Below are 121,896 nucleotides of genomic sequence, written 5' to 3' on the forward strand. Positions count from 1 at the left end.
TGTTCTAGTACAATATTCCTTATAGCTTTTAATTTTGCAGCCTATTTAATTGATGGGAATTTAGAACCCCAGTAAATCTTAGACTGAGTTTACATAAAAGTTACGCTAAAGAAAAGTTAAGCTCCCCAAATCGAGGCAGTCATTGCAAACATAGAGCTCATTGTGAACTTTAACCAAAAAAAAAAACAACAACGAATTTGTAAACAAAAAACAAAGATGAGCCAATTTCGTTTATTTCTATGACAATTTGTATTTTGGAACAAACACAAGTTGTTGCCAACTAATTTGCTTAATTAAGCAATTTCAATTCAATAAGAAAGTGAATCCAAAGATACTTCTGAATCGAAATCCTTCTGGCTTTGGCTGAAGCCTTTTTTGTGCTCTGCAAATGCACAAACTAAAAGTGGTCGAACTGCGCCAACTGGGGGCTAAGTTTGTTAAATGGGGATAACTTGGAATTTCGCAGATGAATTGTATTAATTCGTAAATCATCTTAAATCAACTGAAAATCAAACCACTTCATTGCTATCCGAGGCGAAAATCGAAGTAAGAATATCAACCAAAAGTTTATTTAAACTATCAAATTAGCGACCTAAGTTAATTAAATATTTCTTCAAAATTAGAATGCTCTTTACTATAAGAAAAATCATAAATATTACAATAAATATAAAATAAAAATCATAAAAATTAAATAATACTATAAATGAAAGAAACATTAAGTATATCATTTTACTTCGGCTTTTCCAGAGAATTTATCGGCAATACTATTTCTTTTGTATCACATTTCCGCTATTGTGATGTCACAATAAAAAGAGAGCAGAATTCTTCTGTTCATTTGAAGTACATACATATGAAGGTGTAAAAGCGAATTGTTAACATTTAAAAAGATATCCTGATTCAAGCGCCTTACGATTGAGATGACCATAAGTTCATAACTTACATAGTTAAGTTACCATAAGTTATAAGATTAAGTTTTCTTATAAAAAATGTAATTCTATTTTTTTGGGGGGTTAAAGTTGGTATTTAGATAATTTTATATTTATGTGATATTCTTCTTACGTGATATAATTGTAAAGGCTTCAGGCTAGGAATCAAAAAAATTAAATGTTGCTAATATATGTATACTCCATGCGAATTTACATCGAAAATGTTGCGACTCTTACTTCCTTTAAAAAATATATTATATAATTTAATACTTGTTGACAATCCAAAATTCTGGTTTCTAGTTCATTTAATTCTCGGTGTCGCCGCGTTCATATAGTCAAACATGACTCGTTGTTTTCATCAAGAAAATATGAAAATACGTTTTTGGATTGGAGATGCTTCCTGCTGCCTGCTGCAGCCTGGAAAGGAATTAGCCCCATTAAACGTGATTGATTATTTGAGTACAGGAACAGTTTTTCGACAGGATATGTCCTCTCTCTCTCTGCTGCCCGTTCATTAAGAGTTTTCAATCAATACAATAATTGGATATCCTTTGACTCTTCCGTTGACAATTTCTATCAACAAGCCAAGACATGCTGCTGGAATAAACATCCTTTCGAGTATCTCAAGTCTACTTAGCTGAATTGATGACAACGCATTAGGTCAGGCGGCAAATTAAGCCAACATAATGCGTATGAAATGGCATTCGAATCAACAAAAAAGATACGATTCCCTATTAAGCCCAGCATCGAGGCGGTGGATCGGGAGCCGTGTCTAAACCGGCCATAAGAATTATGCATGCGTACCCGTGCCTTGTATATGCTGGCAGTCTGCCGGCTGGCGGCCTGATTCGGAAAACCATAAATTGTTGTAATGCGAGGGATGGCAATTTGGCAATTTTATAGCTAGTTTTGGCTATGTTCACAGGCAGTTGGAAACAGCTGAAATTGGCAGTTGCCAAAGGGATTGAAGGATATTCTGAAAACTATTCTGGTTTAATCTGTCAAATTATATCAAAAGAAAATAAGTGAAAGCTTCTGGATAATTGGTTGTATACACCAGACATCAAGTACTGTATTGAAATAAGTTATTATTGAACCCACAAAAGAACTTCTCTATAAGCGCAAAATTGTCAAAAGTTCACTTGGCTACAAAAAATCACAGGGCAAATGTTGCCTTTTCCAAGAAAACACCTTAGCTTTGAAATTAAGATGCTTCCCTTTGCCTTTTGTGCCAACATTTTACACTTTTGGCCAATTTGTGCTCAGTTAGCTAATTTAGCCATTTTCAGCTATGTTTGACATGAGATTCAGCTACTTTTTATTAAAGCCACAGTCAACAACACGGCACACTAAAGAAACGACACGTACAGCTCGCAGGCTTCAGCTTGCGAGAGAGAGAGAGAGAGAGAGTAAAGGAGGGGGAGAGAGTCGAAGAAATTATGTTGCAAATAAATACATGTATTAAATATTCGTTCGTGCCCAAAAATAAGTAAATGCATGCACTTTTCTACCATAATTGGCAATTTGCGTTTGTCGCTCGTGTCATGTTAGTTTCCCACTAGTCATTTTCGTATCTAGTTCCCCTTGCCTTACCTCTAATAAGACTCTTTTGTGACATCTTAGATTCATGGCTTGTACGGGTTTTGGCCTGTGACCGGTAATTACGACGACAGGCTTATTAGCAGATGCAAGTGTCATACGTAAGTATCTTCGAGGGCAGCCACTATGGCAGTACTACATATATAAAAGCCAAAGTTGATAGAGGACTTGACTGGGACACCACCTGAACCCAGCAGCAAGCTGTTGTCATTCTATCTTACTTTAGTACACAAAATCTCAAACATACATGCGGATGTGCTTCTTGTTTCCGCTACATTGGACTATGGAAAATGCAAGACTGAATGACTCAAATGCTTTTGGTCTGTGTCCTATATAATTTTCAAAGCTCAATTACGGCATTCCCAGGTGTGTATATGCAAATGCGCAACAATTTACTTTTAATTATTTATTTTTGGTTTACCTTTATTTATTTATTTTTATTTATTTTTTATTTATTTTTTGGTTTTTGCATCTTGCTGGAAAACGAGGAAGGAATCTAAAATAGGAAAAAACAGTTCAAGAGTGGTTGGTTAACGACGGAAGATTAGGAAGAAGAGGCCTCCTGGAGTACGATACATACTGAGTTTAACATATTGAGTTTAAGCCTAGTAAGTCAAAAAGTAAAAATTGCTTTCGATCCTGGCTATTTTCATACTGCGGAGAGCACACACACCTGAGCAGGGGATTAAAGGGATATAACCTTTAAGCGTGATGTACAGAAGTGTCTTTATGGAGGGGTCGTTTAATAAATGAATTCAAGTACACCTTTGACCTCATTAACCATGGCTGAAATATTAACTGATAGGATACGTTGAAATTGATTGTGGTAGATTAAATAATTCACAAGATAGGACCTAGTACGATTGAAGGACATATATGTTACATATGTTACGTGCTATAAAATTAACACTTAAAACTTTTTGGTTTGCCATTTAGCTCATTAGTAAACTAAGCTCATAACGGATATGAGATGCTAAAGATTTCCGCTTACAAATATTTTGTTTTGTGTGCTGACTCGGAAACAGGAGTAGCCACATTCGCCTCCAGGTCGCCGCCGCTTCCGTTTCCGGCGACAGTTGGAAAACTAGCAGATGGTGCGGCATTTATTCTTTAAAACCGTTTACTTGGCTAGCGCCAACACATTCATAAATTCACACAGGACCCACCTCTTTAGCTACCCAGCTCCCCTTCCCTTCCCTTGATAAACAGGTCGTATGCGTGTGAGGCCAGGTAAATTTGCAGGGCCAGGTATATTTGCATGCAGGGCTTTTGTTTTTGGCGCCTGGCAGCGAGCTCAGTGGGTAAATGGGAACAACATTCGCCGTTTTATAAATGCAAGTGCAAATTGTTAGGCGCGTTGGCGACCACAACAAATGTGGCCGCAAAGTAATCAGAAAACAAAGAAGAGCGTCGGGGCGTGCCCGACTAGGATATACCCCGCCGTTACAAATATTCAATAGCATGCAAGCACAAAAACACAAATACACTCGCAAAGCTCGAGCTTTAAATGTTAGTTTATAATTTCAATTTTCGAGGGAACGAAATATTATGTATCCTATACAATAAAATTTGATTAAAACACGTTTCAAAATGAATATTAGACGATATAATTAATATGAGAAACGAGCTACCGATGTTTTTTGTTTCTACCAAATTCTATTCAGATTTTCATATTCATATTCAGCAGCAGATGACCATCTATATCTAAAAATCTATCTCCACCTACTTAGTAGAAAAGGGATAAAAATGAAAAACAATAATACAAATTATATTTGGCACGCCGAAGTTAAAATACCCTCATGGCTTACGGACTTGCAGATATTTGAGGAGAACTGAGAGGCGCTGAGTTTGGTGAAGATATATTGAAGAACAACAAATCCGAATTTTCAACCCATTTTTTATATAGAGCTTTATGACACAGCATTCCGATGTTAAAAGGACTGTGCTCATATGTAGGATTTAGCGGGCCACCTTTAGGCCCGTTGTGATACCCTAGATTTTTTTTTTTAAACAACCTAAGGGGAGATGCTAGCATTAAAAGAGGTCACATTTTAACGCCTGGACGAATTTAGCTTAAATTGTTAATGTGAGAAATATATATATTCTGTCTCTCCTATCTCCTATTTTATATTCTAAACTATTTAGCAGAAGTTTGATGTCAAGCTGCAAAATGTTATATCTGAGATTTGAGGAACTGCGAAATTTACGTTGCCTGCTTTCAAAGTATTCTCACCAAGGTTTAGATGGCTTTTGAATATAATTCCAGTGCTGTGCACTGGTTTGTATAATAAAAGCAGCGTAACACAACACTGCTTGTCAAAGCTATTTGATTTGATCTGATGTCAAATAAAATGACAAAGCATGTTTCAGTCGCAAAATGGCTACGCTGGAATTAGGTAACAAATCTAAGAAAAAGGATGACAAACTGTGAGTAGAGCTGCTTAAATTAAATATTTAATATATAGATCTATAAATCAATATATATATTTGTTCCGCTTTATAGCAACAAGTTTATCTGTCCCATCACGTATACCAGTCAGTTGCCCGACCCAACTGTGGGCTGCAAATTTCTGCCGTGTGGAAAAACTTTGCTAGACTTTACCACAGAGCCGGTATCCTTTCCGCAGCTCGAAACGCAGTTTAGCTATCAGTTTAAGGGGCTGCAGTTGCTCTTTGATATCGATCTGGTCAACCCAGGTATTTACGCGCACAGCAACGGGGAGGCAATCGAAATGGATCCCAAGGATGCCGGCCTACTCGCGGACATTGAGGCGCTGCACATTAACAATCAAAAGCCAAAGGCGCTGCATAGCTTTCCGACCCGCGCCCAGGAGTGCCGCGAGCTATTTGCCAAAGAGCGAACCGCTGTGCCTCGGCCACGCGCAGGTCTTCAACGGCTGCAGCCGGAGCCAGAGCATCTGGAGCTCGAGTCCTTCAGCCTTGAGCAGCAGAAGCAGATCGTTCAACAAACATTCGTTGATATTGAGAAGCCTCTGGGATGCCATCCCACAAAGTCGGCAAGCACCGCACGACCCGTCGCCCAGCTGCCCATTTTTCCTGAGGCCAACTACTCGCAATATGAGCACGAACTCGTCCAGGTTCAGTTTGGTATTCCGCCCAGCGGCAATAGCAACGGGCTGCTCAAGGACTGCGGAAACTATTTGGTCAACTTTAAGGTAAAACCCGAGCCGCTATTCAAGCAGATTCAGCACACCTCTGGCCAAAGCCTAGTCACTTACCTCGCCGAGGAGCGCTACAAGGAGGAGCGCACCGCGGACAGCGCCGACCGTGGGGAACGCTTTATGCTGCGGGAGAAGGATGGCAGCATCTATTACCAGGCAGTCAGCAAGCACATCAAGTTGCGCAAGGAGCGACCGAGTCCACAAGCTACGGCCAACGTCTGTCTGCTGGTAAGCCAAAAGAATGTATATTCCCTATTTCGTATAATTATGTCTACTTTCCAGCAGATCAAGCGCACTAAGGATAATCCTCAACAGCTAAGCTCCGGAATCAAGAAGTAGTTTGAGAAATCAATCAATACATTTTTGATCTGTAGAATTGCAAAAACTTTCTTCGCAAATTGCAATCTTTTTTGGAAAGGAACGTCTATCATTGTATATGCTTCTTAATTAATTCCAATTTAGCATCCGACTATTTAATCGTATAGCTCTTATGGGCAGAATCCTTCAAATATGTTCGGAAGGGTGTTTATTTTTTGCTTTTCGAAGATAGCCGTTCTTCCTACTTAATAGTTAAGATATCGATCCTATAGGAGCTATACGATATGGTGCTTCTACCCGCCCTATTTTTTACTGCCTGAAACAGAAAGACGGAATTTAATGAATAAGATTATATAGCATACTTTATGGGGTCGGAGATGTTTCCTGTGCTTTACACATTTCATGACAAAATTGGAATGCCCTTCACGTGGTTATAAAACCACAACTCTATAAAATTTATATTTATTAGTCTTAATACCAAAGCTAAGGACTAAATTTTCCGATATATTTCGAATTCTATTCAATATTTTCGAGATTTTTAGACTGCTTTACGTCTGTCTGCTTCGGTGTAAAAAATTAAGGATAAAACTGCGCAGTAAATTAAAAATATAGAAAGTCGAAAGTTACAACAAAACTCGATTAAATTTAATTTAATAAGTACCAAGTTGTACCAAAGACAATATAAATGCTTTTTACATATATTATTGTCCTTGAACCTGTTAAGCTGAGGAATTTTTCCCCTTTATGAGTAACAGTCAGAATAAAGGGGGCAATTAACAGAGGAACTGCCAAATAACTTTAGTACAAATGGCATAACAGTTGTCAAACACAGCAGCAAAATTCCTTAGCAGCACTTGTAAGGTTGTGATCTTAGCTAAACCATACTGGTAATAACAGCTGCTGTGAACAACATTAGCAACAACAATGGATTTACATAGTGTTATGGCAGTGATGGCAGCGTTGACCACATCAACATCAACCGAGATAACTGTTGAAATAACATGCATAATAACTTGGATAAATGTAACGCTACATGCCAAATATTAACAGAAATACTAAGAAGGACAAGAACAAACAACTGCAGCAGAGGCCTCACTAACAGTTTCTGCTTAAAAAAAGTCACTGCAGCCACATATACTACAGATGTACCAAAACATGGTAACATAATATTTTGGTTTTCATACTACTTGGTTTATATACACTAAAAGCTTTTAACGGATCTCTTTCTTCATCTTACCTCATTTAATCGGTCAACCTTAATAGTTCTAAATTCTGTCCTACTGTTTTTTAGGGACTGCGCGACTGGAAGATACCCTGAACCTTCTGCTATGTAAAGCTTATTGTTTATTATTATTTATTTATTTATTATGAAATTCTCTACAGTATACCTTGATGTGCAATAGAATATTTGTATATTTGCAGCCTTACAACCCAATATCTTCAACAGCTTGGCTCAACTCTGCAAAAAACTGTTAAGTAACATACGGAGAAACTAACGGTCATGCCAAAATAAACATTTCCCTAGCATGTACAACTTGTGCGTTCACAGTGTCAACCCCTAATTTGCAACCCCTGCGCATTTTTCGGAGTGACGGCGAATTCAGAACGTTCTGCAAAAGCTCCCTTTGCTTGTTGCCGGCATCGGCTGCCGCTTGGCATAGAAATGCCCAGTTGCCGTTTCAATTGGCGGTGGGCGCCCTCGCAGGCAAGTGTACACTAGTACTAGTACCCTAATGGAATCCCGGCACTCCGGAAGTGCTCCACGTGTCCAACGGCTTATAGTGTGACAAGTATGTGGCGTCGCGAGTGTCTGAAAACACAAGTATTTGGCGCTGGCATTGAAAATAAAACAAAAGCAAGTAAAGTTACAAATAGCAATCCGAGCTGCAGCAAAGTGTTAATTCCCAACTAGCATAGTTTAAGGAAGTTTCTGAACTCATACTCCAGGCACAATTCCAAAGTAAGATACTTAAATCAAGGCTTCAATCCGGCTTTGAACCGGCTCTCAAATTGAACCAAACCAGATCTTCAAGACACAGATCAACTTGAGCCCGGATTTGGAGATTTGAAATTATGAATGTTGATCCTTCTAGTGGCTGAGCGGTACGAGTTTGTTTTTTAAATGATTAAGAAGTTTCCCCGTTTCCAAGCAATCTAATAAAATCAATATCGATATCCAATTTTTGAGCATAGCTTCTAGGTTTCAAGAGCTAAAGAAGATGGTGTTTTTCATATTATCCTCCTTTTTTTTTTGTCTAACATTAGCCAATTGGCATACCATAACTTTTTATTATAAATAAATTAAGATTAAGAGATTGAGGAAATTTTGTTGTCAAATAAGATCAGCTTTCGGATAAACCCCGACTATATTCTCTCCCTGGCGATGATCATTAAAAAATGGGAACAATTTACGAGGCTGTGCGTTCAAATCGAAACATTTGTTTGTGGATGTGGAAATCTAGCGACAACCGTTGACTCAAGACTGGGAATCGAGATAAGGGAAATATTTATGGCCTAAACCCATTGGAAATGGGTTAATATGGACAGAAGGAGTCAAATCCGATCCTACTAAATGTATATAATCAACGACAGGGTCTAGCTTTATGTAAGAATGCGTCGATTAGAGAGATCATTCTATATCGATTCAGCTCGTTGAGCTAATCACGAATTTATATATATTTATATATAAAGAGTCGAAATAAGCTTCTTCTTCCTGCTGATTACATATTTTAATGGGTATAAAAATTGTATGCATGATATTTGATTCGGACCTGTCGAAATTTGATAATATAGTTAAAATTTTTACACGTGTTGATGCTCACATAACATTTGGTATTAGTGCTGCTTTAATGTTTAAGTATGTGGAACATGAATCGAATTGCAAATTGAGTTAAAAAGAGTTGAGAATGGGATTCTCAATGCAGTAAGTGAAAGACCCTTCAGAGATGCACATTCGACTAGTTCTTGTACTCACGCATTTTCAGTTAATTTTAATAGGCATATATGCCAATCCGTTTAAAGTGACTCTCTATGGGACTAAGACCCCCCATTACGTGATGCGCGGATCAATGGACGTGCCAGTCAAGCCCGTGGACTATTGTCAAAAAGGACTCTGCCCGAAAGGAGAACGTCACATTTGCTGTAAAAACGAGTTTGTAAGTTGTCTGTCGACTGGCCACAGTTGAGCCCGATCCGAATATACAAATTGCAATTACCATATTCCATGTAAGTGGGGTGACAACTGTCCGAAGCCACGCGACGGCGTCAACATGGAAAGGTACAGGACTAATATTTTGGACTATCATAATAATCTACGGAATCGCATGCACATGAAAATGAATCATCTGCCATCGGCCAAAACACTTCGGCTCCTCCGCTGGGACGAAGAACTCTCCGTTGTGGCAATGCGTGTTACAAATTTCTGCAACAATATCACGGGCAGCAATTGTGTGAACATTCCACGTTACTTGAACGTGGCTCAGAGCTCAGCCTCCAAGCAGTACGAGCATATAAACATACCGAAATTGCTCTATATGATATTAGTTAACCTTTGGTCAGAGAAGTATTATACATTTAACGCTTCCTATGTACACTCATTCCCGGAAAATGCTTCGGAAGATGATCAGCTATTTGCCAATATGATAAATCAGAGGGTCGATAGATTGGGTTGCGGCATGTTACTTCATGGCAGTGCAGGCACGTCCACATTCTATTTCACCTGTTTGTATAATGAAAAAATCAAGCCTGGACAACAATTGTATGAAATAGCGACATAAAATTTCTGCTTAAAATCTATTTCAAATTATCTAAATATTTAAATAAAACTTATTTCCGCATGCACGCTACTTGAGATCGGCTCGACCGATTTGCCGGAAAAGCTTCAACAGATCCCAGAAACCCCTCAACCACAGATTGCTTGTACATTCGCAACTCTGTTAATTAATCGCCTAGACCATGGGCAAGGACGTGGTCTGTATGAAAGAAAGTTTAGGGAAGATCCATTAGAAAATACGACGGAGAAATCTGTTTGTAATTTACCTAATTAAACGCAGCCTTGCATTATTTTGGCTGTAACAGAGCATAATTAAACTTTGGCTATGGGCAAAACAAGTTTGAGTCTTCCATTAGCCTTTTAATTCTTCTTCACCTTATTTTTGATCTGATCGCAGAAGTAAATGCTTAAGGGATTGTCCAACATCCAAACATCCCTTTTCAATTAGGAAAAATTAACCATTTGAAAGCGTTTGGAAATAAGTGAGTCTAAGACCCAAGACAAGAAAAATCTTAACCAAATATGTAAAGAAACGATACGGCAACTGTGAGAGAAGGATGTGCCCCAAACCTCCGAGGTTTTATTCAAGAAGAGCTTTCGCTGTAAGAGGAGGGTTTTGAAGCTGACGATAGCTCCATTGAAGAAATGAATATTTTTTTATTTTTTATTTTTATTTATTTATTACTGGTCGACAAAAACGAGTGTCTTCCTAATTATTCAATACATTGTACATGCATTATGAAAATTAAATATTAAAAACCTAGTTAGAATACACCAATTTTTCTAATAGCATAACCGACACGATTGAGGTGTTTTATTTCCCCGTCCGGCCAGCTATGCCCCTTTTCACAGCTAATTTTATCAGAGACGCTATTCGAGCCTACAACTAAGAAGAAGGGTGTAAGTAGAAAAAATAGTGTGCTTAAGTAAAATTAAAAATAATCTTAATTTACTATATTATTTAAGAAAATACAATAAGTAGGAAAAAAGAGAGAAAGTAGTTGTTAATAAAGTAAAGAAATGTATACTAGATATATAGAGTGTTAAGTGAATAGGATAAAGATATATATATGATGGGAAATACAGGGGAAAATTTATAGCTTATCCGGCAAGCTATGCCCTTTTGAACACTATGCGTTGAGTTCTTTTGCAGACTTCCGAGTCTCCGCCTTTCAGAGAAGTATCAAAGGCATTGGTGGGATCAATGATAAATCAATCCTGCGCGAAGGTTGCGTTCAGTCTTCCGATGAATATCTGAAGGATAAAGTGGCTCATTGGATAGTTGGCTTTGAAAAGCTAGGAATCACACAGTTTCGCGATTAGTGAGCCAAGTATATTTCTAATCAATGTACATATATCAATGTAATAAGTGTTGATTCGTTTGTCGCAGATGGGCGCCAAATTGAAGAGAAGCCGCCAGCTAAGCTTGCCGATAAGAAAAAGTTACGGCAATCTGCGATTCTTAGATCCAGCGTTCTTGTGGTATTTAAAGATATTTTAAAGTCGCCAAGAATTGGAGAACGGCAACAGAAATTTACGAAAAATCCACAATTTACGGCTGTATCAGTTCCGTAAGCTATTTTTGTGCCACATCTTGACTGCATAGTGTGTTCCCCAACTTGATTGATTGATGTGCAAAATAATGCAGCATTCGCTCTAGCTGCACTGCATCCAAATCGTAATAGAGGAACTTTCGACGACACAAAATTGCTGAGGCTATTGATTTTATTGCTTGAAGGTATCCAGTATAAGATGGAAATGTGGTACAATTCATGTTAGAAAAAAAATTAATGATTGATTTTGTTGGCTTTCACGGAGAGTGCGGACTTTATCCCAAATCCAAGCTGGCAATAGAAATTTTGCTTGCAATGCCAGGGGTTAGGACAAGGCTAAGAACTTAAATAAAATTTAAATGTAATCCATTTTAATGATAGCACCATAATAATTAGTCTATAATTTACTGAGTTATTTATACTAAGTGTATGCGAGTCAACGAGAAGTAGATATACATATGTATTTCGCTGAGAACATTTCCAATGAACAATAAAAAAGGGAATTTATTTCGGCTCCGCATCTCCGATTCTCTTGATGAAGAAATGTCCTTATGGCCTTTAAATATGATATTTTTTCATACCATATGTCAAAATCGATTAAATAAAAATGGGGCTCTATCTATTATTTTAAATAAACTTGATCTGAGTGGGCAATAAAAGAAAAACATATTAAAATTGAACAATTGATAAAAGTCTTTTATAAAGAAATAGTTTCTGTCCAACAGCAGCAGCAGTCGGCGCCGACGTAGACGTTAAATGCAGTACAAGCAACGCGGTCGATGCTGGCAGTGCAGAATGCAGATACATAGCGAAAGCAGCGTAAAATCGGCGCCGACGCGCCGTCAACGTCGCCAGCAGCAGTAATGACGCTGGTTTTTAGCATAATGCAACAACAACAACTGGCCATTTTGTAACGGTAAGTGCGCCCTTTATACTCTATTCTCTCTACCTCTCTCTCTCTCACTCTAAAACTGTTTGGCTTTTAGTCCACGGCTAATTTCCTTCATTTTTATTGGCGTAAAAAAATGTATTGCATACTTTTAGACGCTACAGCAAAATTGTATCTATGTTTACATACGCGTGCAATGCGGAAAAGTAAACAGAAAACAAAATGGTGGCGGGCGACACGAGCAAGAAGGCTTCTCTGACTCGATGAGATATATATATATATATAAAATTTCAATAAGTTTGAACAGCCTGTGCGATATAGTCGATGGTCGTTTGTCTGTCCGCGAATGAAGCTCTGTTTTAAATCTATCGTCATTAAACTTTGTATGGGTCCGTATTTTTATGTCAGACTCGGTCGTGTTCAAATTTTATTGATATAGATGATAATTATTATAAATTATAAATGATAATTATGATGATTTTGTGATTATACGAATACTCTATGGCGCAATAAGAGCTAATGCACAAAATTTAATCAGAAGTTAAACACATGCAATCATATGCGTGCGTTCCCTTTCGAATTCTATAAATATAATTGAATTGCTGTGCTTTTTTAATTAATTCCCGAAAAATGTACAAGTTAACACTTTGAACATATTAGATGGTTAATGAGCAGAGGAAATTTGTATGTTTAAACATTTTTTTATCGTTAAGCTTGAGCAAGCGAGGACGTCACGCGTGCAGCTTCTGGTTTTGGCAGAAGAAGGCTTAGGGTATCGCTTAGTCGGGAACGCTCGACTAGAGCACTTTTACTTATATATCTTGACCAAACCTTGCAAATACGAGCCATATATTTAAAAGGGTGTTTAATCTGTGGCGGGCCGAAGATAGCAGTTATTTATTGTATTTAAAAGCATATAAACCAGACTTTTGCTTTTTTATCAAGTTCCAAATTGTGGGTAGTTGTTTTAGATTGACTTTAGGGCCCTTTCATGAAGTCGGGTACTCAATTTCATCTGAGAAATGGGACAAGAGCTGCCGGGTAATGTTCAAGTACGTTGCAAGGGCTGCAGTTGACACCATCTTATAAAATAATTTTCCTTTCGACTTGACATTATTTGGTCGTTGCTGGGAAAGCGGCTGAAACTCTAGGCATCTGTCTTATCCACCTCTTTTTCCATTACTCCATTTAATTTTTTGTGCAGTGTAATGTGAATATTTTTTAGTGCCAGGCAGAGGTTGCATCATGGGACAAGGTAAGGGAAATTTAAGCGCAGTCATTCGACAACCAGCAACAAAAGCTAGCTCGACTTGAGTAACTCATAAATCTTACTTCCTGCCTGTCTGGCAGTAAGCAAAGCGTTTTTGCTCAAATCGCACTTGGCCAGAAAATAAACGGCCAGCTTTTATATACTTTATTCGGGTTGTTCTGGCATAGCTAAGAACTTTATAATTTGAGATATTGTCTAATCAATGTTTTCTTGATTGCAGATCTTAGCTCTTGTGGATTATCTGTAGTACGCTTTATTTGCTATGAGGTAAAAATATTTATACAAAATTGTAAATATACATTCTTTTGGCTTAAAAGCAGATAGACGTTGGAGTAACTTGGTCGTTGATCAGCACCATATTTAGGGCCTTTGAATAATAAGTATAAAGATCAGACAATAAGCTTGAACTTATTTGGGAACACATTTACCAAAGTATGAAGGAATGGGAGTGTTTTTGTGTATGTATAAAGGAGTGCTAGAATGTGTGTAGATGTAACACTACCGAGGAATACAGGGTATCTCCTAGTCAGGCACTCTCAACTAGAGCACTCGCAGGCTAATGCCAGAGTAGGCGCGATTAGCGATGCGATAATGTACACTAGACCCTAGACAGAAATTTTTGCCCTTTCAAAGGTAATCGTCTAAAAGATGGCAGAGTTAGAGCCAAGCGAGAGATAATTCCGGCTAATCGAATACATATTATACTAATTATATACATTCGACTTCCTATTTGTCACATCTAGCCTACTGATATGTTAACAAGGGGTTTTCGAACATTGCTTGATTAGCTAGAATTTCTATTTAAATTCAACACATCTAACTCAATTAAATAATAATAAGTTTTCAGTCATTTAAAGTGAATATGCCAGCAAATTTATGCTTCTTGTTTGGCGACCTTCTTTATTTTAAGTTGATAACCACCTCGAGAACTAGGTTTCGAATTGAAAACAAACAGGTTGTTCTTTTCAGTTTTTCTTTCTTTGATATAATTCGAAAGCTCTCCTGCAGTATGCATCAGGGCTTAAATTATTTTGTTAAATCTAAGTAAACCAACAGCTCAAGCAGATTTAGGTTATAGTTCTAGTTTGCGTGTGGAAAGTCCTCCTGTTTGGGCAAAAGCGTGTGTGAAATTGAACCATATCATTGCCGACTGATGTTGCCTTTACTCTTGGCTGTTGACGTGCATACCATATACTTCAAATAGAGGCTTCTGCTTGTTCCTGGTACCTTTATGGTGCCTTTATGCGACGTTTGTACATTTTCCATAATACGACGAGTGCTTATTTTACCTTCTGCAGCTGCTTCTGCTTACCCATTTTGGTTAAGGCCAACACTTTTATTGCATGTCTTATGGAGATTCTCAAACATTATACATACTCTGCACCTCAACAGGAGGAGGTGGGAAATGCCCCCCCCCCCCTCTACCCCCTGAGCAGGAGAAGAAGTGTAGCTGTGCGTCTGTCAGTCAGTCTTCAATCTCTTTTGTGCCTCGTCGCACGAAATACGCATTTCAGCTTTTCTGGCACACGAGCCGCAAACTGCTAATTTGGTTTGATGTATTGCCCCAGAGACATCCATCAGCAGTTGAAGCCAAAACTGACGCTGACTCTGACGCTCTTTCTCGGCGCTACACATTCAACAATGTTTTCGGGGGGCCAAAATGTGTCTCGACTGTTTGGGCCAACAATTGCTTATGCAATATTTTGAGTAGGTATTTTCTGGCTTGCTCTTTGAGCTCGCATTCAGAGAATGTTTGTTAGTACTTGTTAGTATTTGAGCATATGGCGCAGGCGGACCACTTTATATATATAAAATGAGCTATTTATTAAAATAAAGGCATAATAGTTTTGTGCAAATGCATTTAACAGACGAAAGGATAATGTTTCTAGATCTATATATTCTTGATATATTTATAGACTTAATATTCCGACGTTTATTAAAAATCACTGAAAACTTGGTGGGTTTACAAATTATAATTTTTCCATTTTTGTAAGCAGCTAATCACAAAATTGCAATTTTGGAGGCACAGCCTGGACCTTTGTATATCTATGCCCTGAACTTTTCAAAAGAAAGAGAAGGTATTTCAAAAGGCATTTCCCATATGCATATCGAAGGCAGCAGGCAGCTCGACGTCGCGCTTAGGGTATCTCTAATTCGGGCACTCCCGACTATTTTTATTTACAACAAAGTCGAGTTAAAACCTTGCGACATAGTTTTAAGTTTGTTTGAAAAGTGATTGAAGCCGCACTCTCAAATTACGACATGCTGCTGAATAGAAGATGAGTTGGATAAAGACCCGACCCTTTACTTTTTTGTGGTCTCTTTGCAGCGCAATGCTGGACAAGAATAACAACAGTGTTCCTCTAGTCTTCAGCTTTGAGGATGTGTCGCCATTGTCGTCGTCTGTGGCCGCGATGTCACCGCAAACGGAAACCATGAATCACACTTGAAGCTTAGCATTCCTCCGCTGCGGATGCCTTTGTGGTGTCTCCGCTGGCAACGGATGCGGACCCGGCGCATTCCTTGCCAATTTTTGACTGAATTTTTGACCGAGCAACGGGCATGGACACAATAATTAACTGTCGAGTGGATTGTGAAATACCTAGAACTACTTTACGTATACGGTTAAGTTCAGCTGATTATTGGATGGATCGAGCTATATTAAAAAAACTAGAGTATACTCTCACGGCGATAGGATCGGCGATGCACCACCAGGAGTGGAAAGACTGGATATTGGATCAAGTGTCAACATGAACATCTGTTAATTAAAGTAAGGAACTAGCTTCCTCATATAATCACTTTATTTATATATACATAAGTCTAATCGCTATTAAAATATCAGAGCACACAGATGGTATTGGAATCTTTACTAATTTTTAACTAATTTCTTTTTTTGAGATTTACAAAAGAGGCATAAAAACTAAAATGTTCTTCATCTGTGTACTACATGAAAAACGACTATTTGGATTGTTTTCTCGTGCAACGAGATGAATTATTTTGGGCATCGAATGAGTCGATCTTGAAATCAGTAAAAGTTAAAACTTAAAATTATAAACATAACTACTAACTACTAAAAACTTATCTTATGTTCGACGTGTTCTACCAATTGCATAATATCAATAAATATCTATTTCCAGAATCGTCTTGTTTTTAATCATACATCGAAGACTATCTGGTCTATGCTGGCCCAGTCCAGGCTGCTAGCAGGATTTTCCGAAAAGTGTGAAACACTTCCCAAATGAATTTGAGCAGAGATCTTTGAAAATAAGTTTGACTCAGATTGGGAGGTCGACAAAACAGTTACCGAACCCTCATCTTACCCTTCATCAATAAACAAATAAAACATTAGAATCTTATAGCTCTTTTGGTTCGGGCGTTGATCACCAATCAGTCAGCCAGACAGGAGAAAAGGTATGTATGCAGAAATTTATAGAAACTAGAGAGACAATTTAGTATGTAGGTCAGTATTTATTGCATTGCCCGGAAGGTGGGGATGGGGGAATAGGAAAGGGCTCACCTTGCGGCGCGTGTGCTGCTAAGTAAATGTTTGCGCCGTGTTTGCATAGAAGCAAATTTGATTATTTGTCACGGCAGCTGGTTGCTTGTTACACGGTATCTACACGACGACGCAGAAGTGCTCCAGCTTGTATTTACAAGGCGGCTTCCTTTTTGTAGCTCGTCTCAAATGAAATTTCGATTACACTTTCGTTGCCGCAGTATGCATTTTAATTAACGTTAATAAAAATGCAGCAGCTGCTGTTCGCTGGCAACAGCCACTGTCTCCTGTGCGCCGGGCAGTGACAACCTCCTTAATGACATTATCAGTATACGCGTTGCATGAGAGCCTCGTCCCGAGACGCTTCGCTCTTCTTAACTTCATCTGCTGCTGTGGTGCATTTAATTAATGTCATTATGCAAATTTAAGCGACCGACCACCGATTTTTTATTCCAAAAAATTTATACTTTATTTAAATTTGGCCTTGGCGTGTTGTATCCATAAACACGAGCTTGCAAGGTGCGGAAGAATGCCAAGTAACCCAAATCCTTATAAATACCCAGTCTAGTCCCATATTCCTTTTTCTAACTCTCTCTATCTACCCCGTCAATAATTTGCGTTAGATAAGAAACCTGCAAACGTGTAAGTACCTAAATGTATTAAATGTATGCAAATAGTTATTTTCTATATTTTCAAATTGGGCAACGTTCGTTGATTGTCCGGCTTTTAATCTTTTGGCTTCAACAGCCTTTTATCGAGTGTTGGCATTGATCTTTAGTACGTCTTAAATGGAGTTCTTGGCAGCAGTCAACAAAGAATTGATTCCTTAGTTTGTAGAATCCTGCATCTCTTCGAACGTCGAATGTTATCCTAGTTACAATTTCCATATGTAGTCCAACCTTGGGGTGGGTTCTAGGAGGCGACTTCACAAGGGGAATACACACGAGGACACATTTAAAGTTACAAGCCGCAAAAGAATGGAGCTCATACGAGCAGACAGAAAAAATCCATACACTCTTTTTTACATTGCGAACCGGATATAACAATGACAATAACTCGAAAAAGGAAATAAAGAAAAACGAAATGAATACATGACTCTGAATCCACATCCGTACATCAATCATAGGCCCCACAGGCTTACAGGAACGTATTTAGCAGTGTGATATATGAGCCGGTTGTGCTAAGTATCTGCAATGGATATATTATAGAGTGAAAGATTTTTGCATTTTAGCTGATAATCAGGCCTTACCGAGCTGAAGGCCGGCAGCGAAGGCGTAAAAAACGGCACCGCAATAGTTTTTGCCCTCTGCGAGCGTCGCAATATCATTAAAATCATTTTCCTGGTCCTCGCATCGCATTTGTACCACGCAACGTCGTAGAGCGTGTCGGCCACAGCCAAGCTCTATGGGAATCAGATAAGTTAATGGGGCAGAGAGAGACGAGCAGGGGAGTGTAATTACAATTTAGGACAAGTGCAGCTTGTCCATGGATATAATTGTCTTGCTTAAGAATAGGCGGTTGGGCTTGGTGTGCCTACCATTAAATATCCTTGGCAACATGTGCCATATTTTTGATATACTTACCTGAAGTTTAAGACTCTGCTTTTACCGATCGTTCTAATGGCGATAAAGCGGCATTGTAATCCCTTCCAGCAGACCTCTTAAGACATAAGGATGCTTTGCGTGGAAGCAGACAGACAGGCGGACGGACAAAATGATTACGACTCAGCTGGTCGTCATAATTATCACACCCTCTAATCATAATATGCAAATTACTAACACTTTCGCTGACGTGATTGCCGCCGTAGCAGTAGAGGAAGAGCTGCGTCAGGGCGGCTATGATGTAGCAGATGTAGGTTAAGCCGCTAAACGAGGAGGTGTTCTGCCAACGGGCGAGTCCGGCGGGTCGGCGGGTCCGGCGAGTTGGTCGAGTTGTTCGTGAAAGGAAAATGTGAAAAAGCTGTCAGTAATAGCAAAATAAAGATAGTCGGGCGTGCCCGACTTCGAGATGCACTAGATCCAGTGCTGAACTATTGTTATAAGCATTATAGCTAAAACGGAACTGATTGTTTTTAAAGCGCATATTGGCACAATATTAACTGAAAAGCAAAGAAACTTTTAGTGGACACTGTAGGCTTACCAACATAATGTCCAAAATGGTCGAGCAGAGAACGAAGGCTGCGGACAGGAAGTGCATCAACACGATGACGGTGAACTGGCGCGTCAGGTCCGTGCTGAGATCGATAATCGTATTGTGGCGATCGATTATACTGACAAGCCGGGTCCGGATCGCAGCATTTGTTGCAGGCGTAAAAAACTCCTCTGCATGCATTTGTGTGTGAGAGCAGCTATTAAAAAGGTGCATTGGCATCGGATACACCTGCTGCCTACCTTTATCCAGATCAACGAAAATGGAGCGTATATCCTGCTGTATTACCCAAAACACGCCGCTTATGTACATGCAGCTACACACGAAGAACCCGTCAATAAAGCTGAAGGCGAAGACCGTGCAGGCACCAGATGCCGTCAGCAGCAAATAGCTGAGTGGAAACAAGGGAGGCTGTGTGGCCCAGCCGGGTAGTCTGTAAATGGAAACTATATATTAATGGGATATTATTTGCTCAGTAAATAAACATCACATATAATCAATTTTACTGGAAAATTGCTAACACCACAATATTAATACTTTACGAAGCAAACAAAATATATACAAGAATTATATAAAGCAAAAAATATGTTAAAGAAATATTTGGGTTAAAACATATATTATTAAAGGAATTAATCTATTTAAAAACAAGTACTGTATCCTTGGATCAATTTCAATTCCATTTCTATAATGATTCAACACACTGCATAGCGTTAATGTACCCAAATTAATTTGTAAGCCGTGAACCTTTTAAATGTGGGTACAAAGGTTTCCTGTAAATGTACGACCCCATAATGTATATATATTCTTGCTCAACAGGCGAATCGATCTGGCTATATCAGTCTGACTGTCCGCTTTGGAGACAATTAGAGCTTCAGACTTGAAATGTCGAATGTAGCTTCTTCTCTCGCAAAAATGAGGTTTAAAGCAAGTTATCGAAAACGTGTTCTGTTTTCATTAAATCAATTTCGAGCGCATAAGAGCTAAAGACACCAACTATATAGGGTACACAGATCTAGATTTTTTTTCAATTTAGATATCTCGCTCCCGATTGGAGCACTTTTATTGCCTAAAATTTTATTTCCATCAAAATGTTTTTAGGATCAAAATTTAATGCCCAGCTGTAAATGTTAAACTGAAAAAATCTCTTATTATTAAGTTCAAGTGGCTTTGTTACTTGTACTTAAGTACAAGTACAGGTGTTGGCCGAATTAGAATTATTATTGTTACCATGAGTTCATACATTTGTTAATAATTTTATTGATATTGTTATTGCAAAAAAAACGTATATGTCTGCGAAATATTTCATATAAGCTCTGACCACCCTTTTCCCTATTTGGGGGTTGAGGTTTCTCCTTAAAAAGCCTAAGTACAACCTCTTAGTTTGAGCTGTGCGTTGATTATAAGTCAATTAGTCAGTCAGAGCAAGCAAATTGATATATACAAATTTTATTTATATATACAAATTTTAACAACTATTTTGGTCTAATTTAAGTCAATATTTTGCCCACTTTTATTCTTAATTTCGCTCTTCTTCACTCAAAATCTTTTGTTTCCAATTTTGGAAAAGAAAAAGAACACCAAAGTGTTTTCAAATGTAAACTATATTTGTGAACTGTGTGCTCATTGCATATAGATTATCTCGTGGAACCAGGCAGATTTGATTTCAACTCACATTATATTAAAGGGCAGCTCCACTTGACCTGGCAACTCCCGAAGCCAGTGGTACAGGCCCATGATCAACGGTTGGACATTGAAGGCGGTGTTGGTTATCGAGCCTGAGCTTACCAAGAGTAGACTAAGGCGATTCGCGATTGTGGACAGGCCAACCAGCATTTGTTGAGCCTCGTCGCTTCTGGAGGCGCACAGTATTCCACGTAGACGCTCTACGAAGTCGAACCATTGCCGATGGTACATGAAGAATATGCTCAGCTTGAGGACACACACGGCCTTTGTGCTGCCGGGACAGAAGGCCTCCAGAGCGCTTACCAAGTTGTCAAGATTAGCAAAGCCGTAAAGATTCTCGCCACATGCACCAATCAAGATGACCAAGAAACTAAACGCGAAGAGCAGATTTTTATCCCAACTACGTTTGTGTTCTGGCCAAATACCCAGGATTAGCCCAGAGAAACGCGGAATCCGGTAGAAGCTCTGCATAATAGCTAGTTCGGGGCCGTCAATCATTTTTTAAATGTATCTATCTGGTGAATATCGATCACACTGAAACAACCTTTAGTAGTTGAGTTAGTTTCAAGCGAGTGTCAGGTTCACAGTCCAAAAATGTCAGCTTGCTTTTCCTTTTATACGCTTCGAGCTAATTGTCTGACGTCTGCTGTCGATGTCTTTGATTAGGCATTTGGCAAAGCTAGACAAGTTTCGCTTGGACTTTGGGAAAAAGTTTTAATTGTTTTCATTTCCCCTCTCCGCTTCTCGAGCTCCCTTTATTACCTGAAACAAGCCCCTTTTTACAGGGAACTGCCTTCTTATTTGTCTACCAGCCCGGATTTCATAACATCTGCCTCCCTGACTAATTATAAATATTTATTGTGTCAGTTACTGTGATTTAAAAACTTTATTGTTGCCCAACAAAGCACAAACACGATACATTTAATAAACGTTTCTGTCGCAAAGTTTTTCATTCATATTGTAATCTGTTTTTAATTGTGATACCACAAGGCTGATTATAGCTTATAATAAATAGTTATAAAATGTTTAACAGCTATTGTTAACCTGGCATGTTACGAGTCCTTTGTAAATCAGCACATCTACATATAAAGAACCCTTTGTCCTGAATAATTTCCTGCCTGAAGGCAGTCAGAAGAAGGAAGTATATCTAGCCCTGACTTATGCGTGTCCATCTGCATAAACTCGACGATCTCGAAGACTATAAGAGCTCGAGCAGGTCAAGCTTACTTTGAATAAATAAAAACTCGCATCGTTTTCAGATAAAGCCTTTTGTTAAGTTAACCTTTCGCATTGAATTGAAACAAGAGTGCTTTAGTGGGAAGTGCCCGATTAGAAGACACCCTGAATCACGCGTCGAGCTACTCTCACAAACATTCAAGGTTCCTTCACAAATGCACACTTGCATAGGAAAAGTATCCTTGAATAGCTAAGGTGTTTCTAGTCTGGGTTTAAACATAGCACCAAAATGTGTGTAAATACCAAAAGTCAAGACTCTGCTTTAAAAATGATTTTTTTTTATTTGGTTCTTAGGTCCTGGAACTATAAGGGAAGCCCAAACACAGCCTCGCCAGAAAATGCGTAATTGATCTACAGAGAAGATTCGAATGTACGTTACGCTGAGTGCAGAGCATCTTTTTGTTGAACTATCTGAAACTTCGACGGATGGAATAATTTAATACGGGTCATGCAAATAATTTCAGTCAATTTTCCAACAACGAATACACACATTAATTTACTACTTGCGTTATGTGGGGGCCTTATATAAAACCGCAATCTAACCTGCAACGGCAGTCCTGAAATGCTGCTAAATTTACCTGTCACTTAACGTGAAAGACATTAATGTCCGAACGGACCGTAACTAATCCCGCACAGACTCAGCAACAATTCAGTTTGTTAGTCAATGTGACACACAAATGCAAGGACACAGTCTGAGCCTGCAATATGTGGCACACAAAGCAGCGATATGCAGACATAACAACGAGAATGGAAAATTTGTGCCACATAAGCTGCCAAGTGTCTGCCAACATCTGACTGTCAGTACTCCCCTCTAGCTGCCTCTCCACCCCCTTGAGTCGCTCAATAAATTAATGCACATACTGTAAATATAAAGTGCCTTTTTAAAATTTCCATGATAATCATGTTGCGAACCTAAGAATACCTGTAATAACAACATTGGTTACAAATCAAGAAACAAACATAGTTTTTATTTAGTTTTTTAATTGTATTAAATTTTCAATTCATATTTATATAATTTAAGTCAAAGTCTTGATATCTATTTTAATTTGAATAATACTTAATTTAATACTATTTAATAAAACTTAAGCGCCTTGTAAGCCGGATAGGAGGCATTCCTCTACAAGACGAGCCTGTCAGTGGGATGCCAGTGCTGCCGGCGACGGATGGGCTGTTGCCAGAGCAGGTGGCCTGCCCTGATGGAATCGTTGCTTCAGGTGCGGTGCCTGTTAATTCGATCCCGGAGTCCCAGGTCCCTGTGTTGCGCACAAGTTTACACACGCCCTGAAGGAGCACCCCACACGTGCAGCTAGAAAGATAATATACTCGTATAATTAAAGCTCGGTTTCAGCGTGCCATCGGGCTTTGATGCGGCAAGTGCAACCACCGATGTTATGTTCCCTGGTAAAAAGTAAAAGAAGTCAAAACTGTTTTAAGTTATTTTAATTGAAACAGCGCCGAAGTGTATTTACCTGTATAAATATGTTATACTCAAATGAAGAATTCAACTATTTTATACTCAAATTTCAGCTTAAGTCGATGCATTTTTAACAGCTGCATTTCCGTTGCCGTTTATCGGCTCGAAAGCCATTGTCCCTAATGTAACTAGCAAACGCAGAGACCCTCTCGGCTGGCATCCTTATCCCTGCCATAAATTGTTACTTGGATGCAATATTTTGTTCAAGGATCCGGTGCCTTCATGCATCATCGTCGCAGCAGCGCATGCCACTGAATTATGCGCCAATAAATTTGTTATTTCCACTTGCAGCAACATTATTTCGTGAAACGCAGCTGGTCTCTCCTTTGCAGCCATGTGCTAATTTAGTCTAGTGTTTAAACAAATATTAGTTAGTCAAAACCGTGTGTGCACTCGCATTATGCACGACAAGGACAGTGACAATTGGGCGCAACAGGGCGTATGATTGACATCACAATTCGCAATGCTAGCCGCGAATGGACGCCGTTAAGCTAATTGCCTAATTACGAGCAGTTGACATAGAGCAGTTGACTGTGCAAGGGAGGTATAAGACGATGCCGACTTTTTCATTCAATTTAAGTCAGCGCCATATTTTGCCTAGTTGGCTAGTTTGTTGTTAAGTCCCAAAAGGAGTTATAGGTAAATACTCATATCATAGTTTGGACTTCGCTGCGGCAATTGCACTTGGACTGCTTTTTATGGATGGTGTGATTTAAATGCTGGGCAATGAGGTGGTTTCAAAAACTGTTAAAGCAACCCACGTGAAAGTTATCACTTGGTAGTAAATGTAGAAAGCGAAGCGTGGATCCGCATGTCCATGTATCCACATAAGCATAAACAGGCGAACACATGTGCGACAATAAAATGCAGTTAGCGATTCGTGCGGAGAAACTACAGACATTTGTCCTGTTTTCTGCTCCCTGCCCGCTGCCCCCTGCCCCCGAAACTGGTTGGTATATCCAGCCTCCTGCCCGAAAATAGGGGCGCATAAGCTAACAACGCAAGAACCAGACCAACAATAAACGTGGCAATGGGTTTCCCATTTGAAAGCAACATTTGCCCAAACAAGCGAAGGCAACAAACTGCAGCAGCAGGTTCTGCAGCAGCAGGTCCTGCAGCAGGAGTGAAAACGCAATTGAAAAATGCCACAGTTTGCATAAATCAGCGGAAAAGCGCCAAAGCGGCACACAAACCAACCGAACGAACAACCACAACTGCTTCCTAGCCAACCGCGCAAACATGGCCAAGCGTGCTGTAAACATGGTCAACACGCCAGCCACCAGCTCAGGGCAAATATAATTTACTGATAATACGATTGGCAATCAAAAGGCCCATGTGAGCACCTCGAATAGTTGCTCCTTTTTTTTGTGCAATGCCAAGGGGTAAAATGCCAGAGACAAGTAAAAACGGACCAGTTTGTTTGTCTGTCTGTCAGTTGGGTTGATAATTGTGAGGTGGTCTAGCTGAAGGAACTACAAAAGTTTAATCAACTTAACCTATACGAATCAGTACTATCGACTGGCATCAAAAAATAAAAATCTAAATTTTTACCCATATCGACCAAAAAGCAAGCGGTTTCATCGCGTTTTTTTTCAAATTCGGGGTCGGCTCGAAAATGAAAACTTTTTTGATGATTTTTATTGAATATCTCGGGTGAATACTGTCAGATTTTGAAATGTTATACCTTTTTGAATTCGTACTGATCCCTACTATCAATCTGCATTCAAACATTTTAAAAATCGATGGGTTAAGAAAAGTGGTTGACCAAAAACCGATTCGTTTGTAAAGTCAACCTTTTTTGATGATTTTTTGTATTATCTCAGCCAAATAATGTCCGATTTGGGAATTTTCTACCTATTTGGACTCGTAAGGATCAGTACTATCGATTGGCATCAAAAAACTGAAAATCTAAATTTTTACCCAAATCAACAAAATGGCAAGGGGTTACATCACGTTTTTTCTCATATTCGTGGTCGGTTCGAAAATCAAAACTTTTTTGATGATTTTTATTGAATATCTCGGGTAAATACTGTCAGATTTTGAAATGTTATACCTTTTTGGAATCGTAGGGATCCCTACTATCAATCTGCATTCAAACATTTTAAAAATCGATGGGTTAAAAAAAAGTGGTTGACGAAAACCGATTCGTTTGTAAAGTCAACCTTTTTTGATGATTTTTTGTAATATCTCAGCCAAATAATGTCAGATTTGGGAATTTTATACCATTTTGGACTCGTAAGGATCAGTACTATCGATTGGCATCAAAAAACTGAAAATCTAAATTTTTACCCAAATCAACAAAATGGCAAGGGGTTACATCACGTTTTTTCTCATATTCGTGGTCGGTTCGAAAATCAAAACTTTTTTGATGATTTTTATTGAATACCTCGGGTAAATACTGTCAGATTTTGAAATGTTTTACCTTTTTGAATTCGTAGGGATCCCTACTATCAATCTGCATTCAAACATTTTAAAAATCGATGGGTTAAGAAAAGTGGTTGACCAAAAACCGATTCGTTTGTAAAGTCAACCTTTTTTGATGATTTTTTGTATTATCACAGCCAAATAATGTCAGATTTGGGAATTTTCTACCTATTTGGACTCGTAAGGATCAGTACTATCGATTGGCATCAAAAAACTGAAAATCTAAATTTTTACCCAAATCAACAAAATGGCAAGGGGTTACATCACGTTTTTTCTCATATTCGTGGTCGGTTCGAAAATCAAAACTTTTTTGATGATTTTTATTGAATACCTCGGGTAAATACTGTCAGATTTTGAAATGTTTACCTTTTTGAATTCGTAGGGATCCCTACTATCAATCTGCATTCAAACATTTTAAAAATCGATGGGTTAAAAAAAGTGGTTGACCAAAAACCGATTCGTTTGTAAAGTCAACCTTTTTTGATGATTTTTTGTATATCTCAGCCAAATAATGTCGATTTGGGAATTTTACCATTTGGACTCGTAAGGATCAGTACTATCGATTGGCATCAAAAAACTGAAAATCGAAATTTTTACCCAAATCAACAAAATGGCAAGGGGTTACATACGTTTTTTCTCATATTCGTGGTCGGTTCGAAAATCAAAACTTTTTTGATGATTTTTATTGAATATCTCGGGTAAATACTGTCAGATTTTGAAATGTTTTACCTTTTTGAATTCGTACTGATCCCTACTATCAATCTGCATTCAAACATTTTAAAAATCGATGGGTTAAGAAAAGTGGTTGACCAAAAACCGATTCGTTTGTAAAGTCAACCTTTTTTGATGATTTTTTGTATTATCTCAGCCAAATAATGTCAGATTTGGGATTTTTATACCATTTTGGACTCGTAAGGATCAGTACTATCGATTGGCATCAAAAAACTGAAAATCTAAATTTTTACCCAAATCAACAAAATGGCAAGGGTTACATCACGTTTTTTCTAAATCGTGGCGGCTCGAAAATCAAACTTTTTTGATGATTTTTATTGAATACTCGGGTAAAACTGCAGATTAAATGTTTACCTTGAATACTGTCTGGTTAAGAAAAAGTGGTTGACCAAAAACCGATTCGTATTGTAAAGTCAACCTTTTTTGATGATTTTTTGTAATATCTCAGCCAAATAATGTCAGATTTGGGAATTTTATACCATTTTGGACTCGTAAGGATCAGTACTATCGATTGGCATCAAAAAACTGAAAATCTAAATTTTTACCCAAATCAACAAAATGGCAAGGGGTTACATCACGTTTTTTCTCATATTCGTGGTCGGCTCGAAAATCAAAACTTTTTTGATGATTTTTATTGAATATCTCGGGTAAATACTGTCAGATTTTGAAATGTTATACCTTTTTGAATTCGTAGGATCCCTACTATCAATCTGCATTCAAACATTTTAAAAATCGATGGGTTAAAAAAAGTGGTTGACCAAAAACCGATTCGTTTGTCAAGTCAACCTTTTTTGATGATTTTTTGTAATATCTAGCCAAATAATGTCAGATTTGGGAATTTTCTACTCTCAATCTGCATACAAACATTTTAAAAATCTGGGTAAAAAAAGTGGTTGACCAAAAACCATTCGTTTGTAAAGTCAACCTTTTTTGATGATTTTTTGTATATTCAGCCAAATAATGTCGATTTGGGAATTTTATACCATTTTGGACTCGTAAGGATCAGTACTATCGATTGGCATCAAAAAACTGAAAATCTAAATTTTTACCCAAATCAACAAAATGGCAAGGGGTTACATCACGTTTTTTCTCATATTCGTGGTCGGCTCGAAAATCAAAACTTTTTTGATGATTTTTATTGAATATCTCGGGTAAATACTGTCAGATTTTGAAATGTTATACCTTTTTGAATTCGTAGGGATCCCTACTATCAATCTGCATTCAAACATTTTAAAAATCGATGGGTTAAGAAAAAGTGGTTGACCAAAAACCGATTCGTTTGTAAAGTCAACCTTTTTTGATGATTTTTTGTAATATCTCAGCCAAATAATGTCCGATTTGGGAATTTTATACCATTTTGGACTCGTAAGGATCAGTACTATCGATTGGCATCAAAAAACTGAAAATCTAAATTTTTACCCAAATCAACAAAATGGCAAGGGGTTACATCACGTTTTTTCTCATATTCGTGGTCGGCTCGAAAATCAAAACTTTTTTGATGATTTTTATTGAATATCTCGGGTAAATACTGTCAGATTTTGAAATGTTTTACCTTTTTGAATTCGTACTGATCCCTACTATCAATCTGCATTCAAACATTTTAAAAATCGATGGGTTAAGAAAAAGTGGTTGACCAAAAACCGATTCGTTTGTAAAGTCAATCTTTTTTGATGATTTTTTGTAATATCTCAGCCAAATAATGTCCGATTTGGGAATTTTATACCATTGTGGACTCGTAAGGATCAGTACTATCGATTGGCATCAAAAAACTGAAAATCTAAATTTTTACCCAAATCAACAAAATGGCAAGGGGTTACATCACGTTTTTTCTCATATTCGTGGTCGGCTCGAAAATCAAAACTTTTTTGATGATTTTTATTGAATATCTCGGGTAAATACTGTCAGATTTTGAAATGTTTTACCTTTTTGAATTCGTAGTGATCCCTACTATCAATCTGCATTCAAACATTTTAAAAATCGATGGGTTAAAAAAAAGTGGTTGACCAAAAACCGATTCGTTTGTAAAGTCAACCTTTTTTGATGATTTTTTGTATTATCTCAGCGCCAAATAATGTCAGATTTGGGAATTTTATACCATTTTGGACTCGTAAGGATCAGTACTATCGATTGGCATCAAAAAACTGAAAATCTAAATTTTTACCCAAATCAACAAAATGGCAAGGGGTTACATCACGTTTTTTCTCATATTCGTGGTCGGCTCGAAAATCAAAACTTTTTTGATGATTTTTATTGAATATCTCGGGTAAATACTGTCAGATTTTAAAATGTTTTACCTTTTTGAATTCGTACTGATCCCTACTATCAATCTGCATTCAAACATTTTAAAAATCGATGGGTTAAGAAAAAGTGGTTGACCAAAAACCGATTCGTTTGTAAAGTCAATCTTTTTTGATGTATTTTGTAATATCTCGGCCAAATAATGTCCGATTTGGGAATTTTATACCATTGTGGACTCGTAAGGATCAGTACTATCGATTGGCATCAAAAAACTGAAAATCTAAATTTTTACCCAAATCAACAAAATGGCAAGGGGTTACATCACGTTTTTTCTCATATTCGTGGTCGGCTCGAAAATCAAAACTTTTTTGATGATTTTTATTGAATATCTCGGGTAAATACTGTCAGATTTTGAAATGTTTTACCTTTTTGAATTCGTACTGATCCCTACTATCAATCTGCATTCAAACATTTTAAAAATCGATGGGTTAAGAAAAGTGGTTGACCAAAAACCGATTCGTTTGTAAAGTCAACCTTTTTTGATGATTTTTTGTAATATCTCAGCCAAATAATGTCAGATTTGGGAATTTTATACCATTTTGGACTCGTAAGGATCAGTACTATCGATTGGCATCAAAAAACTGAAAATCTAAATTTTTACCCAAATCAACAAAATGGCAAGGGGTTACATCACGTTTTTTCTCATATTCGTGGTCGGCTCGAAAATCAAAACTTTTTTGATGATTTTTATTGAATATCTCGGGTAAATACTGTCAGATTTTGAAATGTTTTACCTTTTTGAATTCGTACTGATCCCTACTATCAATCTGCATTCAAACATTTTAAAAATCGATGGGTTAAGAAAAAGTGGTTGACCAAAAACCGATTCGTTTGTAAAGTCAACCTTTTTTGATGATATTTTGTAATATCTCGGCCAAATAATGTCCGATTTGGGAATTTTATACCATTTTGGACTCGTAAGGATCAGTACTATCGATTGGCATCAAAAAACTGAAAATCTAAATTTTTACCCAAATCAACAAAATGGCAAGGGGTTACATCACGTTTTTTCTCATATTCGTGGTCGGCTCGAAAATCAAAACTTTTTTGATGATTTTTATTGAATATCTCGGGTAAATACTGTCAGATTTTAAAATGTTTTACCTTTTTGAATTCGTACTGATCCCTACTATCAATCTGCATTCAAACATTTTAAAAATCGATGGGTTAAGAAAAATGTTTGACCAAAAACCGATTCGTTTGTAAAGTCAATCTTTTTTGATGTATTTTGTAATATCTCGGCCAAATAATGTCCGATTTGGGAATTTTATACCATTTTGGATCAGTAAGAATCAGTACTATCGATTGGCATCAAAAAACTGAAAATCTAAATTTTTACCCAAATCAACAAAATGGCAAGGGGTTACATCACGTTTTTTCTCATATTCGTGGTCGGCTCGAAAATCAAAACTTTTTTGATGATTTTTATTGAATATCTCGGGTAAATACTGTCAGATTTGGAAATGTTTTACCTTTTTGAATTCGTAGGGATCCCAACTATCCATCTGTATTCAAACATTTTAAAAATCGATAGGTTAAAAAAAGAGGTTGACCAAAAGCCGGTTCGTTTGTAAAGTCCATTTTTTTGATGATTTTTTGTATTATCTCAGCCAAATAATGTCCGATTTGGGAATTTTATACCATTTTGGATCAGTAAGAATCAGTACTATCGATTGGCATCAAAAAACTGAAAATCTAAATTTTTACCCAAATCAACAAAATGGCAAGGGGTTACATCACGTTTTTTCTCATATTCGTGGTCGGCTCGAAAATCAAAACTTTTTTGATGATTTTTATTGAATATCTCGGGTAAATACTGTCAGATTTGGAAATGTTTTACCTTTTTGAATTCGTAGGGATCCCAACTATCCATCTGTATTCAAACATTTTAAAAATCGATAGGTTAAAAAAAGAGGTTGACCAAAAGCCGGTTCGTTTGTAAAGTCCATTTTTTTGATGATTTTTTGTATTATCTCAGCCAAATAATGTCCGATTTGGGAATTTTATACCATTTTGGATCAGTAAGAATCAGTACTATCGATTGGCATCAAAAAACTGAAAATCTAAATTTTTACCCAAATCAACAAAATGGCAAGGGGTTACATCACGTTTTTTCTCATATTCGTGGTCGGCTCGAAAATCAAAACTTTTTTGATGATTTTTATTGAATATCTCGGGTAAATACTGTGTGCATTCAAACATTTTAAAAGTCGATGGGTTTAAAATAGTGGTTGACCAAAAACCGATTCATTTGTGAAGTCAATCTCTTTTTATTGTTTTTTTGTAATATCTCGGCCAAATAATGTCCGATTTGTGAATTTTATACCATTTTGGACTCGTAAGGATCAGTACTATCGATTCGCATTACAAAATTAAATTCTCATTTGTTACCAAATTCAACCGTGGTCGATTTGAAAATCAAAACTTTTTTGAGAAGGAAGGTCCTCCTGGTGCCCACGCAGTTCGAGTTTGTTTCCGATAATCGATAACTTCCGGGTCCTCTGAGATGATAACAATAAGTATTGCAAGGTACTTTTTGCTATTTTTCCCGAATAAAATCTCCTATTTAAAACTATTAAGCAGGTCGATAGTCTCAGTCTGTAATCTTGATTTAAATTCTTTTTTATAATTCACGACTCATGTCGTAGTTCAGGCGGAGGTTAGGAAGGGGATGCATCGATATTCGTGCGAAAAATAATACACAGGTTGCACGATGTAATTTTAATGAAATTCGAACTTTTTTATACTTATTATTTCTTTTATTTAGTATATTTTTGTTTCGTTCTTAGAATTTAAAGCTTTAATAACTATAAAAATGTTTGTTCTTATATTTTAACTGTACCAAGCAGTGCAAACATAATTAAATTATAGTTAAATCTAATTTAAAAGTACATTTATGCAACAAAAATGCAATTTGGTCGACAACGTGGGTGAAATATGAGCTTCTGCATGCGCTTATATTATTTATTCATTGTTATTACGATTAGCTTCATTTTGTGTAGCGATAAGTAGATTAAGTTAATTTAAAACTCACATTTGGAGTGCCCACACGGGTTCTTAATTTTATAATTATTAATCAAAAATAATACAATTATAAATATTATAATTATTAAACAATAATATAAAAACGTACCAAGACATTACTTTGTTAATTGTATCAATTCGTTTGTATAACAGGATAATTTACTAACAATACACAGAGTACAAGAAACAAATGGTATAAAACTTGCAACACAGAAACGACCAAAATACACAAATCAAAAATACAAAAAAAAAACAACTTAAACCAGTTAACTCACCTAACAGCACACTTTGGATACAAGCACAATATACGAGCGTTCCGCATTCTGAGTGAGTAGAGAGTGAGTGTTGTGGTTAATAAACGCTGTGCCTTACAAAATAAAATAAAAAAAAAAATAGCGCACCTAAGGTGGCTGCTATACACAAAAACGCCGACACCCGGGTGGTAGACAGCTCAGAAGCTACAAACTGAGCTCGACTACCTGCAAAATGTCATTAAGCAGAGAAAGCCTTACACCGCTACTCACTCAGCGAATATTAAAATTATAACAAACAAAACCACTAATAAAGTTGAACCTATTGCCGGAGTCAGCCTGCCGAAGTCAAGAGAATGTGTCCACAGGATTGAAAGCCCCTTCTGCGAATATACGTGCAGACACTGCACAGCCAGCCAATAAAAAATAAAAATTTTAAAAGTAATAATTTTCACTGAGAGAACGAGTCCAAGGTTGAAAAATCTGCCGCTAGCGTTATTAATAACGTCAAAGTAATAGATCATAGGGAAAATTTAGAAGATATTGCCATTTTATTGCTAATTATAACCATTGTGTCCATTATTTCGTTAGCGTTAAAAATTTATGCTATGCATAATGAAGAATTAAGAAACGCTACTTGATTAGGGCTAATGAGTTAGATATAATATAAAATCTCGAAAATTTTAAAAATTTGAACAGAGAATAAAGCATAGTATATATATATATATACTACCAAAAGTTATGGAATGGACAGTTATAGCGCGACAAATAAATGATTTTAAAGAGAAGTTTGAAAAGTCTTATAAATGTGTCAACAAAGACACAACACTCAAAGTAGATACGTTAATATTCCATATTAATGCGTTAATAACCCAATACAACAATATTGTTGATATTGTTACCAAATATAACGATAAACTTACAACAGAACATGGGAAGCAGTGTCAAAAACTTTTACAATCGCTAAATACAAGATTGAAAAATAGTGGCATCAAAAGAAACATCGAGATAAACATTCACGATGATTTAAAACTTTATGCTGAGTTTAATGAAAGTCAACTTGACGAATTGAAGGAATCAAAGCCAATAATCGACACAGAATCTGACAGTGAACTTGAGACACTAAAGGAATCACAAAAATAGCACAACAAGCCCTAGACAGGGAATACGTAAGACAAATTTCGTCTACAATCCCTGAATTTGATGGTTCAAAACAGTTTTTTAACAGCCTTGCGCATAGTTGAACGAACAAAAGGTGATCAAGAAGACCTAGCCGTCGAAGTTATCAAATCAAAGATAACTGGTCCCATTTTGTACAAAGTACAAGATGTAACAACAATTTCTGCTATAATCCAGAAATTGAACGGTAACGTCAAAGGTGAATCCCCTGACGCACTAAAGGCGAAACTGTTTAATATCAAACAAAAAGGAAAAACAGCTTCACAATATACTGTTGAGATTGACAACTGCCCAAAAGCAACTCGAAGCAGCATATATTGATGATGGCCTAGACCCTGACAACGCAGAAAAATTATCAACCAAAGAATCAATTTCTGACATGACCAAAAATTGCTAACATGATAAGCTTCGTATTATCTTAGAAGCAGGAAACTTCGTCACTTTCAATGATGTCATGGGTATATATATCCATTGCAGCACTGAAATGTACCACAGAGGCAGAGGTAGAGGTAATAATTACCAAAATACCCAAAGAGGTAGACCAAAATATCGCGGTAAATTTTACCAAGTCAAAATCTTGATAAAGCTTCTAAGCCCAACGTATACGACGTCATTAAAAACGACGATATATTTTAAAACATGGTAAAAAGATTGTTGCAAGAATTGAGATTAGCGACCTTTATACTAATGAAACTTTCGACTTAGGTCAATTTTTCGAAAGGCTTGAAAAAGAAGCCGGTATAATAGGAATTAGCCAACTCAAAGTGGCACCGAGCGAAAAGATCTTTGAATTCATTTCAATTGATACTTTTAAACAAATGGGCAATAAAAATCTTAAAAAACGTAGAGTAGCGCTACTCAAGCCGGTGAGCCTAATAACGAAAAAGAAAAAGAAGCTATAATGTTTACATTTATATGTTTACAAGGAGGCCACAATGGCATAACAAAGACTTCAAATAAAATCAAAAGACACTACTATTGGAAAAAAATGACGCGTCACATAAAAGAGTGCATACGTAGATGTCAAAAATGCCAAGAGTCAAAAACAACGACTCACACAAAAACCTATGACCATTGCAGAAACGCCGATAAATGCGTTCGACAGAGTGATAGTGGATACTATCAAGGAAGAGGGATACGAAGCAAACAAAATAATCTTCGGGAATGTACAGGTTACGAACTATCACTTCCATTTCTAATATTTACATATTTTGCACTCTTACTAATAAACATTTTGATTTTGTTGCAATAAGGAAAATTCAAAACAAAATTCAAAAGGAAAGAAAAGAAAATATATAATTTTACATTATCTAATATAGACATATCATTAGCTAAATATCTAGTATGGACACATTATTACCTATTTATCCGAAATGAGTTCTCTTGTGTCCTGCGCTTTCAATTCCATTGTAGCTGTTTAAGTTTAAGTTGCCGCTCTTGTATTTCAGTTAGGGTCGGTGAAAGAGGCAGTTCCAACGAGCTCTGAATATCATCTCCCTGAAGATTAGGTAAGCACAAATCGCGCATGAGTACATTGAAAGCCTCTATATTATTTTTGAGACGCTTGCGGGTCCGCTCAGCATGCTCCTCAAGTTGAGTACAATGGTCTCGCAGTGAATTGTTGTAAACATCTAATATATGGGCGTAGGCTTGGTAGCCGCTTTTTTGTTGACACAAGCAGTTTTGCAGTTCTTTTTTGCAATTGTTTCTTCGCCATATTTCAATGCACATACAACCCATTCCCTGATCAAGCTGCGAAGACTGCTGACTCAGCGCATAAAGCTGTTGCTGGTGTAATTCAAGCTGCCTTTGCAGGCCGGCTTCTTCCTCGAACACGAGGCGTAGCTGATTCTCTATTGAATTAGTCAGTTGTACCTGTTCGGCCAATTCCATTTCCGTATTCTGTAGATCCTGCTGCAGAGTAGCAATGTCCTTGGCGCTGGATAATTCATCCTGAGTATCGCTTGTAATCTGTGTGTTCTTACGAAAATCAAAATCGCACATGAAAACTTCATTCCCCATCGGTGCAAAGTCCAATAGAAAATCCAATATCAGCATCAAATGGTGCGCAGAAGCGCTGGGCACCAGTAAAAAAGATTTGTTTATTTTGTGTGGATATTTTAGCAGCTGCATCGCATGAATCGTCTGCTCAATGTAATTTTCTTTATCCAATGGCTTCAGCCGAACGCCAGTAAATGCCAGCAAATGGCTGAGAATGCGCACAAGCTCGTTCACGTTCATTTTTTGAATGCCCCGCTGTGAGATCGAATTAAAAGCAGTTATTTGCTTGACATAGGCCAAAATGCGATCTTCTATTTTCTTCATGGCGTCTTTGTTAAAGTCTAACTTACGCCTAGGTAGGCGACCATTCTCCTTGTGAGGCATCACAAACTCTGTCGGTTTCGACACAGATGTCACGGGATATTTGGAGGCGGATGCCGAACGAACGTTCGTGTGTATTGGCGACTGCAATAATTCCTTTGTGCGTCGAGGCTCTGAATAAAGGGTGTTGGACATAGGGCCCATTAAATTAGCGCATTTTGTAACATTTATTGTTGGCGCAGGAAGAGGCCTCTTTAGTTGCCTTTTCTTGGATGTGGAACTCGGCAGTTGCTTCGTGTGCAACGGTGACTCCAAGAGTTGCTTAGTGGTGCGGGGTTCTGTGGGACACCTGTAACACGATATTGCAATACTGTTTAGCTTCACTCTTAAAACTTGAAAGTACATACCGTAAATAAATGTTGGGACTGGCGGCCTCCATCACTTATTAATAATTTTTTTCTGAATTCGTTCAAGTTGCTTAAATGTCAGCACTTTTATAATTTATATTGCATCAATCAGCGTTCTTCTGTGACGCTAAATAATTTTTGGACGCACCGGGCATGCAGCATGCAGCGTTGCCAGATATTCAAATATATATTCGATAATATACGATAATTATCGACTGCGCAATGTCAATAAATAATTCAAATAAAACCTATCGTATTTGATATCCAGGTAAAGCAATTGATTTAACTAATTCAAATTAATTGAATTGTTTTAGCTTATTTGCCTATTGTTTATTTTAATGGTCAACTCAAGAATGTGCACTGGACTCTCGTGGCTCCCAGGGCTGACACAATTGTCTCAGATACTGCAAATACTAGAGACTTTAAATCTTAAATACATATTCTCCTAACCCTGAAATACACAATTTTAATTTTGAAAACGCAGATTAAAATCGTTTTTTAAACTTTTTTTTAAACACCGACTCTGGTCATGAATACTTTGATCTATGGGCACTCCCGACTACAGTTCTTTAATCTGCTTTTTACCATTTTTAATGTTCAAGGTATACAAATTATAAAATGGTTTAAAAACATTGTTAAATTAACTACTTTCTAACAATATTTGAATAGCTGTGATACATTTTGATGCACATACACGAACTTACGCTTCCAAATTCATCTATTCAATGATTTGGCGTTGGTACAGAACAGTTTCCGGTAGTCAATTTCGCATATCACTAAATAATTTTGCATTTATTTTATATAATACAGTACATGTTGCATTAAACTAATTAAATATATGTTTATATATAATAATCATATAATTTATAAACTTTATACGCCTTCATTACATAACTTTCGCTTACACAACTACATTTATGTAGTTGTTCTCAAATTGCATTCAGTTTGCAAACATACCCAAGTTTACAGCTGGATTTTTGCTCTAAATTTGTTAACAACAATTATTGCTATTTTATGAATTTAAGTGTGCCGTTACAATTTTTGAAATATAACATGTTTAGTTTCTTGTAAGAGTTGTTCTCATGATATTTAACCTTCCTTACATCTTGTGTGTTGTGTGTTGCTATGTGCTAAATGATTGCTTTACAAGTTAAAAACCTTTATCTATGCATTCATAAAGATTGCACTTCACAATATTCAACTGATGGCCAAATAAATGTTTGTTTGAATTATGACAACAGCAATTTGAATTATTTACAACATTATATAAAACTATAAAAGAACATAAAACTTTACATTCCAAGTTTATTACTGAAGTATTTGCATTGTATATATTTATATATTGATTTATTTGTGGACCGTTTGAATGACTAACAAGTTAAAATTTAATTTCTTTCAAAAACCCTCTACAATGCTTTCTGTTCGGGCGTGTGTGTAAATCTCAGTTGTTTTATTATCAGTGAATAGAGCATAGGCCGAAACTTAACATGGAGTGCAAGGATTGAGCCAAATAAGCCTAAAAAATGTATGTATTTCTTTAAAAATAGCTATGCAAACGCAGGAATAGGATGCATTTCCGCAAGGGAAATGTGAACATACTGTCTACATTATATAGTTATACATACGTATATGCATGTAGGTATATGTATAATAATAACAGTAACTATCAACGTAACGGACGACAACGGGACGCTCTCAATTGGAATTAAACATTAATCAACAAACTGACCACAAATCGACTACCACTCATTCCTGGCAGAAGCCCTCAGTCTCCTCAATGGCAAAGGTCAATTTTTCCACCAGCTGATCGTAACTTTTATAAGGCGGCAAGTCTAGACGATTGAAGCACGTATGGGAGCGCGGCAGCCAGGTCTCCTTGCCTACCTTCTCGATGCAGAAACGCTGCGGCCCATTCGAGCCCATCAGCTCTGCAAAGCCACCGACCGGAACTCGACATGTACCCGTTACAAACTGCAATAGACGGGCTCGCTTCTCATTGTCCGTTTCGCGTACAAACTGAAATGAAGTTGGATGGATAATTAGAAAATTAATAGCGAAAATTGATAAGATGATCTCACCTGCCAAAACCAGACAACTTGTTTGGAATTGCGATTGTAATGTCTGTATATTGTGTTGCGCTGCCAGTCCTCAACATCTACGTCCTGCATACCGCACAGTATCAGCTCCAACTCGCGCTCGTCAAAGTACTTGAGCCACTCTAGGGGCACAACTTCGTTGAAGCCCTCAAGGAACGTCTTGGTCTGCTGCTCAATGCCACTATATAATATTGAAATGGAAAAAATAACATCAATACATGTACAAGGAAGCAAGGATTGAATTAACCAATTACCGGGTCATACGCCACTCGGTCATGAGCGTTATGTACTCCTCCTTATTCTCTTCTGTGAGGCGCTCCTTCTCGCCATTCTCTTTCAGCTCGTGGTGTATTATCTGGCCTAGAACTTCGAAGTCAACGCTGAACCACAGCTCTAGACCACACTCGTCAATGTTATTGTCTCGCACCCAGATAAGCGAGTTGTAGAACTCGGGATCAATGGTCTCAATGTCCTTGATGGTCAGCTTCTTATTCAGCATACGCTTGTAGAAGGGCATCGTAAAGCCGCTGTAGATAAAACGACCATGGTACAGGGCCATGGCAATGAACCGTCCAATGAACTTGAAATACTGCAAGTGGTCCGGGTTCACATAGGACGCGGGATTGATTTGTAGGCTATAGTTGTTCTTGTTTGCGTACTCGAACAGACAGTACATGGGATTGAGCACCTCGTGCGACAGCAGAAAGAACCACTCGCGAGACACGCCGCCATAGTCCAGACCCTCCTCCCCGCGAAAGATTATGTACAGACGGCGGCGCAGCTCATAGGCGGGTAGGCGCATAATCTGATGATATGAGTCCTCGAACAGCGTCTGCCGTGTGACGGTGATCTTGATATGCGAGGGCAACGCATTGCTCTGACACAGGTAGCGGAACTGGGACAGCTTCCAGCGGAAGCTGCGCTCGTAAGCGCGCGGCACGCCATAGACGCCTTTGGCGCCCTTCGGCGCACCAGGCCGGGGGTCTTCGAAGGTTGTGCGCCGCGTGTTATGATCAACAAAAAAGCGCTCGCCAGCAGCCGTGTAGCGGATTTCCCAGCCCGGTGGCAGTGGACCCTCGTTAATCAGGCTCACCTCTTGTCCCTGAGTACGTGGATCCTCCCATTGGGTGGTGCGGTTTTTGTGATTTACAAAGTAGACTCGGTTATCAGATTGCACCTTTTTCTCCCAGCCGTCGGGCAGCGGACCCAGCGCATCTTCGTCATCTTGCGTCACTGGCGCTGTCACAGCCGTTGGTTGTTGCTGCTGTTGTGAATAGAGGTACCGCTGATTGCCTTGCGCCACAACATGGGCGCGCTGGCCCTGCCAGTGCTGGAAGTGCATCAGGCGCTCGCTGTTCGGCCGTTGCCAGGTGGTCTTTCGCGTGTTGTGGTCCACATAGTAAACGCGACCGCGCACATCCTTTCGTATCTCCCAGCCGGGCGGTAACGGCGTCGGCTTTTCCCAGTACGTCGAACGCGTGTTGTGATCGACGTAATAGCGACGTCCGTACTGATCCAAACGTATTTCCCAACCGGCCGGCAACAGCTCATCTTCCGCTGGTTGTGTCTGTAGCTGCGTATCTGACCCATTGCTTACAGGTATACCAGCGCCACAAGCTGGTTGATCCGGCGTTCCGTTCAGCATGTAAGTTCCCTGTGCGCCATTCTCCATCGGCCCATTCGTATAGAGTGGCGCCTGGGTCAGTGGACGTTGCTGTGCCGGCACTGGTGCCGGTGGTTGCTGTGGGTAGGATGCTGTCTGCGGCACAGCCGCTGCGGTGCCATTAGCCAGGCGCAGCGGCTGCTGAGGCTGTGCAACCTGTTGCTGCTGCTGCTGTTGCTCCCAGACTGGTGGTGCAGCTGAGCGTCGTTGTTCCGAGGATATACCGTTAGACTGTGGTGAACGGGTAGCCGCCGGCGGCTCCGCATTGCTGGAGCGCAGACGCATTCGTGCACGCACGCCTCCATAGATCATACAGCTTCGTCCAGCGGCGGCAGCATCGCTCACCGCAGGGTTGACCGCCTGCACGGCAGTGCCATTTTGTTGCAGCTGGACTACCTTGCTCATGTCCAGCTTAAGACCATTGAGAATAGCCACCAGTTCGCCACTTTTGGTTTGTCGGTTGTCCGACTTGGAGGTCACAAACAGATCTATGGTCAGTTCGAGGTACTCGCAGCGCCCGTTGTAATGGTGCAATATATGTGCCAATTGAATGACGCGCTCCCCTAGCATTGCATCCTTGCGAAAGCTCGAATGGTCCAGCACCTTGAAGTGCAGCGTCGAATTGGGCGTAATCTGAGCATGTGTAAATTCAAATTAAATTTAGTTGCACTAGTTTTTGTCTAAAGAGTTTTCGCCTCTCACTCACCAGAACTGTGAACTCCTCGTTCCATTTTGGAAGATAGCTGTTCTTCACCAAATCTGTCTTACGCTTGCTCTTGCTGTCTATCAACAGCTCCACATAGGGATTCGGTTTTAGAAATCCATTATTGCGCAGCGAAGCCTCCTCAACTATAAAATGCAAGCAAAAATCAAATTGTATTTGCAACATACTGAGAGTTTTTCATATACTCACTTGTCACGCTTAACTGATAATATCCTTGATTGCTGTTCCCATTGCTGCTGCCACTTCCACTCGCAGTGCCACTCGCACTGATGCTGCTACTTCCCGCTGCTGCTGGGGCACCAGACGTGCCCGGTTGGTTTGGATTGCCAGCGATGTTGTTTACGGTTTGTGGAGCGTCGAGGGCGCCGTTGCCAGCGCGAGAAGCTGCTGCACCTGCTGCCTGAACATTACCATCGGCCATTTATTGGCTGCTCCTAGCTACTAGCTAAACTTCGAGCCTATTATTCCTGCCCAGCTGTTCGTCGCCGTTAGGGGCTGTGGGGAGAAAGCAGCGACAAATTGTTAATTTTCGCTCTAACGATTTGTAGCTCTACAAAAGGTATAAAAAAAAATAGATTGCGACAGCAAATTTGATAAGATTGCCAGGCCAATGATTCGCCAACAAGTAATATAAATACACACAAAGAGCTCGCGAGAGTCGGGAATGGTTTATAAAAACAAGCCACAAACCTATACAAATACATATGCTTTTAAATATACGCATGCCACATGTATGTATCCATATAATGAATGTATAGCGCTTTCCTAAACATGATGATAGCTTGTTAATATGTGCTGGAAAGCAACTGAGCCAAATACAACCTGATAACAAGTCAGAGTACTTGAGTCGGGATACCAGACTAGAGGACACCTCGTCCCACAGGATTGGAAGTGCATTCCTCAATAACTTCGGCATTCACGGTCGGATCTTTTTAAAAATAAGGCTTAAATATGATATCCAAATGCAAAAGATGCTATCTTCTGCCAGTCAAATACATCTGCAAGAGCAATATGTCAACTTTTTTAAGCCCATTTTCAAGGGTTTGGTTTGGTTATGGTTATCCGGGTTTAAATCAAATTTGTTGAGAGCCGAATTTTATATCTTAATGGAAAGTTTGATAATACAACTCATCCCTCAAGCGAGCGACAAACATTTAAATATATCTTTGTGTACAAACTTTGTTAAACATGAGATGTTTAAGCCAAGGCGTTATAGATTTCATAACAAATTAAAATCAAGATAAAAAAGCTGACTGCGGCATCTCAGAAGTGTCTTTTTTACCAAGACTTTAATTTCCGACAGATGGTTTTTATTCTCGCTATATGATATAATACGTCGAGCAGCTAGTAATTCCTGAGTCTGATTGGTATATTGAAATATTGAAAACGAAAAAGATTTTTCATACCAGAACCTAATTTTAATAAAGTGGGCCGATCCGGGCAAACGCGGATATTACGCCAGAGACTAGCTTGCATAGAAACAGACGTGACGGACGTGCCTCTATAATAATATAATAAGGGTATAAAAGTCGTGAAGTTGTGTTTTCCGCAAAGTGAACGCTCGACATACAAACAAACACAAATATGTATGGCTTATTAATTGTAGCTAGCTATCGTATATATTTTTCCCGGTCAGCAGTCTTCATCTAACTACAAATATACATACTGTACCGACATATCGCGCGTGGTTTTATACATATGGGTGTTTCAGAATAATTTTGATATCACGCAGCCTACCTGCCTCCACCTGCCAGAATGGGTTGTATAACCGTGGCAATGAGTCACATGAAAAAAGTACCCTGGTAATACAATTTATAGTATATGGACATGAACTACATGCATATAAGAAATATATTTAGATGAAATTAGTGGGGGTTTCTTAAATGCAGCCCCTATTAATGAAATAGCCATTATTACTATTATATGTATTCTATTTAATTGTTAACTAATTATGGGTCTTTTCTTATAAATCTATTGTTCAGTGTATTAACTGTAATTTATTTGATATGAACATATTCCTACATATGGAATGTGGGAAGATGGGGCACTTCTATTTATTAAATTGTAAAATCAGCAAAAATTTAAAGTGAAGTGCAAAATAATTAAATATTTATTGATATTCAGTAGAGACTGAAATAATACATATGTATGTATGTATTTTGTGCCTCTGTTGTTATCGAGTAGGTACGTATATGATTGTGTAAGTATGTGTGGTGTTTTCATACATACATACGTGTACTGATATGATGAGGGCAGGCCAAGATTATGGGCAAAAGGAAACTCAAATAGGTAATCAGCGGAGCGAGACAACAGCTGCGTCGTTGGACTTTTCAAACATATGTAAGTATGTACACTGATGTCTGTATGTATGCACTTATAGTTATCTATGCATATTTAGACATGAATAAGTACCTAAAAATGCATTGACCCACACTGACACACTGATCAGTTCGGGGGTGGAGTGGGGCGCGCATTAAGTCACCTGAAGCGTAAGTACTTACAAGCAAACATATCGGTTTATATATTATACACCCGCACACAGCACACTGACACTAATACACTCGCACTCATGTAACGCACACCACTCCTATGCAAACCGTTTATTGGTATGTGTTTACATACATATGTATGGGTATGTGTGCCACTGTTTGTTTGTAATTGAGGCAAAGGTCGCGGCAACGCTGACACTTCATTCTTGCTTAGCGACAGGCAGAAAACTAACAAATAAATACGACGCACATTTCATTGCACACAGGTGCTTTTGACTTTAAATGGGAGTTATTTCTACCATTACCTATACCGTCCAAATATTTCGCTTACCTCCTACTCTTGTTTTCCTAAAATTTATATGCGATCAGCGTCTGTTTAATTAATGTTTGAACGAACAAACAATAATCTCGCGATTTGTTTAAAATAATTTATAGCGGGCGCGTTGCACTTGATAGTCTTATAAAGCTTAGCATTTTGTTGTTTTTAGTTGGTATTGTTTAAAAGGCAGAATCAATGCATTGGCAAAAAATTAGTTTTCGTTTCTACTTAGTGTTACCGGTCCGACAAATTATAAAATACCAAAAACTCTGTAAAATGTCTATAAAAATACCACAACAAAGAATAACATAAGAATATTTTATTTTGGCGGCTCAAAAACAAAAATAATTTTTTGTTTAATAAAGTTGACTAAAATTTTAACTTTTCTGCAGCTTCGTTTTGTTAATCTGTTTTATAACACAATTGCTTGAAAATAGACTGTAAAGATAAGCTTGATACATTTAGTTTTTCTCCGCAAGTAAATTAGATCATTTAAAAATGTGTCATCATTATAGGTGCTAATAAATGTAAAGCATATTCTTGAGATACAGCTGGAATAATGAAAAAAAATGTTAGAATAAGAGAATATTTTGCAATCTAATATTTATTAAAAGCTAAAAAACTGTCTTAAAAAACACCCGATACTTTTTAATACCAAAAAGACGCCTAAAAGAGTTTGAACGAGACTATCGATTGTCGAAATTATTGTTGCAATATAGCCGTTATTCGCAATCCCTTATTTAATTTTAAATTTCAATAGGTATTTTCGGCAGCCCTTTCAAATTTGCGTTATGGAAATTTAATGATATACTATAAATACATGTGTAAACCAAAAAAAATTATAAATAAATGTACAACAAACTTTGATATTAATACAATTTGATTACATTTATTATAGGAAAGGCATTTAAAGGTTATTTAAATTAAAAACAGACTAACGCAAACAATAAATTATACCAAATTACAAATTGGATAACTTAAGGGTTTTTTCTTGGCTACTTGTCAAATTATATACATATATTATAAAAATATGCAAGGTATCGATGTTCGCAGATTACCGACTCCTTTAGAAAAGGTCACCAAAAATCTATATCTATCTAGTGAGTCATAAAAATGTTTAACGTGTGTTATGGCAAATATACCTTTTATTATGTGTTAGATCATGTTTCTAACGTGAGCATATTAAAAACAATTCAACATAAAAGTGAATTTACTTTTACTTACCATCTTCTTGATATGTGTGTCGCCACAACCATCTTATTTTTATAAACAATTAATACCTTCCATTTCGCCTCCTGAGTGCTCGCTTATATATGTATGTTATATATACTCTGTTTGTTTGTTAGACGAGTTGTACTTAATGGGAGTGCCAACAAAAAGCGCCCAGCTCAGTGGGCATTTTTCACGCTTTGCTCCATATTCAAGTCTCAGTTTAGACCGCAGCTCACATTTCTCCGAGCTGCCGGTCTGAGCGCTAACTATGGCAGCGCAAAGTGAAAATTATTAAAATTTAACGTTGTACAAATCTTGGATGTGCAGCCATTCGTATCGCGCGCTTTGTCTAAAGCGGAAGTTTGCTTTCGAGTCGGATATTGTCAACTATAGAGAAGATCTAAAGAAATTAGCTAATTCGCCAAGTTAATCATCGATATGCATGGCTTTCTAATATATGTGTGCCTTCTAATCAGTCTATTTTACTTTTCGGAAGGTACGCTAAAGTTTTAAATCGGAAATGTGTTATGTGAATTACATGGAATATTAAAAGAAATTTCTAAATGAACTTTTGGCAATAAGATTGCATCATTTAAAGATGATCAGAGCTGTTTCAATTGAATTGGATATTTATTATGTACTTTCCGTTTTCTTTTTCCTTCTCTTCCTGCATGCGATTTGCTGTCCTCTAGGTAAGCCGTGCCCTGAAAAGTCGCGTCGCCACAAGACTCGCTGCGATGCCTATTATAAATGCCGCGATCTGCCCTCGAACTCGCACGTCTGGATTCCCACCAAGTGCACTGAGGGACTCGTATACGAGCACAATGTGGGCAGCTGTGTGCTGCCCGGCGAGGACTGGGAATGCATCACTCCAAGCGAACTAGCCAGCACATCCAACAGTCCGCCAAGCAAGGACGCCGACATAATCATCGTGAACACCGAAGATGAATCTGGACTTTTGCTCAAGGAGTCCTCACACTTGCAGGACGACGACAAAAGCGTGGACATTGTGCTGGACGCCACGATAAGCAGTGAGGAGAGTGAAGCTGAGAAGAAGAAAAGTCAAAATGTGCCCGCACAGCAGGCTAGTGAGTATGAGAGCTCCTCTTCCAGCCAATTCGATTCCAGCGGCGATGGAGAACTCGTCGACTTGGATGGCCAGCTGCAGGCGGCAAATCGTGAGGGTGAGGTGAAGATCGGCCATAACAGCAGTCACTCCGGTCCCATGACTATGTTCATGGACCCATCATCGACGAACAGTGGGGAGCATATGACATTTAATAACCAGCCGGGCTCACCCATCGACCCGACTCTCACCGCGCATCTGCAGCGTCTCTCCCAGCTTATTGATGGACTGCAGCAGAAGTACCAGAAGACGGATAAGCCTCAGTTGGAAATGCGGCCGGATCAGTTGAATGCCTTTCTGGCTCATTTCGATTTAAAAAACCATTTTGATATGATCAATCCTTTGGGGAGCCACACAGAGACAACTGCTCCAACTACGACAACGAAGCCGGCGACTGCATTTGCGAACCCCATTGCAGAGCAGCCTGTTCCCTTGCCTAGGCCAACGGTGAATAAGACGCTTTTACAGGAGCATTTGACCAAGCATCGCATGCAGCCGGAGACCAAGCTGATCCTGTCCAGCGCGCAGCCCTTTTCGTCGCATGGTCAGGGCTATGCAAACTCTCAAATCGTAGTCAACCGACCCGAGGGATCGGTCACGTTCACACTACCCCAGTATGGTCATGGCTCGGAGCAGGCTCAGCAAAGTAGTCAAGCGCAGAGCCACGAGTACAACGATCACGAGCCCAAGGTCTCGGAGGAAACGTTAAAAACGGTGCTGGAGCTATCGAAGCAGATGATTGCTGCCCAGAACCTGCCCAAAGTGCTTCCGAATACCGCCTACAATGGGGCCTACTACGCGCCGCCCATTCTACAGCCGGTTATACTGACACAGCACGGTAATCCCTTCCAGCAATACTATCCAATGCAGAACTACGAGTCGCAGCCACCGCCACCGCCACCGCGGACCCATTACGTGCATCACAAAAAAGCGAGCGGATACAACAAGAAGCAGCCGAGTACGACGATCATTCACAACAATGTGATCCCCGTCCATGTGTCCAGCACCAGCTCTGGGGAAAGAGAAGTACTCGATACCTACGGCAATAGTTTGGGCGTCTATCCCAGCCTTAACAACAATCACAAAAACAATCAAATGGACGACAACGGCAACAGCAACAATAACTACTACAACAAATTCATGACGACAATGACAACAGCGCGACCCAGCTCCGGGATGTCGGTCACGACGATGAGCAGCCAGTACACGGGCCAATATGCGGCTCCGTATGCGAGCGAGTTTGCACAGACGACGCCGCGTCCCTTCGAGGAGCAGCCCTCGGCGGCAACGGTGGCCTCCTACTACACGCCCAGTCCGCATCTCGATGAGAACAATGCGCATCGGGTCTTCCATGCGGAGAGCTACCCCACATCCATGGACATGGGCATGAATATGCCGCGCCCGATGGATGGGCATAGCCCATATCCCATGCACATTGATCCGGATCGAGTGAAAATCCGACCCAATTCGCATAAAATCGAAAGCATGGAAGTGGAAGCTGACGATGCGATGAACGCGAACTATGTCAACAGCAATGCGAATAACAACCAGAAAAACAACAATCGACATGTACTGACCTACAGCAGTGCTGGATCGACGGACACCGGGATGCTGGGCATGAGCCATCAATTAGCACCTGGCTCGTATGTGGAGCAGTACAATGCGATGCCCCAGAATTTGGCCAACGAGGCCTCCTACATGCCCAACCTAGCGCCCAGCATGAGCAACAGCGTCTACAGCGACGCCGTCGGAAACAACAACATGTACAGCTCGGGAATGGGAGCTGGCAATGGCATTCAGATGATGCCCGGTAAGACCAAGTACCCGTCTGGGCTGAGCCAGCTTGTGAATTTCAACGGCAACTTCATCAGCCTGGACGTGTTCCAGAAGTCGATAATGCCATTGATAACCCAATCGCCGTCAGCTCTGTCGGAGCTGGGCAATGTTGAGGTGATCACATGCCAGGCGGGCGTGCGGCAACCCAACCAGACGGACTGCACCCGCTACTTTGTGTGCAGCAAAAAAGATGGCAAGGTCTTGTCCTACTCCTGCCCCCCGTACACGGGATTCAACAAGCAAACGCGTATCTGTGATGCTACCACCTATGCCCAGTGCGGCAATGTGCCCATCTTCAATGGCTACACCATTGAGGAGAACCGGCGACTGCAGATGGAGACGCTAAAGATGCTGGCGGAAGCCAAGCGCCGGCAGGAAGCAACCCTCAAGAGCCAGAGCATTGCCAACATACTGAAGCAATACGGCAACATGCAGGAGCCGACAGCTCCAGTGATATCTTCAGGCATAGACCAAAGCGTGTTGGACTCGTTTATGGTCGGTCTGCCCGAGCCGAGCAGCACGCCACGTCCCACGCCAGTTAATCCCACCCTGCCGCCGATCAGCAACAGCAGCGGATCTGTGAAGAAGCGGAAGTACTACTGCCGGGAGGGTGATAAGATTCCCGACCAGACTTCCATCAGCAGCTACTTTGTCTGCTACAAGACGCCGCAGGGCCAGATGAAGGGCCACAAGATGACCTGCTCGAAGGGTCTGCTCTTCTGTCCCCGAACCCTAATGTGCACCCTGGCCAGTAAGTGCTCGGGCTAGTTGGTTGAGCCTTTTGTCTTTGACTAGTTTTGTAAGTTATTTATTCTAATTTAAGCGTGCGAGCGACTAATTCTCTTCATTAAACTTAATAATCACAATTCAAAAGTTCGTTTTTATTTAATATACTGTTGCTTATTAGGTTGCCGCTTAAGTTCAAGAGGTCATCGTGAAAGTAATGCCATATTCTACCTGTCGAGCATTTTAAATACCTTGTGTCACAATTTCTCTCATGACACTCGCTTTTAATACCAGTTCTTAATTGGCGCGGACGACCTTCCTATAAAACTTGACATACTCGCGACTATGAACTGACATGTATGCCCAAACTGGCATACCCTTGCCTTGGAAGGGAGTACCATTACTTTATCATCAACTGTGCAACATGCCGAAAGAGTCATCTTCGATTCCAGGCAAATACTCTCGATCCAGAGTCCCTTAATATGCAAGCTATACTCTCAGTTTATTATCATTGACACGTTGGCTAAATTGCCTGCAAGGGTATTTAAAATTCGGCAGCTCGAACTTAGCCAATTTTCTTGTTTAAATGTATGCCAGGGCACTTTATGCAGATGTTAGATTGTGGGTACTTGCTATGGTAGGAAGTTTCACTATTTAAATGTGCTCATAAGTTTTAATGTGCTGGCGGTTTTAGTAGGTTGTTATATGTACTATACAGTATATACCTTTTATTTATGGAATAAATGAAGCATATTTCATTTTCACTCAGTTAAATGCTGAGGTGAGAGTGTTTCAGTACGCGAAAGCCGATACCTACATAGGTTGGTTTTTTGCATTTTAATTATAATTTCAACTGAAAACAAAGCTGTGTTTAATTTCATATAAACTGAGCAGACTTCGTAGACAATCAGTTTTTCACTTTACCGCAATATTTCTTCATTTTCAATCCAGAATATTTCTCGAGATTTTTATACGCTGAACCCATGGAAAATGGGTGAAAAGGCTATATTAATTTGTAACAGGCTTCTCCGACCCCATGAAGTAAAAATAAAGTATATATAGAGTATATATAAAGTATATATAGAGTATATATATAGTATATATAGAGTATATATAAAGTATATATAGAAGAATTCCACCCACAATTGCGGAATATTGAGGGAAAAACGTTTGCATGCACATTTCTTGTTTACCATCCAATTCACTTCGGACTCATTTTCAAATAGTCTAGAGAAAAATGAATTGCAGAAGTATTTCACATATCCATTGAAAACTGGCTAGGATGAACAGGTACCCCACCTATGCAAAGCCGGGAAAGCCGTGAACTATTTCGAGTTCAAACTTGTACTTATAACTTGTTTTTCTTGATTAAAGATTACGTAAATTGGATGGGAGATTAAAGTATAAAATATATATCAAATTGGATGAAACAATAAACATCTAGACAAGTTTATGGACAGACGGAAGAATATCGACGAGCCTGTTAAGTTTGTAATATGATCGTATCTGTATGTAAACATTTTGTATGGAAATGATCCGTGGTACAGGCATAAGAGAAGTGAAAATTAATTAATTAAAGCTAAACAGTTTTTCGATTAACTTGTGTAGTTAAAACTAATCGTAATGCATACCACATTTGGCTCAACTGAGAACAAAGCAAATGAATTATCCAAAAGATTTAGAAAACAACTTTTCGAAGAGGCGGAGCTAAAAAGCAATGTATACGCAGATACACAAGCTATGTTATTTCTATTCTAGATTAAATATTATTCATATATATATTTGGAATTGAAGAAGTGCACAAATCTATCAACTTGCCGATAAAGAGAGAAAAGTCACTTTCACCTTTCATCTAAGACGAATTATCTTCATTTAATTGTCTTACTATAATTAGTATCTAATAATTGTTTAAATTAATACTCACACAATGCTGTGCACGCGTCGCCAGGCATATAAGAAATTTCTTTCTCGCAATTTAATATGTCACTCACGCATCAACTTCTCCCAACTAGAGAAATGATCGTCTAGTACGCCAACAACAAAAGGTGTCACTTTTCACTTGACAGCGACTGATGATATTGGCTGTAGTTAAGAGACTTTATTTGATAGCAGCTCCCCCATGCGTAACCATCTGCCATGGATTTGTTAACAATAGCAATTACAATTACAACAAATTTCCACATGTGACCTTTGGCAATACTTTTCACGAAAGCCTGCTACAATTACAGATGAAAGTGGTTTCGCACTTAATGCACCGGTTTCTGGAGGTCTCTTAATCTCAATTAGGGTTTAAATTTGTTTACAGTGGCACAAACCGGTCCCGGCCCCAGTTGTCCGTAGACTGGGTAAAATTGGCGACAAACAGATTTCGTGGCCATAAAAAATAACTTAAAATGAAAATGGGATAAATATATATTGAGATAAAAGCCGTATAGCTTATTTTGAAATGAACTAAGGTGATGGAGAAATGAGTAATATTTATTTCTACTCTACTTGCATATAGTTTTACAGTTTATTATTATTTTCTTGAACTTGTTTTGCACATCACACACAAGAGATCGTTACATTCGATTATGATTTCCCACTTCAACAACTAGATATCGGTTAGAGTACTATTTCTAATGATCTATAATTTATTGATTTGATCTTCGATTTAGTACACTGCTTTCAATATTTAACAACTACTTAAGGTTCTACATTTTAAATATGAATATTGCTTTCACATGAAGCTTGAGAACTCATTTAATTTGCGACATTTTGTTTACATTTTTATAGTAGTATAAACATTGCTTTTTGGTATTTCACAACAAGTTTTCTATTTGATTTGAAATACACGACCTTTTGCCCTTGCTTGGGTTGTCGGAAAATATTTCAATAAGACAAATAAGTTATTGACTTCAATGTTTTAAGCAATTGGCTTGCTTAATATTTTATAGTCTAAAAAGTATTTACGATTAACTTGCGTTAGTTTATAATTCAATTATCACATTCTCTTTGATGATGATATATATTCATTTTCATTTGGACTCGTTTCACAACGAGCTTTGCTTTTAGAGCGAATTCTAAATAAATATTGCTGTATGATTACATTTTTTTCTTCCATTAGTTTGCACAAGTGCAATTATTGAACAGGGAAATCATTGAAAGCGCTTAGAGAATTTCAAATTTGTAGAAATTTTACCCAGCCCTCGTATGGCACACAAGGCATAGGAACATAGTGTAAAAACAATTCCAGGGCTGACTCAGCTCAGCTCAGACCATGCCGAAACCCTCGCTGCCCTCGCTGATGGCCAGGAGCAGCGATTTCTCGAATTGCTCATAGCTCTCGTAGTCGGGCAGGCAGAGCTGATTGAAGCTAGAAGAAGACAACAGAACAGAAGTTAAAAGGCAAGTGATGGGGCATATATACGCACCAAGTGTGTGCCGTGGGCAGGTTTCCAAATGTGGGCGCCGCAGTTATTTGGAATTGGGGATTAAGCTCCTGAAAGCCGCCGGGCGGCAGCTGGGAGCAGCCTGTGGTGAACTGCAGCAGACGCGCCATTTCCGTCTGGCTAAAGTTACTCACGCCCGCCCAGAACCAGGCGAGCACGCGCCGGAACTCGGCCGAGTTTCCATTGGCAATGTGATGCGACTTGAAGTCGCTTACGGAATACTCCCCAGTGCCACACATCAGTAGCTAACCGAGAATGGAGAGAGCTTTGGGTTATATACCACTCATATATGTTGCAAGAAATAAAGTTTTCGTTACCTCCAGTTCGTTTTCGTCGAAAATGCTTAACAAGTTGTCCGGGATAATGGCATTGAGGCCCTTTAGAAAACTGTCAACTTCATCCTTGACGCTATTGCACAGACGCTGCTGGGCCAAAGCGTCTAGATATTGATTTTTGGTGGCGTTCGTCACGCGAGTCTTGGCACCATTTGGAATTAGTTCTATGGTCTTGTTCAGCTGGCCGCTGGCATCGTAGAGGTCTTCCACGAAGTACAGCTCCAGGGTGTCCGTGTCATCCAGATCTGTGTCGAGTATGTACTTGATCTTTGACAGATACAAATCCGGATCGTCCTGCTCAAAGTACTAGAGGACAAAATACAACTCTCAGAAATAAAATATATATGGAAAAATGATGCTACTCACCTTGTAGTGCACCCTTAGCCCAATGAGCTGAGCCAGAAACGAGCGACTGAACCGCGCGCGGACCAGTTGGCGGTAACTGCCGCCTAGGGCACTCTCGAAGAGACATTTACCGACCATTTTGCCGGCGAACTCAAAGTACTTGAGCTTCAGATGCGAGGGCCGCGTGGGATTGGGATGCACCAGCGCCTGGTGCTTGTCGTGGAATGTACAAAAGAGGCCGCTGCGCGAGTCAAACAGAGCGCTGCAAACCAGCTCAAACCACTCGCGGCGCAGGCCGCCCCAGTCGATGCCCTGCTCTCCCTGGAAGGTGACCTCGAAGTTGCCGCACCAGTCCGACACTGAGAAGCCCTTGGTGGCCTTCATGCTGCTCTCCAGAATCTTTTCGCGATGCACCTTGAGTGCCATCTTCTCGTGATAGTAGCTGGCATGGAATTTGCGCACCTCGTGATAGAAGAAATCCTGTTTGTCCTTAAAAGTCTCGGAGCCGCCAATGTTCTTCAGCAGAAAGTGCGTAAAGGTGGCTGCAATTATGTTGCGATCCTTTGAGGCCAGCTCAATGCGCGGCTGCGCGCCATCGTCAATGATAAAGACCGGCCCATGCAGCTGACTGACCAGCTGGGGTAGAAAGTGGAACTTGGTCGACGGACACAGTCGAAAGGTCGCAATACGTTTGGGAATGAACTTCAGTATCATTTCCTTGATCGTCACCTGAAAGATCAACGAGTTCTGAGCCTGAACATTTCGCACAATCAGTTTCATCTGCAACAATGAGACTCACCTGTTTCGGTCCCACATAGCACATCACCTTGCGCGGCTTGCTCCTCGTCGTTCCGTAGACGCTAAGCAGCTTCGCCTCATAGCAAATGTTGTGCTTCCGCGAGGCTATATTCTTGTGGACGAGCGTTGTGTCGCTACCTTCAATCGGTTAAGAAGGTTAGTTGATTAATTAACAACAATTATCAGATATTTTCGAGGTGCTGACGGCTAAATATATAAAATATACAGCAGATGTTTCATTTTTAAGAGATTGGGGGGATGTATCCAGTAGGGATATAACATATATTATTATAAGAACCTACAAGCGATCGGATGAATACCAAAATAGTGCAATCAAGCTCTTTTCGCCCATTTTACTTGACCCGCATTTTCTATCCAAGCGTGGATATTACAACTCTCACATGAATATACACAAAGACCTTTGAAAGCAAGCTGGAAACCGATTGGATGAAACTTGAAAGTAGGCCTATAAATGCTTTGACCCGCATTTAACCGCCAAGAGGGCAGGACTTTGCGATAAGTGTGATTCCTAACCCGCACGGGTTTAGACTGTGCGTTGATCCTCAATTACTCAGTCACTCAGAGACAAGTATGGTTGTAATCTATTGAGACGTTCAATACTTACTGCTCAGCACGATTATATCAAAGTCCCCGTTGGGCAGCTGCTGATCGCGATAGCTGATGATGGCGCGCAGGCACGTGGGCTCCGGGAAGAGAGCCGTCACCGAGACACGCGAGTTGACGCGGTCGTAGCTGAAGGCAATGGCGTGCTGGAGCTTCTCGACGGATACGCCGTGCAGATCATAGATGGCCACTCGGTAACCCTGCAAGACGGGGGAGTAGTTAGATTAGAAATTTGATTTACGGGGCTGGTAACCAGAAGGTACCTGGACCGCCTCGTCGGTCTGCTCGAACAGGCAGGCATTGCCGAACTCGTCCCTGGGTTCGATATGCATCAGGGTCGGAGAACTTGCGCAGCAGATGAGCGTGCTGGCCGGCCGGATAAACCGAGATCTGCGCGGATCGATGGCGCCGGGCAGAAAGTTGCGTACGAAGGGCGAGCCGGCGATGTGGCTGGCGCCGATAAGTACTGAGATCTTGTACTGACCCGCGGTGCGGACCGTAAACTTGACTTTGGCAATGTTGGCATTGTTGGGATCTGTGGATGAGCCCAGCTCACTGATTGTGACCACTTTGCGTGTACCCTCGGTGACCTCCACAAAGAACTGGTCGGTATCACAGATGGGATAGGGCTGGCCGTTGCGCTGGAAGAAGCGCACTATGAAGCACATGGTGCCGCCCACTCGGGCCGGATCCTTCCAGTCCCACTGCAGCCTACAGTTGGCAGGCAGCAGATACTTTCCGGTTACATACTGGAGCAGCGAGTGGCGCGCCTCGGGCGCCAGCGAGGGCTGTGTCATGGCGGCAAGTGTGACCAGACCGGCTACGGAAACAGACACCACCAGCATGCCGCCCCATGTCCAGGCGTCCTGATGCTGACTGGACTTGACCACCGTTGACCACAGCTGCGCCTTCAGAGCGTCCAGCTGTGCCTTCGATGTGGGCAGACCTTGACGCGCCGTCGACCACAGTTGCCAGTCCTTGCCGAGTATTTTGCTGGCACGCGAATCCTCCAGCCAGTACACGTCCTCCAGCGAGGCCACCTCAACGGCCAACAGACGCTGGTAATGATGCTGCATGCGATACTCCCGCAGCCATTCGCGCAGAATTAGCTTCTGCTGCAAATGGAGGGCAGCTCGTTGCAGGCGCTGCTCGTCACCCGGCGGCAGCTCCGGCAGACGTTCTGGATCACCAGAGCTTGACAACGATGAGATCCCTACAAGAAAAGACAGACGGAAATATGAATATTAAGTTACACAAGCATAAATGAAATATAAACAACTTTAGGCGTTGGAGCTAATTGAGTTAAATAGTCAAAGTTTGTGCAGAGCTCGAAACTTTAACGATATCATCGGCATCAAGGAGCACGCTCATCCACTGTGTGCTCCAATACAAAAATAAAACCAACTTAATTGTGTCTTAAATTACAAGCCAACTTATTTAGTCAGGCGACTGCGTCATTCGCGGCAGGAACTACTTCGACAACCATGCCAATCAATTATATTTCAATTTTTACGACTACCAAAATGAGTTGACTGGATTCGAGACCGTATCCAAATTTGTACGACCACCCGACCAGCCCACAAGCGCTTATCGCTGACTTCCATCGCACGAAATATTGTTGTTCTTTGTCCCCTCCCCAACCTACAAATCCAACCAACCTTTTGCAAATAGTCGACTCTTTGTCCCTAACTTTGCCCCACCGCAACTTTGGCTTGATGACCTTTCGACTTTTTCGCATTCTTCTTTTATACAAACCAACATATTCCCAAAATGTTCTAGCTAAATCTATTATTAGGTACGATGTTATCTTTCACTATTCCTTAACAATTTTATTGGAGTAACAGGGGATAACCCGTCGTTGTACGGACAATTTAACAATATTGCAAATGAAAGTGAAACTTATCTAATTCAGTCGAACTCAGACAGATATGTATGCTGAAAGACTTTCTATGTATATTGAGCTTTGAAAATTAGTTTGAAGTCGATCGATGAAATCAGAAACAACCTTTGACCCAATATCCAAAAGGCACATACATTTTTTAAAAAGATTAAGCGTCACAAAAATAATGCTTCTTGTAACTGTTTTAACCCATTTGTCACAGTTTCATATGGAACTTTTCCAAAATCCCTACTATCCACAATAAACATTTAATCTTCATACTAGGTTCGGCTTGGGATAAGAGTTGATCAGCAATCAGTTAATCAAAGATTATCTCCAGTATTGGAATGTTAAAAACGTAAATTTATAAATGTTCTAGCAAATTAATTTACAAGCATTGCCTTGAAATACAAATGACAATCGTTTGTCAGGAATTGATTATGATAGATAAATCAAAGCTATTTTTGCAAGAGCAATTTCAGAAATAATCCCAAATATAACGAAAAAATATCTTTTATATTTTCATTTCGGGTTCTTATAGTTTTCTTTTCCCCAAACTAGCTCAGTATTAAGAAACTAACAAAACAGATTAAAAATTATAAAAATTGGTCCATTATAGAGAGAGAGAAAGACAGAGAAAGACAAAGAAAAACCGAGAGAGAAAGTAGAGGGAGGGAAAGATAGAGACAGAACAAGAGATTGGAGGAAAAGGATCTAGATGGAGAGGGAGAGAGAGAGGGTGAGAGAGGGAAAGAGAGGTGAAAAGATGAGGAAGGGCGGAAAAAGAGAGGGAGGAGAGGGAGGAGGAGATGGAGAAATTGAGTGAAACAAGAGAGAGCCTCCGCGAGAGAAAGGGAAAGAGAGAGAAAAAGGCGAAAAAGGTAACAATGAAAGCTTGATAATTGAATGAGTCCAAGGTATCTCGTAGTCGAGCACTCTTGACTGGATTACTCGTCAAATGTTCTCTGTCTCTCTCTAACCACTGGCAACAAGGGCTGCAGGCCACAACCCACCTCAAGGCGCCAACAAGTAAGGCTGGAACTTAATCCGCGCGCTTGATCTAGAGTCAGCCGGAGAAGTATAAAAATAATGCGGTACGAGTAAATATTCGTATTGGCTTATTACATACACAACTAGTTAGTTTCGTTTGCGTGCCTGACATTTGAATACTATTTTATTTCTTAAACAATTGCTTTCATTCTCGAAGTAGCCCTCATAACATTATATTTATTTGCATAGTTCGTGCGGAACTTACGACTTCCGGTTGATTTCGTTAATTCAAAACGGCGAGAAATGTAAGAGGCAAACAATGATAGGCAACTTTCAATATTGAGCAACTTTTCTTCGATAAGCTCGAATGTGTCATTCGAATTTATTTCTATGCGCATTCTTGATTAACTTCGGTGTTTATAGTCCGATTTTTATTAACTTTTCAGGACTTTCAACTGTATTTCTATACGATTGCAGCATATGAGTTGAATAATTAATAATGTTTCGCCTGAAAACCCATGCACTGATCAGACTAACCAAAACACAACTAAGGAGTACCCAGTGCTGAGGTGGTGACACAAACATTTTAACTTCTCTCTTAACATAGCCACACATGAGGCACACATTCAATTGCATCTTCCCACAATATGTATGGAGAATATGCATTCTCGATTAACTTCGTCCTTTACAGTCTGACCTTTATGTACTTTTCGGTGAATATAAAAGTTTTTATAGATCGAAGCTTAAGGTCATTGTTGTTATTGTTTTCAATTTAAGGGAGCGTGGGCGGAGTTATTCAAAAGTTCAAAATTCTGACTTTGTGCATGCTCAAAGGGTACTTTTATAATCCCCGACATATATATGGTGAATACCCCAAATCTGGATTTCTAGTTTAATTGAGCTATCAACGATTTGAAATCAACTTTATCTGAAGGTTTAATAGAAGCTTCTACCTTTCAAATGACAAATTTAAAGTATATAATTTTCGAGATTCAGTGGACCTCATTTAGTGGACCTGATCAAACAATTGTAGCTTACACATTATCGTCAAGAGAAGAAAATGCGATCACACAGGCACACGGAAAGGAATATTGACATTGCACAAAGCCAACATTTTTCAATAAGTAAACAGAATATAAACAGTTTTAAATCTTAGAAGGGGACCTTTAGGGGAACCTTAATGATAATACAAAACTTGGTCGAGTTTGAAGCGAACTTGGCAGAGCGGAGACATTTGTTATTTAAGAGAGAGAGAGAGAGAGAGAGTAATGGATACATCGTAAATCTAGCTTAACTCACCAATCGCATGCCTTAAACACAATTTGAGACTTACGCAAGGCAATATCTTTTTTGTGGCTCTATTTGAGGGCCAACGCACTTGCATGTTATAAATCAAAAGTGACATGTCTAAATTTTCGCTAAATTGATGCGAAAATCCTTTAAGCTTAGCGCAAGCTTGGAGCAATATCAGTTCCTGGCTAATCGCTGCATCCTCAGGCATCAATTGGATCTGAGCCATATGAGAAAATGATATTGTGTGAAGTTCAATTATAACTTTGTTAATTTTGTCATAAAAGTAGAAGCTTACTGCGAAACATTTAATATTAGTCTTAATGTTCCATGTTCTTGAATATGAGTAAAAAGTAGAGTTTAGATAATTTTGTAACAAGCTTCAATTCCAGATTCAATTCCAGAATGAAAGTTAATTATGGACAAAGATATACAATCCAATAATCTTGATTATTATTTGAAAATAAATTAATTCGTGTCGTGCAGAATGAACGTGAAACTTAGGGTTCGAACCTTTGTGAACCCTCTTTTGTGCAATTGATGCGGGACAATATACACATATACGACGAAAAAATAATGTGAGCAAAAAGAGCCGTGTTGAGTTGGGCGAAATTGAGGTACAATTTCAGCGGAGAGTTTTTGATGTTTTTTCTTAAAAGATTTTCCGATGCTCCTTTTAACTTGAAGATTATAAGAGCTAGACGCTCCACATTTGATTTAGTTCAAAAATATTTCACTTTTGTGATGCCTTCCCTCGCACATCCCATAACTAAATAACATTTAGTTTAGGCAAAGCCTTGCCCTTAGCTTATACACAGATTTGGATGTCACATGTAGGCAGGAAGAGATTTTTGTTTATGCCAGTATTAAGCATGGATACCTACTCTCTATATGCTCTTCTTGTCTACTTCGTCTACTCTTAGAGTGTCCTTTTATAAGTTCAGCTACTTTTGTATCGATACCTTGCTGTTTCCCCGCCCGCAGATAGGTATATCTATCAAGCTTGAACATAGATGAGAATTACATATAAAAGAGTCCACACTTGGTTTGCTTACACTTTTTATGTGACGCAACACCAACACAATTATCTGAACATTCAATTTTAATTGAAAAGCACGTTTTACTCTGCTGGCTTTACTCATAAATTCAAATGCCACTTTGGCAGCAGCCTCTGCAAATAACGTATACGCAAGGTTGGCTGACAAACGAATTTTTCGCTCAGCGCTCTCATTAGCGATATATGTATAAGGTGTACAAGGTGCCAAGTGCTCGCTATATGTCGCTTGACAGAGAGCAGAATACATAAACTTATATTCACAGACTGATGGCTAAAACCAGGCTTAAGGCTCTAATGGTCGTGGTGACTTTGGTCTTAAAGGAGCGCAAATGAAATAAAAGCCTCTAAAGCATGCACAGTTGCTGAAAACATGTTTAAGGTTAACTCAGCGCAAGAAACTGATTCAAACCCGGAATTCCAGTTCCTTTTTACGATTAGCAGAAGAACTGAAAATTACTTTTTGGGATAGTTGAAAAATTATTGATTGAAAGTAATTTAATATATATTTTTTATTTATTTATGTTTGGGATAGTTGAGTTAAAACTATGCCTTGGGCTATGTCCTGTGATCATAGTGTAATTTGTGTGTGTATCAATTTACAATTCACGATTCACGAACCGAATCTTAAGTTCAATCGACCTCCCAAACATTTTTGTTGCATTCACAGCCTTTATATGTTTTAAATCTAAAGCCCTTATAGAATGGACTGGCAGTCGAACAAACATATGCTCATAACTCATATGCTGACTATTTCAGATTTCTTCTGATTTTTAACTAACTAAAACGGAAATTACACTTCATATAGAGTATTGCGCTGTCGGTTACACCTGCCCGCAAAGTTCTCATTTGTGTTTTAGTTAAACCTTATTGTTTCTAGGTAAGTAAAATGGCCTTGCCTTAGCCAGCTTAAACATTATGATTAATTCAAACTTTAACTAGCATTTATTTATGTTTTAAATTCTTACCTTTGCTGAACACTTTGCTCGTTCACTTGTCGAACGAGACTTAAAGTATAAATATTTATGTTTAAATATGCTCTTTTGTGGTAATTTTTTTTCGAACTTCTATTCTATGGACAACTAGTTGACGTTTAAGACCTCAGTTGCTAAGCAAAGTTGAATTCATCGAAAGATTTTGAATACTTTGTGATTATCAAAAGCACGCTTTAGATGAAAATACCCGACTAGGGGATAACTATTACTCAACCCAGAGTTCTCGGAACAAACTTCTACCGTACTCAACATATAATTCGGATTAGTGGATTTTTGGGAAGATACTACAAAAATCATATATCCGGTATTTCTGAGCTGGTTTCGGACCTCTTTGGTATTATTCTAAGCTTGTAATGCCAATGACTATCGAAATACCAATTTTTCGGGCTTTCAACCTAACCAAAGCATTTGATAATTTGTAATCTTGGAACCTTGATAATTTGGAATCTTAATCGATCTTACGAAGATGGCAATAAAATTTTGTCATGTCATGTGTATCACAAGGAAGGAGAAAAACACTGTTTTTATGGCGAAATTGTTTTGTTTTTCAATATGATTTCAGCAGTTACGCAATACACTACTCTCCCCAGGTAAGAATCTACCTAAGCGGAAGCCGTAAACAATTCTAAAGGGGCAAGGGAATGCCTGGCCTTTCATCTGGCTTTTCGCTCTTCTGTTTATATTTTTTTTGGTATGGGTGTATATATAAGTTTTATAGTGTGTAGAAGCCTTATCGAGACTCGTCACTTTTTGTATAACTCCAACAATGGACCTAAGCTACTCCTAATGGGGCTGTTTGCGCAACACAAACACAATAATAATCAACAAACAGTTTCGCAAACGCACTAATTTATTAACTGCCCGTCAACATTTTCTTTATTTATTTAAGCATAGCATTGAAGTATTTGCCGCAGAAAATAAATCCCAACAGTTTTATTATATATACCCTGGTGTACCAGAAAACTGTTGCGACTCTTTGCTAATTCTTTTAGATTTTTAAAGCCTTCCACACAAAAACCAATATATCCTTTTTTAGCCATCGCGTACAAATACATGACCTACAATAGGTAAACATAAGTTATGCCAGGACTGTATTTAATGAGGTCTTTTCACTCACACATCGCAAATATTCACCTCACACAAACACAGGTGAGCATGTGGCACACTGCGAATTCGCATAAATAAATTTACACTTGGGCACCTGAATTGAAACGTGTGTGCGAATTCGTGTGGCATATGTGACATATGTATGCATCCATGTTTGAGTGTGTGCAAACGAATATGCAGCCGATTGTGGCTGAAATGAAGGACATTTAGCAATAGTATATGCATATATTTTACTACTCGCTGACAGAACCGGCGTTGCCCAGGCCAAATCCATTTTTACATCATTCAAAATGATTCGAGACGTAAGTAAGTCGTTATATAGGTTTTGTATGGATAACGAGTTAATTATATCTATGGAGTTAATTATAAATGGAGTTACGAGAAGCATAGCTCGAAAATTATAAAAACTAGACCTATACCGACCTATAAAGGCTATTTTATAATAGTTCACACAGATAAATAATAATGTAACTTATTCGATACCTTCCTCCATTACACACATTTGTAATAAAAAAGCAATATAAATCTTAGTGTTAGATTCAGTTAAATACGAACAGTTGGATGCCTAAAACTTTCAAAGGCCCCGGACCATAAACATTCAAGGTAATCAGGAATGCATTTCCTTAAGTTTCCAGAAGGAAAGGCAACTCAAAGCAGGGTTTAGGGTGTCTCCTAGTCGGGCACTCCCGACTTACTTGTTGTCTCTTGCCTTAAATAAATTATATTGCCAATATATTTTTCTTGGTTTTTGCTTTTTTTGTTATTATAATTAAAAAATTGAAGTATTTAAATAAAATAATGCATTAGCATAACTCACATTTTTTTTACTAAGAACCTGCGAGTGTTACCCGGCATTGCACGCGCCAAGTTTTAGTTTTAAATGATTCTTGCACTTGGGAAATTCCAATCTATCCTTAGTAGACCGAACTCTACATCTCAAGTTATATTATATAAAATTATAAATAAACTTTCACTCAGCCAACCTTTAATGATATTGAGTAAAATACATCCTGTGACCTTAATTTATCACTCGGAAAAGTTGGAATTCTCAAAAATTGTGAAGAAACTTCTCAAATAAATTGCATAAAGATCTTTGAAAATAAGACTGAGAACGACCGGAAGACAAAGTTCCGGCAGTATTCAATAGTTGCAGGTGGATTTAGCAAAATTGCTTGAACACATTTTCATTAAGCTCTTTGGGTTTATTAGTTCGTAGGGCTTTGAATATAAGCTTGAACCATCAAAGGGTTAGATTAAAATTAAATATTCATAAACATCCTTGGAAATGAGTTTGAACCAAAAACGTCACCCGACACGCCCACTTTCAGGGAGAAGCGGTGAATTTTGCGAAAAGTGTGAGAAACCTCTTAAATTAATTTAAGCAAAGAACTTTTAAAATGAGCTTGGGATCCGACCAAGATGAAAAATTTCTCAAAACCTCGTCTCAGCGTTAGTTAAAAACTTCAGAGTCCCGCTCTTACCAGTCAACTAAGCAGGAGAAACAGTTTTATGTATATAGACGTTTCTTTTTTGATCGACTTTGTTACATTATCGAGTCGTATTCGGTTTGTAAAATGTTTGTGAACCGGATAAAATATCGTTGGTTGACACTGCCGTATTGGACACTGGTATATATTAATTTTCAAGAGAAACGAATAAGCTCCATTATTTCGGGACCCACACGACTTTTACGTAAGAGTGAAAGAACGTAAATGTTCTTTTATAACGTGCAGAGCGGCACTTTGCGTTCCTTTGGGACTACCATTTGGAGCTTGGCACGCAAACAATTCATTTCTGTAAATCCCTCGACTTTTAAATGGATTTTATTCAAAACGATTTTGGGCAGCCAGCTTCATGTAGACATAAAGCCACGGCTATTGGCGTTTTCTGGCTCGGCGCGGTAAATGAATCGCGGGTCAGGGTCAAACGGAGAAAAACTTGCGAACGAGAACAATCATAAAATGCGCATTCGACCAACTCTTCCGAGTTAGCCACAAAAAAAAAACAAAGGCAAGGGAATGTTCATGCTTTAAGGTTGGTTTTTAATTGGCCTGGCCAATTGCGTGGAAACTATTTTTTTCCATTTGCCCGTGTGCACTCACCTGAGGACGAGGACTGCGAGTGTCGCATTGTGGCCATGGCAATGGAATTTATCTCCGATTCGGGCGACCACATTGTTATATATTGGGCTGATTTGCTTTGTAGTGTTATATAATCGATTTATTGACCGCGACGTTTTTTAAGTTGCGTAATTCAAATATTGTATGAAGACTTTATTTAACTCAGGAGATACTTCATGTTGCATTTTGGTTCATTTTGAAAGGGGATTGTTTTTCATTTTGTATTTGTTGCTGTAGTTATTTAAATTTATTTATAAATGTTTTAACATATTTCAAACCAATCTAGAGCTGCTGGACACGGGTCACGTTAATTAAACAAGAGTTGAAAATATAATGTTGCTGGCAATGTAAAAGAATCTGTTGCCAAATCGAAATCAAAATTGCGTCAGAAAAAAATTTAAGATGCCAAAAAAGAATTGCAAAGGATAAATAATATACTTAATGATGAATGTTCGAGATGCTGACACATAGATACATTCCCGCAAACTTATCTACAATCTTCTCTGCATAGTATAAAAAACACACAAGCAAGCTATTAATATTTTCTTGAACTTTTCTATTTGCTGTCAAGAAATAATTATTTTTCCTGAAAATCGATAACAAAGTTTACAATTAAATAATTTTATACCCTGTACCCATTGAAATGGGTAAATGGGGTGTAATAATTACGTGCAAGATTATGTAACAGTCTGAAGAAAGCATTTCCCACTTGACTGATTAACTGATTATAATAAGCTCTATCTTGTAGAGTTAGAAAGCTGAACACCTTAAACTCGATCTGCATAATGACTACGTGATTTAAAGATTTGAATTCAATTGACTTCTCGTATATCCTATGCAGGTTTTTGTATAATCTACAAAGTTTAGGAATCTATCACTTTGTAGATTTTGACTCCAACAATATTAAAAGGAGTTTTCGGTGAATACTTTCTGAAATTCTACCTAGCAAACAAAACGATTTTGAGATTTCTGAAAGTTGTCAACTCACATGAATACGGAATTAAATCGCTGACATGGGGAGAACCTCATGATTTTGACGATTAAAAATTTAAACGTGAAAAACACAAATTGAAAATAAATAAATAAGTAGGCAAAGACAAATGACTATTTAAGGATTCAACCATTACGCTCTTTTCAGATCTCGCAAGATATTTAAATTGTTTTAAAAATATTTTATCTTATATATATGTAAAACACATTATCTGCGAATTTTAATAGAAGCATCCACACACAAGCAAGCACACTTTCTGCGTCGCCAAGTGGACAAAAATTATACTGGCTGTGCCCCGCCGCCCGACAGCCGTAAGTGAGAGTGAGTCAGTCGAAAAAGAACCGCAACAGCAGCACCTTCTTCATCCTCCACATCCTGCTGCACATCATCATTGCCATTGATGGCGCCATTTTTGTTTTTGTTTGCCTAGCAAGCCAATCTGAGTGTGTGTGAGTATCCTGTTCCCGCCGGTGCTTGTAATCCGAGCTGACAAACTTTGTCTGCAGTTATAAGCACTTTCCCTGTGTGTGCGTGTGTGTGTATGTGTTGTGTGTGTGTGTGTGTGTGTGTGCGTGTGGCTGTGCTCTTCGTGTGAATCGATTTGTTTGTGTGTGTGTGTGCCTTCTGTCGGAATTCGTAAGGAAAGTGAGCTGTTCATTTGCTTTAGGGTCGCCAAGTGGCCGGCCGACGTCTATTTAAGTTTTCCCTCCCTGCTCTTTTATTTATACAGCCAAATACACAAATATATGTGTGTGTGTACGTACATACATGCATACATGTATGCATCTGTGGTGTGTATGAAAAGTCAAGTTAATGGTCTCCTGACATTTTTAAAGGGTAAACAATCGAAATACTCGTACGTCCCTCCGTCTTTCAAATTAGGCTCTACTAATTTAAAGTTTTTATTGTTGTTTAGTAGTAGTTGCTCGTCGAGACGTTTCGACCACATAATTCATTGCGATTATGCACCGCAGCTCTATTTTCGTCATTATACAAGTGGAAATTATTTTTCATTTAAGTGTGTAAATGTTTTTATGTGCTTTGTTTTTATTCAAGGATACCACAAAAGGCACAATATGATAATTCGTTGGAGCAGAGATGGCGGCAGCTTTAATGTGGAGCAAAAGAGATGGGACAGAACAGTGCGCTAGAAAGAGAACGCGAACTTGAGAGAGCAAAGAGCGAAAGCTGAATTACTGCTGCGATATTGTAATTGTGAGCAGACAAATGCGACAACAAAACGCAAAAGCAACAACGAAATGCTCACGAGGGCCACGGCAATAATGATAACTAACCGCAAGAGCGCCGCCAGCGACAGCAGCAGAGCTGTCAACAGCAATGCGGACCATATGCCAGAGCGAGATAGCAACACCATCAGCAGCAGCTTCCGTCCGGCGTCTGGCTGCTTGGCCTACATAACAAAAACAGTTGCAGCTCCACTGTTATACGGACATCTAATGGGGAGGGGGGAAGAGACGGGTGGCAGGCACTGGGTAGGCAGGCGTTGGGGGGTGAGTTGACCAAAGAGAACGACGCAATAAAGGGCCTCTTGTTATGTGCACATGTCTTTTAGACTCCTCTGTTGTCGTTCATGCTGCTTTTCATTGCCACTCGAGAAATTTTTAACGGTTTGCCAGCAGCCACGCGAATCTTTTTAATTTGTTTAGCACCACGCCTCAGCCTGCAGTGCAAGTGGCGCACTTCAACGTTGCCCGCATATGAAGAAGCAGGCGCAATTTCCTTTCAATTTCCTTCCAGGCAAGCAACAGCAAATTGCTATAACAGGCACTTAATGGAAATTTCTCTCTGGCCCTCTGCCGGCCGTTGGTCAGTGTTTGCCAAACAGTTATTTCCTCAGCAACTTCAACGACATTCATTGGCTACTTTCCCATTCACAGTCTGTTGTTTTTCTTGCCAGAACCAAGTACTTACGACTCGTAATGGCTTTTCGGACTCAATACCAAATTCTTGCAATACCTCCGACTGGTATTTGTGATATAATTCACAAATATCCGGCCTAACCTTATTGTGTGCATATATATGTTTATTAAATTATATAAATGGAAAAAGGTAAAATTTTTGTTAGCTTGTGGTCGTTTATCTAATAGGTTCCGTGGTGTAATGGTTAGCACTTAGGACTCTGAATCCTGCGATTCGAGTTCAAGTCTCGGTGGAACCTGAGTATCATACTTTTTTTATATTAACAGAAAAAATTATTGAATACTTATCGGGAAGAGCAAAGAAGAGAAGACAAGAGAGGAGAGAAGAGAAATATGCCGTATGATACACGATACAATTTAATAAAGTATTTAAGTCTCTCAGATGGAAAGAGAAGCGACCACGGCAGGAATGACTTGTGGTTCTGATCAGGAATATATAAATATATAAACGGCATCATTTATGCCTTCTTCCGCCTGTTAATTGTATTTACACATTATCAATAAACTCTTTTATCCATTTTAATTATGAACAGGAAATTCGAATTGTAACCTTTTTCGGCCCCATAGTTTGTAGGTATTAGAAGCAGGTCAACCTGAATGTCATTTTGGGACCACGCAAAAAGTTATGTGTCGAAACGAAATTTAGGAATACACAATACTAACGCAGCAGTATTAACGGTAGAAGTACGAACAACAATAGCACGGTAACTGTAAATGTAATAGTAACTGTTACTGCGACATTTGAAAGCAGCCATAGAGGATTATGGCCGCAACCAGGGCCCAGAGCAGAGGTTATAAAACATCTGAGTGTGCGAAAATGCATTAATAAAAAACAGCGGAACAAACAATAAAAATGTATTATGCAAAGGATTCTTGGCGCGAAGTTGTATAAGTTTATAATGGCTGCAGGTGGTGACCCTTTTGCCACGTGCACCGCAAAATAGGTTAGGCGAGTAATATGTCACTTGGCATTAAAAATAATTGTCTTTTGGCATTCAACACGAAACGGGCAAAGGATAAAAGTAATGCACGGCGTCTCTTTTCATTATGGCTCATTAATCTATGCATGCATGTGTATTATCGATATTTATGTTGTTAATGCTTTTCACTTTTTTTGCGACTACCGAAAAAAACGCAAAGCGCCGCGCACCGACAGGCAATCAACCAGCGGGCTCCGATGTTAAACGAAAACTGAGCATTTAAGGACATTTACGATTGATTTTATACCGAATATACACGACTGGCCAAATTCGCCGAGTCGTGTTATTGCCTTGTTGTTGTGTCACAGAAAACTTCGTTTTGTGAATAGCCGAAAGCGAAAAGAGAGCGCCCGAGCCGCAGTTCGGAGTGAAAGCTTTCGAGCCTTGGCCTGGCCACACATCCCAGAGCTTTCGTATTCCAGCAGGTTGTTTTTTGTTTCGCCAGCCTATTAAAATTACAATGTGACTTTTACCTAATAAGCCCTAGTACACACAACGACTTTGTTAGCCAATTTAATTATTTCTTTCTACTCTTGAATAACAAAACATTTCAAATTTGCCGCCATTCAAAAAGAGTCCGATTTTTACTTGAAAACAAAAGAAAAATATATATCTTTGGTTTGCGTGTCCTATTTGGCTTCTCCGCCTAAACATCCGATTAACCCACATTGATAAATATAACTAGTTTAGTCTAGGCAGCTGCTAAAACTTGTGCTCGATATGGAACACATGGCAGAGCTCGACTCTACACCTTTTGTCAAAGAATAATATTTATGTACCATAAATGCACTCCCCTACAAAAACAAGTAAGAGTGCGCACTTCATGCTGCGGCTGTCCTTTTTCTTTCCTATCCTCGGTATTTACAGTCCGACCGATACAAGTTAATAGTCCATAACAATTTTTGAGGAGAATCATTTAACTTAAAAGCAGAGTTTGATATATTAAAAACCAAAAACTTTTCTATGTTAAAACTCTTTTTTTTTAACAGTTCTTTTAAAAGACATATAAATGATATAGTTATCCGAAGAAATAATTAATGGATAGTTTGGTCAAGGTCTAAACAAAACAAAAATAGTTGTACTTCATTTACGATCTATCGCGTCATTGACAACTAAATAGTATAGAGGTTCGATCCCGCCGCTTTCGATATATAAACAGACTGCAACAAATATACGGATATAAGCAAAGTTTCACGATGTTAGCCATAAAATGAAGAGACTTGTTTATACAGAAATCAACAGACGAATAGACGTGCCTGGCTATGTCAACGGATTTTATACAACTTAAATTGATCAATTTTCAATGCATTTTACATATTTATCCGATTCATTATTTTCGAACAAAAATAGACATGTAGTTGGTTAGCTTAGTTTATACATCTGATCATTTCGATGAAGAATATACTTTTTTTTATATTTTTTTCTTTGCAAAACTATATAAACCATACACACCGCATGCTAAAAATGAGAAATAGAAATTAAATACTAAAGAGTTGGTTTTGAAGTGTCTGGTCAATAAAAGATAGATCTTTTGATGATCAATATACATTGCTGGTTGATACAAAACACATTTATGACAAAATTGACACAGCGGTTCCATGGTGTAATGGTTAGCACTCAGGACTCTGAATCCTGCGATCCGAGTTCAAATCTCGGTGGAACCTGATGAACAAAGTTTTTTTTCTATTTTTCTTTATTTTTTGAGGCAACACAAGAATTATATATCAATAAAATTGTTATATCAGATCAATTTTGTAATGTTTTTTCCCCTTAATTGACGTCTTCAAGTTTGTAGATTTTTATTATTAACTTTTTAGTTGAAGATCATATAGGTTCCATGGTGTAATGGTTAGCACTCAGGACTCTGAATCCTGCGATCCGAGTTCAAATCTCGGTGGAACCTGAGTTCGATTCTTTTTTAATTTTTTTTTCTTTTTATTTTCAGTTCGATTTTAAATACTACGCTTGGAAGAAGCTAACAAAATATTTGTTAGCACGTGTTACTGTTTGAAGAGCTTTCGAGCCACCTGTATACACACACTAGCTGAGGTCAACAATGCGCCAAAATGTGAAGTGCACACACGCAAACACAACAATTGCATGCATGCATGTATGTATATGTATGTAACACCTATCGGTAAATACACACTGAAATAAACTAGTGAATGGCAATATATTATTTGCACACCTTTTGACCCTAGGCTCAATAGGGAAATTATATACGATGCAGCATGAAGCAGGTCTTATTGACTTACCTTTATCACGGAATAGCCGCTTGTATGCGAGCCATTCGTCGGCTGTGAAGCTGGATGGGTGCTCGGGCCTCGTGTAATGATGCAGCCAGTCTGGATACGAGGACCAAATCAATAAAACAATCTTTACCAATGAGATGGTAAACATTAAACTCAACACAATTGCTATCAATACTTTCAGCGAGCCTTTCAACATAATAAATAAATGCACATGTACACAATTGTTTATAAGCCGCAGCGTATTCCCCTTTGGATTAAAGCACGCTAAACATTTTGTTTAACATTTCAGAATTATATGCACGTCGCGACTGCAGCGTTGTTTACAACGCGAGCAGCGCAGAACAAACCATTTTGCTTTTTTTGTGTATTTGTGACATACAGAAAGAAGCGTAGTTAATAGCTTGAAGATTTGATTTAAATGCAGCCGTACATATTTGTTTTTCTTTTTTTCTTAACACAAAAACATTAAACGATACAGAACAAAACAGAATTCTGTTTGACTTGGTGCATTTGCCTTTCTGCTGAACAGCTGACAGACAAGGTTACCGGAAAGTCATTGCCAACAGTCTGGCAGCACTGTTGTCAGCCGATACACAACCCATCCAGTTCACAGCAAATATTCATATTTATAAAAAATTAAAAGAAAATTAGTGCGAGCCACTTTACAAACAGACTCTTTTTTGGTATAAAAATAAAAGCCAATTAGGTTCCACCGAGATTTGAACTCGGATCGCAGGATTCAGAGTCCTGAGTGCTAACCATTACACCATGGAACCGCTTGTCCGATGAGTGGCAAATGTCATAAAAACTTTACGTTTTGTGCTGTAATTGAAAATTTAAAATTTCATTACAAAATACAAACAATTATTGAAGAATATCACTTTAACGAATGTATAACGCTGATAAAAAATTAAAAAAAAAAAATAATTCGTTTCATCAGGTTCCACCGAGATTTGAACTCGGATCGCAGGATTCAGAGTCCTGAGTGCTAACCATTACACCATGGAACCGCTTGAACACCGGGTGTCCAAGATTGTATATAATGTAGCTTGCCATTGAACAATATGTACGTGTGGAAGTTTATGGTGAAACTAGTTAACGCACAAAAGCTGAATTATTTGGCACCTAACAATTTTTCGTTCAAACCATTTTTGTGCTTTTAAGTTGTTCTTTATTTAACTTTTTTTGTTGTTTTCATAAGCATTTATCACTAAAACCTAACTAGAATTGCCAGCGTGCATATTTTCCATGTCCATTATTACAAGTCCAGGTTTAATTCGCCGTCATTTATCATTGGTTAATTGGACGAGAGCACTCTCAACCGTAATACGCGTACGGGGATGCATAGCCAGTGTAGGCATAGGGACTGGCGCCATAGTAGAACTGTGGAGACGGCTCTGGGCTGGCAATTGGAACCGGAGCAGGAGCAGCACGGGCAACGGGCGCCGGACCGGCTACTGCAACAGCGAAGAGCGCGGCGAAGAGAACAACGAGCTGCAAATGGAGAAGATTGGAGGAGGATTTATTATTGTCCATTTCTGTCACATCTTGAATAAGGCTTCCTTCCCACTTACAAGCTTGAACATTTTGGAATATTGGTTTGATTGTTTTGATGTTGTTGAAGGAATTGCAAGTTGGGTTTTGATGCTGTTTGCCAGAGCCGAGAGTCTTTTTATACCCGAATCTGATTCTCATGACTTATTTATGAAGAACAACCGAGTCATGTTCACTTTTTCTTTTTTTTTTCGGCACACATTCTTCAAAGTTGTTAATAGTTTTGTCAGCAATCAAAGCGGCTTTGCATTCTAATGCCTTCTTATTCGGGAACAATAAGTATAGTTATACAAATATATATATAGTATATATTTGACTGACCTTCAAAGCGATTGGTAATTTGTTTTGATTCTTGGGCCCGCCAAACAAATTTCGTAATGCATCTTGCATATTAATTGGAATTTCTTTGGGGCAGGCTTTTAGCGAAGCTCTGATCGCATTTGGCAGCAATTAAAGTGATAAATGATTGAGTATTTTGAATAAAAGTTGCAAATGACAACAGCAGCCCAGTCTGTGCGGAATATTAATTGCGAGTCCCCACGAAAGCGAATCGATGCAGGCGAAAAATCCGCAAGATATAAGTATTTATATCTATTTCAGATGCGAATTCCAATGGTCACATTCTATTTTCCAGACTGACAAAATACTTCCGTGTGGTTACGGTTACTTAACAATTTGTGTAAAAATTACAAGAATAAAAATAAATGAATTAGATCATCATTTTTAGCAACTACAAACTGTTCTGTCGGAACTTGGAAAACTTTAACATCTCAATCAGAATATAGATATAGAATATAGATTTACAAATCAGCAACTTTGGTTGTCTTTCATAATGTCAATCGATCTTAAATTAAGTTTATTTTATGAATTTGGTTTTTCAAGATATCTTAAGCAAACATCATTTCTATTGATGTTTCCTTTGAATTTCCTTAGCGACTTTTAGCTTATATTGAAATCCTGAAAAAGGAATCAAAATCTTGTCATTATATTTTGGTTCCCAAGTTCGACTTTTCACATAATTTGATTGTCTCAGTGTAAATTAGTTTAAATGAAATGTAAATCAATTCAAATAAATAATTTAGAGTAGGCTAAAAGTTAATTTGGTTGGGTTTGGCAGCCGTATTCCATTCAAATGAAGCAAAATCGTATCCAAGCAAAAACTCGATTGTATTCATAAATTGTAATAAGGATTCGATTCGATTCCATTTCTACTGTCTTCAGGCTATCTATGAAGATAGCTTCCACAGACGGATTGACTGGATCGGAACTGTCTTTGTTTTTTTTCAATGTGGCACACATTTTGTGACATAATAAACTTCGCAAATGTTGAAAATGTGAGTTGGCATTAAATGTGCAAAAAGTCGATTGTTATATTTAAGAGGATTAAAAAGTTATTTTTGATTTGCTTAAAGATTTTTTAATTGTTTCTAATGATACTCGCAAGCGTTTCGGCTGCCAGCTAATAGATGTATGTACATATAAATAAATTGAAAATAAATAGAAATAATTTGGTGCGCCGAAGATAACATACCCTTGCGATAATACTTAACGACTTCTTATGAAATATACTCTGATAAATTGGGATGATCATAAGACTTTTCTTTACAGTCGAAAGTTTAGTTAACTTCGCAATAGTTTAGTTTGTTTTGTTTGAAAGTCTAACAATTAATTCCTATAAAAACTAGGTCAACGTTTTTATCTATAAGAACTATATGAAATAGTAGTCTGACGTAAATAAGATATTCTCCGCTCTGTAATTATAAGCAATATAATCATTTTTCTGGTACTTAAATAACAATATTCTGTATGAAAAGATTGTTCCTTATGCTCTCTGATAGAATTCAAAATTTGGGAAAATTAGGCAAGTAAAGAGAAATTTCGTAGTGGATGAGATAAAATGAGAAATATATTTAGAAAAACACAGGCATATTTTGAAATACCTGATTAATATTTATGCTGAATATGGAACTCGAAAATAAGAAGAACTTACCATATCGAAAAAAAAAACGTTGGCTCTGTTACCAAAGAAATGTATTTTCCATATCAGGATTGGAATACTGCATTTATCTTCATACAAAATATTATATATTTAAAAAAAAACTGCAAACACAAATATGATTGAAAAATGTAAATATACATATCTTAAGGTAATGTATTTTGCTTGAAAATACGAAATTATGAATAAGGTTGAAAGTCTTGGGAAATTCGAAACAGGACACTTTCTACTTCGAGATACTATATGTATTAACAGAACTACATTAGATATAACAAAATAAGAATTTTATAAATAAGAAAGTAAATAGTTTCTTATAAGTAAAGAGTTTGGGCTAAAATGTTTTACTTGATATTGTGAAGGTCCAAATTAGTGTAACCAAATTTCTCAAAGCCAAAAATAAGTAAAAGCATAAATTTCTGAAATGCCAGATCACGGCCACGTCAACGATGTATTCTTGGATGCATTGCCCATTCGATGACAACATTATAATACCCTAATGACACTTACGGAGTCCGGGCTGGGATGACAAATACGATTATTGGCGCGTCGTGACGTCTCCCGGGACCCGGGATGATGACGCGAAGTGCATGCGAAATTTCTGTGGCCCAACCAGTCTTGAATATAAAAGCCAGAATTGAAACGAAAACGCGCAGTTGACTCTGTTTGCGTTCAAAGGCGATAGCTAAGATATTTTCTGATCATGTTGAAGCTGGTAAACGAAGGGGCAGGGAATGGAATGGGGCACATCTACAAGCATAGAGAACTCAGTTGGGTATTTTCTATCATTTTTTCAGTTGTTCCTGATACTCGCTGCACTACTCGCTCTGGTTGCGGCAGTGCCAGCTCCAGTCGCAGGACCGAAGCCCGATCCAAGCCCGCAATTCATTTATTCCGCAGGCTATCCGGCCGTGGCCTATGCATCTCCTTATGTTTACTATGGTTAAAATGACTTCTAAGTGATGACAATAAAGTTTCTTCAGCATTTAAGAAGATTTTCTTTTTGATTACGAGACGGCGGAACAACATTTTTATTTACATGCATCTTTTAAGAAATCAATTGTGGCCGAATTAAAAAAAAGTCAAAGATCCCAGCGCAAAGATCAGGATTCCAGAACAGAACAGATAGGGCTGCATATATGCTATAAGGAATTTCTTAGAGCGCCTGGGCAACAGGATAATAGTAAGAAATATATGCAAACAATATAACACATTTTGCTAGTTATGTGTTATATTGTGCAGAAATATATCATAAAAGGAGTAAATTTTCTAGTACACATACCATGAAATATACTAGTAAAATCTAGAAACAATCGACAGGAGACTCCTTGATTATTAAACACAAAAACTGCAAGGACTTTCTAGCTGTGACAAGAAAATGACGACGTTTTACTATTCATAAAGATGTTTCCGAAATATTTGTAGTTACAATCTTAAGAGCAGCTCATCAGCAGTTTTCCCGTCCAAATAAGCTTCAAAACTATAGAAATCGTGTTAGGCCAAGAAAATTACAATTATATGAGACGCGTGCTTTGATGAATATATATTTCAAATTTCAAGTCTGTCGCTTTCATTGCTTTCATACGTGCAGACTGATGGACGGCACGTAAACGTATGAACAGAGTATATCAATTTTGTATAACACTTGACAATGGAACCCGCTTAGAAAATCTATGTATTAATTGTTGTTGGCTATTAACAGCAGAGACACTAAATTTACAGTACCTATTAAAAATGTTAAAAGTGAAGTTGAAAGGGTATGCAAATTTCGTCATTTGTCTAACATCAATTAGCGACATATTTTTTTCTGTTTAGCGGCAGGCATTTTAACAGCCTGGATGACTCGAGGAGAGACACAGATTCTAAAAATAGCATCAGCGTGTCTATCCCCTTTGTGCCAGCCCCCTCTTAACATACTGAGTTCCAAATATGTAAATACTGAGCAGCCGAAAAGTATGCAATGGTAATTGTTGTAGCTTTATATGCGCCCAATGTTATCTCTTTTGACAGCGGAGAAACAGAACAGCAAATGATTCCATTGGAAGTAATGGAATTACACTGGAAGTCTTAAAAGGAAACAATGAAGTGGAAATAGGAAAATAAATAAATAGCTGTCTCTAAGAGTGCAGCTGTTATTGGAGGAGACACCTTCCACATCTTAAAGATATACTGAAAACTCACCGAACTGGCATTTAACAGACACTTTACTCAAACCACAGCTATTACACATCTTATTTTACCTGAGCGAACACCTGAGCCGTTGTCCGCCCAAGAGTGCTATCACTGTCCTTTATGGAGTCAAAGAAACCTTCATCTGCCTGTTGTCTGCACATTTAAATGCAATCTAAACAAAATAAACATAATTCTTTAAAAGAATTAAAAGAATTAAATAAAGCATCAATTCAAGTCGACTTCAAATTCTAACGCCATCTACCGGACATTGAAGGCGCCACCTAGTGAATGAAAGAAGCATCAGAAACTTATATATTCCTTTGATACTTTCCTGCCATCACTTTTATAGGAATTTAAGCTTGGGTGTTATACGACAACGTGTGGTGAAGTATAGCTCTGTGTATATTTGGATTTATGGATTTCTGTTATGGCTGTCCTGTATAACTGTATAACAAAAGCTCTTTGACTTTCCTACGCTCTCCTGCCGAAAGCTTCAACATGGCAATTCCCCTGTCAACAAATCGAGCTTTGGCATAATGTTTAGCAACATGTTGCGAATGCCGAAAAAAACTGCTTCAATACGAATAAAGTTGCGTGCTGCCTGCTGGAGGACGATAAGTTGTCCACGAAGTGACGAAAATAAAGGATTCCACAAGAGCCAAAATGTCGTCCAGTATATTTTGTGATTTTGCAGTGATTTGAACGCGCCAGCGAGCGAAATCAAGTGTAAGCAAATTACGGCTGAAGTCACTGTGAAGTCCGTGTGTTGTTGCCTCGTGCGCCCGAGGAGCATGTCCTGTCGTCAAGCTGTATGAGTTTCAGTCCATTTTTGGCGCTCGCTGGCAATGGATCACGAAACGCGAATGCCAAACCAAACGGAGCGCGAGCCTTGCACGTAAGGCGATAAAAAGGACGAAACTAAACACAAAAGCCGTAACAGTTAGCAAGGATATGTGCAGGTTATCCCATCTCTGCAGTGTCTAAAAAAAGAATAATAACAAAAATATCGCAAGCCATCCATCCTGCCACGCAAGAAATATGTAATAAGGATGCCTTCGCCTCAGTCGTTGTCCCCGGCGATGATGTCATCCGCGCGTGTGTGCTCCAAAGTGAAAGTGTTGCAGGTCCGACAATTGCGGCTCCTGACGACCCGTGAGTAATTATTTTGGCCAACCTGCGACCCCTTTGGCCCATTATCCGCCAAAAGTGAGCGTAAGTGCAAAGCGTAATTAATTAATTAACTAACGATTGTCCAAAGAAACAAGCTGCCAAGTTTAAGTTATCCGAAGGATTACGTCGCCTCACAAAAACAAAAAACGAATCACAGCGATTAAAAAAAAGGATCACAGCCGAATTATATATAAACTGTTTACATGTGTATCATGGATATTTTCATATTACTTTGCTGCCTGCTCCAGTTGGCCAGAAATGGTAAGAAATGCTTCCTTATATAATTTAAGCAAAATGTTCTCCAACATATATATCAATTTAATTTCGATAACTTGGAAAAACTTGCTAGAGTTATTAAAAGTTCATATATATAAAAGAGTTTGTCCCGAATTATTGGCAAGAAATTGTAAGAAATGTTACCCTTTATAATTTAAGCAAAATATTGTCTAAAAATATATTATTTTATAATTTAAATTCCATAATTGGAATAACTAGCGAGAGTTATTAAAAGTTCATATATATAAAAGAGTTTGATCTGAATTATTGGCGATCTACAGAAGTGTCCGTTTAGGTCGAAAGTGAGATACAAGATACAAAACATGAGATACAAAAACATCAAATAGAACGCAGCCATATAAGAGAAGTGTGCTTTGCGAACGTGACGTCAGCCTGTGGGGCATAGTTTGTGTCTGAGTGTCGAACTAACAAGCGAGTGGTCGCCGGTTCAAATCCAGCAGCAGTTTACAATTTTTTACCTGCGTGGATTTTATATGCTATTATTAACAAATTAAAAAATGAATAAAAACGTGGATATTTGATGTGATGTATATGATTTGATGAAGTATCGCTAAATGTGGGTGACATAATGATGATCATGTTTCGGACCTTAAACTAAGTCTAAATCCAGCCATGAGAGACTATAAGATCTGCAGACTCTCTTATCTCATTTTTTCATAAACTGCCGTTCCTCAAAATTAATATATGTATATACATTTTCAGCACCTGTTTTCAAACATCTAGAGTCACCAAATAATCTTAAAAAAATATAAATTAAAACAGATTTAATAGCTAATTGTTATATAAACAGTTTTGACTTACGACTGTAATCAAAGAAAGGTCCAAAAATTCTTTAACAATAAATTGTCCACATTTGAAAAATTGAAAATGAGTTGGAAGCCTGTCAAAATAAACAAAAAAAGATATGACGATTAGTAGTTTTCCGCCCCATTTTCGATCATTTGTTTGACTTTATAAAATCGTTGCAAAACTTATTTGTTCATTTATGATGTTGAGCTTTAAGCGAAATGTCTTTCAATTCAATTACGAAAAATGTTGTTTTTAAAAGAATTTCTAAAAACTGTAAAGGACGTTCAAAAAAAAAAGTTATGTTTTCTGATGGGCCAGTTGGAATATTTTTGAACCCATCTGTAAAGGAGCTCTTTCAAATTTTCTTCCTTTCAAACTGTCATAGATATATATATATATATTCGCCTGTAAAGTGGGTGGGGTTGGATGTGATTGGTTATTAAAGAAATGCAACGATGATTTTTCTGTAAATTTTCTACCTAATGGACGTGCCTCAATAATTAATGCACTTTCATGCGAATAGATTTACATATTTCAAATTTTAAGCCATACGAAATTGCGGCAGCAAGAGGAATATTTCACAAAAGCAAAAAACACTTTTTTAATTTCGTGAGCTGAGCATGAAAAGCAAGAGTGCCCTAATGGGGAGTGTCCGACTAGGCGATACCCCGTACCCGGGCTACCCAAAAGTAAATTAGCTAGGGCTAATTTATGCCAAAAGTAAAAAAGTCTTTTGTATCTGTTTGTATCATACGATACACCAAATTTGATATATCTAGGTCTTATGTTCTCCTGTTCTTGCTTTGAAATTCCTGTTTCAGAATCTCTTTTTTTTCGAAGGAGATCTCGGAAAGGATAAGCACATTTGAAGTATGATAAGCTTGCAAATCTCTAGACATACAGACGGGGCTGGGTCAACTCAGATATTCATCATGATCGAGAATATATATATATATATTCAAGCCTGTTGAATAGATTGAACACTTTTATACGCTTTTTAATGGGTACAGGCTGGAAAATATGAAATTTATTGAATAAATTTCGAGTATTTCTTTTAGAGAACTCGGCGCTGGGAATAGGGTATTTGCCAGTCGGGCACTCTTGACTAGAGCAAGAGGGGTAATCAAATCTAAGTAAAGACTAATAAAAATATTGTCCCACTTTTATTCCAATTTTTATGAGTTAAGTTCCCATCTTGTCGTGAAATTGTGCTTGGAATATCGTTTCTTTCTCTCTTGCCAAATGAGCCGTAGATATTGGCAGCTGCTCGTCAGCCGCGCCCTCTGTAGCTGCTGTCCCTGCCAAATTATAGAAGAAATGATTAATTCAATACATTTAACAATTTTTTTACAGCAGCTGCAGTCCTTGGAGTCGGCGAGCTTGAGAGCTCCTCCACCGGCGTGGGTGACACGCTGCCCCGGCAGCCGTCGGCGACCCTCACCCTGACGCCGTCGACGCCGTCGATAACCCATTTTGTAAATGACTCCTTCATCATCTTCTGCAAAACAGTACAAAAGGACATCGACACCAAGTGGCGTGATCCCAAAGGCCAGCCCCGTGAAAACACCAAGGGTCGCGTCCACATCGAAAAGAAGACGGGTAAGTTCTGAAGTGCAAGGGAAATCTCGGAAGAGACTCTGCCAGACCTAATGTCCATGCAGAGAGTTATCCTTAGAGCTAGCCAATATCCAAGTTGTCCTTCCTAGGCTTACTCGCCCTGGTCTTCGAGCACATTTCACTGGACGACAAGGGCAACTGGACCTGCGAAATGGATTCGTCTGCAGCACGGGAAGCAAGAAAGTCCTTTGAACTCCTCGTAAATCGTAAGTCGAAGACCGAGTCATCTAAGAGGGAATCTAAAAGAAATAGTTGTTTGTACTTACAAAATATGGGCAGAGATAAAGTTGTTTTCCCTGCATCCCAGCTCCAGCCCAATTTTTGGGTTTATTCTAAGATCCCAATTTCTTGTAAAGTATATAACACTTCAAGAACTATCTAGAAGCAGCAATTATCTTCGGAATAACAAGGACTATATTAGTCTGCAAAAAGAGGCTATTTTACTTTAAGCTGCTGCCAAAGTTAGCATAGATGAGACTATCATCTGGTATGAGATAAGTTTAGATTAGGTAGCCCAATTTGGCCTCGACTCACTAGGAGCATAACTGATCAATTGCGATAACTTCCAAATTTCCAAAGAAAAAAGGAACAATAAAGGCAGCACTAAGCTCCACCCCGAGGCACAGATAAAGTCTTAAATGTACATAAGTTTCAATAGAAAATAGGTGCAGAAAAGATGAGACACAGTTGCTTCATCTTTTTCAAATTGACAACTGTTGCAGAAGTGTTCATAGGGGTCGACGGGTCTAAAGACATGAGCTACATTAACATTTGACTAAATAGAAGTTTTTTTTTCGCAAAGTTTGATGCAATGATATGTTAGACATATACATAAAATACATTGCTTAAATATCGAAAAGGGATATATGTATATCTATGAGCCACAGGTAAAAGAAGAGTCTACATTATGGGTATTCCAGACAAGTAGGATCTAACGAAAACCTTTTAGCAGCTCGTTTACTGGGGATTGATTGAAGTATTTATGTGTCTAGAGTGAAATCTCTCTTGGGCGGACTGTGAGTGTGGGCTAGTTTTTGTCCGCTCAAGAGGAGTGTTCGCCTAATAGATGGGATAAAGGTGACGCTTGCCCAAGTGGAGGAGTTTACTTTAGGAGAGTTTTAACTATATTAACAGAAATTAAATCAAATTTATAATAAATTGAAATGATGTCACTGTCTATATATATAATCAATTAATTATGAGCCATGTCAAATTAGTAAAATATTGATTTACTCAATTGGCAAACAGAAAAGATTTCATTCGACAAGACGGATCAGGTGCAATCGGTGCGCGAGGGACGCGATGCCATGGTCAACTGCTTTGTTAAGGGCCAGCCCGTGCCGGAAGTCTCCTGGCTGCACAACGGCGAATATATTAACAGTTAGTTATCAACACAGCAAAAGGTGCGAATTCTGCTAAATCCAATCTCATCCGTCGTTTAGCTGTGAACTCAACGAAGCACAAACGCCTCTCCGACGGGCTGTTCATCAGGAACGTGAGCCAATCTGATGCCGGCGAGTACACATGTCGCGCCATGCGAATCACGCCAACATTTTCGGACTCTGATCAAATAACGATACTCTTAAGGATTCAACGTAAGTGAAGACACAGACTCCATTGAGAAACTGAGCACACTTCCAGCCTAAAACCAAGAATATCGTACTTAAAGCAAGTAAGCCCGGTCAAAAAAGGACGGCAATACTTGATTCAAGTGTGACATTCTTATTTCAAGTATAACTTTTAAAGTACGAAAATACTTGAATCAAGCTTTGTTTGTTACGTTTTTCTGACTTTAAGAAAGGAATAGTATTGAATCAAGTCTTAATGACTTAAAATAAGATTTAAGAAACCTCAATTATCCTTATTTCACCTTGAAATAAGACTCGTTTAGTCTTAAATTGAGCCCCATATGTCCTTAATACATTCCCAGCTTTGAGCTTGAATTAAGTTTGTATTCATCTTAATTCAAAAGCTCACAAACTTAAATTATGTTTATTCTGCTGAAGCATTTTTTTATATCCTTGTTGGATAGCTCTTTAAATAATTTTTGATGTATAAATAATGTGTGTTCCTATTGGAAATGGAAAAGGGTCTAATCGTTTTATGCAAATGTTTGTTACAAACAGAAGTAGGCATCTCTCTTCATTAAGTATATCTATCCATGATCAGCATCAGCCGAGTGGATATATCTATGCCCGTCTGTCTATCTGTCTATCCGTACATCTATCTCTGTAGATATGTCAAAGCTAAAGTCTTTCATTTTGAACAATGCACAAAAATATTAAATATTTATATCTTCCATAACTGGCGCCGTTTTCTCAAAACATTCTCAGATATAAAAAAGATATCGACAATCATAAGACTAGAGACTAACTAGAGACACCAAATTTGATAAATAGACTATCGAATTGCTATTTTTTTTTTATAAACGTTGTTTGGTATTGAATCAAAAATAATATACATTTTTATAAAAGCACTGATAGCTCAGGCGATGTTTCATCTGGTAGGTTCCTCAGGCTTTATTACTCGAATAGTATAATTCCCGAGAAACTGAAAAAAAAGTGTGATAACTTTTGTATAGATCCCAAATCCAAATACAAAAATCGAAACATTCAAATTAGATGTTTTATAAAAAGGTTATCAAAGAAGAAAAATAATTTGCAGTTTTCCAAAAAGGAAAGTATGCGAAGTTAAGTTATTTAGTAACTCGTATCTGTATTTGTAGAAAATGTCCTTTCTGACGGGCTCACTTTGTGTACAGCTGCTTCAGAGAATATATATGTCGAAGAAAAGGCCACTGTGTTCTCTATTAAATTCCATTAATTTTCTAATGTTGGTCAATATTGATAAAGAAACAATGCGAATGTCTCCATATACAATTAAGTCAAAGACTAATTCCGATTTTGTATGTGATTCGAAATGTTAGCTTCTTAAAAGGACTCCCGGCTGCGAGCAGCTGGCAGCTTAAACATTTTCGAATTAACATGGTTCGCCTAACATGGCCAATGGGCCAACGTCTGCTCTCTGGGCCAACTAACACGAGCCAAGGAATTGCCAACATTCATTTGCTTCTTCCGCCGCCCCCGCTCCAGGACGACCCCCGGCAATTGAGTTGCCATTACCATCAAAATTTCACTAATGACTACCGACCATTGCCGGAGTCCTGGCGGGAGAGTAAGCTGCCCCCCCCCCCCCCCCCTTCCCGTATTGACCCACTGCTGGGAAGGGCTAGCCCGAAAAGCAAACAGCAGCCAATGCAGGCCAGTTGGAATGCTGCAAATCTGCAATATATATGTTTGCATTTCCTGGGCAATAAACTTCAATGAGCGCCAGCGAGGACGTCGACAAGGACAACGACCAAATGGTGAAATGTGTCATCAGTTTGCGCCTGAATGAAGCCGCTTGTTGGGAGCTGGCTGGGAGCTGACTGGGATTCAGCTAAGGGTTAAATAGATGCAAGCCGCACAAAAGCAAAAAAGCGTAACTGATGGAGCATTTTGTTAAGACAACGACAAAGTGCATAGGTTTAGCTCCCAACCCTTCCTCTATCTATCCTCCTCTATCCAACTGTGATCAAACACAGCCGGTTGAACAGCTATGCGGGTCTCCCGCCCACACTCACCTCCTCCTCCTCCTCTAACATTCTTTGACCATTATTGCAGACAAGCCTCAATGGTTCTACAACGAAACGCTGCCGGTGCAGTACGCTTATGTGGGCGGCTCCGTCAACCTGAGCTGCGATGCGATGGGCGAGCCGCCGCCATCGTTTACGTGGCTGCACAATGGCAAAGGTATTTTGGGCTTCAATCATCGCATCTTCATGGCCGACTACGGCGCCACACTGCAGCTGGATGTACGCAATGCCAGCCAGTTCGGGGACTACAAATGCAAGGTGGCCAATCCGCTGGGCATGCTGGAGCGGGTCATCAAGCTGCGGCCCGGCGCCAAGCCAATCGGACCGACGCGCTTCCAGCTGAAGCGCCTCTTTCCGGACGGCTTCGAGCTGGACCTGCGTACGCCCCGTATGACCAACGTATCCGACGAGATGCAAATCTATGGCTATCGCGTTGCCTACATGAGCGAAAGCGATTTCAAATACAGCGCCGGCAATTGGAGTCATGCCAAGCAGCGGGATTTCTCCTTCCATCGTGGTAGGTCATACTCTTCGTTTACTCAGCTTTACTTTCACCTTTTTGCAATCGAACATTTCTTTTTATTTATATAATTATTTAATTTTATTTCATTTTCCCGATAGATAACATATATGTAAGTTTATATAGAGGTCCGACCTTCCAGAAAAATATAAAACTTCAGTATAAGATCATAAATTGAACTTTTCACTTGGCTGAACCGACGACGCAATACTCTATTATCCGTCTAATTAGTCTAATCAGTCTAATTATCTATTATTATATTATATTATATTAATTAGTCGAAAAGTGTCTTCTTGAAATTTTGGCTGTCTACTCTTAAACTGTAAGCAACGACCTTCAAACTGTGACTAGCAAATATTGATTTTTCATGCTATTCGCATTTTTAGCTTCATCGTTAGAGCAGCTCATAAATAACCTTCTGTCAAAGTTGGCTACTCTAGCTTTAAGACACGGGCAGACATCGCATTTCGCACTCGCCCGCCCCCAAGTGGGTGTGGCCAGGCAATTTGAACACTTTGTCTGGCGGGAATATACACGAATAGATCTTTGAAGGCTTAGGTCTCCAGCGTCAATGGGAATCATGGCTTTTACGGACACGCAAACAGCTTGGCGTTCATTTTAAATCAACTATCAACTCTTTTTCACATTTTGTACAGAGCATGATAACTGAGTTTTGATATTGAGCTTTGTAAAAAATGTGTTGCTGAATAAGAATCAGACTTTCATACTGTACAACAGGCAATTCCCGGCCGTGTAGCCTACTCTATATATTTAAGTACATTTGAGATACCAAAAAGTTACAAAAAAAACAAATACATATTATATTTCGGCATTGTGGACATTCAAAAACATTACCAGAAACACTTAAGTTACCTGCTCTATAACTTTAACTATAAAATCAAAACAATTTAACGTGTCAGACTTTGCAATTTGATCAGACCTGGTCGAACTGTTTCAACTTCGTTTTCGATACATATAGTTGAACCATGGAGATTATTGTTGTTCCTTTCTCGACTAATGCCACACCAATGTCAACATCTCTTGCTATCATAATACTTTTCTAGCCCCAACGTGCTTATCCCTAGTTCTGCATTCACAAAAACAAACAAATATTGTCCTTCTTAAACTCCTTCAGTCAGAACACAATCGAACTCTCTCATTCACAGATTTATTCCAGCTTAATTAGTCGAAAGAAATATTCTTGGTAATTGGGTTGGTGACTTTAAGACTTAAGGAAACAAATTTCGCAAAACCTGAATATTTTAAACTCGACCTCTAAAGAAGGCTATAATCCATAAGATTTTGTTGACTCGAGGTCCAAAACTGCGGAATCTCTGTAAATAAAACTGTTTGTCCAGCTGATTGATTGCTGATTAACGTAAAGACTGTACTCTTCGATCTAGGAAGCTGAAGTTTTTACTTTATTAAGAAACAAATTCCACCTGCAAGTGTGGAAAAAACTCGGAAAACTGTTGAAACTATGTTGTTTATTTACCATCCAATCGGCCTAAAACTAAAGACTGTACTCTGAGATCTAGGAGGCTGCAGTTTTTACTTTTGTAAGAAACAAATTCCACCCGCAAGTGTGGAAAAAACGCGGAACACTGTTGCATGAAACTTTGTTGTTTATTTACCATCCGATCGGCCTAGAACTAAAGACTGTACTCTTCGATCTAGGAAGCTGAAGTTTTTACTTTATTAAGAAACAAATTCCACCTGCAAGTGTGGAAAAAACGCGGAAAACTGTTGAAACTATGTTGTTTATTTACCATCCAATCGGCCTAAAACTAAAGACTGTACTCTGAGATCTAGGAGGCTGCAGTTTTTACTTTTGTAAGAAACAAATTCCACCCGCAAGTGTGGAAAAAACGCGGAACACTGTTGCATGAAACTTTGTTGTTTATTTACCATCCGATCGGCCTAGAACTAAAGACTGTACTCTTCGATCTAGGAAGCTGAAGTTTTTACTTTATTAAGAAAAGGAATTCCACCTGCAAGTGTGGAAAAAACGCGGAAAACTGTTAAAACTATGTTGTTTATTTACCATCCAATCGGCCTAAAACTAAAGACTGTACTCTGAAATCTAGGAGGCTGAAATTTTTACTTTTGTAAGAAACAAATTCCACCCGCAAGTGTGAAAAAAACGCGGAACACTGTTGTATGAAACTTTGTTGTTTATTTACCATCCGATCGGCCTAAAACTAAAGACTGTACTCTGAAATCTAGGAGGCTGCAGTTTTTACTTTTGTTAGAAATAAATTCCACCCGCAAGTGTGGAAAAAACGCGGAACACTGTTGTATGAAACTTTGTTGTTTATTTACCATCCGATCGGCCTAAAACAAATTTTTCAAGATCTTCGTGAAAATTCGTTTGACATGTGTTTCACACTTTTGTGCATTGCTGGTCAATATCTGTTAGTGATGGATAACAGGGAAATCCATTATTTATTATTGTTTGTTATTTGATATTTTATTTGTAAATTCATAGAGCCAAATATTTAAAAACAAACTACTCGTGCAGGTCATCGTTTCATCATTCCCCATCTGGAGGGGAATACGACCTATTTGGTGCGCGCCGCCTCACGCAACTTGGCCGGACTCAGCGATTGGAGCAACGTGAAGATATTTGCCACAGCAGCGGCTCCCAACTGGAATCCGCAAGGATGGGGCTGTCACGTGCTGCTGGTCTCGGTCTTGGGGCTGGCTTTATTTTGGCGTTAGAGCTGCGGATGGATGAATTGGCCTCTGAATGAAGTCTACTGTAGATTAAGTTAATGTTGTTATTGTTGCTAAATTTTGGTACCTTGTGTTTATGTGTATCTTCTGTGATAGACTTTTTGTGCAATCCACTTATCCGAACGGAGAATGCTTTATAATTACTATGTTCAACCATTGCCAACCATTTCGCTGCCAACATTCTGCTCTTTTATCAATGTAGTTTAGTTGCATTCTTTTTGGAATAATCGTTTCAAGGCAATCCAACGGTATACATATATACATAAATACATAGTACATATGCATTGTCAACTCTTCGATATACTCGTTCAATGTCAAAGCCTCACTCTACATCAATGTTGTTTATGCGAAACAAACCATTTATAGGATAAGCTAAGATCTTCCCAACAAAACAAAACCAACTCACTTTGATGAATTTTACAAAAGTCCAAAAGAGAAAACAAAAATAAAAATGATATGAAATAAAAATTTAAAGACATGAATGTTGTTGAAAGAAAAGAAAAAACAAATAAAGGCATAGCAAATCAATAATAAATGTGAATTCTTATAGGCCTAATTAAATGGAAAATAAAGTAAAAAATAAATACAAATAAAAATAAAATAAACTAAACTCAAATGCAAATAAACCATATAGATGATAAGTCGAGGATATGAATAATACGGAAATAAAAACAGTTAAATGTGTAAACCGATTTTGTATTATTTACCCAATTTAAATAAAGCCTACCATATTATTAAAAGTAAGTATTCATAGTATAAATATTCCGGAGAGTCATAAGAATTTTTTGATATTTTAACAATAATTAATTCTTAGTAAGTTGTGCAACTTTTATTATTAGCTTCCTTTCTTAAATTTGTTTTTGTTGTTATTAAAGGAACAACTTAAATTAAACTAATATGAATAAATACTAATACAACTTATTCTACAGTGAAGTCTCACATAATAAAAACCGATCTGAGATGTGGATTGGTTGAGACCTCCGCAATCTCCTCCGCATTCGGACTCCTCCAATTCGAAGTCTCTTATCTCTAGTCGATAGAGATGATTTCCAAACCGCGTGAAAGAATTCGCAGCCTTTATTTATATTACGTCCCCGACTTTGGGAACATTAAGGCCTCTTTTGAGAGAGTTTCTTCATATTTCAACAATAGTTAATTTTTATCAATAATTTTGCCAAATTTAGATGCCAAATTTATCTAGAGGCCAAGCCATGAACAAAAAGCCAAGCCTGGTGGAAATCGGATGACATTTGACCGAGTTATGTTTGTGGGAAATTTTTTACATTTTGACCGAGAATAATGTTGTGTGTGTGTGCTATTGTATGCATGCATGTATCTATGCATTCACGAATATATGTATGTATTTCATTCCAATGCCAAACGCAGGCCAAGCTTATTTGCCGCCGTGCTGCAAATTTAAATAAAACGAATTTCTACCAAGGGCTCTTCTCCTCGATTCTCAAGAATTCAAGTAGGCTCTGCAATTTTTCACGCTTAGCTAGTAGTAAAGTGATTTTTTTTGGTAATTTTTTATTAATTTATTTTTGCTTTGTTTTTTTTTATGTATGTATGTGGTATTATATTTATGTATGTATGTATGTATATATGTATGTATGTATGTATGTATGTATGTATGTATGTATGTATGTATGTATGTATGTATGTTTGTATGTTTGTATGTATGTATGTATGTATGTATGTTTGTATGTTTGTATGTTTGTATGTTTGTATGTTTGTATGTATGTATGTATGTATGTATGTATATATGTATGTATGTATGTATGTATGTATGTATGTATGTAAATATGTATGTAAGTATGTACACATGTATGTATATATGTATGTACATATGTATGTATATATGTATGTATGTATGTGTGTATGTACATATGTATGTAAGTATGTACATATGTATGTATGTATGTGTGTATGTATGTATGTACGCATGTATGTATGAATGTATGTATGTATGTATGTATGTATGTATGTTTGCATATATACAAAACCAACATGCATATTTGTATGTACAAACAGGCATGTACATACATATGTATGCAAACTTAAATTTCTACTGAAGAAGCTTGGATTTTGCGAAAAGTGTGAAAAACGTCTCCAATGATTTTTCATATAGATCCTTGGAATTTATTTGAGCGCAAAACGTCACCCAAATCTTTGAGACCATTTCCACCAAGGAGGATTGATTTTTCGAAAAGTGTGAAAAGCCCCTCAAGTGTATTTAAACAAAGATCTTTGATTTTTTCACTATTGGGCTACCTCCCCTAATCTCCTCAAAATCAAAAGAACACTTGTTTTAAATGGTATTATACACAAATGGAAAGACCCCGCAAATTTGATAGTGATCGGACTTTAAAGACCGAAGTTATTCAACAAGGCATTCTCTCCTCAGCGAATTTTATAATTTTGCAAGACATATCGTGGTAGTCCTGAAGGACATCGACTTTGTCATTTGATCAGTTTGCATTATATACGATTACCATGCCAACTCATGAGCGGAGTTTGTCTGGCAATTAATGGTTTTTATTGATAATGCTTGCAATTGCACACGAACCCATAATTGTTGGTACTTGTGACCACGTTTGCTGAACAGTCTGAGGCGAAAGGGGAAAATGGGAAAAATCAGTAAACCATATTACTGGCCATCAGTGGCAAATAGTGTGCATGGCCAGCATCGACTTCCTGCCGTAGTCGCAACGGTTCATTTTAATTAAAATTTACAATTAATATTTAATGAGTCGAAGAGCAGCGCCAGGAGCTGCAACCGCCAACCAATACGCTCAGGTTGATGTCCATCAAATTGAATTTCAATAAAGCCACTGCAGGAGCAGCTACCCAGAAGATGTGTGCTGCTGCATTAAATGATGATTTTCTGAAAAGCAATTTCTGTCATGCCGCAGATTAAATACAGTTTGTCGCCCCATCCGATTCACAATGGAAATAGATAGCATTTCTGGTTGCTTTTCGCATGCATTAGAAGGGTGAACATAGTTTAAGATAAAACTCATCAAACCTTTGCGAATGACAGAAAACTGATTATCTGACCTCGTTAAGTGCACTAGCGGCCATAACCCGGCGTTGCCCGGGCTAACTTTCATATACCCTGTTTAGAAAGAGGAGGTTGCATTAATTAATAATTGTTATTGTTATTTCTCCTTACCGAACTAGTATAATGTTAAATAAAGTACATTTAGGTCAATTAAAAAAGTTTAAAGATATTTTAAATTACATTTGAAGACTTCTTTAAATTTCTGTTTGTCTTTTGTCTTACTGCATCTGAGCTTGAAGAAATATTTTCAAAAGATATAAATTAGATATTTAAAAGAACTCTGTTTTAGTTTTTAGATGTACAGACAAGGAAGATTTCTTCTAAGGTCTGTTATTCTATCAGGTGTTCATCCAGTTTTTGAATGATCAAATATAACAAATGCTTTTCTTATATTCTTCTTATGCTATGCTGGAATCAGTTTTGAAGTTCTCGATAGCCTATCGTAATCCGTACCTTCCGATTTATATCTCTTTTGTCTTGCTGACATACGCGATTGCATTTCATCAACCGCATCGTATGAAAAAATTAACATGAAAAACTATTTGCAACTGATAGTTTTTAATTAATTACTTGTATATTCCAGCCCTGTCATAAGTCCAGGTGGTTGTAGTTGAAACATAAAAGAAACATGGCCCGGGCACAGGTGCATTGATAAAAGGAAAACCAAATGTAATTAATTTAAATTTAATTTCTTTTTAATCACAGATATTGCACACACGATGCTTTCAATAACATTTTGCCATCATTTAACATGCAAACAAATTAAACCGCATTAAAAATGTTCCCGGTAATAATCATGACAATAACACCAGCTGTTGGGACCAGAGTCCACGAATGTCGTACATATTGAGCTTTACCATATGATTAATTTCCATTAAGTGCAGATTACAGTAAGGTCAAACTATGGACATTTTCTCTAAGTCTGCAGACTGTTTTCTGTTGAACGCGTTTAAATTAAACCAAGACAAGAAGTTAGAAAGTAAAAAAAAGAGATACTTCCTCAACTTTAACATATTTCATCGCCAAAGGAATAATTAATAATAAACCGATGCTAACAGGAATCATAAAATCCACTTTCGAATTTTGCGATTAATAGGTGCGTTTGTTTTTATGTATTAGCATAAAAATAAAATACATTTTACAGAACAGGCTTATCTTAGGTGACTTTTCAAAAGTCCTGCTTGAGGAGAACGTCGGCCGACCGTTTATCAATCGCAATCTCCAGGCACTTGGCACATCTGCCAGGACGAAGGGAGGTGCCATTCTATCCAGACTGCAGGGGCCCTGCCACGTTTCAGTGTGAAATTGACTGCCTGGAAACTTTGAGGCATTTTGCTAAATATTCCACATGCGTGCCCAGCTGTCGAGCAGGTGCATGTATTCCTGGGCCATATCGATGGCCTTGTGGCCAAACGCAGTGGACGGAGTAGAAGATTGCCAATGCACCGGCAAATGTGGTCAGGAATTTGCCGGAGGAGACGGGCGGCTGGATCAGGTGGTCCGGAATGGGAATGTCCTGGTATGCTGCCTGGCATAGGAAACTGCCTTGGAGGACATCCGTTTCGCGAGTCAGAGATTTCGCTGTGGCTATAAGAGATATGGTCCTGAACTGGCGAGTGTTCCCAGCCGTGTCCGTGGCAAGTCTTTTGTTTCAAATTTTACTTTAGTAAATTTTTTTTTAATTTAGATGTACTGGCTTAGAAAAGATGAGTTAGAAACCCATCGAATTAGAAAACAATAGTTCAAATCGACATTTTCCGCTTTTTAGTCTCATGGTTTGCAGTTAGTAGCCGAATAATAAACTTTCAACCTTTGACTTGGGTGGAGTTTTTAGAAAACTGTGAATCACATATCAAATGACTTTTCATAAAGATCTTTAAAAATAAGTTTCTAAACCGTTTTCCGCCAATTTACCATCGAAACACGTATTCATAAGGTTCTTAAGAAGGGCTTTGAAAATAAGTTTGAGGCTAATCGGACAAACTATAAAACTTTGCTCCAAAAATCGTTGCCTAGGCGATGGATCCGAAACGTCACCCATCAAATTTTTTACCCCCAAAGAGGCCCAAGGGAGATGCACTTTGCGAAATTAATTTTCAAATGAATTTGAAGAAATATCTTTGAAAATGACTAAGACCGTTCGAATGGAAAGGCAAAATGTGACATACAACCGTTTTTCGGTTAAAGAATCGTCATTCAGATTAAACTCACCTCACAAAATCTCTGCGATAAGTTAACGTGAATATACCAAAAACGATTTACAAGCTCTTTATCCGAAGACAATTGATTCCACCCGCAAATGGCAGCGAGTCATTAATAAGTACATCCCGACTTACATGGATGAATCGCTGTAGAACATACTCCACAAAGCTGTCTCGGCTAGATAGGCCCCTGCCGGACCCCTAGCTCCCTCTAACGACGCCTGCAGAAGTTGTCGCGATGAGAAATAGAAAGAGAACATCTCACATTTCTTCTAAGCCAGTCAGCTCTATGCAAACCTATTTCCTTGTAGACCTAACAGATATCTGCAAATAACCAAGCTCATTATGCACTTTATTCGTGCCTCGGGCTGGAGCTCAGTATTCCACATATCGTGCCTTCTGTCGGTCCCAGTGAATCGACTGAAAAACTGCCTTAACCTAGCCTAACCTAAGTATATACATATGTATTTGGATTGTCGTGCTGACTTGCTCAACATGAACACGAACGAATACTCACGAAACTTGAGTCAGTGGTATTTTCATTATTTCTTAGTCATAATCAGCCGCGCCAATAAAAATAAATAAATAAATCGCCTGTGCAAATAAATTAAATTATCAGAAGCCGTCGATCGCACAAAGAAATTATTGTTTGAGTGAAGCGTAGCCTAAAGCAATAGCAAACTCTAGAATTGAGTCAAAAAATCACTCTAAGGGTGATTTCAAAGTAATGTTAAATCCGGAACGTTCGGAATTGGAATCGTTTATCTCAGTCAGTTGAGTTGAGTCAGTCGTCGGCCACCTGCTACCCACCAGCACGACATAGTTATATTAACTAAACATTAACTTAAAAAAAGCAAATACAGCTGTCTTCACCATTCCGATGATTAAATACCCTTGACCTAGAGTAGTTATTTGATACAGTATGATGAAACATATTTTAGCTGATCTTGGCTAAATCATCGTGAACAACAAATAATTTTCATACACTCACAACATTTTTTTTTTGCTATAGCAGCTATATGATATAGAAGTCCGACGCTGATTAGAAGAAACTTATCTTACGCCATGAAGAACTTAGTTTCTTTCTAATGATCTGCATTTTATACCTTACCTTGTAATTGCAGTTGTTTTTTTTACTATTTTATTTTATAACATATTCATACGGCTAAGGCTCGAGCTAGGCTCACAAAATCATATTGGCAACGCGTTCCACAATGAATTCTCTAAAAAAGATATTTAAATAAAACACATTTATAATACAATGCGTTTTCTCGCATTTTCCGACATTTCTAATAGATTTCCAAAGCGACGTAATTCGAAGAGTCCGGATCGGATAAAAAACCACGTCTAAGCGTGCACTTGCATTACATACATATGCACATACATACATTACATACATATGTACGTTGATCATCATTCAGTCATTCAGCACATACTGACGCAGACACATATATACATATAGTACATACATACGTATGTCAATTGACAAAAATGTGGATAAGGAAAAAGCGCTTTTAGAATATGATTTAAATCGCAAAGTACTTTCGGTTTGTTCACCTCTATTTATCATCATATCGCACATAGCGGAAAAGGCAATAAATGCAAACAAAGCAAACGAGAGCAATGTCAAGCGACCGAAATAGCTCTCCCGCTCTCTCTCTCTCTCTCTCTCTCTCTCTCACTCTCTCTCTCTCTGCACGAACAAAATCATTTAAGGGTAATTTTATTTTCTTTATTTTAAATTAGATTACAATAAGAACTCGGTAATGCGAATTTAACAGTTTTAAGTGAACGTTTCTCGATGATCAGGTTTTATTGTATCTTGGCGGGTATTTCGACGCACACGATATCCACACTGTTCTGGTCCTGCAGCTCCCATTTGACGAGCACCGAGACCTTTGGGTAGCTCTTCAGCACGGGCAGCGTAGCTGTATATCTATAGGCCTCATTCTTTTCTAACGGACATTTAAGGCCGCTGTTAAGGCATGCATTTGGATTGTTTAGCGGAAAGGGCATTTCTATGCCCAAAATCTTGCCATGGACCACCGTTTTTACCGCTGAGGCCGTTTCGGCCAATGCAAAATCTATTGTTATTGACACATTCGTATTTCTTCGTAGCACACACTCCGCCTTTGTGGTATCGCAGCCCTCGATGGTGACTTGAGTGAATTTGCCAGTCTTTGAGCCGCAATCTTGGAACTCGAGAGCTTTTCCAAGCTGCATCGCCAAAAGCAGCGACGAGATAAGTACGCACAACTTGAACATGTCGCTTATTTTGTTTAATTCAATTAAAAGATCAGGCGATAAGCCACTGAACGTAGTAGACTTGTATATTTTTCTCGACAATGCCTTAGCTACAACTGAAATATGGAAAGAACGAAACAGAGGCAAAAGCCAAAATCAGCTGCGCGCCTCACGCAGATGGCAGCTTTTCCATCGATACATATCGCAGCCGATTGGCATGAAAGCTTTTTGGTTCACCTCTGTTAATTTAACAGACCTCCACTTGAACTATAGCATTCTAATAGGTAATGTCAATTCTGCTTATTAGAGCCTAATAAGAAAATTTACTGTACTACCAAAATTTTATAAATTATTTTTGAAATTTTCTCAATGTAACAGTCGCACAAATATTTCGCTGTCGCTCACCACAGTTTCAACATTTGTGTTTATATCTTTTCGATGTTGTTTTTTCATTCTTGCACATCACTAGTAAAAAGCTTCTGCTAATGTTTCCAGTTGGCATCTCTTGGTTAGATTCACTTTAGCCGCAGTCGACGCAGCATTTTGGCGGCATTTAAGTTATTTCCATTAAATACTACTTCCAAACATTTTTAAACATGTCGCAGATTTGTAAACGAAGCTTGTTGACGGCAAACCGAGTCCTCATTAATGCACCAGCAGTTTTACGTTGCAAGTAAGTCTTTATCTTCGTTGTGTTCGCTGTTGTTGTTGTTGTTGTTTTTGCGCCCCATTACACGTCAGAATGCGATGCAGTGTCATTTGCCAAGGTCATCTCAAATGCCGGTCTATGCGTTCTACATGCCAGTGTGTGTGTGTGATTGTTGCCTGTGTGTGCGTGCCCGCTGGATTATTTAGTGTTTGTTTGCCTCGAATTTATATTATGTCACATACGTATATAGATATGTCTGTACATATCCATGTATATGGGTGATGCAAACGACAATATGACACGCAACCATCTATATATATGTATGTATTTAAACATTACAACTTTACATACATATTTATTTTTATACATATAGATAGATGTTAAAAAGTCTACTTATGTATGTGTTGTATGTGAAAACTAAAATATTCTCCAGAGTGTTTTATCTCTGCGTTATAAAAATGTGTGTACGTATGTATGTACATGTGTATGTATATTTGTATGTACATTATGTATAAATATATACATACGTTTTATTGTTTATATTATCATAATGCAGGCTTTCCCTGCATTTGTAGGCACAATTGCCACATGTACAAATGTTCCAAAAAAGGTACTTAATGAAATGGTACACTTATCACAAGATAATACCTTGCTTTTAAACAACACTTTGTTTCAAAATAATTGTTTTTCTTGGTATTTTTCATAATGCTCATGAATAAAAAGTTAAGTAAGAAATATTTTGATACTTAGAACTACAATACATCCACAAAAAGAACATTTAAAGCGTTATTGCTATGCGTATTTTTAAAAAGGTACTTCATTAATATCCTTTGTATTAATACCCTATGCGTATTTTAAAAAGGTATGTATATAGATGTAATACAGTTAGTACATTTTCCTGTTATTTTCTTATGCAAAATACATTTTTCCAAGTGGCAACCGTGTTTCTAGGTACTCGCAAATGTTGGTACATTCGCGTTTAGGCGAATATTAACGCTAATTTGTATATCGATAATAAAGGCGTTGACGAGATATTTTAAGTGAACGATTATATTATCTATGTTATTTCGTACATATCACATATTCTTAAGTAGGTACAATGGCACATGCCGTCTTTTCTTACGATATTCATTTCCCATTAGAAAAATCGGTATTCGAAATCGGGAAAATAAAAATATATCAATCCACCTATATTCCGTTTATATTCTTTAGGCATCAAAATTTGTCTTCAAATATTATCAAACAATTTATTTTATCCATTACTAGGCGCAACTTTGTTTTCATTGAATTTGATTTGAATTTCATACTCAGAAAGCCCGTTTCGTAAATAAATAAATACGCGGCTAATTAATATGATATAAATAAAAAAAAAAAACAAGTTTAATACGAAGAGGGAAATCAATCCCTTATCTCTAGGCTGAAATAGGTAGAGGCTTGTGTCAATGCCATTAATCTGAGATGAACAATAATAAGGCTTGTTTACACCAAAGTGCGATAAGCGAAATGTGCAACTCGGTAAAGTCGACAGCCTAGAGGGATTTGAAAGGTCACAAATATTATTTACCCATACTTGACTTGCAAACTCAACCGTTTTAAGGTATCGCATTGTTTTTGCTTGGCTTTTTTTTTACTAATTAAACTTTTTTTCGGTGAAGTGGAATAGGTAAGATAATTTATTAATTCGTCGATAAGTTCAGGAAACGGCCGTCTGTGAAAATCGAGAGTGCAAATAAAATTACCCTGGGGGCAATGAACAACCAGAAATATAATCTTCCCGAATGCCGAAGATTAAATGCCCTGCCATAATTTTGTGGCATATTTAGCATTGTGTTAATGATATCGAATTCTGATATTAAGATGAAAGTTAGAGTCAACAAAAACTGGAATACAAAGTTTCTATCCCGGCATAGAGTTTTGATCTTACATTCCTATTCTGCTGTTCATGTATAATAATTTACAATTTGTATTTTTTTAAATGTTAGATCAACATGGTTCTCCGACGTGAAAATGGGTCCACCGGATGCCATTTTGGGTGTTACGGAGGCCTTCAAGAAGGACACAAATCCCAAGAAGATCAATCTGGGAGCCGGTGCCTATCGTGACGACAACACAAAACCCTTTGTGCTGCCCAGCGTGCGTGAGGTGAGTGTTGGAATTTTTGCATTTTCAAGTAAAAAGTTAATTGTCATCTGTCGGCTGTCAGGCCGAGAAACGTCTGGTGGGTCGCTCCCTGGACAAGGAGTATGCCACAATCATTGGTCTGCCCGATTTCTACAACAAGGCGATCGAGCTGGCGTTGGGCGAGCAATCACAGCGCCTGAAGGCCAAGCACAATGCCACAACACAGGCGATCAGCGGGACTGGCGCGTTACGTGTGGGCGGTGCCTTTTTGAGCAAGTTCTGGCAGGGAAATCGGGAGATCTACCTGCCGACGCCATCGTGGGGTAACCACGTGCCCATTTTCGAGCATTCCGGTCTGCCGGTTAAGCGCTATCGCTACTACAACCCAAAGAACTGCAATCTGGACTTTGGCGGTATGATTGAGGACTTGAAGGTAAGGGATGAAAGCAGCCCATTCTGTTTTTATTCAAATTATTTATTCTTTAACAGAAAATCCCTGAAACGTCGATTGTGCTGCTGCATGCATGCGCCCACAATCCAACGGGCGTCGATCCCAGCACAGAGCAATGGCGTGAACTCTCGCAGCTCTTCAAACAGCGCAACCTTTATCCATTCTTTGACATGGCCTATCAGGGCTTTGCTACTGGCAATGTAGACGGCGATGCTCAGGCTGTGCGCATTTTTGAGGCAGATGGACACGACTTCTGCCTGGCGCAAAGCTTCGCCAAGAACATGGGTCTGTACGGCGAGCGTGCCGGCGCCTACTCCGTCATCTGTGCCGATGAGCAGGAGGCAGCGCGCGTTCTATCACAGATCAAGATCCTTATTCGCGCTCTATACTCCAATCCCCCAATTCATGGTGCTCGCATCGCAGCCGAGATTCTCAATAGCGCTGACTTACGCAGCCAATGGCTAAAGGATGTTAAAGGAATGGCAGATCGAATTATCGACGTGCGCTCAAAACTGAAGAGCAATCTCGAAAAACTCGGCTCCACGCACAACTGGGAGCATATTGTCGACCAGATTGGCATGTTCTGCTTTACAGGCCTCACGCCGGAGCAAGTTGACAGCCTGACCAAAAATCACAGCGTCTACCTTACGAAGGATGGTCGCATTTCCATGGCTGGCGTAACAAGCAAGAACGTCGAGTACCTGGCCGAGAGCATACATAAGGTGACCAAATAAATCATGCTAGTGGATAGATCGTTACGAAGCCCCTTTTATCTGCTTTTTTACGCATTTATAGCAACTTCTTGCAGTTAATTAGTTACAAAAATTGCCTTACACACCTATCCTGTACATACGACGAATATCTGCCTTTGAAATAAAGCATTTTATAGTTTATTTAGCTGTCTCCACAAGTTACTCACACATGTAAATTTCGTTCATGACAACTCATAGAATATTTATGCACGGTCGAAACAGTTGTTTTTCTTGTAGGTGTCGGCCGAATCAAATATAAATATAATCAAATAGCTGCTATTGATACGATCGGTTGATAAGGCAGTTATATTTCTAGTATTAAAATATATTTTAATTTTGAGGCACAATCTATTTTTTACCCCTGATGATAAACGTCTACACCAAGCGTTCGACAACGAAGTCACACACTCGAAAATTTAACAAAGGTTTTCTCGCAATCCTAGAACCAGTAGGTTCTTGAAACAACATTCTCAACAAGATCGAGGAATACTTTACTTTTAGTTTTTCTACTCTTAAATTAAATTATCGACTAGGTTTAAGTCAAAAGCTATATCTGGTTACATTGTTTTTACTGTAACCTGACTTTCAAAATTCTGCTCCTTGTGGTAGTGAAATTTACACGGACAGATATTAAATAGAATTGGAACAATGTACGTCCTGTTTTCGAGCTACAGTTTGAAAGCTCTAGACATACTAAGCTACTCTCCTACAATCCTTTTCACCTGTTTTTAACTCATCTCACTTTAAATAGAGCTTTACGTAGTCGCTTTTACCCGACTGCAACGATTTCGCATAAACTTATAAGCTGAATTTCTTTTGATGAGTAATGCGCAACGTAGTTTGTAAAATCGACAAGTATATTTAGTTCTTAGACTTATCATCTTTACCCACGATATTTTGGCATCCTTTGTTTCTAATTTAATGTTTACCTTGGGATTTAGTTGATGGTTATTTAAATGCCTACTCGATTTATAGTCAGCTTAATGGGAATATAAGCTAGCTTGTCCATTTTCATTTATAGAATTCAGTTGTCATTCGCGGGATTATTACTCAGAAAATAATTGCTCGTTGTTTAATTGCCATTATAAAAATGTTAATTAAAATGTACATACAAAACTTACATTAGCTTGCAAAACATCTTAATTATCTGATTCAGCCCGTTTTCCAATTCTCGCTTATTAATCTATATTCATATATTTAAATTTTGATCTAACTACTGTATAGCACATTTTCTTTAAAGTCAACTGTCATTTTTATAATTCATTTAATTCATTTTTATAAAGTTTCGATAAACATGTCTGGCATTTATTCTTAAAAACTCAGCATTTGGTTTAAAGTTTTTTTTTTACTAGTAGCTTCTTCTGTCTGTCCAATTTGATTGTTTTTGTATGTATGTTTAATTTGTATGTATATAAAACTAGAATCACGGTTTGTTATAACGATACCTTAACTTATCGCTTGGCTCACAGTACTCCTTGATAATAAGCTTACATAGGAATATATGAAATACTACGATTATTGCACAGACTGAGACCCAGAAGAGTGCGGGCAAGCCGCCCAGTTGATGACCATGCTTATGCAGGGCGATTACGTGCTGCTCGTGCGCCGGAGCTAAAGATTCAATTTAATTATTAATTGATAAAATATGTGGAATCAGAAAGAGCAGCTTACCCTCAACGACTTCCTTCACGTGTATTGCATGATGGATTTCCTCCATGTGTTGTTTGTCCTCGGTTATATATAATATTGCAGTCAATGGTTCAGTCAATTTGACAGGAAATTCTCGACGGTTTTGACTGTAAAAAGTGATGAGATACATTAAATTGTAACAATGAAAATGTATCTGCATTCGCTATTTACGTCAACAAGATTGGTTCATCCAGACAGCCGCCATCGCAAGCATAGTAACTGCGATCGGAACGATCCAGAGCCACATTAATTACCGCTTTGTTGTCGTCCTTAACAATGATTGTGACATTGACATGCGTCTTGTTTCCGTAGTTGAGGCGCCTAAAGTGAAAGTCGCGATGCAAAAATTTAGGATGCATGTTGCATTCCAGATGCTGATTGCTAAAACGAAAGCTACCAAAGCTGAGCGTCATTGCCTGAATGACGCCCGAGGCGCCGGCGCGTATCAGATTGTGACAGCCTTGCTTCTCTAATGTGAGCATCCAGGAGGATACAAGCGAATTGAGTTGCGTTAGCGTTGACATGCCACGCCAAAGATTCTCCGCCTGAAGCGTATGATACGAATCGTAGCAGCCCTCCGCATAAGTCAACGCTTTGGCAATGTCCTCTCGTATGCCTGCAGAGCCAGTGCCTGAGCTCCCAAACGTACCGGAAACCGTATCTTCAAATTCAAAACTGCGCACTTGAGAGAGCACAGCATACATAGTGGCATTTATCCGATCACCATTTAAACTGTTTTCAGCCTTGGAGGTACTTATCGTAAAGCCAGTTGCCCAAAGATCTGTCCATACATTGATGTGATCCTGGCGGAATGTATTGATGCTGTTTAGCGATCCGGATCCGGATGCCTTGGCACTGAGCTTCTGCAGCAGCTTTGTCATGGTCTGAATGGAATGCTGCTCGATGGTCCCTATGGTAGCTATCACTTGTGTCTCGGCTACCGGTTTGGAGTACTCGATGATCATTGGGTAAATTATGTGCACGGTGCCGCGCTTGCGCAGCTGTATTTTTGGCTCCAGTTGTGGTTTTGAAATACTAATCACAATCAATTTGCTCGGATCATCCGCTGTGGGCTGCACAGTTGCTGTAATAACTTCCACTGCACTATATGTGAGCATGCCTATTTGCGCTGGATCGCTGTAATAGGCCGATTGAGTTAAAGATGCCAGGTGAGTTGCGTACCCGGACTTACCTGAGCGGAATGCTACGCACAGTCGACTTCGGTAGACGATTTCGTGGCATTATAAGATCAATGCTTTCAACCGTATTCCGTGTATTAGTTATTTGAAGCTCTTGCATCAAAACATTGGGCTGCGTGCGATGTGCATACAGCGTGTAAGACGCAAAGTACCCGGCAAAGCATTGGAATCGATGTACCATTCCCGTCAGATATTCAACAACAGTGGCCTCCTTCTCACCGGCAACGCCCCCGTTCTGTGAGACAGACATTACCGGATGGAAGCGTATGGGCAGCTGCATCGCACGGCCATGCTTGATATTCAATGATGCATCATGGGCGACCTCAATGCCAATGTATCCGTTGCCCACATAGGGCGTGTAGTCGCGCTCACCGGGCATCAGTGGGGCCACGTGACGTATGTTGGCGTCATACTCGTAGTTCTGCAATATATAGGGCGTGAGACGGTCGTCCATGCACATGCTGTGCGGATCTAAGAGATCACGGTTACGTTTACGGTAATAATTGATGACAAAAGTGCGAGCGACAGATACGTTACCTTTCTGTTCTGTTGGGCTTAGAAATAAATAACGAAAGATTGGTGGTAACATATAAAAAACTATGCACACACACAATAAAAGCAAAAACAAACGCCTGTAAGACGAGAGGGTGCCTTCGACTAGACGCTTTAGCCTGCGCACAACATCCACGGTCTCGAATTTGTTTTTGGCTGATCGGATAAACATATTAATTGCGTTTTATTCATTTAATTCGCATTGGGATAGACTTTTGAAAATTCTAGTGCTTGGCCACAAGTTGTGGCCAAACTCAGAAATATATCATTACTCTTATATGAAATCGATACATCGATATCTAAGAACTATCGTGTTTTTGAGTAATAGTGGTATTCCTTAAACTAGTACATGCTTAAGGACCAATAATTATTTCTGAATCAGATATGAGCTATTTTTTTCAGTTTATACAATAAAAATTAATATTATTATTTTTTGTTTGTGATTTTGAAGCAGTGGTCGAAACATTTGTAAAAGCGATACCTACGGACGGAAAAGAGGGCTCTCATATTTACAGACTTGAAATATCCCAAACGCAGAATTTTGCTGCATTAATTATAGCCTGGTGTAAATTTGTTTTGGGTATTGTACAGATTTATGTTGTTTCAAATATAACTTTGATAATTTTTCACGATAATGCCCGTCTTTTACTCGAATGACATGCAATTAAAAGCTGGAGATATTCAAAATATAAAAAATTAACTTGTTGTATGTGTCGAGCTTACATCAAGAACGGTATTTCTTTTACAAAGCCCATGAGATTGGTGCGTCTTCCAAATAATCAAACTAGAAAAAATGTATAAAGATTAATATTAAATACAAAATGTTTTGAAAATATAAAATTTATGTTCCAAATGTTCTGGTTAAATATTTTTATTTTTCACCTTAATAATAGAAATACATATACGTTACATAAGTCAAGCAATAGTGTCATCCTTTTCTACCTTTCGATCTTCCCGCTTTTTTGTTTTTAAGAATTATCGATCGCGAATTTTTTGTACAAAAACATCGATATTTCAATGACCACCTCTAGATTGTTTTTTTTTATTTTTGTTTATTGGTCGAAAATGTGTAACAAAAAATCCGATTCGTGGTTTAGAAAGTATTTTAAAAAAAGATTTATTTTTTTCCCATTGGCTTTTTTAACCTTGTGCCTTTTTATAAAATACTCGTTAAAAACTGAAAACGATCACAATGATTCGTCTATATCTGAATGCCTATTTTGTGGCATTGCCAACGGTAGAATAACACCTCCAAAGCTAGAATTTGAAAACGATGAATATGTGATATTTAAGGATAAAAAACCTGCTGCTACGTATCATTATTTGGCCATTCCCAAACAACATTATGACAGCCTCAAGGTGCTAAATAAATCCCACGTGGGCCTAGGTGAGTTTGGGTAAGCTTATTTGCATAGTTTGATTGTATTTATGTTGTTTGATTGTATTTATGCTTTTGTTTATTTTTATGGTGCTTTGTTCTTCAGTTGAGCGCATGCAGAATGGTATGCTCCAGTTTCTTGCATCAAAAGATGTAGATATATCAAAGGCAGTGATCGGTTTTCATATTCCACCGTTTATTTCGCAAAAGCATTTGCATCTACATGGGATCTCACCTGTTACGGAAATAGGCTTTTTCGATCGGATGAGTTTTATGATCCCGTCATTTTGGTTTAAATCGGTAAGCAAAAAAATATATTTTGTTTTTTAAATCATATTTATGTAAAATAATTTATTATTTTATGCAGGCCAATAACGCGATTGAATCTTTACAACGCGCTGAACTATGATGGAGATGACTCGAGTTCTTTTTTCGTACCTATCCGATCACCTGAAAATATCTATTCGAGTTGAGTATGTTTATTAATATGATGATTACACAATAACCATTTAAACATGGTATACAGCCAAGAGTATTAATCAATACTCTTATAAATAGTGAAATTTTTAAAGTTAATAAAAAGAAGCTTTTTTTATTTAAAAACTACGTGTTGCTAATATAGCTGATCAGTCTTTATGAGATTATGTCGTGATTTTGTTTTGAATAATATAAGGAAACAAAACCAATTCCCCACCAATCGGTGATGGGTTGTTTATGTTTTAAACAAGAATCGAAAAATTTTAATTTTTTAACTTTACGTCGTGGCATCTGCCACGAAATTCGACAAAGGTGTGCTAAGCCAAAAAGTATCGATAGCTATGAACCGCTCTTACGACAGTGATGTGAATGTCATACATAATATCGATAGTGCAATCGATTGCCTTGCAACACTAAAATCAGCACCAGCAAACGCTGAGTTTTAGTTTGTTTTAGTTACAAGATTCGCGAAAACCATTTGGGAAAATTGCTAAATTAAGCTGCAAATTAACGGATTGGAGCGCATCAAACGTAGTGCGTTCTAAACTATGCGCAGCATGTGGCCGCAAACGCTGGAAATGTCCCGCGACGAATGTCGGGGCATGCTGCGTCGACTTGGTAGGTGATATTCTGCTGCCGCCACCGCCAGAAGGAAGCACTTAATGTTATACAGCAGCAGCCCAGCTTCAGTGGATCTCGATTTTCGGCTAATTGGTGTCCATTTATTTGTATCGTTCAAGCAGAGTTAGAATCGTATTCGCATGTAATAAGCGTTTTTCGCGCCCAAGGCTCGCTCAGCGAACCAAAAGCCAAGCTGCTCGAGGAGTTGCGCCAACTGTTTCACATAACACAGGAACGCCACCGTGCGGAAGTGCGACGCGCTGCCAACGATGAGCAATTATGCACTATTGCCGAGAAGTAAGAGCTTATATTGAGTTGAGTGTTGAATATTGGAGTGCATATGTGACCGTTTCTCGCATTTTCAGCGTCTGCGGCCCAAACACATGGCAGGAATGGTCACGTGAAGGTCGTCGCCCATATCCGCTGCTGCCACGCATTTGTCCGCAAACGGCTCTGAGCATTGTTGCCAACGATCTGGCCGCGAAGGCTTATGCGGAAAATAGCAAACTGGCTCCGCCAAATGAAACTGGGGCAAACCTAAGCGAAGCTCTGCTAGAACAGGCGACCTATCAGACTCTTAAGCATGGCATAACAAAACATCAGGAGCCCCTTGTCATCATGGATGAGCCGGTAAGTGCCCCAGCATTATATAACGCATTTATTTTGACCTGACCATTAACATATACGTACATACATATGTGCGAAAACGTATGGACATAGAAAGTACAGTCTGCGCCTGGGTCGTTTGCTCTAAAAGTGGGCTGCGCGGTAGCGCAATGCGACTAAATCAAGGTTATCTTCAGGGGGCTTGATTAGTGTTTTTTTAAAGATCTCCGCGCGTTTATAGAGAGAGAGGAGAGAGGTATTTACTTTTGGTAGTCAACTGATCTATTTCAAAATGCAGGCGTTTAGCAGATTTAGTAAAAGATAGTTATTTGAATAATTAGTGTTGACCGCATTGTGGAACGCCTATCAATTTGTACATTATTAATTTGTATTAGTGCCAAATGTCGCTTTTTGGATGTTGTGCACTTAATTAAATTTGATTGAATTCTGCCAGTGTCAGTTAACAGCAGAAGTAAACTGTTAACTTACATTAACAGGCAGCTGATTGTTACAGACCTAAATGTTACAATCGATAATTAATAAATATCGATCAAAAGCCGAATTATCAGAAAAAAGCCCACATAAAAACTGCAATTTTTGAAAAGTTAATAATGCAGGGTTTTTTTTTTCAAAATGGGCGCATTTTATGAACATCTAAATTAATACACTTTAATTTGCTTCGGTTAATTTGTTTTGTCAGTTATATTTTTGTATATATACTGTATATAAAAAACTTAAAAATGTTGAAAACGTAGTTTTCCTATATCTGAACAATTCAAATCTGGTATAAAAAAGCGACACGTGGCTGTAGCCTATGCAGGCGATATGGTAATCCTAACCCACAATGCGCTCAACATCCGTCTGAATTCAAGTACAAATGCGAGCTACCAGACATGACCCTACCAATCACTTATCCTTTATGATTATAGTTTAAGGTGCCCGACTTGCCAAATGAAATAAAAAAGGCAACATTGAAGCGGAAGGAGAACGAAACCGGCGACACGAAACCTAACAAAAAGCGTAATACACAACACGACAGGCAGCTAGGACAGCCGCAGCAGTCGGCGTCTCAGCAAAGCGGCGGCAAGGACGAAGATGGTCAAATGGCGCCGCTGGAACAGCGCCCCAGCGCCCGTACCCTGCAGCAGCGTTACTTTTACCAGCAGCAGCAGAAACACAAGCAGCGGGTGGCAAGCAAAAAGGGCGCAGGCAATGCGGTGGCCAATAATAGCGGCGTTTCAGGCGTCGGCGTTAACACGAAGCCAGCGAAGAGCGGAAGGCGGCGAGCACAAAAACAGCTCCAACAGCAGATGCAGCAGAAGCAGCAACAGCAGCAGCAGCAGCAGCAGCAAGAACAAGAGCAACAGCAGCAGCAGCAACAACAACAGCAACAACAAAAAGTATTATTGTCAGCGCCGCCAGCGGCCGAGCTGGCAGCGCACCCAAATGCCAATCACCTGGTGCAGCCACACGTGGAATACATACTCGACGAAGCGCTTAAATCGGTGGCGGCCACCAAGTTGAAAACGATACCTGCGGCACGTGTTGTCTATGGTCCGCCGGAAATGCTTTCGCCAACGACGCCTCGTGCGTTCGTAAACTCGCCTGTTGTTTTCAAGGAGAAATTGTCCCCCACGCCGCAGTCGCTTCAGCAGCAGCCGAATCAGCAGCAGCCACAGTTGAGCACGCCCGTTAAAAAATACATTGTAGAGGAGCGCCAGCCGGTTGTTATAGGGACACAGGCGACGTCTGCTAATATCTCAACGGCCAACCTGCCTCTTGCCCCGCAAATAATAAGCGTGCAGCAGATAGCGGCGCCCCCGAAAGTACGGACAACAAGCAGCGCCATTTTGCCAGCTGGGACGAAGCTGACGCCCAAGAAGATCAATTTGATCGACAAGCAGCAGCTGCCTTCCGTGCCGAACACAGCCGTGCGTCTTTTGCCCTACGACCAGCAGCCTGGTTCAATCCCAGCGACAGCCATTGCCAATCAAGGCACCAGCAAGCCACCGGCCACGGCAGCTGTGCAGAAGTACATTGTGGAGGATCGAGTGCCCAGTCAGAGTCAGAATCAGACCCAGAGTATAGCCACGCCTCTAAGCAGCGCCTCTGCTGTAAATATTATAAAAAATATACCGGCTAGCAGCCTGAACAACACGCTGATCACGCCCTTGAGCAGCTCGGTGACGACCGGAACGCCTCTGTTTCGCAAGGCGTCGGCTACGACAACCAGCACGACGGCCGGCAGTGGTTCACCCTCGACGACACAGATACTGGGAAATATTAAGCTGACAAGCGCCAGCGCAATCAAGCATGTGCCCAGCAGCGCACTGCGCAACATCAAAATCTGCTCGCCCAATGGCAAGGTGTTCCTTCAGCCCGCCAAGCTACACACCGGCAGCATTATACATAAACTCAACACTGCGAATGTCACCGCAGTGGCCGCTTCCGGCGCAGCTGGCGTCACAGTGAGCAGTGCCGCACTTTCGCCCACGGGCGGTGGCACGCCGTCTTCCCCACAATCAACACAGCAGCGAATTAAGATACAAGGCATGCATCTTCTGACGCCCAGTCAAGTGATCTCGAGCGCCGCGGGCGGCACAAGCAGCGTGAGCGTAGTCTCCAGTTCCAGCATCGCTGGTAGCGGCGCCAAGGTCAAGCCCACAACTCTAACCCTGGGCCCGGCTGGCGTTGGCAAGAATAATTTGGTGTTCTTACCAACGAGCGGAATGCGAGCAGTTACCCTGGCCTCCAGTAAACCCAAGTCCAGTGCCGAGCTGCTGGCAGCCAAGCCCAATGTGCTCGTCATAGGTCCATCGACTTCCGCCAATGCGGCCAGCAATGCTCAGACAACGGTTGCAACTGCGTCCGCATTGGGCAAGACTAAGGCGCATCAGCTTATAACGGAGGACACGCCCATCGATATCATCAACATGCCCATCATTGTGGCGGATAATGGCACGACAGAACCGAAAACAGCAAACGTCAAGTCAGCACCGATGGTTGTGCTCAATGCAACCGACTGGGAAATGGAGCTGGACCAGGCTTCTAAGGCGGCGGCCGTCACAAACGCACCCACAACAACATTTACTAATGATGCAAAAAGCAAGCAACCGTTGGATGATGTCATTGTAGAGGATATTGGGGAGGAGATGCAAGTTACAAACACGCAGCTTAAAAATCGCAGTAAGTATCCAAATTGTTAGCAACCGGTCATATATTGATTGATGCTCTATATTTTAGTAATTGAAATGCACGACGATGTCGACAGTGCCATTGAGTACGTGGACATGGAATTGGAGCAGCCCATTGAGATCGAGTGTACCAGTAACATATCGCCGGAGACACCGACCGGCAACAGCACAACCGCCACGTCGCTTAAAGCCACCATTTTGCCACCTCTGTCCGAAGCGGAGGAGAAGAAAAAGCTGGATCAGACAACAACAGGGGAATCGGTCGCAGCGCTAACGACAACGATGGCAGCGAAAACCTCGACGCTGCCGTAGGCAGATGTGATGAGTTAGTTAGAATATACCATGTGGATTTTCTTTTGCTGATCCGAAGCGGAACGCACAAACAAACAGCAGACATGTACACACACACACACACACGCAAACAGCCCGGTTTAATTTAGATTGAGTTATTAGTTTAGTACCAAGTTCTTTAAGCAAAGTGCAACATTATGATAATTTGTAAATGTATATGAAAATAGCTTGAATATCGATTATATAATTTAAAACGAAATCGAAATTTTCGAATCTTGTTTTACGCAGTGGTAACAAAATTAATTTATCTTCTCCAAGCTGCCACCATCGAAATATCATAATATTTGTATACATTGTAAATAGCATATCTTTCATTTAGTTTAGTTTTATAAGTTCATAACGCATACTGCAAAAAGGAGAACAGAACATCAAATCAATAAGTAAAAGTGTTTTCAATGAGATTATAGTTTTTAGTCTATTAGTTATTCCCTAAATCTAAATATGGCCGATCTGATTACAAAATTGTAAATACTTGAGCAAAACAATTGAAGAATTTTTAAAATGCTAAAAGCCATACAATTCATGTATATGTATCATGTAAAGAGCAGTAGAGATAAGCTACAAGGACAAAGTTTAAAAGAAGTAAATCCTACACATCCACACACGCATAAATATATTCATACATTTATCATAACGTACTAGCAGTGTAGCTGTTAAGTATTTTATGCATCGATTTTGTAAATCTAAAACATAAACAATGTAATTTTTAGACAAAACAAAATGCGCAATCGAAGCGAACCACCCAGAGGTAAACACAATGTAATTATACAAATACTATTGTTGAGCAATGCGTGCAGCTATAAAATTTTTAACATAGAAATTTTAAATGAAATAAATGTAAATGTAAGCATAATAAATCTTTGATTTCAAATGTTTATGCTCCATTATCCGATACTATAAGGACAATCAGTCAAAAAGCGAAACAGTTGTGTGGTTAAGTTGAAAACAGTTCAAATGTTAAAATTAGGAGGCTTCTCCGATGTTACATATGTAGAAATATATTCATATATATAGATATATATATTCTTAATCAGCGCCGACAGCCGATTCGACTCTTTGTCCAGCTGTGTGAAGTCTGTTTTCACAAACACAAGTTAAGCTCCTCCCATTTCATTAATATCGATTTATATATATATATATATAGATATATATATTTTTTTTATTCTCAGAGAATATATAAGCTAGAGAGAGTATGGAAATTTCCCACGAGTAAACATAGGTTGTGAATATTTAACTGCCCGCAAAATGTAAACACAACTTGTCAGGTATAATTTACGTTAGCTCGGAGCGGAGCACTGTGCTTCTGCTGGCTTTCACTATAAAACAAACCTGAATGCCCAACAAAATGAATTGTTTCATCAGAAATCGGCAAAAATATGACTAAGGGGTTCTTGGATGTTAATAATCAGATTAACGAACCGAAAAAACAAGCATTGGTTCTTGACGTGAAGCGAAACAACGTCCAACGTATTAGGACAATATTTTCTTTCCTTTTAAAGCTCATTCTTCCAAGTTAGCTAAATGAGAATTAAGTGAATTTGTAGCTTCACTTTCAGCTATACTAGCTGCCAACTTCCGCTTCAATTAAATTACTTTTCAAGAATCATTGAGATTCGAAAAAGAGTTAACTGCTGGGAACCTCTAAGTGTATCTAAATTTAGCTGGAAAATAAATAGTTTGTAGGCCATCTCCAACCAGTTGCATTACTTATAAAAAATAGAGTCTGCTTTGCTGGAATCCAATCAGTTGCAATAGTAAAATGAAATATCAATGAAATTTAGCTACAAAATGCTTAGCGCCATTCTAGACTCCATATAGTATATATCTCCCTGATTATACTCGGGCCAAGTCTAGTCGGAAGTTAAAATTGATATGTATAAAAAGTTCATATGTATGTAAAGTTGACTAGACTGATTATTCCGAATTTGTCGCTATTTGTACCCTGTAGTTAATTAGCTTGCTTAAGTATAAGGAAGAAAGTCGAAACCTATTCAGAATTTTGTATCCTGGGTGTATATTTGTAGAAATATCCATTGTTATTTGTTAACCAACCCGCCGCTTAACATTTTTTACTTAATGACGTTCTACATTCAAAAAAAGATACTAAACTCAAAGTAAAGATAATGAGTTTTGAAGGTTGATCGAGATAGGTTGCGATCCAGTACAGTTGTTAGTGTAGAAAAAGATAGCACGTAAACTAAACTTAATTAAGGTTTCTAATTGCGTCCTAAGGCCATGCCGCGACCCCAGGCTGAGTTGGCCGATTGGCGTGGAGGCGGCGCTCTGCTCTCCGGCGGTACACCGAAGCCGCTAATGCCGCCGGAGATATCGGGAGCAAAGCGTTTCCTGTGGAATAGGAAAAGCGACTCACATTAGATTTTGCTGCTGTCGATGTGGATTTGGGAATGGATACTCACAGAAATGCGGGCGTCTCCAGAAATGCATTGCCGCCAAGCTCCTGTGGGTATTGGAATTTTAAGAAGTAGTAGACGTGTCCATTGAAAATGCCAACCAGGGAGGCCAAGGAGCCATGGAAAACCAGCTCGATGCCCGCCAGCACCCAAGGCAGATACATGGCCTTAAACCGGCTGCCAAACCAAAAGCTAACGATAACTTCCTTGTTCAGCTGACACCAAATATAGGTTATGGCAACGACCAGCATGTCCATCAAGAAGTACACATTGAAGAGCATGCCTCCGAGATTTGCCAGCACAGCTGTGATAATCAGCAGATACATGTAGTCCGAGGGACTGCGCGCATACTGATCCTTTTCCAAGCGCGCACTATATTGCGTAATGAAGTAGCAGTTGATCAGGAAGTGGAAGCCAGTGGCTCCGCTCAGTGGGAATACAAAGAGGGACGTGATGCAGCGCCACAGCTGCAGCCGGGTCAGCACCAGCTCGCGCGAGAGGTACATGTATTCCATTGGCAGCAGGCCGAATCTGCAGAGTAGGCTCAGCCCCACGGTTGCCGTTAGCCAGTAACGGGTGAAGCGGGGCAGCGATTTATACCATGTCCCAGCGTCCATGTTCCTCCAATTTACATATAATGTCTTGATATTGCAAAACAGTCTTTCTTTTCCAATTGTTGATTTACGTGTCTTTAGTCGAATGTGTGGCCCAAATTCATCTACAACAAAAATGCCAAAAATACTGTCATCTTTTCTAGAAAATACCAGAAAAAAACATTCAACAAAATGTGCATATTTCGCGAACTAGACTAGTTTTCTCGTAGCATATACGGCTAATTACTCATAAACTCCGGAAAAGGGTTCAGTGTGTATACCATATGATGTAAAATAATATTCCAAAATGACAAACAAATACCGATAACGAATTCCAGTTCAGTGTAATCTCATTCGAAATTTATCGATAATTTTGAAGACGCGCGTGTTCAATTTTGAGTTGCTATGTTAAAATCTATGAAGATTACAAATTATCAACTATTATGTTGTGAATTCGAGCAGCTGCAAAAAAAAATGGGTACCGACTTCTCTTTTCTTATAAAAAAATCAACATTATAGTTATATAACCGAAATACGCGATTTTGAGCTTGCATTTGGATTTTATTTTAAATATTTTTTGTATCTCGTTTGGAATATGTCAAACCCAATCGCTTTTGTTCAAACTACTTACGAGCGTTGTATGTCAGAAATGAACAAAGGAAAACAGACGCAACGCAACGGTGCGAAACTAATGCACACTTGAGGATACCCTTGAAAATGTGCGCTTTTCCAACATGCTGCACTTTTAAGTGGGACGAATTTACGAATTAAATTGGCCCAGAGATGATTCAATTAAATAACTGTCAAGTCTATAATTTCGTTGTACATTTTATTTGCACTGCAATACGTAGCCATAAAAAGCACAAGAAAAAAACCGCTATCTTGGGCACGTCGAAGGATTAATACCCTTGCAGACCTGTGACTTACGGTTTTGAGGAGATATGTGAGGAGATTTGTAAAGCTCGTAATAGTGGAGCTTGGTAAATATACCTGAAAATAAAACATAATATTTGTTGTTTGATCGATTGAGCATTCTAGAATCTAGTAAATGTCATATTTTTTTAAATATCTTGAGATATTTTCAACCGATCGTTTCTAAGGATTATATAAGCATCATAAAAAAATAGTAAACCTAATAAATGCGGGTTCGTCAAGATATATGAAAGAAAGTTGTTCATACAGATCCGATCTTGGTATGATCCGGCCAGAATGACGGACCTATGCTTTGGGACATACAGACAGACAGGCCTATATCGGATCGGCTGTTTATACTGATCGGGAATACATATCCAGATGCGTTCTAGAAAAAACCGTGTAAAATTAGGTAATTGGTTTTATTTTTCCAAAGCCTATTAAAATAAGAGAAATAAACGAATTATGTTGAACGAGTTGTTATGTTTAATTAATAATTTTTTATAAAAAAAAAGGTATGCACTCGTAAATTAAAAGTAACGCAAATTAAATGTATCTCAAGCTCGGGAACTAAAAATTCATACGGCGCACAATTTATCTTAATGCGTTCAAACTAAATTGAATGTAATGCTTGTGAACTAAGGAATAAAATTGGAAAATTGTAAAATTCCTTGCAATACACGTCCAATTCAAAATGCTCTACAAAAGATCGTTAAATGAAATCGTGTAAGCATGATAATTTTAAAATCATGTTAAATCGCGGCCGAGTAAAAAAAATAATTTGGTATATTCTACGCGTTACAGATTTCATGGCGAACTTATAGAACTCTTTACAAGGGTATAAAAAGGCGCAGCTCTGTAACAAATAAAGGTACCCCGTACATTTGTACGTCATTTGGAAACTGTACTTTTACTCTCATCTTTCACTTTGTTCGGCTGACCCGTCTTTTCCAAAGAAGTCTTCAGGGGTCGTGAAAGGGTCAAAGTTTTGCTACATATTATATGACAGTTATTTTAGTACTTAAGATATGGCTGAGTTAGACAAAACAATGTTGAGAACCTCTGCTTTCAGGGAAATTTAATTGGAGGTGTAAGATACAGGTGTTCCGTCTTAAAACTTATTTTTAATGGAATACCGAGTAAATGACAAAACTTGAATTCCTATTGATGTAATATGCTTAAAACGTGTAAATTTTCGCAATAATTTAAAGTTTTTGCTGCGACAATTTTTAATTTGAAAGTAAAAGTTTTCCAAGGAATCTGTGTGAAAACAATTAAAAAGATACATTCCGATGCGAAACACAAAATTTATCTACACACGACTGCGTGAAGCACAAGCCAAGTATATGTATGTGTGTGTGTGTGTGTGTGTGTGTGTGTAGGCGAGTTTTTTGCCTGTTGAATTTGAATACATTGTGCATAATGTGGGTTTGCCCGTACTTACGGGAGAGAGAGAGAGAGAGAGACAGACAGCGATGTAGGATGCGAGTGCGAACAGAGAAACGAAAAGAACGAGCTAATCAAGTGGTTTTGGACCGGTTCAATGTGTACTGCTTTCTCTGTGGATGCGTTTGCATGTGTGTGTGTGCGTACGCTCGTGTGTGCGTGCATTTGTGTGAGTGAGCAAAGACCACACCCACCATTTAAATGCAAAATGGATGCTACAACTACAGACGCATGCGCTGCCTCCACCCTTGCAGCGACAACACGCCCACATGGTCATTGCTCATTATGAAGTTCCTTGCTGTTTTAGTAGCTGTTGACAATGAGCGGCGCACAGACGCCTAGCGGGGAGGGGGGTTTATTTATTTACGCGTTGAGCTTTTGCAGCGCCTTCCACTCACCTGGCGCGGTGTCATTTTGTTGTCGGCGATGCCGTTTTGCTCGCTCATTTCGTTGTAATATGTACAAATAACTGTGCACACATACACATTCTAAGCATGTATGTATGTGAGTGTGTGTATGTACACAACTCTAAATCATGTAAGGGGCTAAACCCTTTTCTTTTGTTATCTGGCACATCTTATATATATACAAATATATAAGTTCGATATGCATACTTTTACACATACTACAGATGAACTTACCTTATAATATACATAGCTATCTATGCACCTATATATGTGTACTGAAGCATAAGTATATGTACAATTAGTACATCCATTTGCCTGTGCAATATGTCCTCTTTTTATCTTGTCTTTAATCATCGCATTATTAATGATATATGAAATTAAGATTGATTTTGTTTTTTTGTATGTGTTTGTCAACATGTATGTACAAACATGTACATATGTTGCTAAAGAAACGCACGACTTGGGCAAATCCTAAGTTCAAATATCATTTAGCACTTCCATGGGAATTTTAAATACGTATATACACATGTATGTGTGTGTATGTACGTATCAGACATTGCCATCCATCCTAATTACAGTAATTATTTGATTACAAAATCTCCCAGGGTGCACAGCAATTCACATCCTTTTGCCCTTTCGACAGAAACATATACATATATATGTATGTATATATTTTTGTATGCATATACATATGTGTTGATGCATGTATGTATGTTAGTATAGAATGGCTATAACGACAGTATTCGGAACCCGGAATCATTTTTCGCATACGTATTTACACACATACGTACGTAGGGAGCACATATTTACATGCGTGTGACACATGTATGTATATGTATACATACATACATTTGTATATGTTTTTTACATTGATATGTTTTTTACAGTACTCCAGCATACAAACAAAGCGTTTCTCTCGATAATAGCGCAGCATGAACGGGTCGGCTTGGGAGGTTCACTTAACAGGGGGCACCCAAGACTCACTTGTAAAAATGAGAACGCAAAAAGAGGCAAATCATAAGAGGAGCGTGCGCCGCCAAATTGCAGTACAAATATGTACTCATCAAGGGTGTGGGCCGACGTAGGGGCACAGCTTAGAAAAAGGACAGTCCGCAGATACTGCAGCTGTCAAATATACATACATACGTACATATATACGTATGACTACATCCATAGCTGAGGTGTACGATGGCGTCAACTGTGCACACACACAGACACACACACACACACAACAGCACCCAATATACAAGAGACATATTGCGCTTCGCTCTGGAACAGCCCTCAAATACTGTGAAGGGGTCGCGGCTGCCGCTGCCCAATTGGTGCTAACGCGAGAGAAAGAGAGCGGCGCGTAATGACGTTGATTAATGATAATGACGTTTTGCGACCGCTTCTCGTATTTGTTTCATTTTTCGATTTCCCTCTGCCATCCATAACGGTAGTTGGTCGTCAAGTAAGAGCGAGAAAGCATGACCGCGCATGCTATTCATTTGACTTGAAGTTGACGATTGAAGCCGTCGGCAAATTGAACATAATAAGGTTGCGAATGCGTAGGTGAGGCCGAAGACAAGAACGCAACGAACGGTACGCGAATAACGGACATTGCCATTGAGACCCCGTCACCCACCATGTTTATAGCCCACAGAATCGTCGACAAGGAGTTGGCCTCCCAGTACACCATTTTTGTTTACCTTAACTTACTTTGGCTCATAAATAAAATATTTACATTACGAAATTGACGTCTTCGACGCTCGGTCGCATTTTCATGGTTCCTTTTTGGGTTCCTCCAGTGCATATTAAGCGGACAGCTTTCACCTCGCTGTAGGCGCGCGTGTGTGTGTGTGTGTGTGTGTGTGTGTGCCCTGTCGTGTCTCTCTGTGTGCATTTTGTAGAGATTCGCCGAGGAAATACTACAAAACCAACAAACAGTCCGCGACATGACCTGCAGCAGTCAGTGGATTGATTAGTCCAGGACAAATTCGGGGGGACGACCCACAAACCGCTTTGAAGTACTTTATGCAGATATTAAATTTAAATGCTTACTTAAGCAGTCGGAAAGACATCAAAAACGGATTTTAATTAACGAAACAAACAAACACCATAAGAATATTTGAAGATCTTGCTGTAAGTCTCAAATTTTGTTTACCTTGCATAATTGTTGTTTAACCAAGTTTAAATGGAGTTTTGTGTTAACAAACATTATAAGTCAATCTACACAAATTATACAAAACTCTCATCCATAACCTAAAAAAGTTAATTTTAAAATTATCATAGAGTGGGAAATTCGGCCCTCTGCAATATAAGAACTTACAATCATGGTCAAAATAATAAGCACACTACCATAACTAGCTATAACAAAGATAATGGAAACTCTTTTTTTTCTACTAACCATGTTCTGTTATGTGTTGATTTAAGGAAAGATTGTACAAATTAAAAAGGTCTCAATAAAATAACTAGTACATACCAAAAAAAAATAGATAAAATTGATTATATTTCAATATTATTCAGATGTGAATCATATTCCCGTGACAGCTAGGAATCTGACAATTTCACTGTATTTACCGTAGGTTATAGATGTGCACGCTCAGGCGGGGTTTTCGATAGTTCCACCCGCAATTGTGGAAAAATCGCGAAAAAGGCTTTATTATTTGCCGTCCGATCGTCCTCAAACTCATTTTCAAAGATCTTTGTTCAAATTCATTTAAGATGTATTTCACACTTTTTGGTGTTAATGGGTGTCAAAGATTTAGTGGCCAAAGTTCCTGTTCAAATTAATTTTAAACTATCTTTATGATACAATTATCAGAGACGAATCCAAGCTTCCTCGGCGGCAATTGCGATTCACAGATTTTTTGGTGTCAGTTTTAGGTTTTGTCCGATCGGCTTCAAACTTATTTTTATATTTTTAAATAGACATGGAGTTCAATGTAGTACCGGTAGATTTAAATTTTTCGCGAGCGGAAACTGAAAGAAGGTTGTTCTTGGACATCGACTTTCTTTGAACATGATAGTCATAAAATTTCAATCTTTGAAGATTCACAATTTCGGAATTATTAATTCTTTTATTAAGACAAACTTAATATTTTGCCCAGTAATTAAAAGTTTTATCTTCCTAAAATTGTTTTCTTTACTGAATGGTTTTGTCCTGTTGAAGAAGCTGAACAAAAAAAGATTTGTAATGCACAAAAGCATTTTTTTTCGCCCGATCGTTCCTACCGACTCAATAAGTCCGATCTATATAATGTCGGTGAAAAAAATAAAGGATAATGATAAAATTTAATTAAAAATTTTCAATTATTCGGTTCAATATTTTCGGTTCAGTTTCACGAGAGTTATGGCATATATGGATATATAGACACATCGAAAATCCACAAACCTTATTAAAATTTGAAAATACTTTGATCTTGAAAAATGTTTAAAATCCATTTCTTTATCTTTACCAAACGAGCACTTTGGTATATATATACTTATTTATATGTAAGCTAGGCCAGCGGAGGTAAAAACTAAACATAAAGGAAAATGTGTTAGGAAAACGTAAAAAGAATTCCACATTTTGCTCTAAGCGACTTTTGGGCACCTTCAATAAAGCTGGGATATTTTTTAAAAATATTTCATAAATGAAAAATCTATATATCGAGGTTGAAAGTAAAAGCATTTAATCAATTCTTGGTGCATATATATATATACAATCTTATAAACGTTTAAGATTGTAGATGTTTTATATATAGTCTAGAGTGCCCGAATAAGAGATACCCTATACCCATAGATTATGCTACGTATATAGTTTCTCCACCCTGAGTTTCCAATTGACTACGAGTCGGCTCGTCGATCAGATCAAGAATCTATATGCTTATGGGATTGGAGGTGCCTTCTTCTACCTGTTACCCAAACTTGATCAAAAACATGCAACCCATTCTCAAAATTCAAATTAAGCTCATAATTGCTGACATCGGATAAGATATCTATAATCATATGTTATAAATAAATTTGCTGAGCGATTGGGACTATAAAATAGTTCCTTGCTAAATGATGGATAAATACTTAAGATCGTAACGGGGGAGCAGGCTTAACATATATAAGCTGAAAAGTTGTTAAATAACACAAAAACGCGAGTGTACTCGACTTGAAACTACCCCGTACCACAGTTAATGTTATATTTTGGCTTCATTTTGGGGGTATGGGGCCAGATATCTAAACCTGAAATATATATCCAAAAATAAAAAAATATGATAATCATCTTGCATATGGTACGGGAAAATATATATTTTAAATTTGAACTTTCTAACTTTTTTGGTTTCCGAGATCGACGCAATCATTTGAAGATGTCGTCCCGATCAAGAATATATATAATTTATAGGGCATACACACCTTCTTCTGCCAGTTACATACACTTGCAGAAAACCATTATACCCACTCAACCCCTTAAATGAGTACAGGGTATTAAATAAAAGGCGGTTATCCACCGATAGTTCCAATGCCAGCTAATTGATATAGTAGATAAAAACCTTTTGTAAAGGAAATAAAAAGGATTTATAAGATCTCCTGACTTACATGGTTAATCCAGAATATGGATTTACTTGCTAAAACATATATGAATTTGTTTATTAGGCAGTGCTTGAGGTGGAAAAGTATACTTCAGATTTGCCTCAGAGCCTTACATCTAAGACTACATCTAAAAACCTGCACAACTACTTGAGGAGAGGCCTGGGGGAAACTCGGGCGTGTTTCTGTTTGTGTGTGTGAAATGAAATGGAAAGTGTCTTAGCTGGCAGCTGAGCTCGACAATCTGGCAAAGTTCAGCCGTGTGTCAGCTGTCGCCCATCAATTGTTAATGTCACAGACACACAGCGTGCGGCAGTGCGGCGGAGACGGAGGATGAGACGGAGGATGAGCACGACTTGGTCGGCCTCCAAGCGCTACTCAGCATGGTAGCCGCAACTTGGAGTCATTTTTGCTATTTAACTGTCGTTTTTCGCGCGCTTTTCAATTTTTAATTGGGATTTCTGCTGCCGCTGCTGCTGAGTTGTTTGTGGAACGCCTTTGTACGGCATCCTTGGCAGCTCTCCCCCGCACAGACTCCGTGCTCTGTTGACTTACTCGGTTCGCTCCGGTGCGTTTTGGCAGCAACGTCTTATGGGTTAGTCGCCGTCAGGTCGGCGTCATCGCCACGTGGTTGTAAAATGCGCTTTTGAATACAAATACATTCATACAATACGCAGTGTGCAGTGGAAGTGGAAAATGTGGGTTTTTTATTTGCCGCAACTGCGCTGGCTGTGCTCCTTTGGGGTTCGACATATTTACTGATTTTTCGTGGTTTTTTGCTTTCCTGACACGGGTACGACGGCAATCATTGTGACATTTTAATTGTTTATTTGCGCATGCGGCAGCTCCGACTCCGGGCCAGAATCTCGCAACTTCTCCGGCTCCGTCTACGGCTCCGGCTCCAGTGCTGTTTACTTAAGTGCTTGCCAGTTGGCTGAGGTAATTGTTTTGAAGTTTCATATTTTGACAAAAGATTTGCGGGTGAGGAGTTTGGTTTCTGGCATGGTTCCATTTGGATTTCAAAAGGGCCGTCTCTCTCCCTCTCTCTTGCTCTCCGGCAATATATTTGTGTGTTTTCGGTTAATGTAAATATTTGTTTTTATTGTCATTTGAAGTGCGTCTCAGTGCAGTTCATTTTTAACATTATTTACATATGCCACTCTAAGCATTTGCAAGAAGTAGAAGTTAGTGCACTTGAATGTCACAAGCTTAATGCCAGATCTGCTCAAAATTCAACTAACCTAGAAGCAAATGCAAAATCAAACACATTAAAAAAATTGTATACCCTAACTTTACCACATTACGTTATAATAGAAGTAAACTATAAATTAAATAGAAATTGGTTTGGCATTAAACAATTAAATAAAAAAATATAAGAAAATGTGAAACTTGCTTTGCATTTATTTGAAAAAGTTGGAGTGCTTGGCCGGCAAAGCTTGACTATGAGATACCCTGAAGGCAGCGCTAAGCAGCCGTTAAAAATATAATAATAAAAAATAAGTTAATTAAATTAAACATTAAAACAAAAATAAGAACACACGCGCAATCACGCAGCCTGCTCTACGCCATTTTCATTCCTTTTCCCGCAGCCACATAATAAAAGAAATGCAGTTATCGGTGCTTACAGTCCGATCAATACATCATTTTTAGCGCCCAAATAAGACACCTAACTTTGTGTTTGTACCTTTATACATAAGATTTTTGGGGGTATTTGTAGAAAGTATCTAAAAGTGGAGTATTTGTAGTCCAAAAAAATTGAATGAATGTACTAATTTGAAATTAAGGAATCACTCGTTACTAAAATTTATAATTGAGGAATATTTAAATGTTGTTTTATTCTCGCCTGTGCCAATATCAAAAGTTAAGTATCTCAGGCAACTCTGATTATATGTAGCCATGTCCTTCCGCCCGTCTTTCTGTCTGTACGATAAATCGATCTCAGAGACATTTATTGATAGGGTATATACCATAAAAAATATTGATTCATAAATCACAAGCCAGATAATTTCGTAAAATATGAACAGCTAAACATGTCTAATTATCTCTGCGAATTTTTAATAATCGACGCAAAGAACAAAATCTGTTTAGCATCACTTCAGGCACTTTGGTAAAAAATAAAAAAATGCACTAAATGAAGTTGTAAAAATTTAGAATCACAATACCCACCACCAGCAGCAGCAGCAGGGGCAACAACACCATCCATTTGGGCAGTGCGCCGGACACCCTCGTTTGGGAGAAGTACCCAATCAAATATTTATGCCTAATAAGAGACGGCTGCACATATGGAACTTTATTAGATACAAATTCCGCCCAACTACGCACTGTTATCACCTCTCACCCGGACCCGGCTGTCGATGCTCATGTATTTACGCGATGTCAACCATTTTAGGATAGTTGCTCTTGTTTTTTGTTTGATTTCTTTTTGGGTGCGACAAAAAGGGGTTGATACGGCCCCCGGACGATGCCGCCGTTCCTGCTGAGGGCCCTAGACGATTTGTTGCAATTTTATACTGTATCGCCGTGTGTAGCCATTTTTGGAAGCAACTGCGCTCCGCTGGTGATCTCGTTGAACCGACTACCCTTAAGCCCAGGCACAGGCACAGGCAGAGGCAGAGGCTGAGGCAGAGGCGATTCAAGTGCATAAAAGGTCTCTGACTATGTACCATATAGTGGGAACTTGCAGCGGGGTTCGCTCGTTTGAAAAACCCGCAATTAAGTATGCGTTTTTTTTTTGTTGTTGTCGTATTCATTCACCGCCCCTGTTCCGGCTGCACGTTGTTGTCGATCCGTGTAACTTTTGTTTATTACGAGTAATTGCAGTTACTCTTACTCCATCCATCGCTGTGTGCCTTTTGTGCGCTCCTTTTGCAGCTGCTTTCATTTCCACATGCTCTGCTCTTTTCCATTGATATTCCACACGGCGAATGCTTAATATAGTTTTTACACCCGTGCCTCCTCCTCCCATTCAATAGATTTTTTTATTATGCTTAGAGATGGAAGAACAAAATTCCTTTTAGGTCCATAAGGTTAAATGTATATACTGGACGTCCATTAGTAAAAAAGGGAATAGAGGGTATATGTAATACGTTGAAGATTGAATACCCTTACTTAAATATTTGATTCCACTTAAAACCGATCGTTCTTATGACAGCTATAAGATACTTCGACGTTACTATATTTTGCCTGAAACAATTATATGAAATATAAATTTGCAATATATAATCCGGTATATCAAATGCAGCACATGTGTAATGTCGAGAAATGTTTATAAAAGTCGTTTAAGCTCATCTCGGAGAGCATATGTACAAAAACCCTTATTTGTATTTCTTGACAGACCTATTTTCGAACTTGTCTCACATGTCTAGTACCCACAATATTCGATTTATCACGAAAGAATCTGTACAGAAACAATAAATGGATGATTAATCTCCCCTGTTAAATTAATCGTATATATTCATTCGTAAGTGTGAAGTATTCGTGCGTACCAGGTTGACTAGTCTAATAAATATCTCTGTGCTCTTAGATCTCAAAAGATATAGTGTCACCAACTAAGTAAGCCTCCCGTGAATAGTTCCGCGTCCCTTGTAATTATAACAATTAGCTTCACAGTGATATATTCTGTTTGAGGCGTTCATTTTAAACTATTTAGCAAGAAGATAGTCTAAGTCATTGCTTGTATTAGTTTAAGTAATTCGCGAGTCGTACGTTAGCACGTTGCATCAGGATTCGCGGAGAAAATAAATATATATATACAAATATTTTTAGATATCTCTCCACGTTTTTAAAGATATTGCTTTGCGCTTTTGTGTGTATTAACATTTCGAAGCCATAAAAACGAACATTGTTTTATTCTTCAAGATATCTTAACCCATCATTTTTCAATTTTGAGATTTTTAAATTTGACTTTGCTTTTAACATGTGAGCACAATCATGTTAACGACAAAATATTATATTAATTGAATGAAAAATTAGTGCTTTTGGAAAAAGTCGATTACTTTCCATGTTATATATATGTACTATTTATGGAAATCGACAACCTGGGAATAGCC

General features: G+C 38.7%; 16 protein-coding genes and 5 non-coding genes across 31 annotated transcripts; 11 read left to right on the top strand and 10 right to left on the bottom strand.

The window, feature by feature from the left end:
• The first annotated feature begins 4,802 nt into the window (after nucleotides 1-4,802).
• LOC135426259 (uncharacterized) lies at nucleotides 4,803-6,124 on the top strand. Of its 2 annotated transcripts, none has more exons than XM_064679290.1 (3): nucleotides 4,803-4,952; nucleotides 5,029-5,935; nucleotides 5,990-6,124. In XM_064679290.1, exons 1-3 carry the CDS (start codon nucleotides 4,903-4,905, stop codon nucleotides 6,044-6,046), a joined length of 1,014 nt encoding a protein of 337 aa, XP_064535360.1. In that variant the 5' UTR covers nucleotides 4,803-4,902; the 3' UTR covers nucleotides 6,047-6,124. The 2 variants fall into 2 exon arrangements, with proteins under 2 accessions (XP_064535360.1, XP_064535361.1); XM_064679291.1 differs by having other exon boundaries at nucleotides 5,993-6,124.
• Nucleotides 6,125-8,939: 2,815 nt separating this feature from the next.
• LOC135426255 (venom allergen 5) lies at nucleotides 8,940-10,596 on the top strand. The gene is made up of 2 exons (XM_064679286.1): nucleotides 8,940-9,180; nucleotides 9,256-10,596. Exons 1-2 carry the CDS (start codon nucleotides 8,971-8,973, stop codon nucleotides 9,799-9,801), a joined length of 756 nt encoding a protein of 251 aa, XP_064535356.1. The 5' UTR covers nucleotides 8,940-8,970; the 3' UTR covers nucleotides 9,802-10,596.
• A 7,546-nt stretch (nucleotides 10,597-18,142) lies between these two features.
• On the bottom strand, nucleotides 18,143-21,334 carry Or22c (Odorant receptor 22c). Its single transcript, XM_064679355.1, has 6 exons — nucleotides 20,826-21,334; nucleotides 19,396-19,586; nucleotides 19,145-19,326; nucleotides 18,785-18,886; nucleotides 18,255-18,407; nucleotides 18,143-18,193 (listed from the first exon to the last, which is right to left on the bottom strand). The coding sequence occupies exons 1-6, from the start codon at nucleotides 21,332-21,334 to the stop codon at nucleotides 18,143-18,145; spliced, it is 1,188 nt and encodes a 395-aa protein (XP_064535425.1).
• Nucleotides 21,335-23,227: 1,893 nt separating this feature from the next.
• On the bottom strand, nucleotides 23,228-36,379 carry Kebab (Kinetochore and EB1 associated basic protein). 2 transcript variants are annotated; one of them, XM_064679261.1, is made up of 3 exons: nucleotides 36,184-36,379; nucleotides 34,815-36,125; nucleotides 23,228-23,378 (listed from the first exon to the last, which is right to left on the bottom strand). In XM_064679261.1, exons 1-2 carry the CDS (start codon nucleotides 36,213-36,215, stop codon nucleotides 34,853-34,855), a joined length of 1,305 nt encoding a protein of 434 aa, XP_064535331.1. In that variant the 5' UTR covers nucleotides 36,216-36,379; the 3' UTR covers nucleotides 23,228-23,378; nucleotides 34,815-34,852. The 2 variants fall into 2 exon arrangements, with proteins under 2 accessions (XP_064535331.1, XP_064535330.1); XM_064679260.1 differs by lacking the exon at nucleotides 23,228-23,378 and having other exon boundaries at nucleotides 34,725-36,125; nucleotides 36,184-36,378.
• Nucleotides 36,380-37,179: 800 nt separating this feature from the next.
• On the bottom strand, nucleotides 37,180-43,723 carry Su(dx) (Suppressor of deltex). Of its 2 annotated transcripts, none has more exons than XM_064679454.1 (6): nucleotides 43,487-43,723; nucleotides 40,856-41,161; nucleotides 40,649-40,791; nucleotides 38,534-40,575; nucleotides 38,262-38,460; nucleotides 37,180-38,199 (listed from the first exon to the last, which is right to left on the bottom strand). In XM_064679454.1, the coding sequence occupies exons 2-6, from the start codon at nucleotides 41,085-41,087 to the stop codon at nucleotides 37,930-37,932; spliced, it is 2,886 nt and encodes a 961-aa protein (XP_064535524.1). In that variant the 5' UTR covers nucleotides 41,088-41,161; nucleotides 43,487-43,723; the 3' UTR covers nucleotides 37,180-37,929. The 2 variants fall into 2 exon arrangements, with proteins under 2 accessions (XP_064535524.1, XP_064535525.1); XM_064679455.1 differs by lacking the exon at nucleotides 43,487-43,723 and adding an exon at nucleotides 43,168-43,328.
• A 1,254-nt stretch (nucleotides 43,724-44,977) lies between these two features.
• LOC135426281 (uncharacterized) lies at nucleotides 44,978-48,480 on the top strand. Its single transcript, XM_064679316.1, has 2 exons — nucleotides 44,978-45,182; nucleotides 45,379-48,480. Exons 1-2 carry the CDS (start codon nucleotides 45,125-45,127, stop codon nucleotides 48,414-48,416), a joined length of 3,096 nt encoding a protein of 1,031 aa, XP_064535386.1. The 5' UTR covers nucleotides 44,978-45,124; the 3' UTR covers nucleotides 48,417-48,480.
• A 2,790-nt stretch (nucleotides 48,481-51,270) lies between these two features.
• On the bottom strand, nucleotides 51,271-69,843 carry LOC135426382 (apoptosis-resistant E3 ubiquitin protein ligase 1). Of its 8 annotated transcripts, none has more exons than XM_064679449.1 (8): nucleotides 69,509-69,843; nucleotides 54,171-55,120; nucleotides 53,909-54,107; nucleotides 53,285-53,421; nucleotides 52,507-53,238; nucleotides 52,123-52,446; nucleotides 51,788-52,050; nucleotides 51,271-51,729 (listed from the first exon to the last, which is right to left on the bottom strand). In XM_064679449.1, the coding sequence occupies exons 1-8, from the start codon at nucleotides 69,699-69,701 to the stop codon at nucleotides 51,627-51,629; spliced, it is 2,901 nt and encodes a 966-aa protein (XP_064535519.1). In that variant the 5' UTR covers nucleotides 69,702-69,843; the 3' UTR covers nucleotides 51,271-51,626. The 8 variants fall into 8 exon arrangements, with proteins under 8 accessions (XP_064535519.1, XP_064535520.1, XP_064535521.1 ...); XM_064679450.1 differs by having other exon boundaries at nucleotides 52,507-53,232; nucleotides 69,509-69,842; XM_064679451.1 differs by having other exon boundaries at nucleotides 52,507-53,214; nucleotides 69,509-69,841.
• Nucleotides 66,441-66,512, top strand: TRNAQ-CUG (transfer RNA glutamine (anticodon CUG)). The gene has a single exon. It is a non-coding gene; the product is annotated as a tRNA-Gln (tRNA).
• TRNAQ-CUG (transfer RNA glutamine (anticodon CUG)) lies at nucleotides 68,846-68,917 on the top strand. The gene has a single exon. It is a non-coding gene; the product is annotated as a tRNA-Gln (tRNA).
• TRNAQ-CUG (transfer RNA glutamine (anticodon CUG)) lies at nucleotides 69,085-69,156 on the top strand. Its single transcript has one exon. It is a non-coding gene; the product is annotated as a tRNA-Gln (tRNA).
• Nucleotides 69,844-70,209: 366 nt separating the features above from the next.
• Nucleotides 70,210-70,281, bottom strand: TRNAQ-CUG (transfer RNA glutamine (anticodon CUG)). Its single transcript has one exon. It is a non-coding gene; the product is annotated as a tRNA-Gln (tRNA).
• Nucleotides 70,282-70,443: 162 nt separating this feature from the next.
• Nucleotides 70,444-70,515, bottom strand: TRNAQ-CUG (transfer RNA glutamine (anticodon CUG)). Its single transcript has one exon. It is a non-coding gene; the product is annotated as a tRNA-Gln (tRNA).
• Nucleotides 70,516-70,653: 138 nt separating this feature from the next.
• On the bottom strand, nucleotides 70,654-71,190 carry Nplp4 (Neuropeptide-like precursor 4). Its single transcript, XM_064679331.1, has 2 exons — nucleotides 71,080-71,190; nucleotides 70,654-70,999 (listed from the first exon to the last, which is right to left on the bottom strand). Exons 1-2 carry the CDS (start codon nucleotides 71,089-71,091, stop codon nucleotides 70,823-70,825), a joined length of 189 nt encoding a protein of 62 aa, XP_064535401.1. The 5' UTR covers nucleotides 71,092-71,190; the 3' UTR covers nucleotides 70,654-70,822.
• Nucleotides 71,191-73,707: 2,517 nt separating this feature from the next.
• LOC135426300 (neuropeptide-like 4) lies at nucleotides 73,708-74,045 on the top strand. Its single transcript, XM_064679346.1, has 2 exons — nucleotides 73,708-73,767; nucleotides 73,850-74,045. Exons 1-2 carry the CDS (start codon nucleotides 73,756-73,758, stop codon nucleotides 73,997-73,999), a joined length of 162 nt encoding a protein of 53 aa, XP_064535416.1. The 5' UTR covers nucleotides 73,708-73,755; the 3' UTR covers nucleotides 74,000-74,045.
• Nucleotides 74,046-75,913: 1,868 nt separating this feature from the next.
• Nucleotides 75,914-86,420, top strand: LOC135426240 (neural cell adhesion molecule 2). The gene is made up of 7 exons (XM_064679269.1): nucleotides 75,914-76,655; nucleotides 78,834-79,079; nucleotides 79,187-79,303; nucleotides 80,346-80,477; nucleotides 80,540-80,692; nucleotides 82,760-83,248; nucleotides 85,773-86,420. The coding sequence occupies exons 1-7, from the start codon at nucleotides 76,598-76,600 to the stop codon at nucleotides 85,970-85,972; spliced, it is 1,395 nt and encodes a 464-aa protein (XP_064535339.1). The 5' UTR covers nucleotides 75,914-76,597; the 3' UTR covers nucleotides 85,973-86,420.
• Nucleotides 86,421-92,970: 6,550 nt separating this feature from the next.
• On the bottom strand, nucleotides 92,971-93,975 carry Npc2a (Niemann-Pick type C-2a). The gene has a single exon (XM_064679401.1). It carries the CDS (start codon nucleotides 93,515-93,517, stop codon nucleotides 93,065-93,067), a length of 453 nt encoding a protein of 150 aa, XP_064535471.1. The 5' UTR covers nucleotides 93,518-93,975; the 3' UTR covers nucleotides 92,971-93,064.
• Nucleotides 93,976-93,993: 18 nt separating this feature from the next.
• Nucleotides 93,994-97,610, top strand: Got2 (glutamate oxaloacetate transaminase 2). The gene is made up of 4 exons (XM_064679398.1): nucleotides 93,994-94,169; nucleotides 96,128-96,287; nucleotides 96,349-96,699; nucleotides 96,756-97,610. Exons 1-4 carry the CDS (start codon nucleotides 94,093-94,095, stop codon nucleotides 97,449-97,451), a joined length of 1,284 nt encoding a protein of 427 aa, XP_064535468.1. The 5' UTR covers nucleotides 93,994-94,092; the 3' UTR covers nucleotides 97,452-97,610.
• A 1,106-nt stretch (nucleotides 97,611-98,716) lies between these two features.
• LOC135426337 (uncharacterized protein KIAA2013 homolog) lies at nucleotides 98,717-101,173 on the bottom strand. The gene is made up of 5 exons (XM_064679396.1): nucleotides 100,895-101,173; nucleotides 100,351-100,828; nucleotides 99,330-100,295; nucleotides 99,141-99,265; nucleotides 98,717-99,080 (listed from the first exon to the last, which is right to left on the bottom strand). Exons 1-5 carry the CDS (start codon nucleotides 101,079-101,081, stop codon nucleotides 98,893-98,895), a joined length of 1,944 nt encoding a protein of 647 aa, XP_064535466.1. The 5' UTR covers nucleotides 101,082-101,173; the 3' UTR covers nucleotides 98,717-98,892.
• Nucleotides 101,174-101,950: 777 nt separating this feature from the next.
• Nucleotides 101,951-102,890, top strand: LOC135426340 (adenosine 5'-monophosphoramidase HINT3). The gene is made up of 3 exons (XM_064679400.1): nucleotides 101,951-102,296; nucleotides 102,394-102,587; nucleotides 102,655-102,890. Exons 1-3 carry the CDS (start codon nucleotides 101,975-101,977, stop codon nucleotides 102,694-102,696), a joined length of 558 nt encoding a protein of 185 aa, XP_064535470.1. The 5' UTR covers nucleotides 101,951-101,974; the 3' UTR covers nucleotides 102,697-102,890.
• Nucleotides 102,891-103,169: 279 nt separating this feature from the next.
• On the top strand, nucleotides 103,170-108,393 carry LOC135426336 (helicase domino). The gene is made up of 5 exons (XM_064679395.1): nucleotides 103,170-103,382; nucleotides 103,508-103,682; nucleotides 103,751-104,015; nucleotides 104,921-107,177; nucleotides 107,235-108,393. Exons 1-5 carry the CDS (start codon nucleotides 103,313-103,315, stop codon nucleotides 107,495-107,497), a joined length of 3,030 nt encoding a protein of 1,009 aa, XP_064535465.1. The 5' UTR covers nucleotides 103,170-103,312; the 3' UTR covers nucleotides 107,498-108,393.
• A 1,140-nt stretch (nucleotides 108,394-109,533) lies between these two features.
• Der-1 (derlin-1) lies at nucleotides 109,534-110,772 on the bottom strand. Its single transcript, XM_064679399.1, has 2 exons — nucleotides 109,954-110,772; nucleotides 109,534-109,882 (listed from the first exon to the last, which is right to left on the bottom strand). Exons 1-2 carry the CDS (start codon nucleotides 110,562-110,564, stop codon nucleotides 109,753-109,755), a joined length of 741 nt encoding a protein of 246 aa, XP_064535469.1. The 5' UTR covers nucleotides 110,565-110,772; the 3' UTR covers nucleotides 109,534-109,752.
• Between the last annotated feature and the right edge of the window lie 11,124 nt (nucleotides 110,773-121,896).

This window comes from Drosophila montana, unplaced genomic scaffold (genome assembly GCF_035044405.1).
Source record: "Drosophila montana isolate Dmon_TW-CO22-7 unplaced genomic scaffold, ASM3504440v1 contig_1_1, whole genome shotgun sequence".
Classification (NCBI taxonomy): Eukaryota; Metazoa; Arthropoda; class Insecta; order Diptera; family Drosophilidae; genus Drosophila; species Drosophila montana.

What these genes read in the sequence shown, in the direction of transcription:
- LOC135426259 (XM_064679290.1), top strand. Translation starts at nt 4,903, where the DNA reads ATGGCTACGCTGGAATTAGGTAACAAATCTAAGAAAAAGGATGACAAA. An exon ending in AAGAAAAAGGATGACAAACT is followed by an intron (nt 4,953 to 5,028) that starts GTGAGTAGAGCT and finishes TCCGCTTTATAG; the next exon opens with CAACAAGTTTATCTGTCCCA. An exon ending in CGGCCAACGTCTGTCTGCTG is followed by an intron (nt 5,936 to 5,989) that starts GTAAGCCAAAAG and finishes TCTACTTTCCAG; the next exon opens with CAGATCAAGCGCACTAAGGA.
- LOC135426255 (XM_064679286.1), top strand. Translation starts at nt 8,971, where the DNA reads ATGCACATTCGACTAGTTCTTGTACTCACGCATTTTCAGTTAATTTTA. An exon ending in TTTGCTGTAAAAACGAGTTT is followed by an intron (nt 9,181 to 9,255) that starts GTAAGTTGTCTG and finishes ATTCCATGTAAG; the next exon opens with TGGGGTGACAACTGTCCGAA.
- Or22c (XM_064679355.1), bottom strand. Translation starts at nt 21,334, where the DNA reads ATGATTGACGGCCCCGAACTAGCTATTATGCAGAGCTTCTACCGGATT. An exon ending in GCAATCACGTCAGCGAAAGT is followed by an intron (nt 18,408 to 18,784) that starts GTTAGTAATTTG and finishes TGATTCCCATAG; the next exon opens with AGCTTGGCTGTGGCCGACAC. An exon ending in CGCTGCCGGCCTTCAGCTCG is followed by an intron (nt 18,194 to 18,254) that starts GTAAGGCCTGAT and finishes TATCCATTGCAG; the next exon opens with ATACTTAGCACAACCGGCTC.
- Kebab (XM_064679261.1), bottom strand. Translation starts at nt 36,215, where the DNA reads ATGGAGGCCGCCAGTCCCAACATTTATTTACG. An exon ending in AGTCCCAACATTTATTTACG is followed by an intron (nt 36,126 to 36,183) that starts GTATGTACTTTC and finishes ATCGTGTTACAG; the next exon opens with GTGTCCCACAGAACCCCGCA.
- LOC135426281 (XM_064679316.1), top strand. Translation starts at nt 45,125, where the DNA reads ATGCATGGCTTTCTAATATATGTGTGCCTTCTAATCAGTCTATTTTAC. An exon ending in TCTATTTTACTTTTCGGAAG is followed by an intron (nt 45,183 to 45,378) that starts GTACGCTAAAGT and finishes GCTGTCCTCTAG; the next exon opens with GTAAGCCGTGCCCTGAAAAG.
- LOC135426382 (XM_064679446.1), bottom strand. Translation starts at nt 58,295, where the DNA reads ATGGCTCAGATCCAATTGATGCCTGAGGATGCAGCGATTAGCCAGGAA. An exon ending in AGACCGACGAGGCGGTCCAG is followed by an intron (nt 54,108 to 54,170) that starts GTACCTTCTGGT and finishes CCCGTCTTGCAG; the next exon opens with GGTTACCGAGTGGCCATCTA. An exon ending in GCTATGTGGGACCGAAACAG is followed by an intron (nt 53,239 to 53,284) that starts GTGAGTCTCATT and finishes CGAAATGTTCAG; the next exon opens with GCTCAGAACTCGTTGATCTT.
- LOC135426240 (XM_064679269.1), top strand. Translation starts at nt 76,598, where the DNA reads ATGTGTATCATGGATATTTTCATATTACTTTGCTGCCTGCTCCAGTTG. An exon ending in CAACGGCGAATATATTAACA is followed by an intron (nt 80,478 to 80,539) that starts GTTAGTTATCAA and finishes TCCGTCGTTTAG; the next exon opens with CTGTGAACTCAACGAAGCAC. An exon ending in GGATTTCTCCTTCCATCGTG is followed by an intron (nt 83,249 to 85,772) that starts GTAGGTCATACT and finishes CTACTCGTGCAG; the next exon opens with GTCATCGTTTCATCATTCCC.
- Npc2a (XM_064679401.1), bottom strand. Translation starts at nt 93,517, where the DNA reads ATGTTCAAGTTGTGCGTACTTATCTCGTCGCTGCTTTTGGCGATGCAG.
- Got2 (XM_064679398.1), top strand. Translation starts at nt 94,093, where the DNA reads ATGTCGCAGATTTGTAAACGAAGCTTGTTGACGGCAAACCGAGTCCTC. An exon ending in TGCTGCCCAGCGTGCGTGAG is followed by an intron (nt 96,288 to 96,348) that starts GTGAGTGTTGGA and finishes GTCGGCTGTCAG; the next exon opens with GCCGAGAAACGTCTGGTGGG. An exon ending in GTATGATTGAGGACTTGAAG is followed by an intron (nt 96,700 to 96,755) that starts GTAAGGGATGAA and finishes ATTCTTTAACAG; the next exon opens with AAAATCCCTGAAACGTCGAT.
- LOC135426337 (XM_064679396.1), bottom strand. Translation starts at nt 101,081, where the DNA reads ATGTTTATCCGATCAGCCAAAAACAAATTCGAGACCGTGGATGTTGTG. An exon ending in AAGCCCAACAGAACAGAAAG is followed by an intron (nt 100,829 to 100,894) that starts GTAACGTATCTG and finishes GTGATCTCTTAG; the next exon opens with ATCCGCACAGCATGTGCATG. An exon ending in GATGAACCAATCTTGTTGAC is followed by an intron (nt 99,266 to 99,329) that starts GTAAATAGCGAA and finishes CACTTTTTACAG; the next exon opens with TCAAAACCGTCGAGAATTTC.
- LOC135426340 (XM_064679400.1), top strand. Translation starts at nt 101,975, where the DNA reads ATGTGTAACAAAAAATCCGATTCGTGGTTTAGAAAGTATTTTAAAAAA. An exon ending in TAAATCCCACGTGGGCCTAG is followed by an intron (nt 102,297 to 102,393) that starts GTGAGTTTGGGT and finishes TTTGTTCTTCAG; the next exon opens with TTGAGCGCATGCAGAATGGT. An exon ending in CGTCATTTTGGTTTAAATCG is followed by an intron (nt 102,588 to 102,654) that starts GTAAGCAAAAAA and finishes TATTTTATGCAG; the next exon opens with GCCAATAACGCGATTGAATC.
- LOC135426336 (XM_064679395.1), top strand. Translation starts at nt 103,313, where the DNA reads ATGCGCAGCATGTGGCCGCAAACGCTGGAAATGTCCCGCGACGAATGT. An exon ending in GGGCATGCTGCGTCGACTTG is followed by an intron (nt 103,383 to 103,507) that starts GTAGGTGATATT and finishes TCGTTCAAGCAG; the next exon opens with AGTTAGAATCGTATTCGCAT. An exon ending in TTGTCATCATGGATGAGCCG is followed by an intron (nt 104,016 to 104,920) that starts GTAAGTGCCCCA and finishes TTATGATTATAG; the next exon opens with TTTAAGGTGCCCGACTTGCC.
- Der-1 (XM_064679399.1), bottom strand. Translation starts at nt 110,564, where the DNA reads ATGGACGCTGGGACATGGTATAAATCGCTGCCCCGCTTCACCCGTTAC. An exon ending in CTGGAGACGCCCGCATTTCT is followed by an intron (nt 109,883 to 109,953) that starts GTGAGTATCCAT and finishes CCTATTCCACAG; the next exon opens with GAAACGCTTTGCTCCCGATA.